Source organism: Lytechinus pictus, chromosome 17 (genome assembly GCF_037042905.1).
Source record: "Lytechinus pictus isolate F3 Inbred chromosome 17, Lp3.0, whole genome shotgun sequence".
Taxonomy (NCBI): domain Eukaryota; kingdom Metazoa; phylum Echinodermata; class Echinoidea; order Temnopleuroida; family Toxopneustidae; genus Lytechinus; species Lytechinus pictus.
The window spans coordinates 7,898,615-8,042,793 of record NC_087261.1 but is presented as its reverse complement, the minus strand read 5'-3'; the positions used below and the strand labels follow the sequence as shown (position 1 = coordinate 8,042,793).

Genomic DNA, 144,179 nt, shown 5'->3' with positions numbered 1-144,179 from the left:
AACACTCTAAATTCCAAGGATTTGAAATAAATCCAGATCGGCTGTGAATAGTGACCATTCGAACTTTGAATTTATGCCAAATCTTAAGGATTAACTTTTAAATCTCAAAAGATTGAAATTCAAATCTTTTAGATTTATATTTAAATCAACAAGGTTTATATTTATCTAAATCTAATATTCTGCTGGTCATTATTCGCTGCCGATCTGGATTTATCTTAAATCCTTGGAATTTAGAGTGAAGTTAACCTTGAAGCAGACCTCGATCCCCTTAAGGGATTTCCCTTTTATTACAAAGTAATTAGCTATAATGCTAATAATGGTTTGTGTTTAGTCTGTGAACTTCTTTTGTACAACGGGATTTTTGTCACATCTCTGTTCATGAATCATGCTTCACTCTTTAGGTATGGTCGTCTGAATCCGTGTAAACGTGTAAACCTCTCAGTTCATAACCCGTGCATGCTTTAACTTTATAGGTATGGTCGTCTGAATTCATGTAAAAGACTACTCGATAGTGCGATAGGACCTCATATCTTGAACGAGAGCGACGGTGCAGGTCGGACAGCACTCCACATCGCATCGTGGAGCGGTCATGTTAAACTTGTACAACTCTTACTTAGTAAAGGAGCATTATTGCATAGGTAATAACATATTTCCTTCTTTCATTTGATCATCACTTCACCTTTATTATAAATAGTTTTAACTGAGCACAAACACACTGTATAAATTGATTGATTCACTCGAAGAGATGTGATTTTTTTTTGCACTAGTATTTAGAGTGAGACCAGGGCCCCGTCTTACAAAGAGTTACGATTGATCCAACCAATCGTAACTCTATGGAAATCCATCAGTGTCATAATTTTTTCTACAGGAAATGTGCAAAATGTCCTTTGTAAACAAAGAAGGTCACATCAAATTGTCAAGAAATCAGTGAATTTATGGATATACATTATATCTGGAAAATCTTTTGAACAAACATGCATTTTTACATATTGACTTTGCTGGCTTTCCATAGTTGCGATTGATGGGATCAATCGTAACTCTTTGTAAGACGGGGCCCAGATAATACAACTCTGAACCATCTTTTGCTCCGTATCTTGGCAGGAATCGCGATCAGATTTTTTTTGGTCATTGGGTCTCACCCTCTGCAATGCCGATTTAAGCATTTGAATTTGTTACAAAATAACAGACATGAAGGATAATAATACGTAATTAAGCGATATATCACGGGCTTATAAGTCTATTATGCAATCTTACGAAAGGTTGGTCAAAATGTCTTGGTTAATATTTTTCCGACCGAGAAAATTTGTGAAAATCTCAACCAAATTGTTGATTAAAATTTTTCAGGAATTTGAATGATTTTGAGTAATCTTATCTTTCGAACACACATTAACCAAGAGAATGGTCAGTTTAACCAATTTTCCTTTAGAGTGTAATCACTGCAACTGTTCTGCAAAGATTGTGGATGTAAAAACACACTGACTATAATCATGAGTAATATATTAGTATAGTTTTATTCGCTTGCAATTAAATTTGTGTCTTATTACACAATTATCATGAACATACCATGTAAAAAAAGAAAGAATAGTTATACATGTAGTAATAAAATGTCACATCAAGTTGATGTATTTATTCCTCACAGAGATCACGAAGGGAGGACACCTCTTCACTTAGCTGCCGTAGAGGGCTACATCAATACAATGAAAGGTTTATTAGCTACACATCCTCATCTTATGAATCAAACAGACGATGAAGGGGTAATTACTTTACTCTGCAATCACTTTTTTTTATATGAAACCTCTTATAATTATCTCCTATCTCATACCTTTATGAGAAATCTACATAACATAATTAATTGAAGTCAACTTTTAATACTAATCATCATGCTCATCATAATCATCATCACCGTTACGCCACCATCATCATCATCGCCATCACCATCACAATAACTCCACCATTGTCATTAATATCAGCATGATCATCATCATCATCACTATCATTACATGTATGCCTTCGATCATTATTATCGTTGTCAATAGCCCTTCTTCACAAAGAGAAACCGAAAATTCTTTGTCAAAATTGGTGAATCAAATCAGCAGTTTCGTTCTTGACTTTGTACAAACATCATTTTGCCATTTTCGGCAGCTGCGAACTTATATAAAACTGCAGTTCCGGTTCACCAATTTTCGACTAAGACCTCCCATTTGTTCTTTGTCATTTGATGGCCATCCATTTTTTGCGTTCTTGGACCCCCCCCCCCCCCCCCGATATCACGGAGCGAAAACTACCTATAGAAATATGTCATTCAATGCGACTATTCTTTACAGAACACTGCCTTGCACTTGGCGGCTCGGGCTGGCCAGGCTGCCGTTGTCACATTCCTACTCGACAGTCAAGCCGCATTGTTACGTAATAATTCGGACCAGAGCTGCATGGAAGTGGCTATCGAGTGCAGAAACAAAGACGTCGCCATGGCCTTTGTCATGAACGAAAGGTAAATCAGTTCTTCGTAAACATTTTGTTTTAGAATTTAATCGAGAATTTTGGACTATTTTGACGGTCACACTGTCGAAACACAAATAGCAGGCACACGATTGGGAAACTGGTATGATAATCAGAATAAAACTCACCAACAAATCTGTCTGTATTGGACACGCGGGCACGGCCAATGGCTAAATTCACACAAGGAAACCCGATTTCGAACCGACTGGAGATACGCTATTCAAAATTACGTAATGGTTTTGATCTGTCTGGATCGGTTTCATTGTTGTGACCTTAGAATGAAGGGTCACAGAACCTGGGAGGGAGGGGTGGGGGCGTGCACCAGACTCACCTTTTTCAACAGATCTTTACAAAAAAGGCCACATAAGTGGCATGATTTGATGATTTCATATTGATTTTTAATTCCTACAGGGTCACCCCTTTCACTTGCGGCTCAGACCTGTACATTTAAAGCCATTAATAAAATGCTCCTGTTACACAGTAAAAAAAAAAACATTATACAACGCTGTTTACTATATGAACCTTACGGTAATTGTTTAAACCGTTTAAACAACTGTTTAAATCTTAAGCAACAAAGTTTAATTTTCAACATCTAATTTTCAATAAATTAAACATGATTGTTTAAACGGTTAAACAAATACTGTAAGGTTCATATAGTAAACAGCGTTGTATAAAATCTTTAACAGCGTTTTTACTGTGTAATAAGTGTATGCACTTAGATGTCGGCATTCTCATTTGACTTGTGCTCTGGCCCAGGCTCTCAAAACGAGACCTCGTGCTTAAAAAGTACACATTTCACCGTTAAAGATGCTGTCAACCGCCCAGTAAAGACTGATACCCCTTTCATAAACCCAATTATGCGGATAATATCCGCATAATTTGGTCGTTAAATCGGAGCGGGACCAGAGTTATCCGCATTATTTCGATGCTGCAATTGTCTGCATAATAGCGGCATCTTGACCAGATTTTGACTTTATGAACGCATTTCCAAAGTAATGCGGATAAGTGCCATGGTGCGGTCACAAGGTCACCCTTTTCCAACACAACCCCATCGGAGGGGGTGTGTGCATTTGCCATGACACTTATCCGCCTTTTTCAGGTCGGGCGCTCGTAAAAAACAGTGCGGATTATTTTCGGAGTTTGTGAATGCAATTTTAGTGAATCATACGCGTTACTCTTAGGCGGATAATTGGAGGATGGGTTTATGAAAGGGGTATAAGATGTTATGATCAATAGTCGTTATGTATTACTATGTCTATGCATGATTCACCCATCCTGACAATCTCTTCATAAAATCTCACTCACAGAGGATCCTTTGAAATTGTTAGTATACCTCCGTGGCGGTTGGGTATTAGGATTGTTCAAATATGCATTACACGGGGTCAGGAAAAATCCATCCCTCCAGTGTTGCTTCTGCGTCTTTATATTTTTGCATGAGCAGGGGAGGCGTTTGGATATCTTGATGAGGGGAGAGGGTAGTCTGCTGGGCAAACCCTTCACTCGAGTAAAGGGTCTGAATTGCAGCCTACTCGTGTCTTGTGTACTGAAGGCCCTCTCGCTGAATTGCAACAGCAAGTTTTGTATGTGCTACATGTAGTCTTTGCGTGGAGACACACTTGTTGATGAAGGTTTCAATCAGGGTCTGTGCCTGCAGACTAGGGAGAGTGAGGGGGAGGGGGGGGGCTGGGGCGACCTATTATGTGATATCATGCGAAAAGTTGCAGTAATTAGACCTCTTCTTTATTACGCTCTGTCCTTCTTCGTTTCCTTAACCTCTTCTAGAAAAATCACACGATCACTCATTTCCCTCTCGCCTCGGCGCCCGTCCTGTATATGGGTTCATATTTCAATTGTTTTATTCTGAATTCATTGGTTTCAAATACTTTTTAAACGTTTTTCCCCTCTCTACATATAGGTGGCATGAAGCGATGGACGATTGTGGGGAGAGAAAGGCACCTCATATGCTCGGCCTTATCGAACAGTTACCAGAAGTGGCTTATGTGAGTTTGTATGTTTCTTGATCTATCATCATTCTGTTTTCGACATTCAATCCAGATACATTGCTCCGAACAAAAAAAATATAAATAACCACACAATAGGAGTTCGATTTTGTCTTTCGTCTATTGCCAACTTGTCCATCAACGTTTCGTCTAACAACCATTTGGTCCAATAACCATTTGGTCCAATCATCACTTCGTCTAATCACCTGATCGACTATGACCATTTTAGTCTCGTAACCAGTTGGTCTAATATCCATTTTATCATTCATTTCGCATCTTTACACTGAGTCCAATTAGACGAATTGGACCAACTTAATAGACGAAATTGTGAGTGGACGAAATGACAAGTAGACCATGTGGATAGTGGACGAACTGATATTAGACCAAATGATAGTAGACGAGTTGGTAATGGTAAGAATTGGCATTAGACCAATTGAAAATAAACCGGTTTATTAACGTCTGACCATTTCGTTTCTATTTCAAATCACCAGACTGTTTTAGAAAGGTGTCAAACGGAGAAGAAAGCCGACGAAGAAGACCCAAGAAGTCGGGTAAGTGTTTTTTTTTCTTAATGATTTTTTTAAAAAAATCGGCAAATCTGCAATTTGTATGTTATAATCTTCAAATGATAATTGATTGTCCAATATGATATCTTAATTTTTATAATTAGTGTTAATCTTTGAAATGATAAAGCCTATTCTTTTCCGAATCCATTTGCTCATTCTTCTATTTTACACATTTATTTAAACATATATTTATTCATCTTTATATTTTGGTAGAAATTGTATTACTCAAAATATCATATTTAAAAGTCATATTTAAGTGCAAGAAACAATTCCCCGCTTATGGATAGACACGATGCTTTGCCATGTGCAAAGTTGCCTAAATAACTATGGTAACATGAATTGTAAAAAAAAAACCACACACCCTTCCAACGTTTCTTTTTTATTAAGAAACATGATTAATCGTGTATACAATGTAACTTTTATTTGGTCAAACACGTCATATTTGCTAATCACGTTAAACGTCGCCCACTACATTTTATTGTATTTATGTATTTTTTAACAGACTTCTTAAAACAGGACGTAATGATTGGGATGGAAATTTAAAAAATCAGTCATATTATCTAATATATATTTTCATTTTTTTATTCTTTTAATCACTTACCGTTTTGCGATCCGTTTGGATAAATACACACCTCAAAGCCGGTAGGCCTATATGAATGATGAATCATTTTTGTTTAATTACATTTTATTGCTGTTGCCATTGCCTACTTGCACATCTTTGTATGCAGTTGTTTGACCCTATCTCGGTTTACTACTGCATTAAACAATAATTCTTGTTTTGTTTTCTTCTCCTTTAGAAAGTATAAACGATATTGTAGATCGAACAGATTGAGGAATTGAGTTTTTAATGGTTATTACCTGACACTTTTTTGCGGAATTTTCGTGGATTTCCAGCTTGTATTATGTTCATCTTTAACGTATCTTTCTCGAAGAAGCATTAGCAGAATTCAAATATTATTTTTTTTTGTCTGCTTTATCTTCCATTAATCATATCTTAAGTGTTGATATTTTCTATTCACATTTAAACTTTTGTTTTTTGAAGTGGGATTTTATTTACATCTTATTACGCTTATTTTTCATATAATGACGCATCATTTCTTTCGAGTAGACTTTTAATTGCCAAGCTTTCACACTTTCTGTAGCTCACTGACATGTCTTGCTTTGATATAATATTATCTACAACTCAAATAATAATACTATTTTATCATGCATTTTTTATGAAACCTTACTCTGGGATCCTGGATTTCCAAATAGTTACTCTCAAATTGCATGCGCAATTCGAACTAAATTGTAAAATTATAACCATTTCACAATAATAATTATTTTCTTAAGTTATTTGTTAGCCATGTCACTGCCACACCGGTGAAACCGCCCCTAGACCAACCAATAGCTATTCTAACGACAAAAGATCGGATGGTTTGGAGTCGGTTTCATTGATGTGATTGTAGTATCAGATTTTGATTTGCGACGCAACATCTGTGACCATGGTGACGCGATAATCTTGCAAAAAAATAAAATATTGTTACGCGCATTCGTAAGGCAAGGAGTAACCGTTATCGTATTCATGCGCGAGCGGATAACGGTTAAAAAAGAAAGAAAACAATCACAGAAAATGCGGAGCAGTTCTAAAGATGATCAGAGAGCTTTCTTTAATCCATAATCATTTTAAATGCATGTCTGGATGATGGTTTTCAGAGGTTTCTACAGATTTCTTGCTTTCTACTCACTGCCAATTTTAATGAATTCAGGAAACGACAATGACAGCTAATCACGTCGTGCTCATGATTTTCTTCTCGGCGATAAGCTCTTTCTTGCTATTATTTTGCTGTTTGCATCAATATGTTTTTTTCATTGCTCTTCTGATGGCCAATCATGAAAAATGTTTTTCAAATGTAATGCACTGTTGAACTTTCTTTTCTCAGCGGAATTACGACTTTACCTATCTCCGATGTACAAAGGATAAGCAATCAAAGTTTCTCAATAGTGAAGAAGGATTTGTTCCCCTTCTGGTGTTAAATGTAAGTACGAAATGAAAGAGACTGACAGGGAGATAAATAGAGAAGAAGGGGGAGAGAAAGAGAGAGAGAGTTAAGTGATTATAAACCTCATGAGTGTTACGTCAGAAAGCGCCCTCCCCTAGAGGATATAGGAATAAGTGTAAATGGCCGCAAAGGTCTTAGCCTCTAAGATGGCGGCGCATTGAAGTCAATGCATTTTTATAAGCTTATAAGCTCTGTAACATAGAACAGATGTGATGTAATCACATTTTGAAACAAAATCCAGTTATTTGAAAGGCGTCTAAAAAGTATGTAACAGCATATGAATAAATGCAAAAGAACACAGGAATTCCGAAATCCAAACTATCAAAAACGAGCTCTGAATTGTAAATATTAATTAGTAAGGGGATGAAATATTCACCACGAACAAAATGATAAGCAGTGTCTTATTGTAGCGTTATTCTTTGATTCCTCGCCTGACATTCATATAATTATGTGATGTAACCTCAATGTTTTTATTATGAATTTTTATGTTACAGACAATGGTGAAGTTCAACAGAATCAACTTGTTATCCCACCCAGTGTGTGTTAATTATCTTGCAATGAAATGGTGAGTGCAATTTTTTTTCAAATTAATTTTGTTTATTTTTTCATTCATCTGTTTTCGGAGGGGGGGGGGTTAATCTGGGGAACGATGCTGATTATAAGACCAAGATGCAATCATTTGTAACGAATTAAACCCGACAAAGCCACCTGATATTGATTACACAATACACGCTAGCAGTTTGTTGGTGTTGTTTTTGTTTTTTTGCTTATGAAAAAAAATCCAGATGCTGATGTCCACCCATTCTGCTTTCACGGTCGACTGTATTGTCAAAGAAAACCTTTTTTTTTGGCACAGTGAACCTCCTCATAAAAGATGGGGTTGTGAATGATGTAACAACCTATCAAATTTGTTTGTGACTATATTCACTCTTATAGTTTAGTAATAGAATTGCAAAGAATACTCGTGCATAGTTATAATCAACTTACGTATTCCCTGTTTTCAATTAATTGCAATGAAGTAAATAGATTATTAGATTAAATTTTTATTTCATTTTTTTAGGAATGCCTACGGACGAGCCTGTCACGTGACTAACATCACGATCTACCTAGTCTTTGTTTTCTTCCTAACCTACTTTGTGTGTATTACCGACGTACCTGATAGCTTCCGGGTCGCCAACCGTACATCGTTTGAAAATAGCCCTTCTGTTGAAGAATACCTTCGGTTACCGTACGCAGATGTGAGTATCATCAGCCCGACTGGTACCATTACTCGGGTAGTTACAAAACTCTGGTAGTATCTATACCGGGTAGTACCAAAACTAAGGTAGTATCGTACATCTGGTAGTATCAAAACTCAGAGAGTATTAAAGTCCGGATAGGCCTATATCGAGTAGTGTACTCGATCTATCATCAATCGGATATATATGACGAAACCGTATAAATCGGAAATATGACTTCGCTTAATGCTATAATTTATGATGAAATGATCTAATCGCGTGTACGTCCTTACAGAAGCCAATATAAAAATGGCCTTATCATTTTGGATGGATGGCTATAAAAAACGTACATTAATATTGGAAATAAAAATACACACACACACATACGAGCGCACGAATGCGCACACACAACAATCTTATTAGCACTTTGAATTTATTAGGTTTCTAGAGGGACAATGTGATGATATAAAGACAATTTTAAAGATATCAATAGATAACAATAAATACCCGAACGACTAGATTGCGCTCATTAGTATTTTTCATCAGGTCTCGATGCAACAATAATATTTTGACAAAGGATCATGTTTAGAAGTTGAGTAGCGAACGTTTATTGGACGAATATTTACGGTTTCAGTAAAAAAAAAAAACATTTTCATTGCTGATTCTTCTTCTCCTTCTTCTTATTTAGTTTACCATGTCGACAATTGTTGCTGTATGGGTGATCTGTGGGTTTGCTTCTATGAATATACTAAAGGAAATCGTCCAACTCTTGCAACAGGCAAGTATAACCGGTGTAAGTTTCATTATATGTAAACTCAATGAGAGTCAGGCTGCCTTTTAGACGGCGCTACTTTGGCATGAGTAGACTTTAGCCCATTGCACCCCGCACGAGTGGTTATCTGTACATAGCATGTGATGCCTTGTGCCCGTGAGCTTTTGAGGGTTAAATTCTAGTGCATGGTAAGTATAGTAGTTCCAAGATTGTTATAGGACTTCCTTGCTGCAAAAATAATAAAAAACCTGATAATTACCTTAAAATGCTGATGTTTTGTGAGTCTTGAGTGTTCTCTGCTGAAATCAGGTCAGTACTGTTATCATAGGCCTACATGCTCTTTGTACAAATTTGCGAATTCAAAGTTTACCATTGGATATCTTTATATTCATCATGTTACATACACTGTAATGCTAATTAAACAAGCATAACCAAAGACATATAGACCTTCCACAATCGTAATTTGTTCAAACCCCATAATTCTTCCTCTGTAATACTCTAAAAAAAACATACAATTTTTATTTCTTAATCATGATTTTTTTTTTTTTGGGGGGGGGAGTGAGATGACCAAACACATGTGCGTGAGTTGCTGTCTTTTTCCTAATTATGGAATTATATTCGACTTAATATACGGAATGCCTTCATATCCAGGTTTGTCATTAGATAGTCATAACTTAAAGTGTATTCATTATTGGTAGAGTCACAAAACTTTTATCAGTGGTATAGTTGTAACTATTTCTAGCATAAAATTGTTATAGGAGGGGGGGTGGCACCACGAGTAGCCCACTGCACATAGGAAATGTGTGACGATTAATCAATGCTTGCAATTAAGATACGTCTTGTCATTAAAAAAAAAGTTATTTAAAGTTCCTTCAAAATTACTTCTACAATACGGATAGAATTTGAAACTTTATATATTTATTGGTGTTACCTGGTGCAACAGAGCTTACAGTAAAATCATTCGATTTAGGATAGACCTTGTGCCTCTAATTTCATGGTATAATACTTTATGATAGTCTTTAAAAATACAGGATGGGAAAATTGAGTTTTGAATCAGGCTCTGTCACTTTCATCGCTACGTTAAGTTTGCTTTTGTGTGTGTGTGCCAGTCCACAGTATACATGGAGCTTGCAATATATATTCCCGAATACCGAAGTCATTAATTGCTTGATGCTTAGAGAAGTGTATTAAATCCGTATATCGTCCGAAACCTCAGAACAAGTGGCTATTGACATCGAGTCTCTTCTTTTAAGTCTAGGAAATACATCCCAGTATGAAATAAATCAAACTGAATTCATTAAGGTGACCAAGATTGGAGTCATTCGTAATGCATTCTGCATATAAGGTTTGCTGGAAGCATGCACAATATGCTTAAAATTAATGATATAGGCATGTTGAATACAAAATGTTTGAAAAGTTATAATCAATAACTACCCTCTGATTTTTTTTTCTTCTATTGTCATATTTTTTCCTCTCCCAGAAAGGGAGATACTTCTATGAATTCACCAATCTGCTAGAATGGACGCTCTATGCCACGTCATTAGCCTTCGTTGCCCCCTACCTCGCCGGGGAGAACAAAGATTTCCAGTGGCAGTGTGGTGCAATTGCAGTTTTCATAGCCTGGTTTAACTTTTTACTTTATTTACAAAGGTAAGTGACGTTCTGGTCTGAGTTTTAAAATAATGTGTTTGAATATTTCATGTATTTAGATAATCCAAATCAAATCATTTATTTCCACAATAATCTTTAAAAAAACATTACAAATATTACAAATACGTACAAAATAGGAAACAAACATAATTGAAAAGGAAAGTGAACCGAGTAGGGTATTCAAAAATAATACAAAGAAATTTACATTATTGTGGGGGAGCGAAAGAAAGACAAAATAAGTCTTAAAATCAGGCACCCAAAATAAAATAGACAGATTAGTACTATCAAAATATACATTTCTTAACAATATATAATATGTGAATACGGCTCTCATTCATAAATTTCAAAATAATAGTTAAGAAAATCAACACAATCATAAAAAAAATCAGATAGCGTTACAAATAAAAAAAAAAGAATTAAGATCCAGTGTCTATATTGATCATTTTTCATGTAGTTTATTTGCATATTGGCTTGAGAAACACGAGTAATTATATATCATACAAGAAGGTCCATTACTTATTTATTTACCAATGAATTATTATAGGAAAAGGTAGCTGCAGTGATATATCAAATGGCAGACCTAGCAGACAGGGTGAAATCCCGATACAGAAGAATTAAACAAAATATACATAAAATTGCTCGAAAGTAATCTTTAGTGTACATAACAATTTTCAAATCAATATTTTGATATGAAAACATCTTTTTGACAAGTTCCCTGAAAAGCAGTATTGGCATTTTCATTTTTACTACTACCATGTCTCTTTCATACGCTATGGTATAATGATAATGATAATTGCTTTTAATTTACATCCGATCTTTTTTTTCGTTCACTATTCAACGGGGTGTTTTACAAAGAGTTAAGTGTGACTTTAATAGAGTCGCGCTTAACTTTCCAATTGTGTGCAGTGTGTAACGCAGGTTACACTTCGTAATTCCGAAAGTTCGTAATTCCGAAGGTTCTTTATTCCGAAAGTTCGTAATTCCGAAACACGTAAATTGCCTATACCTCGATGTTCGTTAATCCGAAAACGTAAAAGGGTTCGTTAATCCGAACATTTGTGGCGTTATTCCGAAGGTTCGTTAATCCGAAAACGAAATAAGGTTCGTTGTTCCGAAGGTTCGTTAGTCCGAAAACGAAATAAGGTTCGTTAATCATTTCGTTTTCGGACTAACGAACCTTCGGAATTACGAAACTCATTTCGTTTTCGGATTAACGAACCTTCGGAATTACGAACCTTCGGAAATACGAACCTTCGGAATAACCGAACCTTCGGAATAACGAAGCTTCGAATTACGAATGTATGCGGTAACGCATCACCGCATTTGATCAGATCATGCGCACAAGTCGCGCACTTCCGCTAATCAATCAATCAATCAGATTACGTGTTAAATAACGTGTACTCTTCAGCATTTAAGTATTACTCCAAGTCACTCTTTATTCTTTGTGAAACACCCACAGATTCGATATATTTGGAATCTACGTGGTGATGTTCCTAGAGATTCTTCGTACACTAGTACAGGTTCTATTAGTCTTCTCAATCCTTATAGTTGCATTCGGTCTCACCTTCCATATCCTATTACCAAGAGAGGTAAGTCCGTTGAGGTACCGTGCCAAAAGTCTTGCCGCTTCTATCAGCGGGAATCCCGCCATAAAGGTACTATCACTGGTGGATCGGGGGGGGGGGGCACATCCGGCCCGTGCCCCCCCCCCCTTCTTGACAGACGTAATCAATAATTGTGTTGTAAATATTCCGCTCTAACACATGTGTGCCCCCCCCTTTTTTTTTTTTTGCTTGTCAAATTGTCCGTGGGCGAAATTACCTTTAATTTGGGGTGAAAACCCCCTTTTTTATTGTCGAATTTTCCTCGGGGAAATGTGCCCCCTCCCCTTTGGAAAATCCTCGATCCGCCCCTGGGCACTATCCGTTTATTCATCGCGGCCTCCCTGCATTCCCCCAATGTTTTGTCTGAGAATTGGTAATGAAGGCCGCTTGCGGGATTCCCGCGCAAAATACGCGACTCTGACTCTTGACAAGGTACCTCATACATGTTTACTTCTAATTCACCTAAACGAATTAATAAACAAATTTGCAATACTTTATGTCAGATTTTGATAATTTAATGCATGGAATATTGTTCCCGGCTATTCTTTATATATCAATGTCTCCAATCAGTGTCAATACATTTAACATGATTTCGTTTAAAGAAATAACAGCCTTTGTCGCAGAGATATAGAATCAATATTTTTTTCAATTTCATTATTCTACCCCCTAATATTACAGATATATAATAAATCCTGAATAATAAAAAAGATTGTCCCGTGCTTATCTGTATCTGTTCTTTGTCAAATTTTGCCATTGAGCTATTCCGTACAGTACGGTATAAACGTCCAACACCTTATGATAGTGGGTTCTCACATTTGCAACGGGGGCGGATTCTACAACATAGAGAATCCATTGAAAATACCCGTCAAATCACAATGAAGAGCTGAGAGGTCTTTGTCGAAATTGGTAAACCGGGACAATTTACCGTCGTAGATTTCTGAGCTGACGAAAATTTTAATATGTCGTTCCTCCAAAGTCCCGGACGAAACTATTTTTAACAATAGATTTCTATGTTGGATCCTTCCCCGTTGCAATTGCGAAGTCTCCACTGTTTAATGTTGGACCTTCCGAAGGTGACCTGTTTTCTAGTTAACATGACAAGTAGAAATGCTCTCAAATGATCTTAGCCCGTCCGAGCGATCCATGAAGTGAGATAAATCCCCCAATATATATAATTGAATAAAAATGGGGGTCAAACATAAATAGTTGTTCTTTGGAAATAACCTCTTGAATAATCAATGGTATTTTTATAGGACAACCACGCGCATAACACCCCAGCGATGTCACTGCTACGTGTTTCCACCGCCCTACTCCTCGGCGAACTCGACTTCATCAACTCGTTCGTCGATCCGCTCAACGATGGCGACAACGTCACAATGCCTTACCCAGAACTCACATATTTCTTTCTTATTGGCCTCGTATTACTGATGCCAATCCTACTTATGAATCTATTGGTGGGTACAAATGCTTCTAAGTATATCCATTTCCTTACAAGGCAATTATTAGCATTCACCCATCTGTAAAGCCTGTCATGAAAATAGAGAATTTTAAAAGGAATTTAATTCACAGAGAGAGAAAGAGAGACAGAGGGGGGGGGGGGGGGGTAAAGAGGACAAATTCAATTAGATTCGTATTAATCAATAGTTGTAATTATGACTGTGTTATATACAACTTTTTCTAGAGGGTATCCCTACAGAGCGATTCAAAGTTTTTACCCTAGCTTTAGCTCGAGCTGCCGCTGTATAAGCAGCGGTCAGTACTCAATTATGTTATCGGAGGGTGGGGTTGCTTGGATCCAAAGTAGCATTATAATAATGATTTCAATTGGCCTTGCTCGATCTCCATATCCTAGATTGGTTTGGCTGTCGGTGATATCGCCTCCATGCAACATAATGCCCATCTCAAGCGGCTGGCTATGCAGGTTGAACTTCATACAGACCTGGAACAGAAGCTTCCTGCTCGCATCCTCAAGGCTGGCGAGAGAGACCAATACACAGTATATACACATACCGCCAAGTACTTTATACTCAGGGTAAGGCAAATGTACTGTTTTCTTCATTTATCAAAAAAATTGGAAGGAGGGGGCGGCAAATACCCCCATGCCACTCCCTGTGATACAGATTTACGGACAAAGTCAGTCTTCATTGCCCCAGACCGCAGTGATACATCTCAACGCGGCCGCTATGATATTATAAGAGACTAATACAAGATAAATATATGTGGTTGCGTTTCCGAGTTTTTGGCTTGATTATTTATGATTACGGTAATATATAGCTAAAAACTAAGCATAAAATAATACTCAATATGCTTCAGTTAGTAGGGGGAGTATTCAGTCATCAATTCATATTTGCTTTTCCGGATATGATTTAATTGTACATATTTTTGTTAATATTTCACGTAATGCTTATTTCAGGAAAATACAATGCTAGTTCAGATTTGTTTTCTTTCAGTTTTTTAAATTTATTAATTATCCTACCGCTCTGATTTACACGTATGTTTATATGATCTGGCATATTTTTGCTGAAAACCATTTTTCCTGTCTTTTCAGAATTTTCCAAAGAAACTTATTAGAATTCTTAAATCAACGCAGGTAGAAAACCAATTTGCATGTCCAAGCATTATTATCCTTATTATAATAAATCATCACTCTTATCAGACCAATTCATTGATTCATCCATTATTCCTTCATTATACATCTATTTAGATGACGATTATATTCTGGCACATTAGTTTCTTTATTCATGCTTTATTACTTTACTCTCCTTGTCTGCTATTCTTTATATTATCAATTTATATCAACAGCATGCTTTTCTTCATATCCCCATTTTATTTTGATATTTTGATACGTGACCCGGAAATACAAAATCTGACCCGGATATACAACCTTTCCATCTGATCAGGCCCGCGAGAGAGGGAAATACTTCTTCTATATTAAGATGCTTCAGTACTTCATATATAGGGTGAGAATGTGTTTTGCAGTGGGATGTAATAGATTAGTATTTGAATGTGATTAATTTTTTCATCGGTAACACCCAAGAATACCATTGAATGCATAGGGCGTAATGTGTGTGACGCCCTCTACGTTTTTTGGTTGAAACTTTACTATGAGCAGATCCAAAGGGGGCACTTTTCGTATTCTAATCAAATTATCCGAATCGACCATATGCGATGTACGACAACAAACGGTGTCATGTGCAAATTCGTCCTAGTCAATAATGTGTAAGCCTCTTATTAAATATCCTTGACTAATCTTCCCTTTCTCTTTAGCACTATCCCCCCATGAAAAAAAAACATTGCTTGTATCATACTAACTCAACAATTACTTTTATCACTTCGGTTACTTTGTTCTGAAGCACGTGCCGTTTTTATCACCTGAAGTGCTGCGAATCAGCAAAATAGTTGTGCCACTATGCGAACTCCTAAAGTGTTGGGTTTAGCTTTTTAGTATTTATTTTCAGATTTTGCTGTTACATTGTTTTATACAATAAGCGAGGCAGAAAAGTTCTTATAATTCATTTCATTGGGAGTTTTGTAGCTTGTTACCATGGCTTTAGTAGGCCCACTCCTGATTTGGGAATTATCAAATTTCCTCACTCCGTGGCACTCCGCGATATCCCAACTTCTGAAAGCGTGCCGAGGGATGACAAAATCATTGCCAAACGCAGTTCGTCTGAAATACAATATTCGGCGGCTTGCAGCTGCAGAACCCACCGATATCAACAAGCTGGATAGCGATACAACGCGTTCTTTCAATGCCATTAAAAGAACTCCAAAGAGGTCAAGTGTGTACAAAATTCCAAACTATTTTTTCTCTTGCGTGTGCGCGTGTGTTGTCTTTTAATACTCGTTTGTGTGGTCCCATATACTGTTTATTGTGTCATGGAGTACTTAATACTGCACCTTGGTCTTGCGTGCGGCATCATACAGTGAATTCCATCCGGCTTTTTGATGTCGATGGCAGACCCTGGTTACGAACAATTTTCTATTTGGCTTCTATCCAACTTTCATCAAATCCTGTTTTCGATCTGATGTTGGGGCATTGTTACATGCTGGTTAATATCGGAGTTGCAATAAATAGTAACTTTTTTGCAACGGAACGGAAGGGAAAGAAGCTAAGAACATTCATCTGGGCTTTGGAATTACCTGGTTCGATTCTGAAATGGAATTTTAAATTCTTGCCTTTTTGAGACAGTCTTTCATACTAAATTCCAATCTTAATCTCCTCTGCCAATCTCATTCAAGACTCATCTTATCTAATTTACACACCAATCTTTTTCTCATTTTATTTGGGGTTGTTAATCAACCACAATCAATTAGATACCAATTTCAGGAGAGAAATGTAACTGTTAAACTTGGCTGATGGTGGAAGGCGGAGATGCAGGAGAATGTTAATATCTTTTGCCCTCCAGTAAAAGGGCTTATTCACATTTTAATTTGCATCATCTGCATTCATCATAACATTGCTTGCCATAATCATTAGCATGGAGGTATTAATGAAAGTGTAAATATACACGAGAAGCATGATAACGGAGGACAGGGTTAATACGAACTTGTATTGATTAAGCTGCATTTTAACTGGTGCGATTGCCTGGATAGGAAACTATTTACGGGTGGAATTGTTTTTTTATTAGTGATATGATTATAGTCAAATCAGAAGTAAAAGATCAATATATATATATATGTATAATTTATATATATATATATACATACATACATACATACATATGATCATTTTGAAACCTCTTACAATATAAGGACAATCTAAGATACGTAAGCCTTGATCTTAAATGCAATTTCATTCTGTTTTAGATTATGAACACCTTTATTTACATGCAACTGGATAACATACTCTCATTTAGATTATGGAGATTGATGATTTTTTACTGGTATTTTTTACACTCCCGGTTGGTGGCATATTTATGTACTTCACTACTAATGGAAATAATTGGGCTTCCATTGACAACTTCCATCTAATCCTTAATTTTTATTTAATGTTGAGCGATGTTACCTTGGATAACATTTATTATTTATTATTATTTATTCGGCACTTCAAACATATTTAAGATAATTTACAAAGCAATATCGAACATTACATAAAATGACATAAAAATCATACAGGTACGTGCAATATTTGATAGCAGTTTGTCCAGTGCATCAGTTGGTGGCCAGGGAAGAGGAGAGCAAACTTAATCACTGTGACCTAATGGTCCCTCCGCCCAACCAACCGATGCACTGGATATACTGGTAAAATTTGCATGAAAATAATCGCATCAGAAAATGAATAGGGATTATCAAATTGAAAATGATTGCACTAAATGTAAATGTAGATGTCCAATTTCAACTAAATGTTATATTCAAAGGAGTCTAAGGATAAGGTAATCAGTGTATAGGAAAATAAATGTAGAACTGAAATTTAGGAATATATCATAATAACCAAAATGAAGGTAATTATTAATGCATATACATTTATAACATCTTTATATTGGAACTGAAAGTTGATAATTATGGCACTAAAAATACTGAAAATTAAAGGATGAATATACTGTGTTACAGTCACTAATTAGAGATTATACTTTCAATTTTTTTTTTCATCGAGGTACCGTAGGGGCTTCACCAGGTTGTGTAGATAATACAACCTTTCTTGTTTTGCCAATACTGATAACAAATTGCTGAAAATTTTACTTCACCAACAGTATCTGTACTGGAATGAACACAGTGTAACACACTGTGTTCACAAAGTGAAGCATGTGGAAATATATCAAACGCTTTTGAAATGATCAGATTTAATGGTGTAAAAGGTATTTCACACTGTAGCTACCTCTATGGTGTGGATGTTCACTGTGTGTTGGCATAGCAGACTATGAGAATGTGATTCACACTGTTGAAATGATCAAATGTAATTTTACATAGATTTCACATTGTGTTCCACACTGTGAACACACAGCAGAACACACTGTGGAACACCGTTCTTTCCAGTAGGGATACTAAACCACATAACCATACTTTCACTGGATTAAATAAGTTTGAAGTGCTGGTTTAAAGAGCTTTCACACCCGAACGTTTTTATCCAGTGTGTGTCGATGTGCGTAGGCTATGTCAGGCCGTTTTGGTCATCTCATTTCTTATCATTGTCTTTTGGTAACGAAATAAATTAGTATTTTAATAAGAATCTGAATCTTACATATTTTGTGCTGAGAAAAACATTGAAAACGGAGTGCTTGATAACGAGAAAAAGCAATGGAATTAATGGAGAAAGCAGCATGTCATACATATACAGTATGTCGACATACACTGGATCATTATTTCCCTGGTGGGTGTTTCATAAAAGCTGTTCGTAAAGTTACGCAAGACTTAACGCACGAATTGTGACCTGTCTTGTCCCACACTATCCCTATGTAGCTAAGTTAGCACCTAAGATCATGTTCCAGTCGTGCGTAAAGTTGTGCGTATCTTTACGAACAACTTTATGAAACACCCACTAGGTGTGTATACCCCTTTACATCTGAATTTAAACCATAATTCTCAGAATTTCATAATATTCTGAATAATGTTATTTTTTGTTCAATGTTGTTACTTCTTGAGCTTGTCTCGCCCCTGAATACAGATTTGGAATAAAATCCGAGAAACGGCTGGTATGGAAGGCAACGCGATTGGGTCCAAAATGGGAGGAGATGCGGCGAACGACCCGCAGCTTGTTATTCTACAAAATGAGATGATTAGCCAGAAAAGAAGGTACGTGAGTGCAGTACACAACACACTCTCACACTCACCCTAACACCCACACCATATAACACAGACCACACGCGCACTTTCTCACACTCATACACACACTCAAACGTCTGTTCTGTTATCATGTTGTTTATCTTCTTTTCTTGTATCTTGTAGTGTACTTTAACTAGTGGAAGGCTCCGTTGTATAGTAGCTTTTTTTTTCGACTTAACCGGTCTACCCTCCACCGTTTATTGTACATGAAAAATAAAACTAGTAATACTTAGATTCACCACTCACAATTTCTCACACTCATACACACTCACTCACACACAATACGCGCACTCTATGATACACATAAACACACTCACTACAATTTAGACTCACCGCGCACTCCCTAATAGGAACTCACGTACACTACAAATTGGATTTACCACGCACACTCCCTCATCCTCATACACACACTCGCACTTCTACGCAGACTCATAACGTACAAACACTCACACACATACACACTTACAATACAAATAAGACTCACCACGGACACTCACAATTCTACTCTTGTCTCATCGCGCACACGCCAATGTATCCACCACATGCACATTCGCATTTAGGGACGCACCATTAGATACACAGGTGGGGGGGGGGGGGGGGCTGGAAGTTTGGGTTATGATGCAATTTTTTTTCCTTCTTTGAGCAAAGTTTTTGTTTTCCTTACTCATTTGAGACAATTTTTTTTGGAACTTTTCAGATGATTTGTCAGTGGACCAGTTTTTTTTTTACTCTGATCGTGAGTCTTTTTTTTTTATTTTGCTCATATAGCAAGTCATTTTGGGGGGAAAACTTCTACCCCCTCTGGATATCTAATGGTGCGTCCCTTAGACTCACCACGTATGCTGGATATCCTTACATTAACATGAGTATCCTGTGCACTCACATCCAACGTATACATTGAAGCCCGCACTCTCATCATCTTGATCATAAACACTCACATTTCACCCCGCCCTCAACAACCACGTTCCTGCTGACTTTATACTCCCCACCCCCCCCCCCCCACACACACACCTAACTAATCATACTGACACATTTCTATGCAGTCACTTTCCAGCATTCCATTTTGTAACATAATATAAACCCTATGTTAAGTACCGCATCATTTTAACAAATATTGCTCAGCCAAGACTGACTAAAGAAAAGTATAGTTATGAAAGATTACAGACATATCCCCAAGAAAGCCACTGACAATGGTAAAAGCACATTCAGCTTTTTCTAAGGGCAAAATCTCAACAGAATATTTCCAAAAAAATCCAAGAATTGTTTGACTCTTTCGAATAACGTGAATTCAAGTAAAGTGTGATGTAAACGTCATCCAGCGATTTCATTTCATTCTTACTCCTTCACCGTTCATTTAGAGTTCAGTCTTAATAATCACAATAATAGCAGTCGGATAATCCTTAGTATGTTTTTATATATGTTTGGTTTGCTTTGTATTTTTTTTAAACTGCCATTTGTTTTGTTAATGTCCAGCTTCCATGATGTGTTTTTGTAAAAAGCAGAATTTGATAACAATTATGTTAGCTCTTCGCCGTTGAAGACTACAAAAGATTCTCAAAATCCTTACCCTATGGTGAATATTTTAGAACACAGTAAAATATACATGCTATATCTGCCTTTCTCGTAAATTACATGTTCCTAAAACTTATGAAAAACGTGTTTTTAATATTTGAGAAAATTACATCAGGTACATTTCTTCTATTAAACTATGCATACCCCTGACTATAGCGGCACTTTTGGCTTGAGGTATTACTTGGCTCAGCTATAATTTTCACGAGGTATTTATAGTGTCACTTCAAAACCTCTTGAGTTTGAGCAAACCAATACGAAACATGTTCTTAAATGTATGGTAGGTGTTGAAATCAGTGTGGGTTTGTAATATTCACCTCAATATATTATTTTTTATTCTGACTGGTAGGTCTCAATTTTTGTTCATTTATATGATGAGGGAAAATGAATACCTGATTAACTAAATTGGATGCTCTTCTTGTCTTGTATCTTTTCTGAAAGATTAAATGCAGTTCGAACAAATAAGACGTTTTGAAAATATCTCGTTCTGACAAATTGTTCTCCTTTCATTACTTGGTCATGTAAGGTGCTACGTTTCCAAATCCGTTGAATATTAATTCAATTCTTTCGTGTAATTTTTTTCATTTAGCTGACGAAATATTGATATTATTCTTGATGTCATATCGTATTCTTTGTTGCCTTTTCTCTTTTTATATCTGTGCTGCCATCTGCGACAGACTAATAACTAATTCGGCATCTTCTTTAACTGACGGGTGAGGTATTCAACAAGCAGTAGAGAAATTAGAGAAAAAAGCTTGAGTCCCTATATTAGCCTTTCATTTCCCTAAGTCACCATTTGCAACAGGAGATTCCCCAGCTTAATTTAATTTACAAATAGCCACGCGTTTTTGTTTTTAGTTTTATTCATTTGCAACAATCAAAGCTTAAAAGAGAAATTAACTTTCGGGAAAATATTAGATAGTTAAATCCTTATGAAAATTATTTCGAAAGGGTGGAAATTACGATTTTTGCATCCGAAACATTTGTGAAATAAGAATAAGCTATTTGCCCAATAGTTTTGGTGAAAATAAAAATGAAAGATATACTTAATGTTGTTATATTTAGCATAAAATAAATCAAAATGATATTCCTCTTTTCAATCCGTATCATACCTTTTTTGTACATTATTCCAATGCAAAATAATTTCCCTAATTTCTGCAATGCATGTTATTACCTCACTCTTCGGTTCGCTTAGAATTACAAAAAAAGAAACCAAAACCCAAAGCCCGAATGATAGAGTTGTCGCAAAGAGTGATCTCATTGCCCAATATGTGTGTTAAAACCTGTTCTGTTATTCATGCATGCGTGTACACCTCTTGTCTTTTATAAAATATCAGCTAGCTCTACGTTTGTAGATTTCCACCATTTGCGCATGTCTTCCTTATGTTTTTTTATTCACTTTCAAGCAACACGTTTATTTATTCAATCCTTATTACGCACCACCATGGGCGGAAATCCCAGGGGGGACAGGGGGACGCTTCCCCCTACCAAAAATAGAAGGGGGAACACAATATCAAATGTCCCCCTACTATTTTTTATCTTTTATGATTGAGAAAAATGCATCATTCACAACCGAAATAATACATGTATTTTGGACTAAATGACCTTACATTTTTGGTGAAAACCTTTTCTTTTTATTTTGCTTGTCAAATTTTGTAGCTTTAAATGACCTTACATTTTTGGTGATAACCTTTTTTTTTTGCTTGTCAAAGTTTCCAGCCCCTGCCCCCCCCCCCTACCTTGGGGGACAGATTTCCGCCCATGCGCACCACACTGTTACATTTTGATCTCAATTACAATTGGCATTTTGATAGAATATGTATGAAATCCAAGTGAGGTTATAGATTTGAATCATTGCAAATAAAATATCTGAAGGATTTCAGTTTGCATGTTCTGTGAAATTAAACCTTATAAATTACACATTAATAACGACTAACGAACCTGGTTACTGGAGAACTTTTAATATTGATATCTTTGGCGTTGTCGCATTTTCTCAGATCTTTCCTCAGAAAAACAAAAACAACTTTCATCTATGACTTTTATATTTGTGCATTGGATCGGTCGATCGACACCACAGATAGTGTATACTAAATTTAAATAGATATGCGGTTCACTTAATGTAATGTGTGATAAAACATTTAAGCCAAAATAGATATCATAAGTAGTATTTTGAAGTTTTTCTTGGCCTTTTCGTTCTGTTTTTCGCCATTATTGTTATTGCATTATGCAGGTTGTGCAAATTGTTATGATAAAGCACTTTCCACATCTTCTTTGATTAATTAAAATAATTATTACATGATTAGTGTTCTAGAAAAAAGGGCACCCTAGACGCTTTTGCAAAAAATATATACATCGCTAGCTATAAACGGGTATATAATACCGTTTTGATAGGCATAGATGGTTCTCTCCTTTCCTTCTTTCCTCTGTATTCGTCCGGAAGTGACGTCATTAGTTCATTTTCAGGTTGACCTTAATCTCCCGCAGACTGAAAGAGGTCAAAGAGCAGCTGGACCGCCAATACGACTTGCTACGTCTTATCGTGCAGAAGATGGAGATCCGAAGCGAGGCTGAGGACAGAGACGAAGGCGAGGGTCCCGGTGGAGAGAACGGCAGGTCAGGACAACTTGAATTAGACTGGCTAGCTGAGTACTAGTAAGCACTATCCCATCCATTCATTTCATCCATTTTCACGCTTCTCTTTTGTGTTCATCCACTGTGATTTCCTGATATTCATAGACGTACTACTATTGGATATTTTAAAGAAAATGCAAATTTGGCAAATGATCCATGCTTATGTTAGAATTAGTATTACAAAATACAACAACAAAAACAGCAGAAAAGTGAAGAGGAAAAACATTTCTATTTCCAAAATAATTTTTATTCATGATATCAAATATTCCAATAATCTAATCTAGGTTAATGGAATATTTTGCGTAATTTTAAATTGTTATGCGTAAATGTCTAAACTTTAGATACATATATAGTACTGCTAAAGTCTTGCAGTCATTTGAAAAAACGACCAGTTGTTGGCAAACATGGTCTGGTAGAATCTGAGAACAAGCAAAAACCCCTTGGCTGCGTTCAATATCTTGTGACAACAAAGGATGCTCCAGATGAAGTTCGACCTCATTCATTTAGTCTTTTTGGTGTTAGTAAGGCAAACAGGGCCGTACATAAAATACAATATTATGGCTTTTGATCTGTCTATATCAAATACCGATTCCACCCATGATATCCGGATGTGAATGATATAGATCACAAATAAAGAAATTGATATTTGTGTAATATTTATTTCTTAAGAATAAATATGTAAAGAAAAAGTTCTATAACGGTACACTGTTAGAAAATGTATCCTTAAAATAAAAGAAGTTCCTGCAACATAGTCTCGAGAACACCTGTAATCTTACCAGATGGCGTAAAATTACAGGACATCGGTATTTGGTGTATGTAACCTTACAAATTTCCTTAAATAAAACACCCTTTTCCCCTTTTTAAACAGACCTGTTCTGTTAAATTGCAAACAAATTCCTGTTTTATGAATTTACTGAATGATTCTGTTATTGCTTTCTGCAAAATCTGCTTTTTTGTCCCCTGTAAAATCAGGGTTTTTTTTAACAGAGTATTTACAGTCTGAATATTCCATACCACCCAGACAAAACGCAGCGAATTTGCAGATTTAACATATAAAGAAGAAAAATTGGCTTTATGTTGAATAAGAAAATCAATGAGAATGATGATTGCAGGGAATACTTTGCAAAGATTTAAAAAACCACTTTGAGGGAAAAAGAAAATATTTCTTTCGCTGAGCGCTCTACGTGTGATCCTCGTGCGGACTATTACATAGTAGTCAAATGTTTTTGTTTACTCAGTCAGGGTAGATAAAATAAATTGTACGTCTATGTATGATCATGTTATCACAGTGACCCGATATCACACCATTATCACCGTTCAGAAAATCATGAATGCCCATAATTTGCCTTCTTTTCAATCTTAGATTATTATGCACACCAATTAAATCATGTGAACTAAAAACATAAATGGAATCAATTCTGAAATTGATGTGTTTCGATTTTAGATGTGAATTATGCGTATAGAAACGAATTAATAATAATATTTTACTCAGTTATTTATTATTACCATGAACCCCTACAATGACATCGATTCTACAATCACGATCATGACCATATTTAGCGTAAAATACACCCAAGATCTTTAGACTTTCACTGCTTCATGGTTTTCTGTATAAATTCTTAGAATTGGTTGGAACTCAAAATATCAAGAAGAAAGAAACTAATATCTTTTGACTTGAACTGCTTAATGCTTTTCTGTATGTCTTCTTAGAATGGGTTGTCTACGAAAAGCAGAGAAAGAATACATCTTTCGCGGGACACGGAAAGTAATCAAATTGTTGTTCTATACGAAAGAATAATATTTGCATTATTGTAATCAAGCACGAAGTGAAACTGTCTTCCATTCCGGCGAATCGATATGCTTTCCTGAAATAGATGGTTATTTTAAGTAACTCATACTATTACCTCATGAAAATTGTTTACATCGATAGACATATATTACAAACAACTGTCAACATGGTTTAATAAGCGAACGTGATAACAGTAATTATGCTAATCAGAGACTCAAATTGTTAATCAAAGAGGTAGTAAATTTTTGAAAAATGTTTTGCCCCCAAGTAATTAGTGCAACAAAATAATACTCGATATGGATTCTGGTCATCATGATTTTCTCAATTCAGAATGTACTTACTATCCTTCACGTTTATATGATATGGACGCATGTTATGATCTTGCATGAGCCAGCATATTGTATAATTTCGTATTTTTTGCATGCCTTTTCGTGATTGAAATGTGCTTTGTATAATAATTACCATTGCTTGTATCAAATCTTAATTTCGGAATATCTAATGAACTTTGATTACATATAGTGTATATCATTATGCAACCCCTGTAATGACATGGGGCGGGTTTATAGTTTAAGTGTTCATCATTTTATTTGATAACTTTGATATCAACACCCTTGTTTTCAAACATTTATATCAACAACTAAAAACCCAATATGGCCAATGGTTTTCCTATGCAATATAGCACTTATATAATTGGTGTACATTGGCTTATTTAAACGTGGTATAATTTAATATGCACGTTGTATAGCTTGCAGTGACACAATCAATCACCATTGATCATCATCACGTCTTTCCATGCATTCAGCACCTCGACCAGTCACTTTTACATACTTGCCAAAACAACACGGGGTAAAATGTATTATCATAATGTATCATCATGATTAGTATACCTATACCCATGGTATCTACAATATGTATGAATGCATAATGCCAATATTTTAATCAGTTTTAATTACACCAGAGAAGTAGAAGTTCCCTCTCCCATGATCACGCCATATATGCACCAGGCTGCCGAAAATTACGACAGACCTGGGGCCTGTTTCATAAGACTTGTAATAATAACAAATTTGAAATAAACAGTTAAAAGCTACTGAAATCCTTCAATCTGATTGGTTGATAGTACATTTGTCATAGAAACTGTGTATTTGTTATAACAACAAGTCTTTATGAAACATATTTCCTCTACTTTCCTCTACGAACTGAGTGTTTCCGTGTGATGCTGTGCATGCGGTAGTATTGTTTGTATATAAGGTTGATTTGTATTAGCAGGGAACAAAGTGAAGGTGAGAGTTTGAAATGAGTAAGTAACTTGATTTATTTATTTGATTTATTGATTTATGTCTTTCTTGACGGCCTAACCTTTTACAAGCGGATTACAGACTACATGGACTGAAAGTAGATCGTTTCCTGATGGGGAATATAAGAGAGATATAAAAAAAAAATCTTGTGGAAAACCCTGAAAAGGCTGCAAATTGAAATATTAATTGAAAAATATAAAATTATCTTTTTTTTATGAAAAAAAGGTTCACCACATTCTTTCCATGTTTAAATTGGTCAGCAGCTCTCGCTCATTTTTGGGGACTTTTTGTTTAAAACCAAAAATTTACTCAATCTGATCTATCAAAATTCCCATGTTTCTCATATTACCATTCACAAAATTGTTGTTCCTGAAGTAAAATATATCCGTGAATCATATATAATATTCTAGTTTCTGTTTTCATGTTGCCCTTAAACAGGTTAAAAATAATATTCATGCGTTGTTTATTTATGCTCTACTGCCTGTTATTTACTATCCCAAACGCTGCAATGGTCAAAAGTCTGTGTAAGCTATGAAATCCTTTTTAATTGACATCCTCGCATGCGCCCTCCTGCCAACCCAACGAATTGTACCCAGTATGATATAGATGACTTGTCAAAATTGATCAACAATAACCAAATTTAGTACTCATAGAATTCAGAAGAAATTCAGCGAGAGCTTAAGAAAAATAAGGAGAAAAAGAGGTTTGAAGTTTGGGTTCACTATTAAAGTTAAGCATGAGATGCACATATTGCGCAATCTCATTGAAACTTCCAAGCAGTCCGCAAAAATGAGGTCAAAGAAACTCTTGTATCTTGTCTCTTATTCAACGTAAGAACTTTTGACAGTATGAAGAAGAAGAATATAACTCTTCCATAAGAGCTAATTTTGTAATTTTTGCTTTTAAAAACAAAATGTCTATTTTGGCTATTTACAGAGAACCTTCCCTGATTAATTATTGTTGGTTTTTGGGTGGCTGCTCACATGTAATTTGGCTTCGTTATTATTCATCACTTCTCGGTATCTCAGTCTTTCTACTGCATGTATATATTAAAATGCCCGCTGCTAACACCATCTTGTTTATTTTGTCGACATTCCCCGCACCCCAATCACAATAATTCTTAAAACCGCTGTCATCCCATCAACAACGCCGCAATTTCACCAACACCTCCCAAATGCACCAACATGTTTGACCTAACCCTAATTCCTAATCCCTGTCATTAAAACCTCCTTCAAATCAAGCTTTACGACAAGACTCCCACCACTTTTTCCACAAATGCCATCATTATTTTACTGTGACCTCGATCTCCCTGTTTATGTTGTTCATTCCTCTAAATCTAGATGGTTTCCTTCCTCCAACTATTGCACCGACTTCTCGCAGTTCATGTCGGCACGAAGCTCCAGGAGATCTAGTCTTGCTAGTGTTGGGGTTGGTACGGTCGTCAGGCAGGACAGCGCCCCCACAGTTCCAACCAGATCATCACCATCATCTGTGCGTGCTTCCTCGACTTGGAGCCTTCCTCGGGCGCGGTTACTATCATCATCAGAATCAATGATATGAAGTCCCCTACACACTTCGATATACATTTCAAGGCATATCATGCCACGCGTATATATTATGACGTCACGCAAGCCTTGAAGCACTAACACTGACACAGACTCTGCTGTACTTCCATGAAACTCTTAACATGACTTTGTGATGTAACATTTACTTTTAAGTTCATTTTTTTTTATGTCAAGGGAATTACGATATGCAAATGTTACATAAACACGAGCATTCCCCTGTCAGAATTCTAAGAAATATCGATATCTTTGTGTAAGGACGATATGCTTCTTCCTTGTTTACCAGAACTCAGAAAGAAATGTATACGTGCAGCCAAGATGTTTGAATTCATGAATGAATGCTCAACCTGATAACTGGACATTGTACAATCATTTAAGACATATAGCTTTGAAATTACTATCTGATAGTTCTCAAAATTAATATCTGCGGAAAGAAATTTTAAATGGTAAATCGCATCTGGTGAACTTCCTGCTTGCTGTTTTGATTTCCTTGTTAGAACTGACAAAGGGATGAATCTGTGAATGCTGTACAAATGTGATTTTAGTTTTAAAAGATCGGTCTTAACTCATAATATTTAGGGAAATATCATTTAAAAAAGGAAATGGAGTAGCAGCGTCCTTGTTTTAATATGATACAATAGCAATGATCGATCCTTCCATTTTGAACGCTGTCTCCTTTTTGCAATCCACTTACCAAGAAAAAATATTATGTTTGCACCTTTATTAACCTCCATATTCACACCCAAACGCGAAATTTCCATGGCGCCGCACTTTTGGAAATCATTATAATTCATTATAACTAATCTCTAGAAGACAAAAAATGAAAAGGTGTCAATACATTTGTATTGACCATTATTATGCCTGCCTTAACTGAGAGAGTGATAATGATTAAACTCCTTTTTGCTGCAGTCACACCAAAAACCTGTTCTAGACCGATCAAGCCAAAAGTCTGACCGAGTACGTAATTGAACGGTATTGCATCGTTCGGTTAGGAACCAGTTTCGTTGTTGTTGTGAGTGTAGCATGAGTTTAATGATACAGTCTAACCAAAGAAACCGACACAAACCGATCAAGCCATTACGTTATTTGGAATGACAATGCATCGGTCGGTTAGGAGGCGGTTTCGTTGGTGTGACCGACAATCGGGAGTACTGTTGTAGAAAAAAGAACAGTGCAATGGAATTGAGTTAAGTCATTCAGTCTCAAACATTTCAAATGTTTTTTGTCGACGAATGTCTATATCAAATCTCGTTTCTCAATGGAGGAGGACTTACTATAGTCAACATAAAAACAATCCAAATGAAAGGTCTACATGACATGATGGCCCAATTGATGCGGATGCTTTGTAATGGTAATATTTAGCTGGGGTTTTCTTGTACATGTATGCCTAACATACTACATCATGCCATCTGTAGCCACTCCGGCAACATATCTTGCAAGGAAGGACCATACACTGAAATGTGCAGTGCCAAAATCGTCAATTGATTCCTACAAATACTCCTTCTTCCCGAGGAAAATCCGAATATGGAACCACCTGCCTGGCGAAGTTGTATACAAAACAGGTCTACCAGCATTCAATGATGCTGCGCTTCCCATTATTACAAATCTGCAGCCTCCAACCGGATCTCTTGTTCTTTAAGATGTATCCAGGTTTTTACTTGCACATCGCACTCTCCTTTTATTGTAAAATAGAGATCTTCACTATGACACCAACCAATCTTTCACGACATATTGCAAAGTTCATTCCAGCTAAGCTTTTTGGAGCTGCAAGAGGAATTATCTCATGAAGTATCAAGTAACAAAATATCATTTACTCACTGACATAGCTACAGACATCGCTCATTGCATTACCAATTAGAGGTGATTTTGTTTGTATTCAGGTGCTTCATGTACAATATATTGATGATGGTAATAGTGACAACAATTTAACTAGGGTAGCTACTTGAGTTATGATATTGCTCTACCTACGAGCCTTGCATCAAATAATATTTCTGTTATCCTTCTAAGCCTAAATGATGGACTTTAAGCTAGAAGGCACATGGTTCTATTTCGATAGGTCTTTGGTATCACTCGGTCTAGGATTGAACCCAGTACGACTTCCTGTTATTACCATGATTGCGTAGCCCTTTATGAGTATTCATGAATTTTGCTTATCAAAAGTATACAGCTTACACAAGTTGATCTAGTTATCGTTATAATTCATCTTTTAAGTGGCAGTCACTTAATTGAAATAAGTTCTCTTTCATGTAGACGTATACAAATCACACTGTAATACAATGAGCATGGTGAGAATGGCAGTTTGTGAGACCTGAATCGGGATATATACCCTTTTAAGTGTAGACTTTTTAAAAGAAAATCAAAGAAGTTTTAAACATATATTTATATATACTTTGCATTGTTTTGTAAATATCTTTACAGTGCTCAATCAGAAACATAATTATCATTTCTCGTCACAATTCCACGGTCCTTGGGTGTAACATAATAACGAGATGCGCTAGATATTTCATTTCACTCTATTTATTTGTCAATTCTGGTTAGAATATGTAACATACAGTTGTACATTTAATGGTATACACGAATTAAAGAAAGAATATAAAGAATACGGGGAAAGAGAATAGGTAATCAATCTTCCACAGACTGATAAAATATCAAAAGTGGAGTAAAAAAAAGGAGGGAGGGTTGTATGCAAAATCTCAGAGTAAAATGTATACATTCTTATAATGAATATTCCTCACATTTAATTTTTTTTCGTTTACTTTAAATTGATTGTACTTGGTTCACAATAGACTTACAATAACCAGGGAAGTGTTATAACACTTCCCTGCAATAACGATTGTTCGTAAAATTGAGCGTAGTGTTGTGTTACATCGTCCTAGTCCTGTTGCGATAATACTTTCCCTTTCATCATTTTTGGTCATTTGATATATTAAAGGTCAAATCCACCTCAAAAGAGTGTTGATTTGAATCAATAGAGAAAATTCAGACAAGCATATTGCTGAAAATGTTATCAAAATCGGATGTAAAATAAGAATGTTTAAAGTTTCGCTTATTTTTCACAAAATAGTTATATGCACAATTTAGTCACATGCAAATGAGAGAATCGATGATGTCTCTCACTCACTATTTATTTTGTTTCTTTTTGTTTGAATTATACAATATTTCAATTTTTACAGATTTGACAGTAAAGATCAACTTCACTGAAAAAAATATTAAACAATCGTAATTCCACATGTTCAGGGCGAAATATAACTTTGTTTTACGATACAATGAGACAAAAAATACAATATTTCATATTTCATATAATAAAATACAAAAGAAATAGTGAGTGAGTGATGTTATCAGTTCCCTCATTTGCATACTGACCAGGATGTGAATATAACTATTTTGGGAAACTTAGCGAAACTTAAAAATGGCACAACTTTCATATTTTACAACCGATTTTGATGAAGTTTTCTGTGTTGTGCTTGTTGGATTTTTCTCTTTTTATTCAAATCCACTTGTTGTTGAGGTGGACTTGTTTAAGCATTAAATACATTCATACGCATTTTTAATGTAATTTTCATAATTTCTGCCCTACATCGTCAACGTATGTAAATTATGTGCTAAATATTTTCCATTTTTTTTTGTATCGAGATACTTTTGGCTTTATATAGTGCAAAGGAAGTGGAAATAATACAATGCTTGCCCCCCCCCCCCCCAAAAAAAAACACACTTTCGTGAATATTATAATTACGTCACCATAGATGATAGCTGATTAGATTATATATGAAAGTGGTAAAAGAGGCAGTAATAATTTATATTTCTTATTATATAATGATATTTTGCCGTTTTCCTTACATATTATCACGCCCATTGCATTATTGCGGTGTATATAATAATATCACCCTTATGAATTTACAGTTAAAGTGCAGTTAACTGAAAACAAAATATTTACTTACCCTGTACAAATTGACTTGTTAAAATATTATATGTATGCTGAATATTATTACTATTGATTCAGGGATGTATGTCAATGTTGTACATCACATTTTCATTGTGCTGGAATAAATGCTATCATTATCACAGTAAATCATTTTGAATGGAAATTTTTATGTTCTTGATTCCTATTCTGAATGCGTGTTATGTGTCATGATGTACAGTTGCAATTGCTGCAGTCACGGCAATGGCAAGTTTTCGTACCGCTACGCAGAACGAAATCTAGAACAAAGTAAATTTGTGAACTAGAATGGCAGATCGTCCTAATTTTCGGAGTTGGCGAAAAATTGCAAATGATTTCGTTTGCCCATGCAAAGACCAGGACGAAACTGCCGTTTTGATTCACCGTTAATTTTCGACAAAGACCTGATTGTCATGAATGGCATTTCTCGTGTGTCGTGGGAAGGAAAACTCCCTAATCATGCTAATGAAAGCGACTCCTCGTGGTCTATATTTGGACTAGCTTCTGTCGGTCTGGAGTAGGGTTCACCTTTGTTTAATGGGTGATATTTGGACTAGCTTAGGGCTCCATGTTTTTTTGTTTCATCTACCCATGGCAGCAAAGGACAATATTTTAGGTCATAGACCAAACATGTCAGTGTCCGAGAAAAAAAAGCAATACAAAACGAAATATGTCTTAGCTATCCGTCAATCAGTTCTTGCTTACAATAATGACAACAAGATATTGGATGTTGACTTCTGACATTATGAACCAACCCCAAAATAACAAGGGTCGACCAAATATAGGTATCGACAATATGGCTAGGTAATCGATACGTTGACATTTGCATTTCCTTTAATAGCAATATTTCACCATGTTGATGATAATCATGTAAAAGGTGAACCATTCCCTTGTTATGCATCTGTTTAGAAAAGAAAAATGCCTAATTAATGACGAACGATTATAGGTTCCATTGATTTGTAAGACTCCACATTGTATAAGACGTGGTTTCAAGTCTGCAGGCATAAAATGCCTACGCCATTTTTTTAATGGTTACACAACCAACTTTATATTCTAAAAGCCTTCAAATTTTGTTTTGTTTCCAGCTATACACATATTCAGATAGTAGGCCTAGAAGTCATCCTTTATCATGTTTTTTGAGAACATGCTCATGCCTTCAAATATATGCATTTAACTGCAGGTACGTGTGGGTTATTGATTTCAATTATCATGATAAAAATATATGCTAGTATAGGACCTGTTTACGTGATACTGCATACCAGGGGCGGGGCACATCCGGTCCCCCCCCCCTTGAGAATCATAGGGGGGGGGGGGGTTGCAAGAAAATATTTGCGATCAATTGCAAATATTCTGTTGCAAATTAACAACTGATAGATCAACGTTAGCTGTAGCAAATCAGATGAAACTTTTTGTTTCAAGGAGCAAATTAGTAATCAATCACTAATTTGCAATTAACCTCAAGATATATTATTGATTTAGGGACCAAAAATTGACTTGCAATTGATCGCAAGTTTCTTGCAACATCCCATTAGACAATAATCTTAATGTAAATATATCGGTCACTCACAAGTTTTTCCTACCTCCCCCCCACCCCCTTGAGAGTCACAGATAATTTTTTAATTGGAATATGTCGTCCATACACAAGTGAGGCTATTTTTTTTCTTTTTTTTTGCCTGTCTAATTTTGCGGGCGACAAAGTAAACTTAATTTTTAGTGAGAACCTTTTTTTTTTTCTTTTGTTTGCTTGTCAAATTATACTAGAGACAATGTGCTCGCTTTTTTATCCTGGATCTGCCCCTGCTGCATATACTCAAAATATCATGCGGACATCCATAGTTATAACGGTTTAGTCACACCAACGAAACCGACTTCATACTGACCGATAGTATGGCATTGGAAATAATATCATAGCTTGGGCTGACATAGGGTCAGATACACCGATGAGATTGAGGAATTGAATTTTGCCAGTATCGAATAATTCTGCAAACGGTGATTAATGTGGGTCTGTGGGTGAGAGAGAGAGAGAGTGTGTCTGTTGAAAAAAAAAAGTGACGTAAATTTAGTTTACTATTCATGAACATTATGTATTGATGCGCTAATTTAATGAAATAATTAGTCACAGAACGAGGACATTAAACTGTATAGGTATTATACTTGAACGAGATAATGCAGAAATATTTCATGCCATTTTGACCGAGGAGAGTTCATTGGAAGCATTGACTTTCTTTACTTTTTAAAATGTATGGTGTAGGTTTTTTCCATGGAGCAACAAATCGACAGTTACACTAAATGGAATAATAATCATTATTCCAATATTTTAAAATTTCATTTCTAAATTTTGCCCCAAAAATAATGATTAAATTTTAAATATTTTTAACATTAATTCTCTAACTCAAGGATCACTTCAAATTTCATATATTTTTAAAGGTTTGCCTCTCACTACCTTTTGAATATTTATATATGTAAATCTGATGAACCTACAGTCAACCGTGTGAACTTGTATTCTTATTATTACACACATACACACACCCTCACACACACACACACACACACATATGTATATATAATATTAATAAAAATAAATAATTTTCATGCTTATATTCCAACATAATTTATTTGATGTCCACAAGTTTTCTTACTTTCTACTTGATCGTCCAAAATTCGTGGACATCAAATCAAACAAATTATGTTGGAATAGGCAATAGCTTTGATGCAGCTGAAGCATGGCGGCTTGTCATTGTTCGAAACCCACCTTCACCCGACAAAGGAAATTATAATTGGTATAGTGTCGAAAATCTGTCTATCTGACGGTCAATCGGATCGGGGTCGCCCTAGCCACTAACCCGTCTCTGTGGTCTAGTGGTTAAGGCACCGGCGTTCAAAGCTGGGGGCCCGGGTTCGATTCCCGGCAGAGACATTTTTTCGGCATCACCAATTTTTCCAAAGGGTAGATAGCTCTGGGGAACCTTGATTTAAGCTACGCCTACCATTGTTATCTTCATCCATTTATTTACAATATATATATATATATATATATGTGTGTGTGTGTGTGTGTGTGTGTGTAAGGGTGTATGTATATGTGTGTATGGGTGTATGTATGTATAATTATCTACACCCGACAAAGAGAAAATAAATGGAGAGGTGAGCATATGTTTACCTGACGGTCACTCGAGTCGGGTTCGCCCTTGCCACTAAAACCGTCTATGTGGTCTAGTGGTTAAGGCAAATAAGGAAAATAGTAGGAATGTCTTTCAGTATCTTTATGTAGTAAATGTAATGGTATATATATTTATACAATCTGTCTTTTTATGCCTGCAGGAAATCCTTTCTATTCTGACATGATTATGAATTAATCTACTCCTTACTGCTTTGTTATCATAACGAAATCAAGTATTAAATGGAAATATTATGATTTCTCTTCCTAATTACCACTGTGCTTCTATATGGCACTTATCAAGATTAAAGATTCAAGAATTTTATTTCATTTCCATCACCAAGATACATCAAATATAAATACAAATCAATACTTGACCATTGGCTGATATTATGTCATATATGTAAATAGATACATGCATCCATATATATAAGTATATTCAGCTAATAAAATACTGTATAATGCCTCGACACAATAATAATTTTAATGCAACACTTCCTAAAGAATAGGCAGTAATGTTAGGACTTATTATGCCCACAAACAAGTGCTATTCAATAGAATCATATTGCATTCTAACCTTATGATAGTATAATTTACACGTTGATAATAACAATACTCCTTTTTCTCATGGAGAAAATAATAAATCATCAAGGTACTTTGTCATGTTTTGCTACATTGTAGCTGACTTAATCATGCATGCATTGTACCACACGGTTTCTGAATTAACGAAGCGCAAGCTTCATGTTCCGACAAACTATGCCCGAAAATATACCCACACACTCTCTCTGACACACACACACACACCCTCTCAACCTCCCATCCCACCTACAGTTCCCATAGGGACTACATTATTTAAACACACACACACGAAGCGTAAGCTTCATGTTCGGACAAACTATGCCCGAAAATATACCCACACACTCTCTCTGACACACACACACACACACCCTCTCACCCTCCCATCCCACCTACAGTTCCCATAGGGAATACATTATTTAAACACACACCCTCCCACACGCTTGCAGTGACTCACGGAAAATACTTATGCTAACACAATGGTCGTGCTTATCATAATGGGTTGGATCGAGGCGTTCATGGGAAACAGTCGTAAAGGATTTGAACCGATTTTACTGTTCAGCCAACAGGATGTATTTGCAACCGACACCTACATTGAACATTTTCATTCTTTTGATAATAGTAGGAGAATTCCTTTTGTTCACGTCTGGATTATTTTTCATGGTTTCTGCGCTTTTATACACCGGAAAGTATCGAATCGCTGTGATTACCCTGCATTCTCCGCTCGGGCTAGTTGTAACATTCCCATTATCAGATCCATTAAGGCCGCTGAAATTATATGTACAGCCGGTGACGTTAAAAAAACTTCCGGGAAGCCTAAAAAAGAAAAATAGAAAGAAAGACAGATACATGTGTTGAGAGTTAGACACACAATACATTAAGAAAGAAAGGCAAATATTATGCTCATAATGATAGACAACCATTATCTTTAAAGAGCCATCATGAAAATCATCACCGATAAGGAGCATGCTTTCCTTTAGAAGTTCAGAAAGACTATTTTCCCCCTCAGTTGTCAATCGAATATTGTTAGCCTTTGAGGATATAATTTGAATAAACATAATTTCATATGATAAGATACAAAAAAACAAATTGGGATATGGTATCATCAATTTGCTCATTGAATATTCACGAAGACATGTATGCAACGATTTCTTCGAAATAATGCAAATCTTTGAAATGTCATAACTTTGTTATTCCTTGTCCGATTTTAATCAAATTTTAAGCGTTTTGTTAGATTTTTTCATCTATTCAAACCATTTAATTTTCAGCCTGGAATTTCCCTTGAATATCTAAGATAAATCAAGTTAACGACCTATATGTAAATATAGTGTCTACCTAGCTTTGGGCTGACCTAGCAGAAAAAATGTACAAACTGGGGCATACATAGGACGTGGGGGGGGGGGGGGCTTGATGACCATGTCTTTCCCACAAAAACTTTCACGACCATTAAAAGGAGAAAGCAGGAAAAGGAAAAGGAAAGAGTAAAATATATTTAATAATTCCTGAATACATGTATCTAAAAATCTTTCAAAAAAATAGTGTTTGTATCAAAAGGTCATTCTTTTTTCGCATCTCTTCTGAACTTTTGTTCCATCTCGCATTTATGGGGGTTGTTTATTGTATGCCATTCCTTCTACATGTTCTGTGTCAGTCTAGCTATTAACATTAATTTAACGCATGTCAACCTAGCTTGAAGTCTAGATACATGTGTCTACCTAACTTCTAATCATGTGTATCTACTTTATATGCACATGGGTCCGTATTCTTAAGTCGGGTTTAATTCAAACTCTGGTTTAGGCCTAACTATGGATAGCCAATATTGTCATGAATCTTTTTCCGTATGATTTCAATGTATCAGCTAATTTTCTCTCAAATCATTCTTAACTGTTTCGAAAGGATAAATAAGCCTTCTTTACCAGCATTCACGAGTTAGCAAAGAGCACTCTTAACATAAGAAACATGCAATATAAGGAAAATTTTGAGATGTTTGGCTTCCATAATTTTAGCACAGAGTTAGACCATAGTCTAAGTTAAACGTGACTTCACAATAAGGGCCTGTGAGTCGAACTAACTATTATTCTAACTATCTTCTTAATGTTCTTTGCCGACCTAGTTAGTAATCTAATTATCCTTAACCCTTTCCACGCGCTACTGCTAATATAAATATATCGTCAAGAAATCCGCCATCGCTGAATCTGAATCGTTACTTACCTCGCGTAGTCTATATTTTGTGTTGTTGTTTCACTGCAAACTTTTTCGACCTCTGTTGAGCGTGTGTTCCTAAGCTTTCCAGTGTCGACAGGCATGACAGGTACCGCGAGTGTGCCGACCGCCAAAACCAAAACAAAGGTCACCAAAATGACAATTTGCTTCTGCATCTTCAATAATGAATATTTCTGAAATAATGAAAATAATATACAGGATAGAAGTATAAAGCACACATTTGGACACAGGCTTCTAGCATTTATGTCATATACATTTTATGGATCACCTTATACGTGATAGCCGTAATGATGATGATTCGTATGACGACCTTGATGATCAGCATTGTATTCAATTCCTTTCAATTACGAGCCAAATTGTCATAACTGCAATGGTTTATTTGGTTATATCTTCGGTGAGGAACTGAGGAAGATGCATAACAACCCTTGAAAAGTTGGGAATTCGCGAACAGGAATTATAAGGATTGAATTAAATCAGCAGCCGTTCTTATTAACCGAATCGATAAAAATCCCTTGCGGAGTGCGACTCAGATAAAACGTCTTGCAGAGAAGATGGAACGAAAATATTAATTTTGCTAGGAAATATTGCCTGCTGTATGGTTATATATTCAATACTTTTCTCAATCTTTATTGAATGGCTGAAATGTCGAATTGATGTTTCCGTACACTCTAAAAAATATTGGGTAAAAATGCTCCATGAGGGTTATTATGTATCCAACCCACATTGGACATTTCTTTTGGGCATATGTATTTGTCCAGTGTGATGAAAAATGTTCCCATTCTAAAGTAATTGCTGTTTATTTTTTAACCTTACTGGACAATATGCTTCCCGAATTGGGTAAAATACTACCCCAAATTGGTTGGACACATAATTACCCTCGTGTTGGTTAAAATTTTACCCAATATTCTTTACAGTGTATAGGTTTTGATTGACATGCGTATACACTACGAAGGAAATCGTGAATACATGCAATAGAGCAATTTATATGACAAGGAATGTACACTGAGCATTTTAATCCGAACCCTATTTCAACATGCTCAAATAGCCTTATAGGTGCAATCATTCTTGACAACCCAGACAGAAATATATGACAGCGTTCGCCAATGCAATAGCCAAACAAATGAGATCGACTTCGGTATAATAAAAGCAATTACATTATTCCGAATGGCGGTTTGAATATGGTTTCGTTAATGTGATATACCATAATCTATAAATACAAATTTGCCTTTATATGACAACTGAAAGAAGACACTTCGGAGAACTATATCAACATTAAAGGGTCTAAGAATATCTTTTATGAAAAAAAAATAACTGTTGACAGATTTGCAGAAATAGCATTCTATTCTTTAGTACTGACCATTACCTATCCTAGCCGTTGATATGTTTTGTGTATGATATTGTTAATTCAAATAAAGAAAACACCCAAGTAATCATGCCAAATTAACAATATATATATATTACTTATTTCAGCAATACTATTAACAAATACCGCTGTTTTAAATGTAACATATAATTAGTCTATTATACATGACCAATTCAGCCGATGGGTTACGGTACCACTCTAATATGATAAGAAAGTTTAAACTGAAATTGAAATATTCATAGGAAAAATAATATGCAATTATTGATCGAATTCAATTTAATAATGAATGTTGCTTCATATTTATAGGAATACATGAAACATATAAGTACAACTACAACGTCACATCGTTTTAAATCATAATTTTCAATACCAATGTATGTTTTAAATTATATTATATACAGCGCTCATGATTTTGTTAGTAAAATCATGTGGAAGTGAAATATAATATTTAAGGTACATTCGAATTGCTTACCTTTTATAAAACGTATGTTAAGATATGGAAATGATGATAATTTCTGTAAGGGTGATGAGGAAAACTATAACACCCCTTGCTATACTAAAGTATACGAAAACCTTGATCCACTTCGAGTCGCATGTGAGTGATGTACAAATGTGATGCATCTCAAAGTTGATCGTGAATTTATATGCTGAAGACATTCTAAATTTTGCAATTAGGGATTTTCGACAAAAATATGGTATGCATTATTTAGCGACATATAACAAATTTACACACCCTTTCTTAAAGTTGTACGCGCCAATATGCTTTAAAAACTGTCCGAGTACGGCCCACGCATCGAGAGCGCTTACGTCGTCGGCAATAAATAAAGTTAATATTATTTAGCAACATCCAAATGTGAGGAAATATTCAAATGAGTGGGAGAGCGAGTGGTCCGTTCTAGTAGTACATGCAAGGACGTGGTGAATGAAGGTGTGTGTGGACTTGGGTGTGTGTGTGTGAGAGAGAGATAGGGGAGAGAGGGAGAGAGAGGGAGGGTAATGGTATGTATGTGTGAGTGTGTGTTATTTTTTGTACCTTATTGACTTCATTCTATTTTGGCCATTATCTTTTTGCTAAAACTTAAATATCTTATTGTCAAATTTGAATTATGGGTTATGGGAATTTTAACATTACATTAAATGTAAAATAGCTCCCCCAAAGAAGGTTATTATGTGTGTAAGGGTATATCATGGGGAGGGGGTGGGGTAATCATTTATATCAAAGATTTTAATAAGGGAGGGGGACAGGGTGTACCTATCAACTTTGGGAATTTCAGTGGACGAGGTCCGGTTCCCCTGACATATGGGCTCCATTGAGTTATAGGAAGGACTCGAAGAAGAAAAGAAAATAGCCCCAAATTGATCATTGATCTTTACTACACGATAAAATAATAATAATAGGATTAAATAGAATGAATAGAGTCTCATAATAATGAAGTACAAAAGAAGAAGTGCTGACATCATCAGCTTGCTAATAATATTCATTGAACTATTTCACCAAAAACAACACAAAATGCCACGAAATTGTTATTCCGTGTCCGATTTTAATGAAATTTTCATCGTTTTTTTTTTGTCTGATCATGCTTTATCTGTTCCAATCTTATCATTTTCAGCATAGTGAACCCCCATAAAGGGATGCTCCAGACTGAAGACGTTCATATCTAACTAAATAGAGTAAAAGTCAAAGGGCAAAACGCTGGATTTGAATTTTGTAGAGTTGCATTATTCAGGTGAAACAGTTCTGGGCATGTCTTCATGAATATTCATTGGGTGGGCTGATGATGTCATATTCCCACTTGTTGTTTTGTATGTTATTGTATGAAATGATATGAAAGCTTTATTAAAAAATGTTCTACCAAGAACAAAAGCAATTGAATTGACAACTGATTAAGTACATTAGTTATTTTTACTGCAACTTACTTCATCATTATGGAGACACATCATTTACATATTTATGAAAAAACGAAACATGCCTGCACTGTTAGAAAGTTTATCATTAAAATAAAAAAAGTTCCTGCAGCAGAGTCTCGAGAACATTTGTAATCTTACCAGATTGCGTAAAATTACAGGAAATCGGTATTAATTTGGTGTATGTAACCTTAAAAATTTCCCTAAATAAAACACCCTTTTCCCCTTTTTTAAACATACCTGTTCTGTTTAGTTGCAAACAAAATCCTGTTTTATGAATTTACAGAATGATTATGTTATTGCTTTCTCCAAAATCTTCTTCTTTCCCCGGTAAAATCAGGGTTTTTAAACAGTGTACTGTTTCACCGGAATAATGCAAATCTTTAAAATTCAATAACTTCGTTATTTGTTATCCGATTTTGATCAAATTTTCAGCATTTCGTTTTGTGAATTTTACTGCATATATTTAGATATGGATATCTTCAGCGCGCAGTATGCCTTTAAAATAATTTATCATGGGTAAGGAGGTCGGAAGAAACATGGCTAATTATGGATGGGTAGTGTCCCCAGCAGCTATGTAATAGTTAAGTTATGTAATATTCTGTACGCAGGCGACGGATGAACAAAAAATTATGAAAAATATAATCCATGTACAAATCCGATATAACATGCATTTTCAGAAAAAAATGGCAGAGGTAATCAAAAACATAGTTTTAAAAAAAATCATGAATATGTCACTTTTCTTTAAAGAAAATTTATAATATAGATTAAAAACCTTTTGTCTGCTAATGAACTTAGATCTCCCCGTGTAAATATGTCAAAAGTAAGACAATAATAACGACAAAGAAACGCATATACACTCTTTTATACACAAACATAATTATAAATCAATTTCTTAAATTTGTATTTGATACAATCAAGATTTTGAATGATTGATTTGTCACCTAAAAATCTGGCAAATTGTCTGATTTGAAAAAAAATATGCATATATGTAATATCAAATAGGAGTTAGTACATGATATCTGGATGATGGGAGTATATATTTTCGGTGCGATCGCCTGGCCGGTCGTCGAGATCAACAATGATAAAGAGTTATAAAGAAAATGAAGCTAATGATAATGGTGGCGGTGATGATGATGGTGATGATGATGATGATGATAATGAAGGTGATGATGATAATGATGATGATGATGATGAAGGTGATGATAATGATGGTGGTGGTGGTAATGATGATGATGATGATGGTGATAATGATAATGATAATAATAATTATTATAAACCTCTCTTTAAGAATGTCGAATAATCCGTTCCTCTGATTGGTCAAAACTGAGGTCATGTAAACGACCATGCCTTCAAAACAACAAATTAAGGTGGTAACCAAGGGCAACGGGCATAGTTAACAAGATTTCTGCCCGTTGCCCCCTGACCCACCCCTTAACGACGGGCATGGCAAAATTTGGCCGAGATCCCCATTTGATTGCATGCAAAATGTTGCTTTCTGCGGTGATTGCGGATACCATAAATATCCGCGCGATTTGATCGGAAGTTTTAGACAATTCGCGCATTTACGCGCTTATAGCGCTAGTGCGCGCAACGGATATGTCACATCGATGGAAAGATGCCGATCTTTGTCTTTTGCTTGTTGATTCCTGTTAAAATATATGGCATTATTTAAAAGAAGACTAACTTATTAAGGACATAACGGATGTATCAATCATCAAGTCTTGTTGCAGTTTTTCATTGAAATGCATGCTCGCAAAAGGTGAGTCGAATGAAAAGATAATACCGTACGGTCACTGCACTTTCTAATTAAAGTTAGATTTATAAGTAACGTTAGAGTCTAACGTTAGACTACTCGTTAGGTATGACAAACGACAACGTTAGGTCGTGAAATCTACCGTTAGCTTTTATATGAGTTAAGAGTAGATTCAAGATCTAAGTTAGATCTAATTAACGTTAGGCCTAATGTTCCGTTTAATCTTACTTTGGATTTGACGTAGCCGAGATCTAACGTTCATGACGTCGGTTAGATCTAACTTAGACTGTAACGTTAATGGAGATTTAACGTTAAGTCAGTAAACTTAACTTGGGGTAGCCTAGTTCAGACCCTAATTTGGTTCCTAAATAGGCCTAGTGGCAGTACTCAGTAGATCTAATTGGTATGGAATGCTTTAGTATTCGACTTCGAGACCTAACGTCAGGGGCAGGGCTAAGTTAGGGCCTAACGTTAGGCCTAATGTAATGTTAGCCTGTGGCTTAGGGCTTTTAGGCCTAAAACTTGTTTAAGATCTAGATCTAGCGTTAATTCGGTTCATAAAATATATATGGACTGCTTTTATATTCGAGACATGCTTGTTTCTTTCGGCTCGCGGGTACCGCATCGGCCAGACCATGCCCTCGGGCATAATCGCGCTGCGGCCCCCTTGAGCCTCTAGAAACAACCATACCTCTCAAAGCAGTCCATATATCTATATTATTATTAGTAGTAGTATTATAATTATTAGTAGTATTATTCTAATAATAAAAATAATAATAATAGTAATAGTACTATTGAAGTATAAAGGTTTAAGACCATAGATCAATTATTCAAAGCATTTGAAAATATTGACATCACTATTTTCGGCAATATAAATTACGGTTATTCTATCATGTCCATATTCTACATCCTAGTCTTCATGAAAGCAGCTTGCGAATTGCGACATTTCCCTGATATATTTTTTGTTGTGGCGACCCAGTGATTTTGTTTCTGTTTTATTGAATAAAACCTTCCCTAATTCTGGAATCCTGGATCCGTCCCTACTATATTTGTATATATATATATATATATATATATATATATATATATATATATATATATATATATATATATATATATATATATATTACTGTATTTTAAAAGTTATAACAGGTCAATGGCCGTGTAAATACATATTGTTTAAGAAGAATTTTGCTTCACCTTAACACATACATAATTTGTATGTTTTAAGGTGTAAGTTCATAGTAAGTTCATACGTAGAAACTACTAAGGCAATTAGTTTCGGAGAAATGTGTCGTATTTACTGTGTTCGGATTTCTTTCTTTATATGGTAATCAAAGATAGATGTACAAAGGAAGTTATTTAGCAGATGATTGTTTTGATTCTGTGGCGCTTTTATATTTGTTTATTTCCCTATGGATTCTCTCAGATCGAATTGTGTAAGGAAATCCCTTTCTGTAGTTATTTCTACACCTGAAAGGGTAATTTTACGACACAGTAACACGTAAGCTAAACTGATTTCAGACCGACAGAAGCTATAATCTTGTTCCAAACTGCATACGATAGCGCGGTATCGTTAATACTGTGGAATACTGCGGAGGTGCAGTGGCCGAGTGGTCTAAGGCGCCTGGCTATACATGTACATAGAAAGTCCGGGGTTCGATCCCCGGCCGGGGCACCTATGCCCGTGAGCAAAGCATTTAATGTACAATGCTCTTTTATCCTGCTTTCAAATAAATGGAAATGCTATATGCATTATTGGTTGAAAAAAAAATACTGCGGAGGTGCCGTGGCCGAGTGGTCTAAGGCACCTAATAGCTATATTCCCCTTTCGATCTAAAAGTTTGACATTGAAGATACCTTTACCATGTTTACAATCAAAACATGAATATTCATAAAATGGTTCCTGAATTTTTTTCTTTTCGAAATTAAACCATTTCGTGAGCATAGAATGGACACAAATTTGTTTTTCGTTTATTTGTGTTTGTTCGTTTTCGAATCATCACCATGACTATGTGTAGGTGTCCCCAGATGTTACGGCATGCCAAATGATATGGTTAACGCCATGTAATTTCGATTACAAAAGCCAAATCAAAACAAAAACAGGATGCATCATTAATTGGAGTAAGAGAACTAATAAGAATTACCTAGTTTTTTTTAAAGTAAAAACCCTTTATACTTTTCTTCGTTTTGTTAATTTCATATGTATAGCAATCAAGCTGAGGGATCGAAACTGAACAAATGTGACATCATTATGAAGGAAATAAAATCAACACAAATTTTTACTAGTTCAGTCATAAAACAGAGATTATTTTCTAATAAAGTAAAATCCCATTATACTTTTGAAAATTCTTCTTTGTTTAAATTTCATATGTATGGCAATCAAGCTGAGGGATCGAACTTGAATAAATGTGACATCATTTTGAGGGGAATAAAAATCAACAAAATTTTTACTAGTTCGGTCAGAAAACTGAGAGATTATTCCTTAAAAGAAATTGATTGAGCAATCAGTACTCGGAGAGGTTGAATATGGGGAGTACCTTTAATAATATCAATTTAATGTTTATAGCGCTTATTAAAATTTCTCTAAGCTCTCTACATTACAAAACATCACTACTTAACTTGAGTAACTAATTTCAATCACTTATCTAACTTAACTACCTCAAATAACTTAACAGCCAACGCAAATACTCTAAAATAACTTAACAAATCAAATTGACCTTCGACAAATCAACTGTAAAAATCAGATTGATTATAAATTACGGAAGAGATATGCCTTCACTCTAATAAATATTGGTTAAAAATGCTCCATGGAGGTAATTTGTCCGAAATTGGGCTTTTCTTTCGGGCATTTTTATTCATCAAGTGTGATGGAAATTTTGCCCAATCTAAATGCTTATTTTCAACCTTACTGGACAAGATGCTTCCCGCATAATTGGGTAAAAGCCCACATTGGTTGCACACATAATTACCCTCGTGGTGGTAAAAAATTTACCCAATGTTTTTACAGTGTACCACTTCTACTACTACTACTACTTCTACTACTACTACTACTACTACTACCACCACCACCACCACCACTTCTACTACCACTACTTCTACTACCACTACTTCTTCTTCTTCCACTACTTCTACTACTTCTACTACTACTACTACTACTACTACTACTACTACCACTGCTACCACCACTACTTCTACTACTACCACTACTTCCAATACTACTATTAATACTACTACTACTATTTCTACTACTACTACTACTACTACTACTACTACTACTACTACTGCTATTACTACTTCAACTACTACTACTATTGCTACCAAATTTTCGTAATTTGTCTTATTGACGTTCAATATGTTTTACAACATCGGTAATTCCACAAGTTCAGGGAGGAATGAAACTTTGGTTATTTTACATAACAGAAAATATAATCGTGAGTGAATGACTTCATTGATTCTTCCATTTTCATATCACTGTGATGTGAAAGTATTAGGTTTCTTTTATATATGCTATATTAGCGAAATTATAAATCGCCATAACTTTCATATTTCCTAATTATCATAACTTTCTTATGACATGCATTTTTGGTAAGTTTCAGCACTGTCTCTGCTTAATTCTTTTTCAAGCTATTTTTATTGGTGGGTTGAATCTGACCATCAAGCGTTTAAACACATTTGCGTCTCAGGACATTTTTAAAACTTCTGTTACGACTAGGTGAGCTATTTTTTGTAATGCTTTTTATATTTTGATATTGATTAATTCGTCAAGTTTATTAAAAAGAACATGAATATTGATAGTTAACCTCTAAATTCGAAACTTAGGAAATAATGGAAGAAACCGCCAACCATGACTACCACTATTATTACTTCTTAGATACATGCAGTAGAGTAAGCACACTTCTAATTAATGAACATGTAGAAAAACCTATTATCTATAAAGTTACATGTATGTTTAATAAGAGATTCTTTCGCTCACTGGCACACATACTCATAAATGCACGCCCTAACATATCTGAAAACAACACTCACTGGTCTGTCTTCAAATAATGACATAAATAAGATACTATGCAGATGATTCCACAAACACTTAACTTCTCAGTTGGATAAAAAAGAAACCTAAACAGTTATATTCCGAAATCACACCGAAACAATATTACATAATTCTAACAGGTCTAACGCACATTTCTATTACGCCGAATATGAAAAAAGCGACCATTTATTACCCTGCCGTCTCAGGCCTTATTATTTTTTTTTTCATTTGAATATATTTAGTTTTTATCTTGTTTTCATAAACATAGAAAATCTTGAAAATCGATTTTTGCGGGGTTTTTTAAATTTCAGTTCAGATAATATGAACTGCGTGCAAATGTTGTCAATGCCCTTTTCGATATCAACACTTGCTGTACACTCTGTCCACATTTTTCTTAGGTAATTCATGCCCAACGGAAGTTACAATCGACTTGTAGAGATGGTGAGATCCCGCCAAGATCTCGCCAAGTTGACTAACAAATTTCATCATGCCTGTCATGTCGTGTGAGATAACTTATCTCGCCTTTTTTAAAAGTCCATGGCACTTCCAACCCTCTGTATTCAATGAATAAATTTTATTGAAACAAATCAAACTAAATTACAACCTTTACAAATAATTGACAGATAGGCACAGGACTTACAAAACCATTGGTTATACATGTCAGGGGTTGTGGAACTGTATTGAAAGGCGGTGGGGGGGGGGAGCTGTATAAGAAAATATAAAATGATCCTATACGTTTTTTAACACGGTTTTGGAAAAAAATGGTTGGCAGTTCCGCGGCCGCTGCATGCTACTGTCAGAGGAGATTTATGTATGCTGATTTTAAGATCCCCGCTCACGCGCTCACCCCTCACGCACACTTTAATGTTACACGCCCCCTCGCGCGCACACACTCACGTACACCCTCCCTTCCATGAACGGACACACACACCAGGTACGCTTTTGAATGTTGCCAAATACGCACAAACCGGCAAATGTTTGTATCTATAGTCGTGATAGTTGCAGAACGACGGAAGTACTCCCGGTAGCGGGTTTTGCCTAGACTATTTTGAAACTATGGCTGCATGAAAATTCTCAGAAGCAATTAGTCAATTTGCTGATTTTAGCTAAATTAATCACATTCTATTTTGCTCTGAAACATCCCGCATTACAAAATTTAGAATATCTTCAGCATATATATATGCACGGTCAGCAACGGAATGCTTCAGAATTTTACAGCAATCAAAAGAGCATCGCAGTGGATAAAAGTTCCTGCATACTTTTGTAAAACGTTTCTTCATTACAAATATAATTTTCATCGAATTTGACTTTTCTCAAAGGTAAGCAATATTTTCGATATCTTTCAGCACTTTGTTTGGTACATATGGGTCGATACTGCACCCCAATACGCCATACCTTTAGTCACAGTATACATGGTATACAGGGCTATTTAGTACGTAACAGGCCTATACTTTCCCAATTCGATTTTCCCACATTTTCGCCATTTTATTTTATTTAACCTTCGGGTCACAACTGTTGAGACCAAATTTGGTATGCCCTGGTACGCGGTTACGAAATTACGCAACATTTGGACCTAGTAAGTGCATGTCGGACCCCAATTGCTCTAAAACGTATCATCTACAAAGTCAATACAAAATTTATTTCATAAATGAGTGATTATTCTCAGTTTTATTGACAACAGTCATTTGGGTTGATGCTATGTATGACTAAAATAACGTCCCCGAATTTCGTCGAATAAAGAATTGAAAAAAGATGAAAAAACTAAGAAATACATACACACGCAAAATGTAGGGGAACATACTGTCCACACAACAATAAGTTAAACAAATTTTCAAACTCTGGGTAGTTTTCAACCAATACTGTGTAGTTTTCACCTAAAGCACTCATTATTGGTTTAAAACTACCCAGAATTTGATAAAGTATTAACCAATTGTCGTGTGGACAGTATGTTGCCGAAGATCTTAAAGGGTGTACGAAATTCAAAAAACAATATAATACTAACAAAATTTATTTTGGGAGCAGATTTTTCATTTGTAGTTGTTAGGAATGCCACAAAAAAATATTTCTCTAGGAGCTCTATTTAATGAATTGGAGCAAAAAGTATGATTTCATTTATAAAATAGAATAATTAATTAATATGAAAAAATATATGAATTTTGTGCAATTTCCTAGGTTATGTCGTAGGTTATGTAATTCTCTACCTCCCTGCAACTTTTCATCGCGACCGCGGGCCTAACAACCCCCCCCCCCTCCTACCCCGACTTCAAGCTAAAAGCCAAGACCACCTTCACAGTCCTCAGGATGATCTGCGTTAAAATAGAAAATACAACAATATAAAATCAGAAATTTTACTATGTCGGAAGAAAAGTAAGAATATAAAGATGAAAATATATATTTTTTTCAATATCCTCATCGTCAATACCATCATTATCATTTTCATTGCTATCGTCATTATCGTTATTCATTGTTTGATAATTAATCTTTACAGATGCATAATGAGAACCTCGTGTTAGTGACTCTTGCTCTTGCGGGGGTGATTGCAGCAGTCCCTTTCGACCTGGGGGAAGTACGACATACCAGATCAATTAATCCAGCTGATTCTACTGACGCTGGGCAGCGCAACTGTACTTTTACACCTGGGGTAGAATACGAGCTTTGTCGCCCGGTGATGGAACACACCACTAATATTTCGAGGTGAGTTACTTAAAGTCATCGCCGAATCATAGGACTTTATTTAAGTATACACCATTTCGGCTTAGGTATTATTAGGTGATCTGACAATCGACAGATCAACTATTAATTTCGTACGAATTTTCTTTTTTCTTTATTTATTTCTTAATTTGTATTTTTCCACCCTTTTCTTGTTAGCGTAAAATCTCAAAATCTACATCATCAATTTTCTTCAAAATATCATCAGCTATGGAGACTTATCATGTCATCTGTATGAAACAGATTCAAGGTCAAAAGGTCATCATGACGTCATCTAGACGCCATTTTGTAAATTCACATTATCAATCATATCTTCATTATCAATTATCAAAAATCAACAATTTTTACATCACATCAACTTCAGATCAAGGGTCAACTGTTCATGTCATCAAAGGTCATGTAAAGGTCACGACATGCGCGTACGCGCGCGTCGAAATTTTCAAAATCTTTTTTTGACCAAAGTTAAGTACGAATCAGGTCATTTTAAGCATTTCAAAATTTGCGCGCGCGCACGGTTACGTGCGCGTTCTCGCGCGTAACGGCACTATTATACAACATAGGATTGCCATTTTTTTCTTATCAATGCACCGATAATAAAATTCTAAACAATTTGATACCTTGATCAACCGTCTACGACAAGTAATAAAGGAATTAGCCTCCATCAAAGTTTACAGCACGCGCGCGCACTAACCATAGACAATATATGTGCAAAAACATGCCTATACAAAATTCATTAAAGCTCTTTAGGAAGTTCAATGACCCCCAATTTGTTTCCTTTTCGAATAGAATATGGATGGGAGATATGATTTCATGTCACATTTGACCCGAAATTTTATCATGACGTCATCAAAATGGCGTCGGAACTCAAAATTCTCATTTTGCTACTTATGACGTCATCATAGTTATGCAAATTTGACTCTAACTCCGTAAATATTGGTCAATTTTCGCTCAGTTTTTTATATATTGTAGCTGAGGACATACTCTATCTGATGTTATGGCTATATTGTCATTTTAAGGAACGAATCATCCCTTAAAATGTCAATTTGTAGGGGTATGTCATTTTCGCTCATTTTGTGTGCAATCTCTATGAGAAATGACTTTATCTCAAAACTGAATTCTACATTCCTCTATTTCGTGAGCCATATCTCTACTTGTTCTTGTCTGTTTTCTCTGAGCTTTTAGTATGTTGTAGCTGAGATTGTAAGCTATCATAATTGTGGTCTCCATTTTCCGATCAGATGCCGGGACTATGCCCGTATTTCACTTGCAAAATTGGATTTGAGATCCTCTTAATTTGCTTATGTGTAAAGTCTATGGGAAACAGTGTAGCTCAATTGGGAAGGCATCAGACTTGCGTCCTTAGGGTTCACAGTTCGAACCCAGGGGTGAACATGAGGATTTTTTTTTTCTTTTCAAAATTCCACAAATGGGCCTTTATGACCATTACAATGTATATAAAATAAAACATTGGACAATAAAAGAGATTAAAATCTCTTTTAGTGTACAATATGTACATGAATATGTGTATGACCTACACTTTTTCACACTACTTTCTCATTTCCCTCTTTTTCAAGAGTATTCAACACATTCTTTTCGTAAGAGAAGTTCAGTTTTCATCATGATGATCATATTGATCTCAATAAACATGCTGATTGTCTTCGTGATCATGAAATCAGAGACAGATCGCCTAATTCGTCCTCATGACGAATTAAAATTCTAGTTTTATGTTGAATTCTATCTGGGGGCTTCAAGTGTGATTCTATTTCCACTTTGTCCTATTTCTATTTGCACTTTCCCAAAAATGAATTCCAGCGAGTTATGCTAATTTAATTTACCGGAGGAATTTACATCATTTTTTTAACTTGTCAACATGGTCAAGAACTAACACTTTTTATTTATTTCATAAATGACCAACCATTTGTTTACCATCACAATTGTTTTGAAGGGAAAATCAGTTTGACCATCGTTTTAATTTCTTTCAATAATCAATTTAAAGAGATTGGAAAAAAGGTACATGCTCATTTTTCTTACAAAATAAAAGGAAAAATTCGGACTGATACATGCATTTTTTTATTTATGTTTTTATTGATAAATCATCAACAGACAAATCCTTTACTTCAAAGGTCACAATAAAGGTTAAATAAACAAACGGGACTCGATATAAAACAGTTGTCAAAGATATAAAGACTATCTTTGTGACTTAATGTCATAATCTTTCATGCATTTTAGGATGCCCTATTATGATTTTAATGATTTATTTTAGTTGAGAATCTATCATAATTGTAAATATTATTTTCAAAACAAAAACCTAAAGTCCTCGTCGTCGGCCTTGCTTTTTTCAAAACTGCTGTGTTATGCCATTTATCACATTTTCCCCCGATTACAATTTCCTTATACAAAGACCGACGACCATTACCTTTACCGTTTGTATATTGCATGTGTGTATTTGAAGATACGTTTTAAAAAATCTGTGAGATATTATGGTCTAGTGGCCTTGATACTCGTGTTATGATCAGAGGGTCGTTAGTTCGAATTCATCGCGAGTTTTCTTCCAGCACGGCATTTATCTTCATTGTGCTGCGTTTAACCCTGATAATATACATGTACATGGGTACCAAGCTTGGTTAATTCCTGAACCATGTACATAAATGAACTAATGAACCATGTCCATAAATGAACTCTGGAAATGGTATAGGTTTATAGCTCAAACAGCGACAATAGTGCATCTGAGAATAGATTAAACTGTAGATGGCGCTATGTCAGTGATTAAGATCATCATCTTTATTATCATTTATATTATTATCATTATTATTAACATTATTGTTATTGTTTTATCATTATCATTATCATTATTATTATTATCATTATTATTATTATTATTATTATTGTCATTATTATTATTGTTATTCTTTGTCTACTTTTTCTTCAGAATACCGCGACTCCTTTCAAACATCACAGACTGTGAATACGATGAGTGTGTAGCTAATGGCCTGAATATAACGAGAGGTGGCTGCCAGGTGATCTGGAGTCGTCCCGGATCCTCGGAACATGTGTATTATACAGAACCCGTACAGGACTTAGACGATGTAGACGCCAACGGTGCCCTCAGCTTTATTGTTTGGGAAAAAACAAATGAAATAATCGGCCTTGGTTGCGAAAGCGTGGTGTACAAATAACCAAAGTCTAGTGCAGAATGCTTGAAAGCCTTCAAATATTTTATGCGTCTTCCTTGTATTAGAGGGTCTTTCACAAAATAAGTAGTGTGATAATTTGCGAATGTTACTAAAATGCATAATCTTTAATCAAATGGTCGCACAAGATGAAGTCTTTAAAGGAATACTCCGGACTGAAAATATTTATATCTTGATAATTGGAGTAAAATTCACAAAGCAAAATGCTGAAAATTTCATCAAAATCTGATAACAAATAAAGAAGTTATTGAATATGAAAGTTTAGCAATATTTTGTGAAAAGTTATATGCACGTCGTCATAAATATTCATTAGGTGGGCTGATGATGTTACATCCCCACTTTCCTTTTTCTTATGTTATTACATGAAATCATAATTGTTTCATTATTTCATACATGTGTGAGTGAGATGTATCCATTATAATGAATAAGTTGCTGCGATGAATATAATAACAATGATTATAATAATGATAACAATAATAATAATAATAATAGTAATAATAATAATAATAATGGTATATTTACCCAGGGTAGCCACTTCAGTTCCGAAAACTGTTCTCCGAGTGGGCCCTGCTATTATTATTACCAGGCTAAGCTAGGCTACCGATTCAGATGCAGACAGCTTTTGAGGAATTATTTCCTGCCGGTACCCATTTACCTCACCTGGGTTGAGTGCAGCACAGTGTGGATAAATTTCTTGCTGAAGGAAAACACGCCACGGCTAGGATTTGAACCCAGGACTCTCTTTTAAAAATAACTAATGCACTAATTCAGTTGTCAATCCCATTTTTTTAGTTCTTGGAGGGAAAATATTGAATAAACCTAATTTCATAAAATGAAATACAAAGAACAAGTGGGGATGTGACGTCATCAGTTTGCTCATTGAATATTCATGAAGACATGCCTAAAAATGTTTTACAGGAATGAGGCAAAATTAAAAAATGACATTACTTTGTTATTCCTTGTCCGATTTTGATTAAATTTTCAGTGCTTTGTTTGTCTGATTTTACTTTATCTGTTCAAATCATATTATCTTCAGCCCGGAGAATCTCTTTTATAAACAGAACACCTGCTACAGTATTAAACATCAATGGAATTTACTTCAGACCGTTCAAAGTTATTAGGTTATCGGTTCGATATGCCGGGGATCGGTCACTTTGATGTGACTGTATCACTATACGCCCTGGGCCCCGTTGCTGTTACAGTAAACCTGCCATCTAACGGTATAACTGTCATGGTAACAACGCTAAGTAACCAATCAGAATAAAGGACTTCAGGGATGTTACCAATGGATAGCAAAGTTGCTATAATCATGATTATAGTAACTTTTATGCAACGGGGGTCTGGTTAAGAAGAATCCATATTGTTTTCCATACATGATGTGATTAATATACCTTGTATGTTGAGATTCACTTACTGTATGAATAAATCGTTGTTATATATGGTTTTCTTCATAATCCACTTTTTATAATGAAAAATCACTGTTTTATGTTATCAGTGCGCGCAATGAAATGTGATTAAATTGACTTATACCATGTGATGTAGCATTACTGAATATCTTCTACTGGGAAGAGCATTATAAAAATTATTGTTATCTATCTGTCTTGAAACAATATTATGAAAGGGAAACTATGAATATCAAACAAGTCGTATAATAATGGAAGGAAATAGAAAAAATAGTTTCATTCGACGATTTACTTTTCATTGCGTAGGTGACTCGAATATGAATAAGTATATATGATCCTTACCATGCTTACGTAAATCACTTTATTATTAAGCATTACTTAAGAGAATGTGTCCATTACAGTCAAGAGTAGTCTGTATGAATTTGTATTTGATTGGGGTTTTTTCACCTCACAGTATATTTTTGTGTATTTGACCGTGATTATTTGAACTATTGTACATTTAGGAATTGTAGTCTTTGATAAATCATTCCAAAGGTTTGTGTATAAGGAAATGATGGATATATTGTATTAAATGAATTATTTTCAAATAAAGAATCATGTAATACGGGAGAATACATTTCTTGTGCCCATTTAGCTCAATACACAAGTCATTTCGGGAATACGGCCAATCTAGAAGGACACATTGAACCTGACAACGATATTTATGTCAAATCCGTAGCGATTGGATGGGGGTGTGGTAGGTTGGGAGTTAGGGTTTCGATTGATCGGATTGAACCCCCTAAGATTTTCAAAAGGAAGAAAAACAATGGGAGAACAGGGGCGGATCCAGCTTTCGCCAATAGGGGGGGCCGAAAAATATTTTCATCAACATTTTTCTCGATTGGCTGCTATAATCTGATGTTTTTGTTGGTTTTTCAGGGGGAAGTCCTAAGTAAAGACTGAAGTTTTAAGGTATATGTTAGTTTTTTATTGTTATAAACAAGATAAGGTATCTCATGTGGTCTTAATATATAATGCGAGCGCAAAGTACGAGCTCAAATTCTTTGATATTTTATGTTCTTAGACCTGAAGATTCTGAGGAGATTTTATAATCATGAAATAAGATAAGTATCCAACTAAACAATGCAAGCGCGAGTCGAAATTTTATTATAGTAACGTGAAAAGGGACTCGATGAGGACTGTTTTTTAGTAATTAATGAAGAGGATATAAGTATCACCAATTAAATAATGAGAGTGCGAAGCGCGAGCTCAACAGTTTTGATATTCCGACCTGAAAACTGGACAGTCTAAGCGCGTTTTTATTTAAATAAAGAACAAGCTGTGTGTCCCAAACAGTTAAATGCGAGCGCGAAGCACGAGCTTAATTTTTTGATATACTGACATGATAAAGGAGCATTTTGACAAATTTTGGTAAGAATTTCCAAAGAGAATAGGTAACTCACAAATCAAACAATGCGAGCGCGCAGCGCGAGCTGAAAATTTTGATATATATAAACAATTTGTGTAAATCAAACAAAATAATGAAAGCTTGATGTGCGAGCTAAAATATTGTGTGCAAATTGATTTCAGAACTGGATATATATGTGCCATTTAATCCTCTTGAATGGGATTCATTACACAGGCAATGCAAGCGCGAAGCGCCAGCGAAAATTTTTATATAAAGTCTATTTTCCAATTCTTCCCCTCACCTTTTTCTTGTTTCCTTTCGGGGTCGGGCCAGCCGTTACGAGGCTGTAAATTACACATCATGGGTATATGATACCTCTTTCTTTTCTTTCTGTTTTTCATAGTTTCTATCAAGTCAAAGAGTACACTTTTTTCTGCAGGTTGTCAAAAAATAGGGGGGGGGGCCGGGGCCGGCTCGGCCCCTCCTGGATCCGCGCCTGGAGAAGGCAAAGGATTGAACCTTTAATTGAAAACCCTGGCAAAGGTCCTTTATGTAATAGACAGCTTATGAGCAACAGAAAACATTACAATACAGGTTTCTGGAAATTTATTTTAAACCATGAATAATAAAATTTTACTCCAACTATATATGTAAATATATGTATGTATATATATTGACATACATATATATATATTGACATGAATATATATATATATATCTGCCTGAAGATCGCCGAAAGCGTGAAACCGACGGTAGTGGACCGAGCTGACCAAGGTATGAAATTATATATTGCTCTGCCCCGGCATTGAGCACTTTTGGAAACCTCAACCAATCCCATACCAAGTGGATATATATATATATAATTATATAAATAAATATACATATATTTATATAATTAATATATATATATACATGTATATACATACACACATACATACATACATTTATATATATATCTACGAAAAATGAAATATGTTCTCCGCCAAGGAAAGAAAATAATGAACAAAATCATTAAAGAAAAGCCGAAGAAAATTTTACTTTAACTAGTTTCCCTTTATTCTTCAGAAAGTGAAACGAACAAGCAAATTCATTTAAAAAATGCGCTCTGGAGCCATAAACGCTACATAACTTAATCGTGTATTTTATCGTCTTTTTAAATTTCAGTAACAATGTTATATGGAATTCAATCAAAGAAATAGACCCATTCCTCTGTATCTATCATAGAAGCCATCATTTAAGCTCAGCGCACACATTGCGATGCGATTGAACCAGGATCCGATTGCAACAAAGTTGCAAATCGCATATCAGTGCAATTGTATTGCAGGTCAGCAGCTAACAATGCGACAGCTCTGCAGCGCGCTGCATCTCACAACGCATGTTCTTTTGCGTGTAATGTGTCTACACCGCAGCAACGCAGTGAATTTGACATGACGTCATCGTCTAGGATAAACCTGAATGGCTGAACTGAGCAAAATCGCAAAAAAATGCAGAAAGATTTTACATGTAAAAAATAATATATGAGTTTTGGTCTGCGATCCTACTGCACAAAGCGAGTCGCAGTTGCAGCACATTGTAGGTTGGTGCCCTTTTTTTTCTCAAAGAAATGTGCCTTTTTTCGAAAATAAAATACACATTTTGAAGTAAAACAAGATACATTTAAGGTTAGAAAATCACAATTTGTTTGGCTGGCGCTTCGCGCTCGCATCACTTATTGTTTAGTAAGATACTCATTCTGTTTTTGGTTACAAAAAAGCTTAGAATGTCCAGTTTTCTGGTTGGAACATCACAAATGTTGCGCTTGCATCAGTTACTGTTTGAGGAAATGAATAAAATTGTTTGTTTAAGGGGGATATGTGTATTTTTTTGTCAACTACCAAAAATAAAGTCGTAGCCTTTCATACAATAGATTTCCTAAATCTACGATTTCATTCCTTCTGTAATACACATATACACCAATGGAAACTGCGGAAAGAGCGGAAATAAATGGACGTGCCTTTTTCATGGTTGCACGCACCATCGGGACAAACATGGCCCAAAACGCGCTGTTTGCGTACATGCATTCTTTGCGGAAGGATTTACGAACGAGTACACGGTTATAGTAGTCCGTCACAAGAGGGCGCTTTGAAATGAATAACCGGTGAGCCTGTCCTACAAAGGTCAGACGATGCAATACACAAGAAAGGAAAATATCAGCAATGGTGAAGGTCTCTCCACACAACCAGTACTCAGCATCACCTAGTATAAAGTCGAAGGTAAAGAAGAAGTGAAGAGAAAGAAGAAGACCAAAAACAACAAAAACCAGAAGAACAAGAAGAACAAGTAAAGAAGAACAAGCAGAACAGGAAGAAGGAGGAGGAGGGGGAGAAGAAGAAGGAGGAGGAAGAGAAGAAGAAGAAGAACAACAACAAGAAGAACAAGAAGAACAAGAAGAACTTGTAAAGAAGAAGAAGGAGGAGGAGGGGGAGAAGAAGAAGAATAAGAAGAAGAAGGAGGGGGAGGAGAAGAAGAAGAAGAAGAAGAAGAGGAAGAAGAAGAGAACAGAAACGAAGAAGAGGTGAAGAAGAAGAAGGAGAAGAAGAAGAAAGGAAGAAGAAGAAGAATAAGAGGAAGAGGATGAAAAATAAAAAGAAAAGGAAGAAGGAGCAGAAGGAGTAGAAAAAAGGAGAAGGGGAAGAATTAGGAGGATGAGGAGAAGAAGAAGAAGAAGAGGTAAGAGAAAATGAAGAAGAAACTTTTTATCAGCATCATCTATACAGTAAAGCATATAATTTATTAATTATCTTATATTATTGTATATTTATAATTATAATTTCTTCTTATATATATATTCTATAATTTTTTTTAATATTATTCAAAAGAATTTCCAATGTGGGGGGGGGGGGGGGTTGGTCGGATATCTAACCTTTTCTAGTATTGAAATGTAATCCTTTTTTTTCAAACTATAATATATAGTATGCTTTATGACATGTCTTCTACTGCGCATGACAATAAAATTCAAATGAGAAATAAACATTTTTAAGGTCAAGTCCACCAAAGAATATAGAGAAAAAAAAATCACAGCACTGAAAATTTCATCAAAATTGGATGTATAATAAGAAAGGTATAACATTTTAAAGTTTCGTTTAATTTAAACAGTTATATGCACAACTCAGTGATTTGCTAATAAGAACCTCGAATATGTCCCTCACTCATTTTTTCTATTGTTTCTTATTGTTTGAATTATACAATATTTATTTTTTACTGATGTGGCAATAGAGACCATCTATACTGAACCATAAAATGTTAAAACAAAGGTAATTCTACATGTTCAGGGAGGAGAATTACTCTGTTTCAGAGGACAGTGAGGAGAAAATGAGAATTTTCCATATTTCATCTAATAAAATACAATAGATATTGGGAGTGGGTGATGTCATCAGTTATCTCATTTGCATACCAGCCAGGATGTGCATGTAACTATTGTGTGAAATTAAGCGTAACTTCAAAATATCATAACTTTCTTATTTTGCACCCAAATTTCATGAAACTTTCAATGTTATGCTTGTTGAATTTTTCTCTTTTTGTTCAAATAAACATTCTTCTGGCATGGACTTGTCCTTTTAAAGTAGCAATCCTTAAAACAGGCTTAAAATTACCATGGCAGAGCCACTCTTAAGAGCGCCATCCTATACGTCCTTAAACTTTATCATTACAGAGTTAAACCCTCTTTAATAATTACAACATTCATATCACAATATCTGTCAAGAAATGAAACAATAATACCATGCTACCGGGCATTTCTATTTTTTATGAAGAAATTAAATGCCCCAGTGGAACAAAATAGCCTATATTAAAGTTTAAGATTCGATATATTTTGTGATTGTTTTGGTTTTAGAAATGTATTTTATTAAATTATTTTTGTGAATATATTTCGAATTCTTCATACATACCTTTCCTTGAGTCAAGTGCATGCCTGGCACGCTAAAATACAGGCCAAAACGGGGAGAGCGAGAAAGAGAGAGAGGGAGGGGGAGATTAAAAAAAAATACTCACCGAAATGCCCTTTCTGTTTCTGCAGTTCTTCTTCGATCTCGCCGAGAGTTCTGTCGGCGTCGTTTAAGACGGCTATAACCTTTTCCTCGTCCTGGATAACATCCATCATTTTGCTCATTTCTTTCCGCCGGTTGAGAAAAACTTTCAGATCTGGACAACTCTCCTGTACCGAAGCCATATGTTTTTCCGAAGCAGCAAGCTTCTCTGAAATAGGGTATGGGATTAACTGTCCTAGGATTTTACTATTAACACGATTAAACACCGTAAACAATACGTTTTCAAATGTAGAACGCTCATCAAAAAATAATGCTATGATGATAATGTATTGGACTTATATCGCGCCAGAAATACCCTGCAGAGTGTTCAGAAATGTTTATGATGCAATGTTTGTAATCTTTCCCAGACGAGTACAAACCACAAGTAAACCTTAAAACACAAACGCTAATGATGACGCTGGTGGAATGTTTAAGATAAACGTTGTCCTAGGTATTCTACATGTATATTTGAACTTTATCATTAATATCATTATCGTTATTATTATCATAATAATTATTATTTTCATCATCATCATCATCATCATTATAATTATTATCGTTATTCTTATTGTTATCATTATATATGGTTATACCTAATTATGCGAAAACTTTACAATTGTTGCTATTACTAGTACTACTGCTGCTATAACTATTCATACCATTCATGCCATTACCACCAACACTACTATTACTACTACTACTATTACTACTACTACTAATATTGCCTGCAACTACTGCTAGTAGTGGTAGCATAGTAATTATTATTATTGCCATCAGCAAAAGCAGCATCATCATCAATATCAATACGTTTAATCACTTGCATTAGAAATAGTGCAAATTCTTAGGTTTACCTTTAACTTGCTCCTTGCTGAAGAAGCTTGGTGCCTTGGCATTCACAGTAAGATGGCGATGATATAAAGATCCAAAAGAGACTACGGGAATATTGATTGATTCTATTTTATCGCGGTAGTACTTGACCTTTCTTGCATACTCTGTGGTACCATCGGGGCAGAGTTTCGGTCCTAGAGTATTTAGAAGAAAAGAAGATTTAAAAAATACGTAAAGTCCCCAAAGTGTATAGATTCATTTTTTTTTTTTATTATTATGCACTAGTGAAGGTTTATTTAAGCTATCGGAATAACATGTAGGTTTTCACACTTTCAAATGGAGCCTTAATTTTGTGAGACCGAACACGGTGACCCCGGCCTAGTCGTAAAAAAATTGGGAGCTTCTGCCTTTATGTCAGGGACTCTCCGTAATAGAATGGAGATGGGTATTATTCTGTTTTAAAAGGCTCTCTGTGACCACTTCCTAAGAGCTAGGGTGAGTACCCTGGGCAAAAAAAAAGAATTGTATCATTTATTGTGAAATATTGATACGCATAACTTTCTTACTCATCTGTAAATCTCACTTCACTGTGTGGTTTTACTGCGGGGTCCGTGACATTTGCTCCGACGATAAATCTGCACGCTAGGGTAAGCCAAAAGTAAAAATCTAACGTCCAAAACTAAATAAACCCTTATCCTTATCTTTTGTACTATTCTCAACCGAAAAATTGTTACAACCCTAACTCAAACTCTATGCCCTCTGCGATATTAAGACAGAAGCATTATCGTTGGCAATAAACACACACACACACACACACACGCACATACACCCACATGCACTCGAATCCCAGACGTATATAGGCCTATACATACGGTCAGATGGCAGGGTATCAACATATTCTATGATGTCTCGGGAATCTGTATAAAATTGACCAAGATGTTCCATAGCAGGGACTTGGCCTTTAGGGTTGATCTTTCTTAGAAACCACTCTTCGTGGACCTCTCCAGACACCAAGTTGATCAGATGACTCTTGTATCTGATGCCCTTTTCTGCGAAAGAAAGGCGAGCCTATGGAAATAAAATAAACGAAAATTAGATTGCATATAATTTACATAGATCATTACTTCTTGGTTTAAGAGGGAATATGTGGAAAATAGTATTCAAATCCTGTGCACAGTTTTCAGCACTTGCTTAATTAACCGCGGAATTATAAAGTCCGAAAGCATTCTAAAAATATGGCCTGCAGAATAAAGTAATTTAGCAAAAACACCATCTTAATTACATGGATTTAGAATTCTAAACGAGGGTCGGCCGAATGTAGAGGCCAAACTTTGAATTTAATTTGAATGTTAAAAATTACGATATACCACCAAAAGCCATATTAAAACATTGAAGCTATCATCCAATTTTACACAATCTATTATTAACACTACCAAACTAATTGTAACATATAGCTTGTGTTTTAATACTAATGTTAGTTTTAGTATGAAACCACTTAACTCACCCTTTGCGAATAGAATGAACTTTCGGCATGATATAATACAGGAACAGATGACATCTTTTATCTTCAGAGTTTGACAATAATAATCCGGTGAAATCTGAACTTGCGAAACCTCTAAGAAACGTACAGAATACCAAGTTCGCGAACAAACTGAAATACTGACCCACTGTCTAAGGGTTTTAGCAAAGATGGGAGTACCCTAGATAAGAGCGAGTGCAAAGATGTCTGTATGCTTTGGAAAACGCAATACAACCAATGGTCCAAGTGTCGTATATTTACATGTCTTTGTTTTGATTGTTTAATTTTCAAGACAAACACAATAGATTCCTAGACGAGATAAAATACGAACTTGGTTTGTGATACCTTGCTTTGAATAAAAGATTTGTCGTGAAATGTTTGGACTAAATGTACCGAGGCCAAAGTACATTATGTGTGTTGAACAATGATCTTAGCATTTCTCAGCGTGTCCTAGCATCCATTTTGCAGACGCTCTCTAGAACGTTGAGAATATATTGAAAATACCCGTCAAATCGCAATGGAGAGATTAGAGGCCGCTGTCGAATGTTGGAGGACCGGGACAACACATCGTCTGCAGATTCGGAGCGGACAAAAAATGCAAATATGTCGTTTGTCCAGAGTCCAGGACGACACTGCTGTTTTGATTCACCGATTTTCGACAAAGGCTGCTTTGTTATGAAGGGTTTTTGATAAAAGATTATCAGCGTTATAGAAAGCTTCTGCGAAGTGATTGCTAAAATGCCCTATTGATAAGATGACGAGATCAAAACCACATGTATGTAGTCCCTGATTATAGGGAGTATTTGCTCCGCAACGTACGGCGGATTCAGCAACAGAGAAAATGTATTGTCAAATGCTCTTCGTGACAAAGCACAGCCAAGAAGTCTTTGTCCGAAATTGGTGAATCGAAATAGCCGTTTCGTCCATGACTCTGGACGCACGACATATATTTGCAATTTTTCGTCAGCTCCGAAACGTAGGAAAAAACTATTGTTCAGGTTAACCGATTTTCGACAAAGACAGCTTTTAAGTTATATGATGATTAATCATTGAACACTTTTGTCATGTTTATGAATGTACACTGCAAAACTAACGGTGTTAATTTAACACCAGCTCGGTATATATATAGGAAATTACCACAGATGTGTTGGAACAGCACTACTTCGGCTTTAGGCAAACACCAGATAGGCATTTAAGCGACACTAATCAGTAAGTGTTAAATCAATATCGGTCTGATTCTTTACTGGTGTTTTCTGATATAAACACCGGGCTTGTTTTGAATTAACACCAGCGTTTTTGTAGTGTATTTTATTGTAATATTTAATTGCAACTTGAATTTTACTTTTCCTCAGGATTTTGAGATGCAGAAACTGTATTTTAATTGTCTAATTAAATGAAATGAAACAGTTAAAATTAAAATGAAAGAGAAATAATTGTATATTGCACTTAAGTTATTCATTAGCTTAGATTTGTCAGTTTACATTTAATTTCAAGTCTGCACAAACAATAATTTGATTTGTATAGATACAGAAAATCAAACATTAAAAATTCTTATTTCATGTAACAGAATTCAAAGAAAAAAATGTGTGTGTGTGTGTGTGTGTGTGTGTGTGTGTGTGTGTGTGTGTGTGTGACATCAGCTATCTCAATTGTATATCACGCGTGTTGTACAAGAAACATGACTGTAATATTATAATGTGCATCGGACCATGAACATGATGAAGAAACGTTAAGTGTTTCGTATGTAGATTTATTTTCTTGATTTGTTCAAATCCGTTCATTACCTGTTTGAAATTGGCCTTTCGGATGGGTAATAGGTTTAATTAGTAAAGACATGTTTTGAAATTCATTACACGAGCATGATGGTACCATGATATAAACCTATAAAACATGCCTTTTAGAAAATAACAATGGACAATTTAATATTCAACCTTCCAAATGTTCATATTGAGACGCAAGGCCTCAGTAAGCCATGTGTGTTAGTATATAAATTGCTATGCACTGCTAATTGACGCACAACCCTGTTTACAAAATGAACATCAAGGTAGTTTTTTTAACAATAGAAACAAGACAGTATTAACAACAAAATTTCATTTTCAATATAATTTTATTTAGATAAATCTACTACTGTAATTCTCAATATGCAGTAACCAATATTGCATAGCCTTCTAACAGTATAATTTTACTGTGTACCAGTACAATTTTTATACCACAATATTATACAATCCTCTTGGATTCTTGGACCAATGTAATAATACATAATACACCACGAAATATTACACTACAGAATCCATAATTTATAATGTGGGGGCTTTGCACAGCTAGAAAATAAAGCTCAGCTCAGTGTATAGCATAAGGTCGCTTATGCTTCTTTCTAATAACTTCAATATCATTGGTTATTATAAGAATTTGATATTTTTTAATGGAGCGTGAAGAATGAAAAGCGGAGTCTGATGCTGAATGAGAACACCTCTACGCCATCAAGCAACAGCGACATATGTACCTTCTTGTTTTTATCGGGATTGTTTTCATTTAATAATGAACGGGAATGACATTCGAATCCCATCCACCGATGATGTTTCTATAGAGTTAGAGGAGGCTTACGTAGAAGCACCACCGCAGACTACCACAGCAAGAATAGAAAGTAGATCTCATCGAAGGCTACTCTTTTGGAGTTGGTGGATAGCATTATCTCGAAGTGCCCCGGAGGGAATAGGCGTGGCAGGATTAAAGTACGCCCTACTTCCTACGGAGAGTTGGTGCAGACGGTGAGGAGTTTACAATTCGTATTATCATTTTTCGTGAAAGAGACTTAAGGCGACCACACATGCACCTTACGATTGGTCTGCGACCCGATTTAAGAAAACAATGTAGTAGAATATCTTACTGTGTAATTTTCTAAATCATCGTACGAATACCTATGTTTAAATCTGTGACTATGCTATCATCCTTCTTAGAATAAAAGCGAATTTAATATCTAGTCGTAATGACGTCATAGCAGTCGTAAGATTGGCTACGATTTGAAACTAATTTGGCCTTTATTCCGAAATAAAGGCTTGCAATCTTTCAAAATGGTTATATTAGTATTCTCTCAATTAATTTTAACCTCAAATAAAATGATGTGTTCCATTCACATTTTCAGAAAATGAGCAAAATGCGATTTGTCCCCAAATCGGATCGCGAACAGTCGTAAGGTGTGCGGTTGCCTTTATGAAGGAAATAATTAAAGCCCGGCGCACACCACTACACGATGCAACGCGATTGTTAAACAAATCGCATTTTGCATGAAATGTAAAAGACTAGGGTAAATAGCATCATCGAAATAAAGTCCGAAATCGGCTCCAATTGGCAGTCGTTGATGACGCCATCACGATTTGAAATTAAATTCATGGCCCTGGAAAGCGGGGGTGCTGAAGCACCCTCAAGATTTTCCCTGGGATGTTGCATGTATTATTTTCATTAGGCAGCACCCCCTGGAATTCTGGTAGGTGTTTAAAGGGAAACAATTGTGATCATGTAATAACATAAGAAAAAGGAAAGTGGGGTTGTGACGTCATTAGCCCACCTTATGAATATTCATGAAGACATGCCTAGAACTGTTTCACCGGAATAATGCAAATCTTTAAAATCCAATACCTTCGTTATTTGTTATTTGATTATTATGAAATTTTCAGCATTTTTTTGGTGAATTTTACTCTATTTATTTAGATATAAATATCTTCAGCCCGGAGTATCCCTTTAAAAATGGAGAAATGTAAGGAAAATTATCTCTATTTGTAGTGCAACCTTATTTGTTTTATTTTTTTGTCAAATTTCTCCGGACCAAAATAATCTAAAAATTTCAATGAAAACCTTTTTTTTCACGTCAAATTTACATCAACATCCCCACTAAAAAATCGTCCCCAGGGCCATGATTGAATTCACTGTTATTCCTATATACAGTTGTGCTAAAAAAAAATGTGAACCCCACCATAAAATGCACTCCTTCATGCTGAGCGATAAATGTAGATACCTTCTCTACAGTGTTCGGCGAGCCAAGAGAAACAATCTTTACTGAATTTAATATTGTTATCACACGACTTATCACTTAAAACATGGCAGAACTTGAATCCATTAAATATGTTTATTTTCTGTTGGGATTCACTAACTTTTGCGCACCACTGTACATGGTATATAGGGAGCCTCGAAATAGACTGGAATATTGAATTGTACTCATACCACTATTCGAAATTTGTATCAATAAGATTTTATAAGTTGGAATGTTCATACAAAATGCTTTTATGATCTATTTGGAAATAGGATCGATGTGGATCGTGTATTGTCCGCCAGACTAATTCGTGGACAAGAAGTTGGCCTAAACGTGATCTTCAATATTTTTTCGCATACAAAAGATGTAGGGACTGTGGACAGACAACTATAATGCGATATATGATACTGATTGCCTCTACCAGGAAATATGATAGTGCATGACGTAACATGAAAAGAGAAATAAGAGAAGTACACAGTAGCAGTCGAAATTAGGGCACTAACCAAACTTCATTTCTGGAAATCTATAAGTGAGCGAAGTAACCAATTTAAAGAACGAAAAAAAAATATATTTCTCGTAGATATCGGCGATAATTTCACTTTATACTTTGCCCTTTTCTTACATTGTCTAACAATTACAATAGGGGAGGCAGGATAAAATTAGATCAAATCGGACCTACAATGAAAGGACATTTTATTGGAAATTATATCCTTATTATACTTTATGGGACAAGTATTTGCAGGTGCTTTCTCTTATGATGATGATTTAATCCTACTGCCACCTAGTGTTGTTGCCCTCAACAGAATTATCCTTATTTGTCAGGATTATGCTTCGGAATATGCTTCGAAATTCAATAGTGAGAAGAGCCAGCTTATCATAATTATTTAGACATCTTTCATTCTCTTTCCATTCACCATCTCTCTCTATCTCACTCTATCTCTCTCTCTCGCCCTTACTCTTTTCTATTTCGTTCACTTCCCTACCTCTTGCCAGTTTTCCTTCGCTTGTCAACTCTGCGCTTTCTGCATAATCTAACATTACCTGCGCAGTCCCGCAAGGTTCACTGCTAGGACCACTTTTTTCATCATGTACGTAAATGATTTAATAGACTGTGTTAAAATTTATGTCAGGCTCAGTTGTACGCCGATGACACGGTTCTTTACTTTTCTCACCCATCGATCCAAAACGTAGAGTCAGCTCCTAACTCCGACCTAGAGAATGTTCATATGTGGATGAATAATAACAAACTGAGTGTCAATTTGAATAAAACATAATGCATTCCTAATCGGAAGTAAACATATGCTTGCTCAATGCAATGTCTTGAATGTAGCATTAAACAATTCCCGTATAAACCAAGTGCGTGAATTTAAGTACTTGGGAATGATTTGTAATGAAACTTTGATCTGGAATAAACATATTGAAAAACTAGTCCAGAAAGTAAGTAAGATGGTTGGTTTTCTAGGACGATTGAGACGCTCGTTGAATGAATCAGTTGTAAACTCAATTTATAGGTATTTTATACTCCCATATTTTGATTATGGTGACGTAATATTAAACTCAGCATGTAATGAATATACCGAACAACTCCAGAAGGTACAGAACAGAGCAGCTCGTATCATATTAAAAATAAAATCAGAGTCACATATATCTGTCGCTGAGCTGCATAATTCTCTGGGCTGGCAATTTCTAAACAAAAGGAGAAATCAGCATTGTATTGTTTTTATGTACAAGGTAATGCACGAATTAACTCCTCTGTATTTACGTACCGGTAGTGAATTTAAAATCGCGCCTCAATATTACTCTTCTCGTTATGGCGAAAAAATACTTTTACCTAAACCACGGACATAATTCCTTAATAAGAGGTGCCAAGGTATATAATGCCCTACCTTTGGACTTAAAATTGTCTCCTACTGTAAACAGTTTAAGAACTAAATTATCATCTCACTTCGGTGACCTGCTTACCTTGTCATGAAGTCAATATTGTATGCTTTTTTGTTTCTTCTTCTTCTTCCCCTTCTCCTCCCCATTGTTCCTTTAAGAGACTTTAACTTACTATCTGATTTTGATCTTATTCTACTGAATAGTTCCACAAAGTGCTTTCTCCTTTTTACTTTTTATTTCTCACTTATATGAATCCAATCAGTGTATATATATATATATACATGTTTTTATATATTTATTCCGCCGTTGTCGCAATGCAATTTGTATTTTTATCCTGAATTCCTTTCAATATTTTTACGCTCTTATTGTTGTCCTCATAAAATTGTATGCATGAACCAAAATCTTGTGTTATTTGACAGTTTACAATCATTGCATATTCATTTGTATTCATTGTATATTCATTTTATTCATTTTATTATTCCTTGCACCTTGTGAAAACTTTTTTCAAATAATATGATAGCAGCCTAATTCATTCAATTGATTCATTTCATAAAATATTTAGTGTTAATTCTTGCCAAACTATTTAATTTCATGATCTTTTCTTATTAGTTACATGATATATCATATCACTTTTGTTATTTTGTTTGATTTACCGTATATGTAATGCTTCTTTCATATGTGTTTACTTTTTACTTTGTATTGTATATGGACCCCATGGAAGAACAGTATAGCCATGTCGACTAAACTAAATATGGGCTATCCATCCGTGTTGCATTTTTTTGTGTTTTTTAAACGGAAAATAAATACTATACTATACTCTTTCTCAGTGTCTCTTTCTCAATATCTGTTTCTATAGGTTGGGATGGCTGATTATACTCATCTGTGCCGTAACGGCCTGTACGATCATGATCGCTGAGAGGTCTTTCTATTTCGCCTCCTCTCCTCTCTCAGTCGACATCAGTGTTAACCAGACTTCAGCCGAGCTAACCTTCCCAAAGGTCGTCATCTGTAATTTCAATTTATTTGTGTGAGTAATTAATCCAATTAATGTTATTGTCCCACCCCCGAAACATACTCCAGTCCGATTGATGATATGCCAATCAAAACAACATATGAGCTTGAGTTGATCGGTCAGTTTTGTTTTTTGGTTGTTGGTAGTTGTGTGTGGGTGTGTGTGTGTGTGTGTATATATGGGGGGTAATAGTATCACCTCGTTCAGAAATTCTCACGGCGCCTCATTTTGTAGGGATTTTCTTTTATTTGTTTACGTACTTCCGTAAATAGAATTTTTCCCTCCTGTCTTTCCCCTTTCACATGTTTTAAAATATTTTAGATTTTTTTTTTGGGGGGGGGTGGGGGCTGGTAGTTAATTTGCTTAATTTTTACCTAAAGGGGTACTCCGGGCTAAAAAATAGTTGTATCTTAATAAATAGAGTAGAATTCACGAGCAAAATGCTATAATTTTTACAAAAGCTGATAACAAATAACGATAGTTACTAAATTTCATAGTTTGACAATAGTTTGTGAAAACAGTTATATATAGGCCTACGTCATCATGAATATTCATTTGGTTGGCTAATGATGGCGCATCCCCACTTTCCCTTTTCATAAATCTGAAATCATAATTATTTCATATTTCTGTACATTTGTGTGTGATATGTCTCCCTTGTCACAAAATGAGTTGCAATTATGCACTAAGTCAATGCTAATCCAGGTTTGTTTGTTTTTTAGTTGTAGGTGAAGAAAATTTGAATAAACATAATTTCATGTAATGAAATACAAAGGAACAAGTGTGGATATGACATCGATTTGCTTATTGAATATTTTTTTAGATACATTCCTAGAACTGTTGCTCTGAATAATATAAATCTTTAATGTCTTAACTTTGTTATTCCACTTCCGTTTTCGATGGAATCTTCAGTTTCTTGTCTTGTTTAATTTGTCTTAATCTATTCAAATCATATTAGTTTCAGACTGGAGTACCCCTATAATGTTTATCAACGTTCTTGTTTAGAAATGGTTCCATGTCATTTGCTCCGGTGACATTAACTCCGCTGCAAAGTATACACATGAATGGAATGACCGACTTCAACCCTGGATTTAGCACGAATACACTATCCTAAACTTAATCATAAACCTAACATAAATTCCTATTGCCTCCCTAACCCTAATCCTACATCTTAAGACGAAATAAAGCCTGGAGCAAAATGTCGTGTCACCTGAGAAATAGGTGCGATTTGTGACAGTGCATGTCTCTTGTTTGTGAAACCGCCCTTGTGTAGTTCGTACTTTTATAATGTAAACTCTCCTTTAATGTATTTAACAATCGAGATCTCCATCGACTTTGCATTCGTCATTTTTTCTTGTTTTCTTCTTCAGAAAATCCAAAACACAGGCCCGTCCAGCGGTCGATAAGGTACTTCGGATTTACGAGAACAGTCGATATAATCCCAATAAAAACATAACACTGTCAGAGGAAGAAGTGGAAGAAATTCGCAAACACGATATGACGGAAATATACAACGAATTAAAACACACAAAGGAGGATATGTTTATCAGGTAATGTTTCATGGGATGTTTGTTTTATCACCATGATAAGGCTTTTTTAGTTTCATTGACAAAAATCGAACTTATTGCACAGTCACATGGTATCACCGCAATGGTTAATAATGATATTCAGAAATCGATTTAATCTAATGTTAAATAAATTATAATAGCTAGGATGTAATCAGTTAATAGATAAAACTTAATTCCCAATCCCTCGTCGCTCTACACATGTTTATATTTGGGAGATCTTCAAGGTATGCAAGAAAAATAAGACATATTTGTCTGATTTGTTGTAAAAAAGAACTACCAATGTGTTTTTTTAGGGGATGGATTAGCGCTACATAAACAATCATCCCCAAACTTTCAGGAAAGAAAAAATATTGTTAATCTACCAAGTACATGACATAAAAGTGTAGTTATCATTAGGACAAGTAAAAAAAGATAGTAATAGATCGTCCGGGTTTTTCGAGAGCAGTGATGAGGGAGGTCCTTACTATTTACTTTTTTTGTGCTATTTTTTAATCAAATGATGGTCAGGCCAATGTCAGGCTCGATTTATGTGATCGATGCTTGCTCAATGTTAATAATAATTGAGTAGAACACACATATGTATATGCATATATAAATGAATATATTGGAAATCTATGGAAAATGTATTATGCAATAAAAAAATTATTGATGTATTACTGTATTATTGTAAAACAAAATGTTCATGTCAAGTAAATGATTTAAACACTTTTTTTATATAGGCCCTATGTAAGGGTAAAAAGGGAAGTGCATGGTGAGCACTTTTATTATTAACATGATCAAAAGTTTATTCAGAGTAAAATATACACCTGGTGAGCACTTTTATTATTAACATGATCAAAAGTTTATTCAGAGTAAAATATACACCTGGGGCCCGTTGCATAAAACTATTTACCTGAGAAAACAGGTTGTTTTTACCGGAGTTTTTGCCCTGTGTTAAAGTCAATGAAATCAGACTAACCTTAGTTTTCAGTTTTTACCAGAGTTTTCTCTGGTAAAAAGTTTTATGCAACGGGCCCCTGGGGCGTGTTTCACAAAGATTAAAGTATGACTTAAGTCACACTTAAGGACGTTCCACAGTTATGTTTGTGCGCATCATGATCTGCGCATATTTTACACTCTGCGCATATTCTACACTCTGCGCATATTTTACACTCTGCGCCCTGACGTCACAATGGATGAACAGGTAATTGATCAGCTGTAGGTGTGAGCTGGGGGCGTTTCATGAAAGGACTTGTCGGACGTTTTATCCGACAAGTCCCATTTTATCCGACAGTTACCATAGGAACAGTGCCTCTCAGCCAATCAAAATCATGGAAAGATGTCAGATATGACAACTTATATGATGAAAATATTGATGAAACGCTCCCCTGATGTCTGCACTAACTTCAGATCCGATGTGTTATTTTATGAAGCTAATAAACTGGAACTATTCCATGGACAATTTTTTATTCCTCTACAATTTAAAAATACTTTACTCTGTAGCGCTGCAAACTATGACGAATATGACCCCGATCCGAGTTTGAATAAAGTGTATAGTGGTTTGGACCGGGGGTTTGGAATTTTTCCTCACAATACAAAGCTTTTCGGCGCGTTTTAGGATGTTTAGTAAGCACATTTATTCGAATAAAAGTGCTGATAGTTTGAAAACAAGCACATGAACCCATATTTTTTAATGTTTGCACCTCTAAGGTATACCTTCCTCTACAACTTTGCAAAGTTTAGTGAAAATTACATGGGTTTTGAATTAGTGCAGCATTTCTTGTACTTCTTAAGTTTGTTATTGAAATTTTACATTTTTTGAGGTTGAGTTTTTGTTGTCTTTCGTGCAATCTCTGAGAATTGAGAATGCTCTTAGACATTAAAGAGCAAATAAATACCAATATAAATAGATTATCCATCATAAGGATACAATCATTAATTACAATGCGAAATTTGATGAAATTTTCATGGGTTTTGACTAAGTAATAACGCTTTAAACTCTTTGTTGTGATATCGTGAGGTCTAAAAATGCCAAAGTCTTTTGAATGCGCAATTCTTAAGAACATTCATTTGGGTGAACTTTGAAGTTATATAGCAAAAAATCAAGCACATGGACACATGTTAATTGGTGCATATTTAGAATGTTCAGGTGCTAAAGTATCTATGTGCAAAGTATGATGAAAATGACATGGATTTTCAATGTTTGGGAGCAAGACTACGGAACCATTCGCATTTTAGACGGTATTATCAAACTTTTGCTTGCTTATGTTTTCGGCGCATTTTGGGCTGTTTCAAGCCAACTCGCAATACTTTGGACGCTGATTATTTAAAAACTAGCACATGAACCCCATATTTTTACTGCTTTAACGCCTTCAAAATATACTCCTTTACTAATGTAGAGAATATGATAAAAATGACATGGATTTTGAATATTTAGGAGCAGAACTACGGGACTATTCGTATTTTATACATTTTTGACGGTATTATCAGACTTTTGCCGGTTTTCGGCGCATATTGTGCTGTTTCAAGCCAACTCGCAACATTTTAGACAGTGATAATTTAAAAACAAGCACATGGACCCCATATTTTTGATAATTTAACGTCTTCATAATAAATTCTTCTTCAAATATAGGGGGTAAGATGAAAATGACATGGATTTTGAGTGTTTGGGAGCAGAACTAAGGAACCATTCGCATTTTACACGGTATTATCAGACTTTTGCATGTTGTCGGTGCATTTTAGGCGATTTTCAAGCCAACCCGCAATACTTTGGACACCGATTGTTCAAAAACGAGCACATGGACCCCATATTTTTAACTTCAATGCATTCCTCTACAAGTTAACCGTATTTGATGAAAATGACATGGATTTTGAATAAAGTGCAACTTAAACTAAACTTTCTTAATTTTCAAGTAGATTCACATCTTTTGAAGATTTGATTTTTGTCTCGCCTGCATAGCAGAGCGAGACTATAGGCGCCGCTTTTCCGACGGCGGCGGCGGCGGCGGCGTCAACATCAAATCTTAAACTAAGGTTAAGTTTTTTAAATGACATCATAACTTAGAAATTATATGGACCTAGTTCATGAAACTTGGACATAAGGTTAATCAAGTATTATTGAACTTCCTGCCTGAGGTTCAGATCACATGACCGAGGTCAAAGGTCATTTAGGGTCAATGAACTTAGACCATGTTGGGAAAATTATTTTCAAAATCTTAACCGAAGGTTAAGTTTTTGAAATGACATCATAACTTAGAAAGTATATGGACCTAGTTCATGAAACTTGGGCATAAGGTTAATCAAGTATTAGTGAACATCCTGCTTGAGTTTCAGGTCACGTGACCAAGGTCAAAGGTCATTTAGGGTCAATGAACTTTGGTCAAGTTCGGGATATTTGTTGAATTACTATCATAACTTTGAAAATTTATGGATCTAGTCCATGAAACTTGGACATGAGGTTAATCAAGTATTAGTGAACATCCTGCCTGAGTTTCAGGTCACATGACCAAGGTCAAAGGTCATTTAGGGTCAATGAACTTTGGCCAAGTTGGGGGTATTTGTTGAATTACCATCATAACTTTGAAAATTTATGGATTTAGTTCATGAAACTTGGACATTAGGTTAATCAAATACCACTGAATATCATGTGCGAGTTTCAGGTCACATGACCATGGTCAATGGTCATTTAAGGTCAATGAACTTTGGCCGTGTTGGGGGTATATGTTAAATTACCATCCTAACTCTGAAAGTTTATGGATCTAGTTCATAAAACTTGGACATAAGAGTAATCAAGTATCACTGAACATCCTGTACAAGTTTCAGGTCACATGACCATGGTCAAAGGTCATTAAAGGTCAATTAACTTTGGACATGTTGAGGTTATTTGTTGAATTACCATCCTAACTCTGAAAGTTTATGGATCTAGTTCATAAAACTTGGGATATAAGAGTAATCAAGCATCACTGAACATCCCCTGTGAGTTTCAGGTCACAAAACCAAGTCAAAGGTCAGTTAAGGTCAAAAAACTTAGGCCATGTTGGGGTAATTGTTGAAGTGCCATCATAACTTTGAAAGTTTATGGATAGAGTGAATGAAATGTGGACATGGGTGTAGTTGACAGTCTTAAGTCTCCGCCGTTCAAATGTCATTTATGGTCAATGAACGTGGTATTATGTCATTATATGAATGATGTTTTTGTGAATGATTATTTTATAGTAGTTTTCAAAGTTAGCACTGCTGCTATATTAAATTGCGTAATGCAGGCGAGACTGCCAGAGGCGTTCCACTTGTTGGAAGTTTATGCACCATTCTTGTCAAATGAGGGCGTTGTTGACTTCAAATAGATATAGTTTTTCAAATTTAAAGACTTTTTCCTTCTTTGGTATCTACTTAGTTACATATCCTGAAAGTTTGATAAAGTTTGATGCGATATCGACAGGGTAAAGATGATTTAAACTCATTTGGTGAATTCATGAGGTCTAAGAGAGGCATAATTCTCTTAATTGCGCAACATTTCATATCATTCAAATACGGCGACTTTGAAGTCCCGTAGAAAAAAAAATAAGCACATGAACCTATATTATTTTTTGCAATTTCACAATGCATAGATACCAAAATATATCTCTGCTAAATTTGGTGAAAATGACATGGACTTCATTTTAACTGTGGAACGTCCTTAAATGCAACGCGTACATGATAGGTACGCAGTAGTGCGCGTCCTCATGACACGATCTGACGAATGCCGTCAAGCCTTTCATACCGTACGTAACTCGGTATTTAAATTCACTAAGTATTGATAAGCACGCATATTTATCACTTCTGTTTACATTTAATTGCAGAGTAGTATTTGGCGGTCAGCAAGTTCTCTTAGAGGATATCGTACCAGTCTTTACTACATTCGGGGTATGTTATCAGATTAATGACGGGCAAGATGGAAGGAAATTACTGAAAGCTGCGGGTGCCGGTATGGATAATCCTAATTCTTTTGATTGTACTAGTGCTACTACTATTATTACTTCTTCTTCAGCTTCTACTACTACTACTACTACAAAGTAAGGCATCTATAAATTGCCTGATACTACTAGGGACAAAAATCGCGCTCATTTCCTTTTTTCAGAGTCATTCATGAAATAAAACATTGTTCAACTTCTTAGTTACTCAATTTCTGACCTTGAAAATAGCTTTTTGGTGGGGGTTGGGGCAAATTACTATTTAGAGTGATGAGCATCCAAACTTGCAAAGTGCCAGAATTCCAAGAAAGCATCGAAAATGCATGATTTGCCTTTTATATTTGCAATTCAAATGATATTGCAGTTTTAAGGCTTATAATGCTAAGCTACAAACTGTATCTATCAAATATATATTAAGAACAATAATTATAGTTAATTTATTAATTATAAAAAAACATATTGAAATATCAAAAACTGACAATTAAATATCATGTATTTGGTCTTTATTCATTTTATTGGTTTATCCAGTGATCCCTTAAAGGGCTGGTCCGGGCTGAAAATATTATTGTCTAAATAAATAGAGTAAAAATCATAAAACATAATGCTAAATATTTTATTAAAATCGGATAACAAATAACGAAGTTGTTGAATTTTAAAGTTTATCATTATTTTATCAAAACAGTTATATGCACATCGTCATGAATACTCATTAGGTGGGCTGATGATGTCACATCCCCACTTTCCTTGTTCTTATGTTATTACATAAAATCATAAATATTTCATTTTTTCGTACATGTGTAAATGATGTGTCTCCATTATTATGAAATAAGTTGCGGCAGTAAATAACTAATGCCCTTAATCAGTTGTCAATCCAATTGTTTTAGTCCTTGGTAGAAATTATTTGAATAAACCTGATTCCATATAATAAAATGCAAAAGATCAAGTGGGGATATGACATCATCAGCCCACCTAATGAATATTCATAAGGACATGCATAGAACTGTTTCACCGAAATAATGCAAATCTTTGAAATTCAATAACTTTGTTATTTGTTATCCGATTTTTATCAAGTTTTCAGCATTTTGCTTTGTGAATTTTACTCTATTTATTGAGATATAAATATCTCCAGTCTGGACCATCCCTTTAAAAGGAAAATGAAATGAAAAATTCAATTATGATATAATTTTTATAATTTTTTCCCTCATAATTTTGAAGAAAAATACAATATAAAAATAACTATTGTGGTAGCTTTGTTTTGTACTTTTTCACTTTGTACTTTTAATGAGAATCGTTGAAAGAAGCTTCTTGACATCCTGTTTCTTATTCACTTTGGACACATTCAAGGAAGGGCCTTTGGTCTGAGTATGATACTCAACGTAGAACAAGACAAGTATTACTACAACACATTCCTGAAGGATGCAGTCGGTTTTTCTATCCATCTGCTTGATCAAAATGATACCACTTACTTGCACCAAGAAGGATTTCAGGTCGGACCGGGCACGTCTACGGCAGTATCTATCACTGCTAGACAGGTATATAATTTTGGTTATGTTATCTTCATAATTCTTAGCAATGTGTATAAAAGTTACTATTCACTGACAGACGGGTAAATGTTTGTTATTATAACATCTAGATTCGGGACTTCTTGAATGATAGTTTCTTTTATCGTGACTTTTTCATTCACTTATGAATTTATTATGACGGCTTTCTGGTTATAGGAATATCACGAGTTTCTGTCACCTCCTGACTTCTATCTTGTCTTATCTGTTGGCATTATTCGATAATTTGAATATCTTTGTTAACGGCTGGACAGAGTTATGTCGATTTTCAAAAAAAATCAACCAAAGCATCTGTCTTATAAAGGATAATAATATATAGTAATATAACTCATTACCACTCTTCTGTCCTCTCTCTCTCTGTCTTTATTTCTGTCTCTCCCTTTCTCTCCCTCTTTCTCTCTCGTCTCTTTATGTAGATATACAACGAGGAGCCGCCTTATGGAGTTTGTGGAGAAACGAAACTGCAGTATTATTACAAATATTCCAGAAATAAGTGTCTTGTCGAATGCTTAGCCCAAGCGGTGGTATCAGCATGCGGATGTCGAACACCCTCGCTTCCAGGTAATGGGGGTTAATAAAACGTACTTAGTTTATTACAATTACAAATATCGCACAAATTCTTCATGCTTTCAGTAGTTAGACCCTTCACCATGATCTAAACCAAGAGACATAGCAACAGCATAAGCCGTGTGAACCACTGGCCTACATGGGGGGAATTGATTTTCACCACAGAAAAAAAGGAAGATGATGACCGACAAGAAAAGGAAAAAAAGAATGTGGAATATGATGTCATGTTCTAAAATATGTCAAAATATATCACGAAATTACATTACATTGCATATTTTTAAAAAGTCGAAAATAATCCTCGCCTCAATCGCTGGCAGTTTTTTTTTTTTTTTTTTGGGGGGGGGGGGGCTCACTGGGCTACTAATGTTAACTCTGATACATAGTTATGTCACCGTTAATTTGGGATATTGTTTTTTTCTATAACATAAATATGCTTCAGTTTATTGACCATTGTCTTTATTAATTCAGATTCTGATGATGGTCAGACGATCGAATACTTAATAATCTATATTTCTTGCAACGACCTCGCTTCACTTTCTTTTGATCTCGATATACATACGGGTATATCACGTTTAAGATGGCGAAAATAAAAGAAGGATATGGAATGATGTACAACATCATTAAAGTTATTTTGATGTATTTTTTCTCTCTTTTTTATATTAAATAGGCAATGCACCCGTGTGTGATGCAATTGCTGTTGGGACATGCACCAACATCTTTTTTGGTAAGTTTCACTGCAAACACTCCGGTGTTGATTTAACACCAGCCTGGAATCTTACATATGTCCACACCAGAGAAGTATTGAAACAGCACCAGTTTGAAATCAAACCGATGCTGTTTTAATACTAATTGGTGTTGTATAAACTTCTTTCTGGTGTTAGACCAAAACGAAACTGGTGTTGTTTACCACTTCTCTGGTGTGGACATATATAGATTCCGGGCTGGTGTTAAATCAACACTGGAGTTTTTGCAGTGAATTGCAAACGCTAATTTCTTTCTCTCTGTTCATGTTTTTTGTTCCTACCGTCAAATTATTATGATATTACTTAATGAATTCTTAGATATTTCATGACTTTTGAGACAAATAAGCAAACGTTTAACAACGTACGTATGGCAAGCCATTTGATCACTTCTTGATATCGAAAAATCAAATTGTTGGAAACCATTTTATGTTTTAACAAAAATGGCAACTGTTAATTAATACAATAAGATGACATATTACGGCTTGTCAAACGATGACTAAAACGCATTGATATCACAACCCCTGGAAATATGGAAAATACACTGCAATTTCATGGATTTAAATATGCAAAATAAGAAATTTTACCAACTTTTGGTGAAGTGTTTCTATGTGTGTGTTGTTTATCCCTACCGGTTAACCGTAAACGCCCGTTTATTAATAGCGTTTAAACATCGTTCAAAATAAATCTAATGACCGAGGCATATATAATGTCTACATATAGAGGGGATAATGCATTTATGAAGCCCACATATTTAGGCCCGGTTTGTGCTGTAGCTAGTGTGTATGCATGGTTCTGGTAATATATACAGATAAGTGATCAAGACAATAGCAATGAAAGGGGGAATTGTTCCGTAGCCTAAATGTTAACGTTTGTATTTTATTTCGTTTTTTCTGAAAAAGGAACTTCCTTCAATTCTTTATTTTTAAAATCCGGCCTACCGATACTGGTTTTCAGAAAGGGCAACCAAACAATTTTTTACCGCCACTTTCAGAAGTAAAACCCAATTTCCTCTTATCGCTCTATCTCTCCTGAAAATCTAAAGAGATCGGCAACATAACTTTGTGCGATCCCGATTCTGTTGGTGCGTGCAGCAATACCTTCTGTGGTTCGTATATCAACAGCCGTTTTCTTCTTTTTATCAATACATATAACATATTGGTATGTGAAGAGTTTATTTGCAAAAGTTGTTAGGTCCACTTTTGACCATTCCGTGAAAAACCATGTTTTTATTCTCACGTAATTGCAATATTCTTATGAGAAACTAAATTTTCATGATGTACTAACCTATCATGTGAACATAACATTGGGTATAAAAATTTAATTTATATATATATATATATATATATATATATGTATTAAAATATTATCATTGTGGACCTAGTCCCTTTTGCAAGAAAACTTAAATGAATCCAATCTCTTTTGATTAAAAAAGTGATTTTTCTTTGCCACTTTCACTCACGTTTTCATTTTAATATCAAATTTCTTTGGTATCATCAGAGCGACTTAAAATTTATAGGTATAGAGACAGAAAACAATAAAATGTATGAATTTATGAGTTCTTCAGAAGAGTTTGGTTGCAAAAGGGGTTAGTTCCACTCCAAGAAAATCACTTGTTTTTTATTCTACCATATTGCAATATTCTTATGCGAAACTAAATTTTCATGATACCCAACTATGAGTACATAACATTGGTATAAAAGAAATCTACCTGTCTTCATATTTTGTAAGATATTATTTTCCAAAAAAAATGATGTGTGGATCTAACCCCTTTTGCAACCAAACTGAAATGGACTTAACCTCTTTTGAAAAATGGATGTTTCTTTGCCAATTTAGTTCACTTTTTAATGGGAATTTCAACTTTTCCCTGGTATCATCTTAAAGGGATGGTCCGGGCTAAAAATATTTATATCTAAATAAATAGAGTAAAATTCACGAAGCAAAATGCTGAAAATTTCATCAAAATCGGATAACATATAACGAAGTTATTGAATTTAAAAGTTTATCTATATTTTGTGAAAACAGTTATATGCACATCGTCATGAATATTCATTAGGTGGGCTGATGATGTCGCTTCCCCACTTTCCCTTTGTTATGTTATTACATTAAATCATAAAAGTTTCATTTTTTTCATACATGTGTAAATGATGTGTCTCCATAATGATGAAATAAGTTGCGGCAATAAATAACTAATGCACTTCGTCAGTTGTCAGTGAAACTGTTTTAGTTCTTGGTAGAAAATTTTCGAATTAACCTAATTTCACATAATAAAATACAAAAGAACAAGTGGGGATATGACATCATCAGCTCACCTAATGAATATTCATAAAGACATGCCTCGAACTGTTTCACCGAAATAATGCAAATCTTTAAAATTCTATTTTGTTATTTGTTATCCGATTTTGATCAAATTTTCAGCATTTTGCTTTGTGAATTTTACTCTATTTATTGAGATATAAATATTTCCAGCCTGGACCATCTCTTTAAAGAGCTATTAAAAATCTAAACATTGAGACATAAAAATCAAATTTGATGAAAAATAGACCTAACCCCTTTTGCAAGTGAGCTCTTCATATGTGTGTGTGGGGGTGTGCGTGTGATGGTGTGTGTGTGTGTGTGTGTGTATTTGTATTGGTCGCAGTTATTAAATATGACCACAATTTTAATCATAATCAACATCATTTTTATTTCTATAATTTTGTTTCTCTCTCTCTTTTGTTATATATAAGAATTATAAGAGCAATTAAATTCATTCATTTCGTTATTTCCTCTTTAAGGATATTCATAGCATTGAAGGATTAAGAATTTTCCAGAATGTCTCGGTAAGGCTCTGTTAGGCATGCCTATTTAATAGGCTGAGTAATAGTTTTGTTATTTCTGGAATGTACAAAGGTAAACAATATAAACTCCTAAACAATAGAGCCTGCCAATTTCACTGAGGTCATTAAAGATTCTTCTAGAATTGATCTGCTATAGAAAGAAGGAGAATGTTCTTTTTAAAGACAATACTAGAAGCTTCCAGAATAATGGAAATCTATATATGTAAGCTGGCAGTTTCTTCTTCATATCAGATCAGAACTGAGTTTCACAAGAGACTTTATGTCAGAGTATAGTTTATTTACAACTGGAATACAACATCTTCTGTTGAATTATTTGCACGCCATCAATGAATTGTTTGCAGTTACTTTGAAAGAGGAATTCTCAGTTCTCATCGAGATCATCAACCTATTTTAATGAACGCTTTTCAACCCATGGATTGCTGAAATTGACTGTTTATCATCAATATCATCTTCACAGACATTTCAACTCGTTACAGTGACTCTTATCATTCATCGTGTTTAAACATCAATTTCATCATCGCCAGCATTGTGGAAATTCATTTAAGGAACCTATGTCAGCCAACTTGGACATATACAGTGCGTATCAAAAAAAAGTTTACACTTAGAAAAAAATCCTGTAAAATTATACATTTGTAATATCTTGAAGATTTTTCCACATTTTAACATTGGTACAGATCCATTTAAGCAAATGACGATATAACTGTCGAAAAATATTTCCGCTTGAGTGAGCACCACTTGCTTTTGAAAAGTTAGTGAAAAATTATTTGTGCAGAACTTTGAAATAGTTATGCGAATAAAAGTAGACCTTAATCATGAATAACATGTGGAATTTAGCTAGTAAAATTGATTTGAAGATATCTTTTACCTTTTTAACTTGTTTCCTTGCCCAAACCACTTCGAAGAGTGCATTGCGCAGCACCCCACTCCCCCACACACCGAGGCCATCGTGACGATATTTGCTTTACACCGAGCTGTGATTTACATAAAATGGCTTAGGCTTGATTTTCATTTTGTTAATCATTGTCAAGCTTGGGAAAAGTGTGGAAAAACAAGTATTAAATGAAAAATGAAATGTAAACCCACTTTAAATGATGAAAACTTAGTGGAAAAAATGATAGAGATGTCTGATATAAATTTTTGTTCAGATTCAGTTATGTCCTCAGATCGAGCTGGCACAAAAAGAGTAAAAGTTGCGCTTACTAAGTGTTGAAATTTCAATTTGGGTGGCAAAAATGTTACAAAATGCTTGGATGTATCCTTTTTTATTTCAAATGACTAAAAGTGCAAGGGAAATGTATGAAAAATGTTTCGCAGGGTAAGTTTGATTTCGCCCTTTCCCCTTGACACAGCGTAAAAACGAGCATTTCTGCGCAAATAGATTTCTGCGAGCTTTACAAAATATGTACAATGCTCACTCAATTGTAACATTCTGACAAAACTTTTACTTTCATTGGATAGATGAGACCCAAACCCAAGATTATATGTGAAAAATTTACCCACATGTTGTATATTTTGTAATTCTCACGGCTTTTTCAAAGTGTAAACTTTTTTTGATACGCACTGGTATAAGAATATCTATTACCTGTAATAAGAAGAAAGAAAATCAAATTTAAAAATAAATTTTCATTGTTATTTGTTGCAGTATCGTAACAGTTTTCTTTTTTTTGTTGTTATTTTTCCTTTTTCTGCTTCTTCTCATTATCAGGGGGTTGAGTGTGTGAAGTGTAGGTGATTGTGTGGGTTTTTACTTTTTTCTTTCACCTTTTCCTCATATTATTTCGAATTAAGGTTATTATAAATGGAAAAAAACTTTAGATTTATATATATATATATATATATATATATATACATGTATATTTATATCAAAGAGTTGCCAAAGCCGTTGTACACGTATAACTTCGCACATTTGTATACTTTCTCCCATACGTGTACTGTATCAAAGCAATACCTTTGATCCAGCTGAGGCATGGCGGCTTGTCATTGTTCAAAACCCACCTTCACCCGACAACGGAAATTATAATTGGTACAGTGTCGAAAATCTGTCTATCTGACGGTCAATCGGATCGGGGTCGCCCTAGCCACTAACCCGTCTCTGTGGTCTAGTGGTTAAGGCACCGGCGTTCAAAGCTGGGGGCCCGGGTTCGATTCCCGGCAGAGACATTTTTTCGGCATCCCCAATTTTTCAAAAGGGTAGATAGCTCTGGGGAACCTTGATTTAAGCTGCGCCTACCATTGTTCTCTTCATTCATTTCTTTCACACAATATATATATATATATATATATATGTGTGTGTGTGTGGGTGTGTGTGTGTGTGTGTGAGGGGGTGTGTAGGTATGTGTGTGTATTTGTACAACCCAGGCACTCTGTTCAATTCAATTAAATGAAGCAGTTAAATGTAGTCCGAAGACAACTAGTGCATTTCTTGAATCAATCTGTTGTATACTTTTAGTGATGCATATACTTTTAAAACCATTAAAAGTATTTTGATTGATATTTTTTTTTTCTTCTAAGAACCACGTTTTCAACATGGTAGCTTACATTTAGAGCCCTGTGAATGCCCTTTGAACTGCCAGGAAAGAGACTTTCTTGTCGGGGTATCCACAACAAAATACCCATCGCACTTCAGAGCTCGACTACTAGAAGAATATATCAGGGATGGAGTGCTTAACATCCTGAACACAACATCTATCAATTCCTCCTACATTGAGTGAGTATTTCGTTAAAGTGCCTTGTACTATACAGTTACAATAGTTACACGATATGATATCCGGGTATTTTTTGGCAGAAAGCTGGTAATAAACCAGAAATGAAGAATTAGTTATGATTATCATATAGCAACAGTTATCATCATAATATGATGATGATCTTAATGATGAGGAGTGAGTTCCAGATTATCATAGCAACAGTTATGATGATGATATTGATGATGAGGAGGGATTGAAATGTTACCATGATCATGACGACGGTATTGTGGACATCAGTGGGCCTCTGTACCGTATGTCTCTATTCGGTAGATGCTGAATCAGCAATGTTGACAGAAGGTTTTAAGATCATCTCATAATGATGATGATGATGATGGTTTCAAGGGTTAATAATTATGCCTACATGTAGATCTTTTCCCCCTACCTTTCATATATTTCGACCAGCCATTAAATTCATTTTATTTGAGACATTTCCTGTCACTTTCTTTTCTATTTTATTTTATTTAGGGACAACTTCGTTTCCATTGATCTGTTTTTCAGTGACATCAATACCATGGTAGTTACCCAGAAAGCAGCATATACATTTTGGGCATTAATGTGTGAGTAATAATCTTTATAATTACAATTATTATCATTATTATCATTGTTATTATTATTACAACTATTATTATTATCAATATTATTATCAATATAACTATTGTTATTATCATCATCATTGCTATTGTTGCTATTATTTTTCCTGTTTTTATTATCATTATTATTATATCATTATATCATTATTTTCCAAGGAAGGTTTTTCAAGTATGTAGTTATTTCAGGAATTAGATACAGTAATCATGAATACATAAATACGGATATCTGGACATTAATATGTGATTATTCTTATAATTATCATTATTTTCTTTGTTATTATTTTCATTATGATTGTTATTATTATTGTTTTTTGTTATTTTTATTTTACTATTATTAGCAGGAATTAGATACAATAATTGTGGTTCAATATATACATACAATATATACATATATATAAATATATATAAATATATATATGTATATAAATGTGTGAAGTTATACATGTACAACAGCTTTGGCAACTCTTTTATTTTAATATTTTGTGAAAGAAATATATATATATATATATATATATATACATATATATATATATATATATATATATATATACATATATATAATCATCAGTAGTAAGACAGATGGGGAACTACATCACAGAGTGATGAGTACTGCTGATCGATCGATTTATATTATTATTAATATGGCTAACAAATGTAAATAACTTCACCCCATTGTGATATTAAAAACACTGAAAAGATGTACCGTTAGTTATTTAAACATTAATTTAAAAGTGTATATAATTATAATATCTATACTTACATTTTATTCAATTAAATGTATTACGTCCACCGGTTTTCGTTTATGCTCAATCTAATCCGATATATGTATCTAAATTTTCAATTAACCAAAATAATAACATAATAGCAGAATAACCATCACAAGTGATTCGCTTCGCTCCCTCGCTTCCCGTTTCTTAGAATTTAGAATTTGTTCACATCCTGCCACCCCCCCCCCCCCCGCCCTACGGGAAAAAAACAGCAGACGGCCATGTCCTTTGGCAAGGCATGTCTTGTCTATATTTGTCGCCCTCCACCCGGGTGTTAAATTGGTACCAGGTGGGATCTGAATGACAATGTGATAAATTAGTATGTGTATTCGCCTGCAAAAACGGTTGCCTGACCTGGATACTCCCGAGGGAGTGGATATGGTGCACTTTTTGTCTAGAACAGTGATTGATCCCATGACCGGGGTAATAATGATTTCATGTAAGGCGCTGAAGCGTTATACTGTATAAATGTAACTGTTACCATGTCATATCATTATTTACCTATTAAAATCATTTGAGTATCTTTATTTTTTCAGCTGACATAGGTGGGTCTCTTGGACTATGGCTGGGCGGGAGTCTGCTCACATTATTTGAAATCCTGGATCTTTGTGGACACTCGTTCTTCTCTAAGACACGATAGCACCATTTGGAAATAACAACCCGGTCTACAAACCTATTTGTCTGCTCCGTTTTGGCCCATCGATCATGCATCGACCCTACTTCGTCTACATTCTAATAATAATAATGATAATATTGATGATAATAATAATGCTAATAATAAGTGGATTTATACAGCGCTTTTTCCAGAGGATACAAGCGCTTTTGATGGCATAAGACAAGTTAAGGTTTATGATTATATAAGTGTGTTTTAGATGTTTTCTGAAGAGGTCAGGAGAAGAGAGGTTTCGGAGAGATGGTTCTACTAGTCCTACAACTAGTTCATCTACTCACCATGTAGTTACAGTCTATTCGACATAAGAATAAATTATATAAATGGTATATACGTAATCCGTCAGATGAAAATGCTTCCGTTTATAAAAATTATCGTAATTTACTCACAGCGCTAATTCGTAAAACAAAATCACAATATTTTCATAATGAATTTTTACTCAATAAATCCAATATTAATCGCACTTGGAAAACAATTAATTTACTACTTAATAAAAGTAAACCAAGTGAAAATTTTGTGTTTAAACATAACGGGAAAACTGTTACAGAGCCGAGCACTATATCGAATTCGTTTAATAACTTTTTTACTAATATCGGTCCATCTTTGGCAAACAGAATCCCTGAAACTCAAACGGACTATTTGAAGTTTATCAATGATCCACCAACTGACTCCTTGTATCTGTATCCCACCTCGGAGAATGAGATTTGTAACATTGTTAAAACATTTAAAAACAATAAAGCGGCTGGTTTGGATGAATATAGTCCAAGAGTCATCAAACAAGTCGTACCATATATTTGTGGACCTTTGTGTCATATATTTAATTTGTCTTTATCAAAAGGAATATTTCCTCATGAATTAAAAAAGGCCAAAGTGACACCAATTTTTAAATCTGGGGACAAAGGTGAATTTACGAACTACAGACCTATTTCTGTTTTATCTGTTTTTTCTAAGTTATTAGAGCGTATTCTTTACAAGAGGACTTTCGAATTTCTTGAAAAATTTTCTATTCTTTATGATAATCAATTTGGGTTTCGTAAAGATTATTCCACAAGCATGGCTCTTGCAAGTCTCTCTAGTAAAATAATAGATGCTTTTGAAAATAATGAGTTCGCAATTGGAGTTTTCATCGACCTATCCAAAGCCTTTGATACAATTAACCATAACATATTACTATCTAAATTATATCGTTACGGCATACGTGGTATTGCTTATAATTGGTTCACTAGCTATCTTAATAATCGTTTAACAATGTACTAAATACAAATCGTGTGTGTCAGACTTTAAGACAATAACCTGTGGAATTCCCCAGGGCAGTCTCCTCGGCCCATTGTTATTTATATTATATATTAATGATCTTTATAAATCAGCAAATGAGCTATCCTTTATATTATACGCCGATGATACAAATATATTTCATAGCAATTCAAACTTGAACTCCCTTTGTGATATTGTGAATGCAAATCTTGTACATGTATGTGAATGGTTTAAGGCTAACAAATTATCTTTAAATGTCAAGAAATGTAACTACATGGTTTTTCATAATAGAAAGAATGTCGATTTGAATGATGCATGTGTTATACTCGACAACGTAATATTACCACGGGTAGACAAGGCCAAGTTCCTTGGAATTTATTTAGATAGTTTTATGACATGGAAAGATCATATACATGAGATCGAAAGTAAAGTATCCAAAAACATTGGTATTATATCTAGAATTAAATATCTCTTGCCAAGTCACATTCTACGTATGTTATATTGTGCTCTGATACTTCCATATTTCTCGTATTGTAATATTATTTGGGCCAACTCCTGTAAGTCTAGCATCCTAAAGCTTATAATACTGCAAAAGAGGATTGTTCGTATTATATCTGGATTACATTTTCAATCTCACACAAATCCTGTATTCAAAGAGTTAAAATTATTGAAATTTAGCGATATTAATTTGCATCAGCAAAGTATTTTTATGTACAAAAGCATAAACAACATTTTCCCCTCTCAATTTAGTAATCTCTGTCATTTTAACTGCAATTCGGATATTCATAAGTATAGCACGAGAAGCGCTACCCAAATTCATTTACCAAAACATAGAACCCGAAGATTTCAATACGATATTCGCTACTCTGGGCCAAAATTTTGGAACAGTTTACCAGCCCGCCTACAAAACTCTCGTTCTTTGCAATCTTTCTCTTATAAAATGAAACTTTATTAAAATGCTCGCACTGACAGAGATCATTGACATGTTGACATGCTTGAACTACCTTCCATTTCTAATGTTAATTAATGCACATGCCTTACCTGTTGCTCTGCTAGACAAATGTCGCTCAAGCTCTTTATATATACATGTACCAATATTACGTAATTGCGACCAGTTTACTCTGTTATTCAAATGAACTTATCTTCTAATGCCTACATTTCTTCTCCCTCTTCTCCATCTGTGTTTCTTTTTCTACTCTTAACTTTCTTATTTATATGCAATTACATATGATGTCATTACAGTACGTAACTTGTTATTTATTTGTGTCTGGCGACCCCAACTCAAGCTCTGCTTTCCGGGTTTTCGCCTCCTTCAAAATTGTGTCGAAATATATACTGTATTCGTTACTATGTCAAATATTATTTTGTATCTGTTTGAAGGAAATAAATGTGATTTTCAATCAATCAAACCATGTCTGATTGCAATGTAGCATTCCTACTTCTTTGTCTGATCTCCCGATACGCCGCACCTATAAATTCAGTCTAACACCAATTTGTGTTCAGAGGATTGGATGAACTGAATGTGAACCAACTATTTTTATGAGAAAGCGTGCAAATTTACAATCGGACGAAGGGCAGATTTGACCATTTGGAATTGGACTAAACAACAGATAGACAAAGTGAGTGTTGCACTAGATGATGGTTGGACCGAGCGGTAATTAGACTTGATTGACCAAGCTGGTTCAGGAGACATCAAGGACATCTTCAGAGAATAGACCATCTCATAATAGACCTAGTTGATGCAAAACGCATATTCTACTCACATATAGGTCATCTTACAGGATACACAAGAAGAGGGTTGAGGGTCTCGCTCAACTAGATATGTTTATTATTTTTATTTATAATATATTGCATGTAATAATAATAATAATAAAATACATCCCGATACCAGCCAGAAGTTCCAGGAATCGTTTTATGAAGGATTACCCTGAGGTTCATCTGGACTTGCAAGGTCTGTGGAGTGTTTCATCAACATTTTTGTCCGACATGTTGTCAGATCTGACAACTTTCCTTGATGTTGATTGGCTAAGAAGCACTGTTGTTCTGGCAACTGTCGGATAAAATGGGATTTGTCGGATAAAACGTCTGTCAAGTCCTTTCATGAAACGCTCTCCAGGTTTATCCAACAATTTCCGTAGTTGTTGAGGGCCTGACATTAGTGCTTGTGGGTGTTTCATAAAGCTGTTCGTAAAATAAGAGCAACTTTAAGAACGACTGGTGATCCTTTCTTTTGGTAAATGGTATACACCATTGGTGATGGTTTAGCGCGTAAGAAAGGTTCACCAGTAGTTCTTCTTAAGCTCGCTTCTATCTTACGAACAGCTTTATGAAACTGCCCACTTCTCGTCAATCAAAATATCTATCGCCCCCACCCTCCCTATGAAATATTTGGGACAAACAGTTTAACGGTATTATGAATATAGAATAAACGAAGCAACATAGAGATTTTTAAAATAGAAATATCCAAATAAGATGATTGGATGAGGGTTGATCACGTGACAATATTACGGCGGCCGCGCATATTTTTCAAGCAATTTTCAATAGGAAGATCGCGTATCTGGTGCACGGCGGGTGACGTCCCTCATTCTGTCAATCTAAACATAATCTCTAGTATTAATGGCGTGCACACAGACAATGGGGAAAAAATACATGTCTCAATCTAGCCGTGCACCTATAATAAGCTACCCATTAGGAAAGGCTAATTACTTTGCAATCAGAGGGTCTCGCATTCGAATCCCAGGCACTGCGGAAATTTTCCTTTTGCACAGATTAAGTCATCCAAATCGACCTGCACTCGTCCCAGGTGAAGAGAATGGTAGAAAGAAATTCCTCGAAAAATCATTTTATTTACCGACAAAATGGATTCACTTTGGCACCTATCTTTCAAAGCAAGATTATCTATTTGCAAGGGCGGCACCGGAAAATTTGATCTGCAACAAGACGACTTACAGGAAAGTATCATTTATAATTGAATTATAGGGGTATTATAGACTACATGACATTCCTCCCCTATTTACACCCTTCTTTTTCTCGCCTTCTTAGCCTGCTCAGATGGTCGCATCTTGTGGCACCGTTCCTTTATATTATTTTGTGCAATTTGACCATGTTAAACATACCCTCACCGAGTGCCCTGCATCACTGCTATCACACTAAGACAGATCAAACATATACTAGTATATATGTATATATATATATATATATATATATATATATATATATATATATATATATATATATATATATATATATATATACAAATAATAGAGCACGGAGTAAGCATAGCCGTATACAGTAGGGGAGGGGCAATCGCCACCCCCCCCCCTCCCCTCTTCGAATTCTTGAAAACTTATATATTCTATACTGAAAAATTCGCAAAATACACCCAAAGTGTCCACGAAATCTTTAAAGAGAAATCACGTCTTGCCACCCCGACGCCGCCACCCAAAAAAATTTTGCTTACGGTATTTCCTTGATCAGAGTAAGCAATGACGAGACGATTGGATAACATATGTTCAGCTACACAGCTGGTTGTCAAAAGACACCTGTATTAAATGGAATAAGGTAAATGGACTATACATTATAATTTGAACTCCAATCGTTGGTTCACCGATGTTTGAAGTGTGGTTGGAAAATGTGATGGTAACCGATTACACTGGCGCAAAGCCCGTTAATGTCTGCAAAAGGCATTCAGACATCAGTGCCGTGGGAGTGATTTTTGAATAGGGGGTGCTGTTTTGGAAGAAAATTTGAAAAACAAATAAAAAAATACAAAAACTTGCCCAAAATGAAGGTGATTTGGGTAAAAATTTATATTTTTTAGCGGACCAACCAAATTCCCAGCAAACGCTGCCTATGGTATATTACACACGCAGCACCCCATGAAAAATCTCGGGGTACTTTCGTTCCCCGTGCTTCTCAGGACAATGTCAGATATCGATGAAGTCTATACATATAGCAGGTGTCTTTTTCTGTATACCGTATTTTAGCTATTGATTGCCTTATACAAAATATTAGTGCGAGTTTCCCAGTTCATGATAATCATGTAGAATTCAATAAGATTCGAATTAAAAGTCTGTAGAGAATTTTGGTAAACAAGATGAAATGAAAAACTGAAATGTATTGACTTTTTTAAGTCGTAAATTTCAATCGTAATGAGAAAAAAAATGAAAATGGTAGATTAAATTAATTCATAATGATTGCTAACATCAGAATATTATTGTGATTTTTTTATAATTGTTTTATTTTCTTTCTATCCCTAATGGAGAGAGATTTAAAAAAATGGGATGTATATATAATATATAATTTTATTTCTGTATAAATATGCCTATTATTGTTTTTGTCTATAGTTTATCTTATAAGTAGAACCCATGATTATTTATTTTTGTACAAGTTACTTCTTCCGAACTCATTACATTTATGCTAATGTAATAACCTTCATATGTCGTAATTATTATATTAGAACTCTGAATGCCATGGACGTCGGAGTTTGAAGTATTGAAAATAAACATCAAACACATTGAAAATTAAACATTACGGTTCAAGCTTTATATTCCTCACAGATGGAGTGTGCAAAAGAGACCTATTTAGAGCGCGCGCAAGAGAGAGAGAGGGAAAGGACAAAATTAGGTAGAGCGCGGGGGAAGAGAAATAGAGTGAGAAGAGCTAGATAATAGAGAGGAAGAGAAAGCATAATTGTAACCACAGACTGAGGAACAGCGCGTGTGAGTGTGTGTGGTATGAGGGTGTGGTGAGTGTAGAGGTGTGAGTGGGTGAAATGTGTGTATGCAAAGTATGGAAGGAAGTGGGGTCGTGGCTGACCTGCCTAGTCCGAGGTTCGATCCTCTGGCACGGCGCGTATGTCCCCATGATATGTATAAAAAAAATCCATCGCCCATTCCATCTCGACACCGCAGATAACTTCACTCAAACAAGGCCAGCATTTGGTAAAGCCAGAGCGAAAGTTGATCTGAAAGCTGAAACGGGGTTGAGTATGCTCTAATTACTCAAGCACCAATAGTTATAATTACATAATAATAATTACATAAGTAATACATTTGCATACCAGTAGCTTTAAATGTTTGTGTGATTTCCTGGCCTTAAGTCTAGTCGTGTTTGCAAAATATATGTCTTCGATGTCATTCAGTTAAGTCGAAAAGGCACAAAGAGCAGTCCGCGCGGAGAATGTCATCAGATTAGTAACAACTCGACACTGTTGACGATGAACTTTAACGGTGACGATGTCCGATTTCCCGACAACGTCGCGGTAGAGTTAGGCGATGTCCTCAACGAAAATCTCCCTAAAGGTGTGAGGAAGAGATTGGAAAAGAAACCTAGTCGTACTCGGCTTGTTTGGAGATGGTGGATGGTTTTGGCTCGCACTGCCCCTGATGGTATAGGCGTGGCCGGACTCAAATATGCCCTGGTGTCAAGAGAAAATTTGTGTAGAAGGTACGGGGTTATGGGTATCGTGATGTTGGTAATAATGATGATGATGATGATGATGGTGATGATGATAATGATGATGATGATTGTGAAGAAGAAGATGATGAGGCTGCTGCTGCTGATGATGGTGATGATGATAATGATGATGATGATGTTGATGATGATAATGATGATGCTGATGATGCTGATGCTGATTCCTATATTAAATTTGCACACGCATAATTGCTAATGATAAATTGCCAAGATTTTGACTCGATTCTTGTCATATCTTTTGAAATGGAATTCCAGATTTTGGGCGTTCATGTTGATATAATTATGATGACCGCAAAATTATGCAAAAAAGAAAGTATGATAAATGTTTATTTAAATCGATATATCTCTTTATTTATCTATAGGATTGGTTGGATATTAATCCTCCTGTGTGCTATTGTCGCGGCTTCGTTCCAGATCATCGATAGGACTCTATACTTTTCATCACATCCACTCTCTGTAGATATAAGCCTTAACCAATCCATCAAAGAGTTGACATTCCCAAAGGTCGTCATTTGTAACTATAATGCCTTTGTGTGAGTAAAATAAATTCTATTTTTATATGCATTTCTGCAATCACTGACGTATAAATTGGAGGCTTGTGGCCTTTGACTCTCCCCCCAAAAAAAAAAAAAAAAAAAAAAATCACAACCAAGACAATGTATATAAAGAATGCAAAGGGAAAAAAATTGAAATTTTATATATTTTTTGTTTAATGTTACGTCTAAATTCAAATTTCAAAAGAAAAATAGATTTTTATATTAAGCATATTTAGTGTCAAAATTTTGCTCCCTCGCAGTATTTTGATAGTTTTTCTTCTTTACGCCATGACTGGCCCGTCAAAATTATTTGGTCGTTACACCATTGACTGAAATATTTTAATGTTAGCATCTCATTATTTCATTATTTGCCTTCAGTCGTCTTTTAGGGGATGATTCAGAAAATGAATCACCAAAAAGCAACATGTGGTAATACATATGTAATGCCAATATTATCAAGAACTGGATTAATTAATTTGTGTGTATACCACTTCTATAAGAGAATAACTTTATTCATTATGTTCTATTAGAGAATGAAAAATTATGGGGTTGTATCTATACACGAAATATTGAGCAACTGATCGCATATACATGTACGTCATAAATTAACTGTAATTGGCCTATGTTTCTCTCTAATTTTTGGATTTTCCTCAAAATTTCAGCAGTATTTTTTCTTTTTTTTTTGCTGCTTTTGTTAAAGCCAACTTACCGTTAGTTTCAAGATTTTTTGGGTTCAATACTTGTATCCCACTAACTAAAGATTGCCGATTTGTCGAGTGTTTTTGTTTTCTGAAGAGATAGGTAACATTGGTTTTCTGTTTTCTTCCTTTTAATTCCAAAAGAAAATCGAAAACGCAAGCGTCACCAATTATTGACAAGTTGTTACGGAATTACGAGAATCTCCACTACAATCCGAGCAAGGTCGACCCCCTTACTCCCGAGGAACTGAAGTATATTCAATCATTAAATACATTTCAACTCTTCGACGATTTAAAACATCGAAAGGAGGATATGTTTGTAAGGTAAATCAACGACGATTGGGATTGAAAAGCCCGGCGCACAATTAACGATCCTTGCGGAGCGATTTTCGAAGAAATCAGACTTTTAATTAAATTTGAAAGTTCCAAGAACATGAAGAAGTAAAATCGTTTAATCTGAAGTGGACATAATACCAGAAATACTTAAATGAGAATTCTGCTTTGCTGCAAGCTTTCTGGTCGCAGCAAAGTTCAAATCGACTTCAAGTCGAAGCCAGTAATGACGTCATTACCATATGGAATTAAATTTGCACTTATTTCTGCGGGGAGGCTCGAAATACATTGGAACGATGATTTTGATATTCATACCACTATTCGGAACTTTGATAGTTCAGATTTTATAGGTTTCAACTGTTTATATCAAATGATATTATAATTTATTTGAAAATAAGATCGCAACTGATCGTGACGTGTTCGCCGGGCTCTAAGACATAACTATCATGATGGTTCCTGTCTCATGCATTGGTCACATCCACGAAACCGACATTTAAACTGACCAAAGGCTGTCATTGGAAATGATGTAATAAGTGGGTTCGGTCTGGAGTCGGTTTCGTTTTTGTGACTGTAACATATGCAATGGTGCTCAAAATTTATTGAACCCCATCAGCAAATAAACATGTTTAAAAGTGTTCAACTTCTGCCATGTTTTAGATGTTTGATTTTCGAAGTCAGGTTATAAAATATTGCATTAAATTTTGTGGTGGGGTTCACTTACTTTTGAGCACAACTGTATGTTGGTGAAGGTTCATATATGCGCGCGACTTATTCAGGAACGCTGTAAACATGGTAAATGTATTAAAAATGCCCGTCAAAATAATGGAAAAGATTAGTTGGGAGGTCTTCGTCGAAAATTGGTGAATCCGAACAAAAGCTTATGTCATAAGTTTCGATGGAGCTGACGGAAAAATATGTCGTTGGTCAAGAGTCTAGGCTAAAACTGCTGTGTTTGTTTTACCGATCTTCTACAAAGACATTTGGTTCCTCAGTACCATGAAGGGCATTTGACGGTACATATTTTGTGCTCTTAAAACCGTTCTGCGTGGCAGCGAGAAAACTTGCTTATCTGAAAAAAAATGATCGAATGTTCGAATCTTAGAAAAATAGACATAATAACAGGGCTTATTTATGTAGCTCATGGTGAACTTTGCATTACTTTATATTTTACAGGGTAAGAGTCTATACAGGAGCTGTTTACCAACATGGATCTTTTTTTCTTGACAGCCCCAACCCTCCCTGATGCTTGTCATACATAGCAACAAGTAATGTATGCAAACTGGATACCACGTATCCTCTCTGGTTAGGAATTTTCACACCAATGAACATGATGCGTCATTGTCACAGACAATTTATCAGGGCCCTGAGAACGAGGTTTTTCCATTTTTTGTTATGTAAATTTGACAAGCAAACAAAGACAGAATGAGGGTCATTTCGGTCCAGAGAAAAATTGACAGGCAAAAAAAAAGGGTTTCATTACAAAATGAAGGTCATTTGGGCAGTTTGGTAGCGAAAAACCTGAAAGCCCCCCCCCCCGGAATTTTTTTTTTTAATCATCATTTCGGTTATATTTCTCAATCTATTCATAACTACCAGAATTGCAGGAGGTGCTGCCTATGGAGAATAATACACGCAGCACCCACAGGGAAATCGTTGGTTTCCTTCAGAACCCTCAGCACTCCCGCCTTCCAGGGCCATGCAATTAAGATTTAAATAAAAAAGAACGATATATATTTCTTTACAGAGTTGTATTCGGTGGTAGACCAATTAGCTTGGATGATATTGTCACAGTTGTTACCCCACAAGGACTATGCTATCAGATCAACGACGGCAAGGATGGGAGGAAACTACTCAAAACATCAAGTGGTGGTAAGAAAACAATAGGGGGTACGCTCCGAGACCGACGGACGGTTTAAAAAACAGGGAAAATGTATTGTCATTTGCCCTTCTTGACAAAGCACAACCAGGTCCTTGTCGAAAACTGTTGAATCGAAACAGCACTTCATTCCTGACTCTGGAAAACGACAATTGGTTGTAGTTCACCAATTCTCTACAAAGATCTCCCAACTGTTCTTTGTCAGTTTGACGGGCATTTTCAGTCCATTTACTGTGTTCCTGAACACAAGTCCATCGCTGAGAGAAAACTGTATATTTTAACACCATATGACAGAATATTTGTCGCAGAAACGAGATTGCCGATGAACTTTCTTTCTATTTATATAAATCTGACAAAACAATTATCATAATTGAACCATTACTATCAACTGCGATCACTGAACACGGGCAGGGCAACGGAATTAAGCAGAGCGACGGAATGGGGCAGGGTTTGTTGGCGACCGGCCTATGTGATTTGTCAAGTAATCAAAACTTTAAAAGGGGGTTGGTTCAAACTGGGAAACGATGAAGAATGAGAACCAAATGACACAATTTTTGTGCTTTGTTTGGAGGGAGATTAGTACTCGGTGACAAAATTTGATGGATTAATTGAGGAATAAGATCAGAAATAAAATGATTAAAACAAACTTATTGCATTAAAAAAAATTATATCACCTTGCAATATGCATTCTGATGATTATGTAAAATTATTACCCTAAATACCGTGCAGTACAGTGTTTCTCCTGTTAATGTAGATAGCAGGATGATCCTTCATAACTTCATAAACATAACTGGAGTTACTTTTGATTCACATTTGACAATGTCTTCCCAAATCTCAAATATATGTAAATCAGTTCGGTACCATCTTCGTAACTTAGGATTTATCCGGAAATATTTATCTAAGTCTGCGACCGAAAAGATTGTACATGTATGGCACGCCCATAGGGAAACAATTAAATATATATTTCACTTGAAAAAAATATGTTTCTCTTCCACTAAACTATTTCACTCAAAGAAATTTATATTTCACTTTTGAAAATGTATTCCACTTTATCAAAAAATATATTTCACTTTTCAAAAAAAGTATATTTCACTTTTCAAAAAGGAGGATGATGCTGATAATGATTGATGGCAAATATAAAGATGATAACGGTAATTATGATATTATATTTGATATACACATTCATTCGGAGACAGATAGATACATGGGTACATACACAGATAGATAAATAGATGGATGGATATATAGATAGAGAGAAAATAGATCGATATATTTATTGAAAGATATACAGATAGAATAACATATTAAACAGATTTAATAGATAGATATTAAATAGATAAACAGTCATGATTATTTAAACAGATCAATAGATATTAGATTGAAAGATAAAAGGTAGACATACAGAAAGACATACATATTTTGAACAGATAGACATTAGATAGATAGATGGATAGATAGATAGATAGAAAGATAGACATATTTAAACAGATAGATATATATTAGACAGAGAGATAGATAGATAGATAGATAGATAGATAGATAGATAGATAGATAGATAGATATATATATAGATAAAGATAAATAGGCAAATAGATAGAAAGAAAGATATGCAGACATTTAAACAGCCGGATAAATCATTAGATGGATAGATAGATAGATTGATTGATAAATAAACAGATATACAGACAAAGTAAAAGAAATTAATAGAACTTAGATAGATAGATAAATAGATAGATAGATAAAGAGACAGACAGACAGATAGATAGACAGATTCGTAGATAGATAGATAGATGGATAGATAGATAGATTGAAAGATAGACATATTTAAACAGATAGATATATATTAGGCAGAGAGATAGATAGATATATCATGTAGGTAGATAGATCTAATACGGCAGCCGCATGTGCTATCCAACAAAAGTAAAGGATTTGTTTTCTTTCAAAATTAAAATAAAACAAGTGAAATAATTTTTTGAAAAGTGAAATATTTTTTTTTTCACAAGTGAAACATATTTTTTTGAAAAAGTGAAATATATTTTTTTCAAAAGTGAATTTTTTTTTTTTTGAAAAGTGAAATATATTTTTTTGAAAAGTGTAGTAATTCATCACTTTATTAACATTCAAATCGTTCAAACAAAGGAATAAAATATATACAAACATAGAAGAAAGGAACGCCCAGGACATATCTGAGTAACAGAACAAGCAGGGCATACATAAATAACATAGATTACATTAACATAATAGCGTATACAATACATTACTATAATTACCCCGAATCAAAGTATTAAAACAAGCATGAAATTATTTTAAAGAAGTACAGTATGTAGAAGAAAAACGGGAACTAAAGCAGTTAAGAAAAGAGAGGTAGAAATAAAAGAAGGGAGAGATGGTACATACAAAGGTGAAATAAAAAAAATAGAAGAGAAGGAATGAAAAAGGGGGAGAGTAAAAGAGAGAGGAGAGAGAGTGAGAGGGTGAGGGCTGGTGGGAGAGAGAGGGGGTGTGAGAGAGAAAGAAAAACAACATGTGACTTCCAGGGCATTACATAAATTCAAATGATTGCACATAATATACCCCGACACAGGCAAATGACCAGATTACGTTTCTGTCTTCATTGGATACATATAAATGGATATTTGTTTCCCTCCACACATCATACACTCTCAGAAAGAAGAAAGAAAAAGCATTGGGCTGGTCAACACATGAATCCACCAACCGCTGGGCAAAGGAAATTGCACACGAAACGAATGCATTTTATCAATCAACAGTCGGAAGGCCCTTACGCCCACCAACGGCAATACATTGAACAAAATATCCCCGAGAGTGTATGCTATGGGGGGGGGGGTCACATTTTGGAAATCCTCACAATAAGTCGTAGTAATTTTTTTTTGTTAAAATTATTTTTTTGTCTTACGGTATTTGGTTATTATTACATTATTACATTAGTGGGTCATGACATTCCCATACGGGTTCCTCCTTGGCCGAATATATTACAAATGAAGAAGTGATGGCAAGTGACGCAAGTTTATCCCGAAAGGTCTTGAAAGGCACTGGTTTCCCACATAACGAGAGAAATTTCTTCAGCTTTTGTGAATTGTCGCTATTGATATAGCCCCTGGAACCTATTTCTATAGGAAAGAAAAGCACATCGAAACCATTGGCTTCTATGTCCGAAATCATAGGTGCATATTTATTTGATTTTCGTTCATTTGCCCTGATCAGATTTGTTTCGAAAGGAACCGTGAGTTCAATAATTGCAAGTTTCTTATCCCGTTTCCAAAATATGCACATATCTGGGATTAAGTCTGTTTGGGTGCATTCAAGAGGTACAGTAGACCGGACAGACCGTGCGTCACCTGCGAGATCACTTTGGATGACAGGACCCGATACAGATTCACTGTGCGCATCAATACCCGACTTGGCGACCTCAACGATATGATGTAATACATTGTTGTGGCGCCAAGTGAAACGGCCTTGTTCCAAGGCAACTGGACAATGATTAAGCACATGGTGAAGTGTTTCACGATTACAACATTTCGTGCACCTATCGCTTGACCTTTTACCCCATGTAAGCAAATTTGCCCGTGTATTCAATGAGTCCGTTAGAGCATTAAGCATAAATTTGGTTACTCTTTCGGGTAGATTGTATGCCACACTCTTCCACTGGGAATTATTGGTTTCTATACTAATTAATTCAAGGGTTTTTCCTTGCACCGCCAGGTTTCTCACATGACTTCGCCAGTATTCTGACACCCGTTGTTTACACGAGTTTTTTACTGCAAGTTTTTGTTTATTAGCTGATGTTAGATTTTGTACATGTACATCATTCCAGATCTTTTCAGACTGCACAGTAGCAGACACTTTTCTTGTCCACTTTTTCTCTCTTTCAAGTTTGGAATCCAAACACTCATTGACTTTGGAATCACTCCTTTCCCGAATGTGGACATGAGCGAGAGTGTGGCATTCAATGTACAAGTCAGAGATGGATGGAATATCCAGGCCTTCTGGCATGTGAATCATTGCCAGGGTGGCTGGGTGAGCAAGGCCAGACCACTTCTTTGCATATCTATTTGTGAGAGCATCAAGCTGCTTTAAATGTGTTTGACAAAGATCATTCACTGTGACATGGAATCTAATTGATGGTAGAAAATATCTTGAATAGATTTCCAATTTATAGACTGGACGTACTAAGGAAGCATCTATATTACGTAATCCTGACGTTATAATTTCATTGAGGTATTCATAAACTGACCTGGAATTATCATTATCAGTGACAAGTGACCCAAGGAACTTAAAACGGTTGTCAGTAACACTCAGTGACAAAACATTCTGGCCCTCTATTTGAAATGAGGTAGTTTTGTTTATTACTCCACTAGAGATTGACAATGACCTACATTTCGATGGCTTTAGTTTGAGACCCAGACTAGAGACATGAGAAGTTAGAGTATTCATGATTCGTTGGTGAGACCTACTGTTAGTAGTCAATAGGCAGAAATCATCAGCGAAAAAAGTAGTCACATATTTACTTTCAGACAACGTATAACCGAATTTGTCATTTGATTTCAAATATTCGAGAAGGGGGTTAATACACATGGTAAAAATGAGCGGTGATAGGGGATCCCCCTGAAAAATTCCTTTCCGAAATGGGAATGACTCAGTACTCCATAGTTGTGTTACTACGGTACCAGAAATAACAGAGTATAAATTGTTAATATACGCTCTTAGTTCATAGGGAAGCAAATATTTTCTAAGGACATATTCAATCAATGTATGAGGCACTGAGCCAAATGCATCCTGTAAATCAAACCACGTAAAGTGGGCAGTTTTCTTGTTAGATTTGGCATGTTTGATTACTTCATGTACAATCATATTATGATCAACACAGCCTGAAACCCCTTTCATGAAACCTTTCTGAGTTGTAGTATCAATAAGCTCGTTTGTAGTTAAATAACTATCCAAGCGATTTACAATGATTTGGTGGAATATCTTACCAAACACACTCGAGAGTGCTATCATTCTAAAGTTCTCGGGATTATCCACAGAATCTTTCTTGTGCAAGAGAATAACTTTTGCTTTAGTCCAAAGTGAGGGTGGGGTGGGATCAGAACTCGACAACAGCTTGCTGAATAAAGTTGCAAGAAAATGATGTACGCTTGGCAATTTTTTCAATATTCCGTAGGCTATCCCATCTGGCCCTGGTGCGGAGTTTGAGCTTTTGTGACTTAGAACCTGTTTTATGTCCTTTGGACGAATTGGCCCCATATCAAATTGGTGTTGAATCATATCGGCCGTCGGTCCCTTCCACCAGTCGAGCTTATCCGTATCGATCGGTGGGGGCTCAGCAGCATATTTAGCTGAAAAGTAGTCGTTAGCTGATTGGCGCGAAAAGGAAGGCTCAGACGCTGAAGAGTACAGGGTGTCGTTGACGACGTTTTTACTGAAAGACCAAAAGTTTTTCCGAAATTTACTTTCCTCATATTTTGTCGATCGACGCTGCTCATTAGCTTTTTGTTCTTTCCTCAAAAAGTTATATGTATGTAGTGCCTCATAAAATTTTGCACGATCCTCGCGATTCGCGTTTGAAGAAAATGCTGTTTTTCGCAAAGAATTCTTTATTTTTTTCATTTCCAACATGGTCTTAGCTTTTCTTCTATGAAATGGTTTACATTTACTTGATGAATCATTAGTAGCTGAAAACTGGGGGGAGTTGTCAAAATACTGCTGTAAAGTCTCGGAAAAGCGGTCGCCGGCGTGTGAGACGGGTATTGAACCATTGGCCAGCTCATGGTGTATTGTCTGTGTCACGGCTTTTATGTCATCATTGACACGATTCCATTCCTCGTGCGAGAGTTGTGGGCACGTGTACCTCCGAAAGTCAGATGCCTGCTGGTGAGCCATAGAGCCGAGTACATAGATTGCAAGCAATACGAAAATGGCGTCGTTGAAGAAAAGTGGCACACTCATTACAAATAGGTATCACACGAAAACTCACCACGAAACAACGATAAAAACTGTACAAACGTTGACAGTAACATCAAATAAGAATCCTAAGTGGGTGAAGCAGTAATATCCGTAGACGGAAAACAGTAAAATTATTGCACTTTTGGCAGAGGGTTTTGAATCCTTCCTTCTCCGTCTACGGACACTAGGCTTTACTGTATATATATTTTTTTGTATATATATTTTTTTGAAAAAGTGAAATATATTTTTTTCAAAAGTGAAATATATTTTTTTTGAAAAGTGAAATACATTATTTGAGTGAAATATATGTTTTTGAAAAGTGAAATATATTTTTTTGAAAAGTGAAATATATTTTTTTGAAAAAGTGAAACATATTTTTTTCAAAAGTGGAATATATTTTTGTTTGGAAAAGTGAAATATATTTTTTTTAAAGTGAAATATATTTTTTTGAAAAGTGAAATATATTTTTTCTGAAAAGTGACATATTTTTTTTGAAAAGTGAAATGTATATTTTTGAAAGTGAAATATATTTTTTTGAAAAGTGAAATATATATTTTTGGAAAAGTGAAATATATTTTTTTTTGAAAAGTGAAATATATATTTTTTTTGATAAATTGGAATACATTTTTAAAAGTGAAATATAAATTTCTTTGAGTGAAATGGTTTAGTGGAAGAGAAACATTTTTTTCAAGTGAAATATATATTTATTTGTTTCCCTATGGGCGTGCCATATACATGCCTTGATTTCTGTAATGTCCTTTTGTTTAATTTACCGCAGGCTCAGTTATATAAGCTTCAGAAGCTTCAGAATGCAGCTGCTCTCATCGTCACTTTGTCAAATAAACGCTCTCATATCACTCCCATCTTGATTTCGCTGCACTTGCTCCCTATCAAAAATCTGATTATCTTTAAGATTTTGTTGCTTGCTTTTCATAGTAGTCTTGGATCAGCACCACAATACAGTCTTTCATTTATCAATTACTACAGACCAAGCAGGTCTTTGCGCTCATCCACTTCTGGCTTCCTTGTTATTCCAAAAGTTTCAAAAACCTGGGGGAAAGATCATTTACTTTTGCATGCCCCACTTTGTGGAATAGCCTTCCTGAAGACATAAAAAATGTACCTCTGTCGTAACTTTCAAAAATCTTCTAAAAACTTTTTTATTTAACTCTTAGCTCTTTATGCGCCTTGAGTACTCTACAGAGTGGATTTGGCGCTTTATAAGTCACATTATTATCATTATTATTATTATTATTATAAAAATCATCATCATTATAATTTGAAAAGCTTCTTTATCATCGATAATTGAATCATTCAATAATACAAAAATAAATGAGCGTAATTTGCGTTTTTTGGAAAGTAAACTAAACTTATAAATGCCATAACGTATGAAAGCTTCGTCCAATTTTGAAGACATTTTCATTAATGTTGATCTCTCTTTTCTCTCTCTCTCTCTCTCTCTTTCTCTCTCTCTTTAACCATTCAGTTTCTAGAGATGGACCTTTGAGTGGGACTTCCCATTTCACCTGTAATATGATTGCATTCTTGTCTATATCATTCTGTACATTAATTAATATATCAGTGGAAACCAAATTACTTTCACATTGTTTACCGAGACCTGAAGACCGAATCATCATTTAGCTTGTAAATCGACCGCTTCATTTAACATTGGAATCATTTCCCCTTCCTTCCAAAAGGAAAGTTATTTGGACTGAGCATGATTTTGAACGCGGAACAGGACGAGTATTATTACAACACATACTTGAAAGACGCTGCGGGGTTCACGATCCAACTACTCGATCAAAATGAAGTAACCTACATGAATCAAGAAGGGTTCCAGGTTGGACCTGGTAAAGCTGTTGCGGTCGATATGACCGTTAACAAGGTAATATTACCCATAAGAATAACTTAGAATGCATGTTCTCCCTGATGAAATGCTGGCATTAATAATAGTTTATATTTCATTGTTCGAAATAGAAATCAATACTGGGATAGAAACCCCAAATGAGAAATTTGTAATTTGTGAGGGGGGGGTGGAGGCAAGAGTGAAATGAAAGTTAGATTTGCTTGTTTGAGGATTCATCAAACATATTGATTCACACCGCCTTCTATAAGAATATTTTAACATATTCCATTAAAAATTGTGAATGTATAGAATTTATATTACGTGATAAAAAGAGAGCTGCTCATATAAATGTAAAATATTTCTAATTTTGATATATTTTTATCGAACCTTCACCAATTGCCTCTATTTGTATTATTTTTATTAAAATCAACGCATAGATAGGTGAACCCATTTTAAATATGACACTTAGAGTATTATGTGGTCACTCGTGTAGTTAGAATTAAGATTATTATATCTTTGATTTGGGGTTGTCAAATTTTTGGTGGCCAAAATCCATTTCATTTTATAGCGAAAACCTTTTTTTTTTTTTTTTTGGGGGGGGGGCTTTTTAACAAACCAGTACCAGCTCTTTAGAGATCGAATCAGAGCCATGCAGATTCGCCTTTACAATTTATCCACCACGGTGGTCTCTCTCTCCCCCTCTCTCAATTCTTATTTTATTCTAGAATTACAACGAGAAACCACCCTACGGAGTTTGTGGTTCGAAGAAACTGAAGTATTTTGAGGAATATTCTCGTACAAAGTGTAAAGTTGAATGCCTGACAGACGCTGTGATATCTACGTGTGGATGTAGATTACCCTCCCTTGCAGGTGATAAATCTATCCCCCGTCACACATATTCGGAATCAGCAAGAATCAAGCAGAACCAGCCGGAATGAAAATTTTTCAAAATTCGAGCCACATTCGGGAGGGAATTTCGAATTGATCTAAATTTTAAAAATGCTGTTATGACCTCAATGCTCCTCAGTGACTTCTCAGTGCTGACTGGCGTTGCAGCAACAGCTAGCCATGCTTTTATGCGATTCGATTCTCCCATGAATGCGATCGGAATGTTTCGAATGTTGTTGAAATGTCGGCAGAATATTTGGAATGCAGTGAGAGTGCTGTTGGACTGCACTGTTGGACTGTTGAATACACCTCGAAAGTTCTGAGCATGAGCATAACATTCGGGCCGGACACAAAAATGGACCCGAATATTTGGAATTCACTCAGAATGCAGTCAGAATTTTTAGAATGCACTTCGAATATCTAGGAATGTGCCGAGAATGTTCATTCCGACGGCATTCCGGCTCATTCCGCCTCTAGTGTGACTAGGGTGTAATGGATTCTTCCCGAATACGGCCTGATTTTGTTGGTTTCGGTGGATTCGGCTGTTCCCGAATCCCTCCCGAATATTCTCGCATTCGCGGAGGGAGAACAGAATACTCCCGAAACCACCCGAATATGTGTATTCGGATGAATTCGCAGCGGATTCGGTTCCAGTGTAACCCTAGCTTAGGACCTAATATCTCAACTTCCCGTTCGAATAATGATAGTTTACTTGATTTTTGGTATGTTTTTTATTATTATTGCTCATTTTCTTTCCTATAATAATGTGTACAAATTTATCTTTATCTCGTTGTGTTTCTTCCGTGATGATAAAGTAATACTACTCCTTTTATTTTACTGTTCTAGCAATGAAAATCTTAGACTTTATTGCATAATATTTTGAGTCCGAATGCATCCTACTCTAAGAGAATACTTAAATATTGGTCACGTCGTATACAAGCACAGGGAAGAATCTTTGATGATAGAGATGATGATTGTTATTAATATCTTGCACAATAATAATGATAGCTATACCGTGGATATTATATACTTTATTGATTTTTCTATCTTTTATGAGGCCGTCATCATGGCCGTCAAATGTCAGCATAACCGATTACGATGGCGGCTTTCTGCGGTCATTAATTATGTAATATATGAAATGTATGTGTATAAGCCATTACACAATGCTGTCCTTGTTTTCTTTATCTTTTGCGACTATATTGTCTTTTTCATTGTTATGAATCAAATTTCACATTTCCATATTCAAACACCTTTAATCCACGTTTTTGTTCAATGATTTGAATGCAGTGATAAAAACAAACACTGAAACAATACTTATAAAAAAGCAAATTGTCTTCATTTAATATCACTTTAAATTTCATCAAAATCGGATAACAAATAATAAAGTTATTGAAGTTTAGAATTTAGCAATATTTTGTGAAAACAGTCGTCATGAATATTCATTAGGTGGGCTGATGATGTCACATCCCCACTTTCCGTTTTCTTATGTTATTACATAAAATCATATTTTTTCCATTATTTTATACTTGTGTGAAAAGTATGTCTCTCTTATAATGAAATAAGTTGCAGCAATAAATATCTAATGCACTAAATCAGATGTCAATCCAGTTTTTCTAATTCTTGGAGGAAAAAATTTGAATAAACCTAATTTCATATAATAAAATACAAAAGAACAAGTGGAGATGTGACATCATCAGCCCACCTAATGAATATTCATGACGACTGTTTTCACAAAATATTGCTAAACTTTAAAATTCAATAACTTTGTTATTTGTTATCCGATTTTGATGAAATTTTCAGCATTTTGCTTAGTGAAGTCTACTCTATTTATTAAACTATAAATACTTTCAGCCCGGACCATCCCTTTAACCGTTTACCCAATCATATATCTTAATAATACATTATTCTTCTTCATCAATAGGCAATGCAACTGTATGTGATCCGATTCTTATGACCACATGCGGTAATGCCTTCTTCGGTGAGTTTTTCTTTTTTTATCTACATTTATTATTCATTAATCAAAAATGCATTTTAAATACAGGTAGGGAACAATTAAAGGTCAGGATTCGAGAAGGAGAATTTAGACGTACGTACGCGCTACACGCGGCGCCAGCTGCCCATTATAGTAATATGGATTCTCAGTTCAAGGAGATATTGCCTTGCTCAGTTCGCGTATGCTTCGGTTACTGTTCGAAGATCTGCAGGTTGCTTCGCCTCCTGTTGTGGGAAATGACTTCAGCAGTTGTTTCGGCCAGCGCCGATGTCGCCAAAAGCAGCACAGTGTGTGTGTTGTGCGTTTGTGCAGAGCTTTACGACTTGTTGATAATTGACAGCTGCATGCAAATTGCGTCAGTAATCTTCGTAATGAGGATGGCGGCTAGTACATTACACAACAAAATCGTCCAATAGCGCCTTCTTGAATCCCGGGAGGTAATCCTTCCTTTCAGCCCTCGATGACAGAACACGGGAAACTCTTATACGAAATACAATGATGCAAACACAAAATCTAAGAAAAAATGAATAGGCCCATCAACTTATTTGACAAGTTATGTACTTACATAAAAAAAAACATAGTAAACATGAATAAGTCATGATAAATCAATAAAGAAAGGAATAAACACAAAAATGAGGATGTGATTGAAATATGCATTTCGTGCAGCATTTTTTTCCACACAATTTTGACCGAAGTGTTGATCAGATCCCTCAACTTAATTTTTTTTAAATACCACAAAAAAGAACAAATTACCTGTACTTTTTCGTTTTTACCGATATAATATCTATCAAAAATTAATGGTGAATATAAAATTATATTAGGCCTATGTAATAAATGATTTCTAAGTGATTTTTAATGGAGCAAGAAGCGCATAATAGATCACCAGCGATGATCATCAAATTGTCTGGTTATTGCGATTCTCCCTTCTCTTAGAACCTGGAATACAAGACACCACGTACCAACCCAACGATTGTGAATGCCCAATTGACTGTGAGGAGACGAGTTTCTCCTACAGTGTATCATCGGCTATGTATCCCTCTCTCTTTCGTGAACGGCTTCTGGAAGAATATCTAGCTGAAGGTCTACTAGAGTATGACGCCGTACGGTCTGCTAATATGACGTATATTGAGTGAGTAGCTTTATTCTTAAGACTACACTGCTTTTTCTAGTCAATTGTTAATGACTGTAAATAATCAGAGGCAATGGGGAGTTTTCACAAACACTAAGCAGACGCTCTCTAGAACTATGGTCAAAAGCCCTTCATGACAAAGCAGTCTTTGTCGAAAATAGGTGAATCAAAACAGCAGTGTCGTCCGTGACTCTGGACAAGCGACATATTTCGTCAGCTCCGAAACTTACGACGCTCAGCTCTCCGGGTTCACCAGTTTTCAACATTTAAAGATCTCTCAGCTGTTATTGTGATATGATAGGCATTTCAATAGATTTACTATGTTGTAGAATCTGTCCCCGTTGCAAGTGCGAAAACTCGCTATTGCTTCAATCTTAACCCATGAAAGCGACTCCAAACCGACCGATGGTATGTCATATTGGACATGACGTAATAGATTTGGTCGGCCTGGAGCCGGTTTCACAAGTCACTGAGGCATAATGTGTTTGTTATGTGCGAAAATAGTGAGAGGATCGTGTGGATATTGGAATCAAGACATAAAACAGGGGCTGAATCATGATGACAAAAAGTTGTCTAATTATCAAACAGAATATAATGCCCGGTTACTGCTGTATCTATACGAACAATATTAAATAAAACACATGTACTCAACGTTTGGGATATGTTCTTAAATTGTCTTTGACACAAGGGCCGCATAATGCGAGAAGGGCTGAGGGGGGCTTCACCCATCTCCGCCCCACCACCACTCTGTTTCAGTAAACTTCTACAATGAAGTAAAAATCGTCATTTCATTGTGAATATTGGATGTCAACCATCCTCCTTCTTTCAAAAACCGTTCCTCAACCCATGTGTTAGTGACCTCTTTTCTTGCATTGTTCGTTATATACAGGTATAACTTTGTTGCTGTAGACATCTTCTTTCATGACATTAGTACGATGGTGATAACACAGCATGCCGATTATACCGCCTTTGCATTATTATGTAAGTAATGATATAATTTACGGGTATATAAGCCTACCCGTCTCAACAATCGTTTACGCGAACAAAACCGACTCCATACAGATCAAAGGTATTACTTAATGTCAAATGGTTATATAATCGGACGGTTTGGACTATGTTTCGATGGTGCAGACGTACACTCTTAAAATAGTTTGGCAAAACAAAGTTTTAATTTTATTTGAAGGCAATTCCTTGGAAGACGGTTCGAGGTTCCCGTTTCATAAAGACATGTTATCAGAATTCTATAACAAATTTAATATCAGGCTTACCAAACCAATCAAGTTGAATGATTTCAGTGGCTTGACACTATTATTGAAAATTTGTTATTTTAAAAAGTTTTATTAAACGGGTTCCAGGACTTCTTACTACAAAACCTCGCAAGGCGGGGGATAAAATGTCTGACAAGCCAAAATGATAATTATAATAATATAACAGCAACAAAAGCAAAGCAAATAAATGGAAAAACAGGAGGACAAAAGGCCATTTCCACCGTTATCGTTTTTAAAAACTTGCCTCTGTTGTGTTTTGTATGATTTATGTTTTTAGTTTGATGAAATTAAGATTTCACTTTGTGAGATTGGCGTCTTATAGGCCTATTTCTGTAGGCCAACCGCTTAAATTGCTAGTTTATGTATGTCATTATATTATATTATCATCATCATTGCAAGTTAAAAATGGTATCAGTCATTTTCACTACATGTAATGAGCAAAGCAATAGTTCAAAACTGAATTTTCCCGTCTATTAAAATTTCTTTTTTCAGCTGACATTGGCGGCTCTCTCGGGCTCTATCTTGGTGGTAGTCTACTGACGATATACGAGATACTGGACCTCTGCGGACATTCATTCTTTCATCGGAAACGCTAATTAATTTCGTCAGTGATTTTATCAAACGTCGTCAACCTCAGCCGGTATCAAAGACAACTAAACTTAATTGGGGATAATCAAGGGCCTTTTCACACGTCAATCTTGAATCATCATTGTAATGACGACTGCAATTCGTCTTTAGAATCATCGGACCTCTCACATGCTCACTCGAAAACTGTGATTTGAATTCGTATTTCCGAGCGAAGGCGGAATGTGTCCTTGGTGACTTGTCAATCAAAGCACTGCATTGCAAATACAAACTACGATGAGTGCATGTATTTCTTGAATATGAAATCACTGATAATTTATATCCAAATACTACGATCTATTAGCATTTTAAAGGCACATTGGTGATGTCGTGAGGGTGACACAGCATTTGCTCCGGCGACAATTGATCCGGGCTTTATTTCTTCAAAGATAGAGGGTTAGGGTTTCAGTAGAGTTTATGTTAGCTGTATGGTTTAGGATATGGTATATCAATTTGTTAAATGTAAAAGTACATGAATTCAATCTTAGCTCAAAATCGATAATTTTGATGATCGCTAACAAAAAGAAAAGCATATGTGGGACAGTGTATTAATATTGCTTCGAAAAATACCCCACATTTGATGGAATTCCGTGCTTATTTTGCTCATTTCCCAGCAATTACGCATTTTCTTCCAGAGCTATTTGGCACATATTTTATATTTATGTATACAAACACTTTGATGGTAATTTAATTGGACTCTGTTCGAATTTTAGATCGTTACCACAACTGGTATTTTCTTTAAATCCAGGGTTGAAGTTGGACATTCCATTAATGTGTGGAATTTGCAGCGGAGCAATTGTCGCCGGAGAAAATGTCATGGAGCAGTGGAACGGAAACGAAAAACAAAAGAAACAAAACAATAAACAGTAGAAAGCACCATTTTATTTTCCAAAAGCCCCACTTAGCTGTTCACACGTTCATGAAGACGTAGGCATTGTATATATTATACAATCAGCTATGGATATACGCAGACGATGTAATCGTCAAATGTATTTTGTATAATGAATACATGATTGATATAACATGTCACACAAGTGTATATATATATGCAGCATATAAAAGAATATAATACACTTTTACTCATTCAATATATGATATTTATTATATTTATTAGTGATAGATTTTTTTAACGTATGTTACGTATGTTCATTAGAAACAATACAAAGTCGAACTGGCGTTTGTTTTAATTATGATGCGTAAAAATGGCATAAAGTTGTAAAGAAAAATGTAAATATATATAGATATCGTATCCTATGTTGACTGGTGATCATCCCCTCACTTTTAATATGGGGTACTTTTTTTCGTTCAAATTCATTTGATATTATTTCTATGTTATTCTATGTTCTAAATTCAAAACCCAAATTCACAATTTTGATTCAATTCGTCAAAGTTGATTATCACATGAACATAATTCACAAGGATACCAATATTTTGTTTTCTTATAACACATTTGCATACTTTTTGTGTCTGTGCTGATTGTTTATTATTTATTACCAGTATATGCTTTTTTTTAACGGGGCGACATGGAAGACTGCCAATATGTGCCACCCTGTATAAATATCAGAAATATATCAAATGAATGAAAATAAATATAAGCATATCTTCACAAAAGGAGAAAATTTTTATTTTCAATTTTCATCTATATACTCAACGTTTTCTTGCTCATTGATTTTGTAGGATGAATAATATGACTTAATTTAAAACAGCTTCACTATTACCGGTAGAAACTGCATGTATGAAAATACACAACGAATTACACCCGCTTTTACACGTCTAAATTCTTAAATTACAAGTGATTACTAGTCATAAACATGATTAAACCAAGGATTCCATTAGGAGTGGTGCTATAGGATACAAGGGCGACCGTTCTTGTGATTTGGAAAATAGTGAAAAGGAGATAAGAAGAACAAACTAAGAAATAGGGGTACAAGAAAGGTGCAGAGCGACTACTCGAGCATTGTTGCATCTTTCACCAGCCATCGCGCCTGCCCAGGCGCGTGGCTGGCGGCAGGGTGCAAGTTTGAACCCCCTCTATAGTCTAAGTTGCTGTCGTACTTCATCCTAATCAACATACTCTAAAAGTTAAACCTGCAGTTACAACGAGGTGAGTTCGAGTCCCAAGGAAGATAAGCAACACTTAAAAATCCATTAAAGGGACGGTCTAGTCTTGAGATATTTATATCTCAATAAATAGAGTAAAATTCATAAAGCAAAATGTTGAAAATTTTATTAAAAGCGGATAACAAATAGCGAAGTTATTGAAGTTTAAAGATTTGCATTATTCCGGTGAAACAGTTCTAGGCATGTCTTATGAATATTCATTAGGTTGGCTGATGATGTCATATTCCCACTTGTTCTTTTGTATTTTATTATATGAAATTAGGTTTATTCAAATATTTTCTCCCAAAACTAAGACAATTGGATTGGGAACTGATTAAGTGCATTAGTTATGTATTGCCGCAACTTATTTCATCATAATGGAGACACATCATTTATACATGTATGAAAAATGAAATATTTATGATTTCATGTAATAACATAAGAAAAGGAAAAGTGGGGATGTGACATCATCAACCCACGTAATGAATATTCATGACCATGTGCATATTACTGTTTTCACAAAATATTGATAAACTTTAAAATTCAATAACTTCGTCATTTGTTATCTGATTTTGATGAAATTTTCAGCATTTTGCTTTGTGAATTTTACTCTATTTATTTAGATATAAATATTTTCAGCCCGGACCATCCCTTTAAAAAATCTGAAGTGAACAAACCGGAAGTCTCGACAATATTTTGGGGTTTTGGGGTTGGGTACTATGGAACTCTTTCCCTAATGTGCACCTTTTAGAAAGGTGCAAAGTTGCACCTTTCCAAAAAGGTTCAAAGTTGCACCTTAAAAGTGCGCCCAGTTTGCAAAGTTGAACCTATTTTTGTTAGTGTATAGGGTGTCACAAAGAAGGGACTTGGTCGAGTAACTCAATCAACCCTGTAATTAACTGCGGAAAGAAGATTATGGATTTTTTTTCCTCCTTTTTTTTTTGGGGGGGGGTGTCTTCCCCTGCCCCTTTCAAGTTACCCTGGAGCCTCCTCTACGGCCTACACCATTTACATGTTTCGGACTAAAAAATGAGCTTAAGGTAAATCATAATAATTCGTTTCTAATGCCAGATACACGATTACCATATGTTAACACAATAAGAACCCTCTCAATAATATATATTTATAACATTAATTCCTTCCACCTCTGTCATCGCTCGTTTCGTAGTTAATCGGTGACATGATCGTGCGACGTTTCATCCAGACATGTGGTTGTGGCCAACCTGCATCCAGACGCCTAGTACGAAGGATTCGATCTCGCATTCATTGACGCCTCGTATGATTCGGAACATCCCCTGCTCACCCCAGTTACGACCCCAGGAGTTTGTGCAAAGCTTTGAAGTAAAGAGATTGTTTATAATTGATAAAGTTAATAATCGTGTAGTTTGTGTAAAACCATATGCCTAATATGAAAAAATAAACAACTATTTTCACCAAGCATGCCAAGGTAGAGACCTATGATTTTTTCCCAACGTAAACTTGGGCCTTCATTCAGTCCTCTTGATTTTGTGTAATCCTTAGAATTAGGAATATGGTTTTAATTATTTCTGATTATTTACGCCACACACACGCACTCACACACACACACACACATCCACTCGTGCAAAACATGCGTCTTTCACTGTACACGTGCATACTATATTTAAATGCCTTCATACCTCTGCAACAAACTGGATTAATAGAGCCTGAGAATAGCCAAACCAATTACATTGCTCAAAAAATCAAGTGCAAATTGAAAGAAAAAGGATGTATTTTTTTTCTTAATGAAAAATCAAAATACAGGCAAGACCCTGATAATATCCAAGCAAGAGATGATGTCATAAACTCTATATTTCTTTTGTTTCTTTCATCCAAGACTTTGGAGGTAATTTTTAACCATGAAAATAATATATTTGGATTTTGATAAACGCATTTGATACATGAATTCTCAAATATTTCTCCGATTTCGATGCGTTTTCTGTTTTTTTTTTTATTATTCATATGCAAGTAATGTTTGCCTGGACTTGGTCTTCAAATAATTTAACTAACCCAATATTTGATGGGATTGTTCGGGATTGAACGGTCAACTCCCCAACCAACAATCTTGACCGAGTGCCATCCTGCCTGGCCTGTGTCCGTTTGACTGGCGGTAAAGTCCTGCTTGACGTGGCGGTACACACCTCGGTTGTAGACAAAGAAATCGTTCTTAACGTTGAATGTAGCTGTGATAATGAGACAATCATAAGTATAAGTAGTTATAAATCTTTTACTGGACTTTGTGAAAATTGTTAGTTTCCGTCCCTGGGGAACCTAGTGGCCTTTGGTGGTGATTGGTGAAACGTCGCGACCACAGCGAATTGTAAGTTTCAAGGTCAAATCCACCCAAGAAAAAATGTTGATTTGAATCAATAGAAAAAAATCAGACAAGCATAATACTGACAATTTCATCAAAATCGGATGTAAGATAAAAAAAGTTATGACAGTTTAAAGTTTCGCTTATTTTTCACAAAATTGCTATATGCACCATTTAGTCACATGCAAACGAGACAATCGATGATGTCCCTCCAGTCACTCACTCTTTCTTTTGTTTTTATTGTTTAAGATTATACAATATTTCAATTTTTACAGATTTGACAAGAAGGACCAACTTGACTGAACCATAAAATGTTGAACAATGGTAATTCCACACGTTCAGGGAGTAATCAACTTTATTTCACCGGACAATAAGGAGAAAATTAAAATATTTCATAAAATGAAATACAAAAGAAATAGTGAGTGATGTCATTAGTTCCCTCATTTGCATACCGACCGGGATGCCCATATAACTATTTTCTGAAATCAAGCGAAACTTAAAAATGTCGTAACTTTCTTATTTTTCATCCGATTTTGATGAAATTTTCAGTGTTATGCTGGTTGGATTTTCTCTTTTTATTCAAATCAACTTTTTGTTGGGGTGAACTTGTCCTCTAACAGTCTTAATAAATTATAATACAAGATTTATAGCTGATTGATATTTCAAGTTACTGGATGAATCATAATATTCATGAATCATAAACATGTTTAATAAATATAAGAGTAGCCTCACCCTCGGGCCTACCGTCGGATAGCTTTATAAGAAAAATTATAATGATAAAAGACATTGGAAATGCTATATTTGTGGGAATTACGATACCACTATTATGCATAGCTTAATCTTCATATCAACAATCGGCGGAAGATAACTTTGGGTTATAATTATCTTTTAAACTGATTATATCGTCATTATCACCATGGAGGACATAAGGACAGTTCACCATGATAATAGATTAATTTCAATAACAGCAAAAGAATTAGAAAAGAATATTCTTGAAGGTTTAAAGGTAAGGGATGCCTATAAATCGTCAAATGATAAAGGTATATTAATGGCGAGAAATGGGAGCCTAGTTCTTGTGCTGTACCTACCCTAACATATATAAACAAAACCTACCTTGCACCGGACCATTCCGGTAAATCTCAGTCATGATTTCTGCTTCCTGTAAACAAAAATAATAAATCAGATAAATATAACTGTAATAACAGATGTGGAGAGGATGGATGTCACGCTCAATTCGGTGGATTCACAATATGGTGCGCCATCTATCAGTTGCAGCGAACAGGCCAAACTTCTAACTGCTGGGTACGGTCGACATCGCGCGCAGGCAATGCTCAATGCTAGTGTACTGTAGAGTGACTGAGATGCTTCAAAACTGAAAACCATATGGCAAGAATTCATCAAAAACGGTCTAAATTTGCCAAATGAATATGCGTGCAAATTTCTCTCCCACCTCCTGGACCCGGTAAACAGCATATCCGGTCGAGCCGCGTCGGCCAGCGCTGAATAATCGCATGCATGCATGCACTTTAATTAATGCTCGCGCGTGCACGGATGTCGAAGTTTTCTCATGGGGCATTGCGAAATTTGGACTTCCCGCTGCAACCGATAGGTGGCGCACCGTATTGTGACTCCATCGAATTCAGAAGCGTGTGAATCAATCGAATTAGTTTCGTCAAAAAGTGCTAAAAAACCGGTAACGTCACAAAAAGACTTCTTGTGCCTTCTACCATTTTAGATACCTTGTTTTAATGTAGCATGACAGAAAAAATTCTAAAGCCTCAGTCGCACAATAAACAAGAATCAGCAAAGGATCTACACTCACGGGTGTCGATCGGTGTTCATGGTGGGGGATGGGGGTGATGGTGACCAAAGATGTGTCTGCATGAATACCTACTTTGCCCAGTGAGATCAGTGTAAAATTAGCTGGTTCAAAACAGAACTGATTCTGATTGGTTGGTTCAAGTTGTCGACCCCTGGGTGAACTCTGACGGAATTCAAATCGATAACTGGAAATTTGCACCACTCTGTTGTAATTATTGGTATGATTTCTGGATCATAGATGCTGTCAAAACCAACACCATTGTGGACGACGTCAGTGTAAAGACGTCGGAAGATGTTATCATAATGTCCTTTTGATTAAAAAAGAAACCTCCCACAAGTTTTTTGCTCCACTAGAACTTGAATCCATAATTTCTCTAATCACCAACTAAACACAGATGTCGTTTACATTATGACGCAACCAAATGACGCAATGCAATCATCTTTTAAAGTATACACACCCTGGCAGCAATGCGATACGGAGGCGTGCTGACGTAGAGGTCGGAGGTCACACCAGAGGCGGGGCATCGATTAGAGTCATACGGGACTCGACACTGGAGCTTCCTCATAACAGTGTCCTCAGCAACACCACTGTGGTATGGATAGCATGCACGAGACAGCAACCTGTCATAAGGTGAAACAAAAAATAGTCAAAGCATAATGCCTTTATTAGTAGATGAGTATGTATTTGAAGTAAGTTTATTGGAAAAAATTGAGGGGGACCCACCCCATGATCTCCCTCCCGACAAATGATTTAATGTAATATGAAGAATATGGTTCAATGGGATGAGAAGGCGACACACCAAACACGTAAGAACTCAATGTAATGAATTTATAAATATAACGAATAAAAATGGAAATGTCTGTTTTTCGATCTCAAAACATGTAGGCCTACTAAGTATTCTCAATTGGCTTTTCACCTATATTTCTTTATTTTCTGTATACTTCAGAAAAGGATCATTCTCGTTTTTATCTTTTGGGTCAAAAATATGTTACAGTTTTTCGATTAGAACACCAACTTGCTCGAATCATTATGGAAAATTATTCGTCAGAAAGTGATTCGTACCCTGACTTGCGTAGATAATACCAAGCCCTGTCGAGGTAGCCCCCACTGCATCCCCTCTGACCTCGGAAGTTACAAGACAACAGATGCTGCTCAGAGAGACGAGGATTCAATTCCCCTAACGACTGGATTGCAAGCCTATCAGAGGCAACACCTGGATGAGAGGATCGGTGGAGGTAATAAGTATAATAGTAATGAATATGTATGTTGCCGCCATGCGGTCGCAGATAGCATGACGTAAATATTCTTTGTGGTGAATGATCCCCTTTATAAAAAAAAAGACAACAATAACGGCCATGACATTACTGGTGGAGTATGAAATATAGAGAGAGTATGTGTGTGTGTGTGTGTGTGTGTGTGTGTGTGTGTGTGTGTGTGTGTGTGTGTGTGTGAGAGAGAGAGGCAGAAAAAGAGAGGGGATGCAAGGGCCAATGAAGAGAGTGACCAGGCGAAGTGTACTGGTTGACGAAAATCAACAAAAATATAACATGAAGAAAACGACATGAAGTTGAAAAAAAAATTATCTCAACACAAAAAAAAAAAAAATCGAAGAATTACCTCGAGATTTTCGGCTGCCGATCTTTTCTTTGTGTTTAGATAAGAAGTTTCAACTTTTTGTTATTTTCAACCAACACAGATGAACTTTCATGATCGTATGAAGAAAAACATACATGTATAATAAAACCCAAGATCAATCGATGAATAATGGAGGGCAGTTGACTTTCTGTACGTTCTAAAAATTCAGTTTGAATTATCATTCTGCCAACAGGTCAAAACCAATTATCACATTGAAAAATAAACAAATTGAATGGCATGACTAACTGTAAATCTGATAATCATAAACCAAATCCTGTATAAAAGTCACCGTTGTCGTATTTGCAACAATGTTTACAATTATATGTAGGCTATGATTGTATATCAGGATAAACATTTTAACATCCGAACACAGATTCTTATTTATTTTCTTAATCCTTTTTTTAAGAAATATCATGGATTTTGCACCAAGCAGACAATGTAGGAAGTCTTATTATGAAGTTAAATTATGGATTTAATGAAACCAACGTGAAATAAAACGTTAAAGTGATAATAAACATCTAACGCGCCGAGAAATTCGACAACAAAAATCAAACAATGTCATAAATCATATGTATAAACCTTTACACAAAAGAAATTGAGTATAATTTTTATTTGCACTTCTCGATTAAATAGAAAATTCACATTCTTTTAATGGACATCGCTCGCAAAAGACTTGAAAATATCAAGCCTATCTATAAATGGGAACAAGGGATAGCAGGAGAACAGTGGTGGTTGTTGCATTGACGCCCAAGGCTACAGTACATTGCCCTGTTTCTGTTCGCGTTCGGAATTCCTAGAATCCGTCGTCTTCTTTGAAGTGACACAACGGCGACAATGCCTAGTTCGCGTTCGCGTTCTGAATTCCTATTCCGTCGTATTCATTTCTCTTATTCCTAGTCCGCCAAAAAGCCCATTCATTTAACACGTTCTTCTTGTCATCCATTCCCTGGTCCCATCCCTCACCCAAATGCTGTCAAATTTAGTAGACATTTTATCCAGGACCCATTATCTATCACATGTTATTTTATTTCCGGAAATTACGCATGCGTGAGCGTGACCATCATGGCGCGCCATTTTTTGTTGTTGTTGTTTTCATTTCTGGTCATTTGCATACCATTCCCAACAACCATTGTGGCTCTAGTTGTTGATCTTGATTTTGTTAGAATATTTTGTATCGTTCGATTACAGCAAAATCCATAAACGGCTTTAAAATAAATGCAACATCTGTAATGCATCTATTTTTTGGGGGGTTTCAAAAATATTGTTTTGCATTTTATGCACTTGCTTAAATTCGCTTAAAAATCTTGCGCATGATCATTTTTGTGCAAAACGGCGCGTCACATAAATAGCAGGAGGAAACGACAGTGACTAGTACAGCCGCCTAATCTTACCAAGCGATGGGAAAACGGCACGCAATAATTTTCACAAAAAGATAATGGTCAAGGGTAGCTGTTCATTGGAACTTTCTTGTTGTAAATGAGATATTCCTATATAGCTGACATACATATAGCACCTAAGAACGTGCCTAAAGATTCGCGTATAAAGAACTGCTTTATAAAACAGCCCTCTCAGTTGATTACTCTAGATCGTTAGGAAATGAAAAAGGAAATAATAGAGGAAAGAGGGAAAGGTGCAGTCTTATGTTCGCAGCCTAACCTTAATGTTACAGAAAACAAAGCTGACCTTGGAGAATTTACAACCTTGCGCATCAGGAATAATATCAACCGAATGAACTTTTTTTCGTTATTCTTGTGCCTGAAAATGCAGGTGTTCCGAATATTCTGAGCACATTGATGCGAAGCTCAATGTTTAGTTAAAGGGTTTGTACAAACCCAGCTGTAAGATAAAATTGCTATTTCTGTGTTACGGGTTTCTGTATTAAAAAGTGTAATAAATACATCTGCCTTGTGCGTTAACGGGTTGTTGTTGAATGTTGCAACTCGTGTTTTAATAAGATATTTTTCTCTTTAAGTTATAATATCCCACTTTTTCACCTTATGCTATTTTTATCATCCGTCTTTAATTTACATAACCTCCGAAAATGATTTTGACACGATGAGTAAAGAGAACGAAACAATGAGTGATGTGGCAAATATAACAAAATCAAGTCAGTTGCATTACATTTTTACGAATCAAAATTCGGCGCAGCCGTCAATCTTATTTCATAAGAAGTTTTCATTGAAAAAAATAGTTTTGAAATTTAAATCGATTGGTATTATGTGACAAATCCGATTATAAAGTCATTAAAATGAAACGGGTGCGGCGGTCCACTGTTGTGTGTGGATGCATGTAGATCGTAGGCTATTCATCGTGTTCCAACTACAGCGCTGGTATTCACTTGAAACGAACAATGTAAGAAAATAAAGCTGATAAAAAAGGTATAGATCAGGGTTGGGCTATTGCAACCAAGTTGATTGATATTTTCCAACTACAAAAAGGCATTATTCCGCAGCGCTGTCACAATAAACTGTCCAAAACGTTTTCAGGTTTAAAATAGATGGCAACTTGACATACTTAAGAATATCGCAATCCAGTATATATCAGCTAATAAATCACAAAGATCTCGTAACTAGGTCGCTCATGTAAGCCCACGCGCAGAAATGTTTGAATCTGTTTCGAATAGCCCCCCAAAAATAGAAATAAAAAATAAAACGATTGGATTTCCCAACTAGAAACTGCAAGAAAATTCACGTTTCATGAAATGGCCGATACAATTATTTTCCAACATTGTATCAGCAAATTTGACTTATCAACATCAAAAATTCAATTCGCTTTCTATTAGGTAGGTCGATACTTTCTGTAGTTTCTTTATTATTTTCATAATGTGTATTTAAAATTGGTTACCCCCTTTTTATAGGTAATGCTTTCCCAGGGGTCACAAATCCTTAATTTCTGTTATTTTGTATTTGGCACGATCATTTCTTTGTTCAGTTTTATGCTGACTGAGGATGGTAGAAATAAATTGAATGTTTTCAGTCAATTGAAAAATTGAATTGAATCAATATTCCGTATAGTCTGTAAAAATTCAAGTCAGAAAAATTGCATTCTTACAAATCGTTAACAACAAAATTATTCAGACTCTTAAAGGAAAACAACATAAATTACAAAAATGTGATTTCTTTCAATTTTAGTGTGCCCTATAAAGCTGAATGCATTTCAGACTATCTGCTATGATTTTAATGCTGACTTACTAGCGGTCGATATCGCCCAGGAGCTCCCACAGTTACCCTGATCAACGACCTCGCCGATGAGTCCAGGCCAGTTTTCTCTCGAGTCGAATTGTTCAGGGAGTGCGCCCTCTGGGTTAATGATAACCTCAACCATCTGTGAGACGGCTCGACCAGGAGGGAACGTTCCAAGACGGTACAGAACTCCCTCTGATTGGGTCAACCCCCATAGAAATGAATAATTGCTTGCTCTCCATCTGCAAAATTTGTCATATTATTAAATGTGGCAGTGGGTTAATAATGAAAGCAATATCTCATCTTCAGCAGTTCAGGGAAATATATGAACATATAATTATGCAGATCGTGATACGAACGCAAAATTCTAAATCATGAAGGGGAAATATTGATAAAGGAACAAAAAGATGATTACAAACAAGATAAACTTCTAGAATAAACGTATAAATCACTCAGTTTATGAATAATTCTGTTATGATTAAATATGTAACATGACACCATGTTGAACTGCATGCATGCATTAAGAAAAAAAAATGATAATGAGCATGAAGGCACATCCTAAACACTGATCAAAGCATAAAAGTTCACTGATCATACAAAATGTGAATACAGAGGTATGATAACTAAAAGCCGAGCAGAATATGAAACATGTCAACCATGTCAATGATGTCTAGCAATGGCGGTAACAATTGAGTTTATGGGGGAGATATTACCAAGTCAGAGCTTTCGATTCCTCCAACAAGATAAAGGCAAAAAATATAGGCATAAATAATGTCATAAGTATCCTACTCAAGTCACAAACTGATCTAAATCACGCCTGCTTTTCAACTTAAGAATTTTTATCACACGGTTACTATATAAATTTCAATCATGGGAACAACGGGTGCAAATGCCACCCCAACCCCCCCCCCCCCCCCACCCCACCAACCTATACTTTCAGTACCTGGGACCAACAGTCCAGACTTTTCGCATTTACTACGGGAAAACTCCCTACAATGCAGCGATTCCATTGAAAATGCAAGTCAAATCAGAATGAAGAGCTGAGAGGTTATGTCGAAAGTTTGTGGACCGGGGCAGCATCGAAATCTCTTGACAACGACGTATTTGCAATTGTTCGTCCGGTGCAAATCTTCGAATGATCTGTTGTCCTAGTCCACCAACTTTCGACTGCAAAGCCTCTCAGCTCTTCATTGTGATTTTAATTGCATTGTCAAAGGAATCGATGCGCTGTAGATAGTTTCCCCGTAGTAAATGCGAAAGCTACCTTTTAACACTAATGTCAACGTAAACTGGAATGAATTACTATTGACAGAATGAGGCTATTTATTCAGTAGAATGATGTCTTCATTGCTTTATTATCTGTTGTGACTGGAGGTATGCGTGGATGTGTTTCGTTACACTTGCGAGCCAGCCGGGGAGATATGGAATGAATTTTAATGGATTTTCAAAACAATACTGACATGCGACAATACAGTTATTACATATTTTGATGAAGAGCCTCAAAGACTGCGAATGGAACATACCGCACATAATAGTCATAGGATTATCATGATGAATGAGGAGTAGATGACAATTGGAATATCATTTGATCATGATGATACTACTGCTCTTCTCCCCCCCCCCCCCCCCCATATCCTTTCAACCAGCCGATTATGATAAACTGGGATTTTTCTCCTCCCTCCATGCTTAAATCTTTTGCTAAAACTGCTTGCAACCTATCATATTTATAATAAAATTGTTATATCTGTTTGCACCTTTTCACAAGAGATGTTTCAGCTACCTTGGCATATTTAACAAGATGATAAAGACAAAAAAGTAAACTTTTGGCATTACGCATTTACTCTTCATTTTGCCGACTTACCCGACGTAATAGTCGTCGTTGACGTCATCTATTGTGATTGGATCGACGAGACATGGATTATCCTCGCACACGAATTCAGCGTCACCGTCGTAGCTAAGCCTACATACACTACAATCAAAATTGATTAGAATATAAGATGTCATACACAAGAAATACACTCTTAACTGTACCCCCCCCCTCTCTCTCTCTCTCTCTCTCTCTCTCTTTATTTATCTGCAAGAACACAGTGTCACTTAGTGTGTTCACAGTGTGTCCGCGGTGTGCTTGTATTGGGATTCACACTTTTAAATGCTCAATTTCTAAAGTGTGAAGATAGTTTCACAAGACAGTGTAGACACCTCGACAGTGCGACTGTTAACAGGGAGTTCACAAATATGACAAAGTTGACTTTTACGACTTAAAATGTTCAGGGGATCAAATTGAACAATGTGAATGTGATAACACATTGTTTTACACGCCGTAAATCCACTGTGAACACACTGTATGTAGGGCATTGTATTCTTCCCAGGACTTCACCTCTTATCCTGCCCCTCCATATACACACACCCCAACACCCCCGCAGACACACACGCATTCTTTCTCATCATCTTCTTCTTTTTACGTTTCAACAGACTTGCTAGTCCATATACATTGTAAAAAATGAAGTGCTAATTTAGCACTTATAGTGCCTGTATAGTGACTGCACTACGAGTGCTGATTTTCTAGTTCAAATTCAAACTAGAAAATCAGCACTCGTAGTGCAGTCACTATACAAGCACCTTAAGTGCTAAATTAGCACTTCGTTTTTTACAGTGTTTGTTGTGACATGTGACATAAGGTTTAACGCATTTTCTGCCATTATCTACTAACATAAAGTATATGTAATTCACAACGGTCTGTATGGGAACGGGGTAGGGGCTATTGTGTCAAGCACTTCTGAATTAAATAAAATCAATCTAAGATACAAGATTTGGTATTGAAAAAAATATATATATTTAAGTGACTGGAGAATGATATAAGATATCAATTGTGATATACTGTATATTGAGATATGAATTGAATAGGCATGACAGTAGATATGTAATATCATCGGTTTCCTTTATTTGCATACAGTCACTCAGGTTAAGCTTAAGTTTGAATATCACTGACTTGTGTAATTTGAAAAAAATATAGCTTCACAAAAATGAAATCAAACAATCGCCTTACTAATTCAAATTACTTGCTTGCGTTGAAACTGTTCATGTGATTTAGACCAGGGAAGATTGACAGCTGCCAATCAATCAACCAATCAACAAATCAAGTATAATTCAATCAATCAATCAATTATAAGATGTTCCATATCGTTGCTTTCTTTCTTCTTTATTAATTTATCTATAGATCATATTATTGCGTTTTATCCGAAGACAAGTACAGGGTTGTCCTATTCACTCCAAACAAAGGAACTAAAATGATAACAAACGCTATCATAAATAAATGTAAACATAATTCAAAACTCAGAACATAATTCGAGCCTAAAAATAATGTATAATCATCGTCGAATATAGTTATCGGGGGTCGTTAAGCATCCCCCAGTCTTTAGTATTTGGGGTTATCATGTACAGAAACGTGAAATAGTCAATCTACTTTTTTACAGCCCAGCCTCCCCTAAAATAAAAGCAAAATAATAAAAAAAATTCCAAACCACTCCGCGGCCCCTGATTATGGCTAAAATCCATAAGAAAGAAATCAGGGTTCATTGAAGATTAGAAGAGATATACTTTAGTAAATACTATTGACCTTTAATTTGTTTTTCATTCATGGTTTATTGGGTTCGAATTTAACTTCAATAGACTCTCAGTGAACCAAACAAAATTCAAATTATTATTTTTCGTCGCGTTCCATGAAATTTTTATAAAAGGTGTGTTTGCATGCAATAAAACCAATGAATACTCTTATCACCCACCTCTAACATGCCAGTCATGCCTAACGCTCTTTATGATGTATTAAACAGGGAAAGGACAGTATAAAGTACCCACTGAATATTAATGTTTTTAGAAAAACAGGTAAAAATTAATCATTTTTAATACATAAGATAGTCAACATATATATTTGTTTAAAAAAAACAATGATAAACCAATAAATCGATTATCAATTACTGACTGCCATATCATACGTATGCAATATTACTATAGTTCTATGGCCTAGTGCCAAAGGTTCAACTTACCATGTATTGCAATTGCGTTTAATAGATGTTCCAGGATTATAAATGACCCCGTTGAAAATGCAGTAATCTGAAAGTTAAGTCACATGAGGCACTAATTATGAGAAAGAGTGAGGCAGTGTAGCGATGAACAGAAAGGGAGGGGGTAGACCGAGAAAGCAGGGCAAAAATAATGGAAGGGAGATACGGATTGAGGGCACTGGCGCAGATGCTGGGATGAGAGTTGCCCCCCCCCCCCTCGACACACACCCTCATATTTCATATAGATGGGCATCCTGTACAAATATCCAATCCTTACATTATCATGAAATAATATATTCAACTTTTTTTAATTCCATTGAATCGTAAAATCTACTTTCCTAGAAGTATTTTCTTTCAGGATTGACCAAATTGACCCTTCCAAGTGCAACTAGACATTATTCATCAATCATTATTGCTAGGACAGCAAAGCGAGCGAGCCTCTGCAAACTGACCCTCAGTCGTTTAAAACAAGGGGTTAAGATTCAAGAAGTAAAAAAAAGCACGAATAAAGAACAAAAGATGTCATTTCAGAAATGGATAGAAAAAATTGTGTTAGTGTAAATAAATGTGGTTTCAAGTAGCAAAATGATTGGATGAAGCATGTGGTATAGGGTCCTTGGATGAAGATATCAGAGTAGGCACATGCCTGGTCTCTGGAGAGTCGGAACGAATGTTTAGATCATTGTCTGATCAAGGAATGGTTTTCAATACCTAATGATGTGATCACTAGCGTACCTACGGGGGGGGCAAAGGGGGGAGTCTGCCCCCCCTGACGAGCCACAACCCATGCAAAACACGTATCCCTGCCCCCCCCCCCCTGACGAGCTTGAAGACCTTTATTGCCCCCCCTGACGAGCTTGAAGACCTTTTTTTTTTTTTTTTTTTTTTTTTGCTTGTCAAATTATTTTCTGGTACGAAATCCTTCATTTGTGATTGAAGACCAGGTATAGTCCGGCAGCCCAGGAGGTTTATTCAACCGAAAGCCGGACAAGCAAATGACCCCATGGCTGGATGGCATGGACCCTGAAGTTTACAAAAATGCATTGCTGCCGGGTTCTATCCGTGGTCTTCCCTCCGAAATGACGTAATATATGACGTCACTACAAAATGGCCCTATTTCACCATTTTTTAGACATTCTACACATAGCATGAAGTCAAGGGGGAATATCTCAGCCAAACCATGTTTGTTTTGTATGAAACTTTCAAAAAATATTGTTCAAATGGTGCACAAGAGATACGCAAAATTTCACGAACAGAAATTATTGTTTACATATGCAAATTACGTAATAAAATTTGCATATCATTAGTTTGGGAGATTTCTTGCTTCAAAAATTGTCGAAAATCGATTTAGAAATTTATTTTCTTTTTTAGTGTACTTTATTTGATATATTTCCTCTCAAGCATAATATCATTCTCTTTATCTATATCTCTACTTTTAGAAAATATATGCCAGTAATTGGAAATGACATTATAGACTGTGATTTCAGCCCCCTTTTCAATATGATGCGCACATAGAAATCGTGCATTTTTTGCCTATTTTTACCATATAGCTGAGGTGTTCGAACGATATGCCTACTGTATTGATGTTTCCTGCATTTTGCATGATATTAAATCTTCCAAACAATATATTTTCAATTTCATTATGTCTCTGCTGATAAATACATTATTTCAGCAAAGATTGATTGCCCAATGGGCAGTCTAAAGGCTACGTTTTCAGCCTAGATTTCAACAACTTATACCATGTATGACTGCATCGTTGTAATAGAGTCGGATAAGGGGGTTCCTGTGTACCATCAAAATATTCTTCACTCAACGTTTTTGTATTTGCCTGAAGTGTCTAGTTAATGAATTTTGATGTTCCCTTTGCAAAATCGTGTCCAACGGGGTTCAAAATTGATATCTTTGGCGGCCTTCTTTGACCTTTTTTAATGAAAAGTAATTATTTTCATATTTTATTGCACAGAGTGTGACAATGGGACAATCTTAAATGAATACGCATTTCACTTTGATTTGGATAGAAAAAATCGGTTGAAATTGTTTTCTGAATAGTCCGGTTAATATATTTTGAAAAAACACAAGAATTTATCCAAAAAAAATTGAACCAAATTAATCATTTGCATTGACATCTATCTGTTTTATCTTGCATCGCCTTTGTTGATGTGCCTAACATGCAGAAATGCATGTAACGTGCTTAGCGATCGATATATTACTTGTATCATGTGTATGAGGGTAAAAGGCGTTTTCTACACAAAGTATTTTTTTATAATAATTAAATCTCTTGAAAAAGATAGAGGATCGAGGCATTGCTCTGCATTTTCATTTTGCATGCAATTACTCTCGGGCACCTTAAAGCATAGTCCCACAAGAGCCAGTAGAAGGTTACCATCACACCCTTATCCGTAGCTTGACTATTATGATATCGTGCTTTTCGGAGCCCCCAATGTGGCCAAATTTTGTTTTGGGTATGTATTTTTTTTCCTTTAAATCACTTAGAGACAAAAGAGTAGGCTTTTCGGCTTTTCTCTATCATCTACATATAAAGAAGTTAGGGCATAGCAAAGCCTACCCCTCAGGGGGCTACCAAAGTCAGCCAATCCTTTTTTCGTATTTTGCCAATTTCTCGGAAAAATTCGTCATTTTGGAGAACCATTGAGGCAAAAGGTGTTTCTGCCTTGCAGTAAAGCCCTTGTTTTTGTTTTGTATGCACATAAAGATGACAAAGTATGATCTTCTTTATAAGTTACATATAAAGATGTGGTAGCACACTGAAGCCTTCCCCCTTCAGTGGCTGCCGAACTCTTCCAGCTTTTAAGTCTATTTTCCCTCTATATTGAAAAAAATTGTAGTGTTTGAGCCCCCATTCATGCAAAAGGGCATTTCTGCTATATAGTAAAGCTAGTTTTGATTTTGGAAACCACTTGGAAATAAAAGAATAGGCTTTTTTCTATCAGCTACATGTAAAAAGAGTGCTAGCATATCGACTTCTACCTTCTTCAGAGGCTCCAAGATTGGCAGATTTTCCCATATATTGGAAAAAATATGGAAAAGGGGTGGGTGACTTTGGGAACCCCCAGAGGGGATTGGCTTTGCTGTGCACCACTTATTAGCAGCATATAGAAGAAAGTCTACTCATTTAATTTCACGTAGTTTCAAAAGAATAAAACTGGCTTTACTACATAGCAGCAACACTATTTGCCTCAATGGGGGCTCGAAAATAGCATATTTTCCCATAAATAGGTAAAATATGGAAAAGGGGTGGGGGATTTCGGCGACCCCCTAAGGGGGGTATGCTCCAATATGCCAACACTTCTTTATATGTAGCAGATAGAGAAAACTCTACTCTTTCGTCTCCATATAGTTTTAAACCAATAAAGGTGGCCTTACTACATAGCAGCAACATTTTTTGCCTCAATGGGGGCTCGAAAATAGCACATTTTCCCATAAATAGGTGAAATATGAAAAAGGGGTGGGTAATTTCGACGCCCCCTTAAGGGGGTATGCTTCAATATGCCAGCACTTTTTATATGTAGCAGATAGAAAAAACTCTACTCTTTCGTCTCCATATATTTTTAAACCAATAAAGGTGGCATTACTACATAGCAGCAACATTTTTTGCCTCAATGGGGGCTCAAAAATAGCACATTTTCCCATAAATAGGTGAAATATGAAAAAGGGGTGGGTAATTTCGACGCCCCCTTAAGGGGGTATGCTTTAATATGCCAGCACTTCTTTATATGTAGCAGATAGAGGAAACTCTATTCTTTCGTATCAACATAGTTTAAAAGCAATAAAAGTGGTTTTACATCATAGCAGAAACACCTTTTTTTCTCAATGGGGGCTCGAAAATAGCATATTTTCCCATAAATTTGCAAAATACGTAAAAGGGGCGGGTAACTTCGGCAGTCCCCAGAGGGGGTAGGCTTTGCTGTACCAGCACTTTTTAATATGTAGCAGATAGAGGAAACTCTACTCATTCGTCTCCATATAGTTTAAAACCATTAAGGTGGCCTTACTACATAGCAGCAACACTTTTTGCCTCAATGGGGGCTCGAAAATAGCACATTTTCCCATAAATAGGTGAAACATGAAAAAGGGATGGGTAATTTTGACGCCCCCTTAAGGGGGTATGCTTCAATATGCCAGCACTTTTTTATATGTAGCAGATAGAGAAAACTCGACTCTTTTGTATCCATATAGTTTTAAACCAATAAAAGTGGCTTTACTACATAGCAGAAACACTATTTGCCTCAATGGGGGCTCGAAAATAGCACATTTTCCCATTAATGGGCAAAGTACGTAAAAGGGACGGGTAACTTCAGCAGTCCCCAGAGGGGGTAGGCTTTGCTGTACCAGCACTCCTTTATATCTAGCAGATAGAAAAAACTCTACTCTTTTGTCTCCATATAGTTTAAACCAATAAAAGCGGCTTTACTACATAGCAGAAACACTTTTTGCCTTAATGGGGGCTCGAAAATAGCACATTTTCCCATAAATAGGTGAAATATGAAAAAGGGGTTGGTGATTTCGACGCTCCCTTAAGGGGGGGGGGGTGCTTCAATATGCTAGCACTTTTTTATATGTAGCAGATAGAGGAAACTCTACTCTTTTATCTCCATGTAGTTTCAAAGAATGAAAGTGGCTTTATTCCATATCAGAATCGTTTTTTGCCTCAATCGGCGCTCCAAATTAGCACATTTTCCCATAAATGGGTAAAATACGTAAAAAGGGTGGGTAACTTTGACAGTCCCCAGAGGGAATAGGCTTTGCTGTACCAGCACTTCTTTATATGTAGCAGATAGAGAAAAATATAATGTTACAGAGGTTGATTTTTGGTGTCATTTTATCGCAATATCAAGTAATATATGGTATTTGCCCTTTAACTAAGCAAATTAAGACATACATACGGTCATGAAGCGTTTCAGTATTATCGATATATTCTTTCGTGTCGAATGCTGATATTGTGCAATAGTTGTTGATGTTAATGATTGAACAGATAGATATCAATGCACATGCAATTTTTTGACCAAAATCATGGCAATTTCGGGATGAATTTTATTTCAAAATATATTAGCTGTCCAGTAAACGAATTAAATCGATTTCTACTATCCGAATCATAGTGAAATGCGCATTCATTTAAGATTGTCCCATTGTCACACTCTGTGCAATAAAATATGAAAATAATTACTTTTCTTTAAAAAAAAATCCAAGAGGGCCGCCAAATATATCAATTTTGAACACCGTTGGACACGATTTTGCAAAGGGAACATCAAGATTCATTAACTAGACATTTCAGGCAAATACAAAAACGTTGAGTGAAAAATATATTATGATGGTGCAAAGGAACTCCCATTTCCGATTCGTCTACATAACGCAGTCATACATGGTATAGGTTCATTGTTGAAAACTAGGCTGAAAACGAAGCCTATAGACTGCCCAGTGGGCAATCAATCTTTGCTGAAATAATTTATTTATCAGCAGAGACATAATGAAGATGAAAATATGTTGTTTGGAAGATTTAATATCATGCAAAATGCAGGAAACATCAATAAAGTAGGCATATCGTTCGCACACCTCAGCTATATGGTGAAAATAGGCCCAAAACGCACGATTTCTATGTGCGCACCATATTGAAAAGGGGGCTGAAATCACAGTCTATAATGTCATTTCCAATTACTGGCATATATTTTCTAAAAGTAGAGATATAGATGAAGAGAATGATATTATGCTTGAGAGGAAATATATCAAATAAAGTACACTAAAAAAGAAAATAAATTTCTAAATCGATTTTCGACAATTTTTGAAGCAAGAAATCTCCCAAACTAATGATATGCAAATTTCATTACGTGATTTGCATATGTAAACAATAATTTATGTTCATGAAATTTTGCATATCTCTTGTGCACTATATGAACAATATATTTTGAAAGTTTCATACAAAACATGCATGGTTTTGCTGAGATATTCTCCCTTGACTTCATGCTATGTGTAGAATGTCTAAAAAATTGTGAAATAGGGCCATTTTGTAATGACGTCATATATTACGTCATTTCGGAGAGAAGACCACGGATAGAACCCGGCAGCAATGCATTTTTGTAAACTTCAGGGTCCATGCCATCCAGCTATGGGGTCATTTGCTTGTCCGGCTTTCGGTTGAATAAACCTCCTGGGCTGCCGGACTAGTACGCCACTGGGTGTGATTATATTTCTCTGAGTTGATAAAACCTCGTACCTCAAACTTTGACAATTTTGAGGGCAGCTTAGAAAAGGCTGTATTTTGGAAATATTGCAATGGTGGCAGTCTCTTGATAGCTGTGAAGATCTCTTTTGAGGCAAAATAAAAATGCTATACCCATGTTACAACTCTAAAATCTAGCTTATTCTGAGCTGTCATCATAATATTTAAATTCTGAGATACAAGGTTTTATGAGCCCAGCCGCTTCAACCATGTCAACAGTCTTGCAAACACGATACACATCCACGAGATGCGGGGTGGGGGCATAAAAGGAATAAAATATGTGTATTTACCGTATTTCGGCCCTTCGGTTGGCGGTAGAGTTGGGCGTGGCGCCCCCATGCAGTAGTACCAAAAATCAGGGCAACAATCCATAGCTGTCATATTACAGAAAACATCGCAGTAGCAGAGGGTATCATAGTATCGAGCGGTGCATTCATCGTCTCTCCCCGGGCAGCATCCCCGTGAGGTACAGTACTGGGCCTTGGTCGGGACAGGGACGAGCAGCATTGCCAAGAGAACCAGTGACGCACCCGAGAACAGGAGACGCCGAAACGCAAAGTTTATCATCTTGATTTGATCTAAGATGATTTTGATTTGGGTAAAGAACAGGGAAACAGTTTGAGGATCTGTACAAAAACATGAAACATTGGGATATCCGGTTAGCTACCTCTACACATAACACGTTGAAGCGAATTAAGTGAATATGGCTTACCTGTTGCAGGGGCCGCGGAACCAAGGGGGCCAGTAAAAAAACGGGGAAAAAATATAAAAAGTGGTGGGGAAAAAATATATCGGACCTGTTGCATTAAAAAAATCTTGCTTTTTTTAAAGCCACAGTTTTTCAATGTGTTATTGTCAATAGCATATTTTTCTTTGCTAGAGTTTTTGTTTTTCATTTTATTTGTTTATTTCCATTGGCAAAAGTTTTTATGTAACAGGCCCCTGATTGTGATTTTTTGCTTGGTCCCCCCCCCCCCTTTCCCCTTGTTGAATTGCAGCACAATAATGGGTTAATCTATTGCTGAAATATGGCAATAGCTGTGGCATGGAAATGAGGAAGAGAATGGTATGTATATGATTAGTAAAAGCAACGGACTGACAAAATCCAACGACCTTAATAAATTTTCTTTTAAGAAAATCTTGACCAAAAAACATATTGTAAACCAGTTTACAAAAAACATATTGTAAACCAGATTTGGTGATATCGGATGTTTTTACTTTGCAGTAAACCTTATTTGAAATAGTAAAAGCACATTCCTTTTTTTTCTTTATGTTTCTTTGGATAAAAACATGTTTATTCTCCCAAGCTCTGCGCAGGTGTATTTCGTTTCTGTTTGCTGCTTTCAAAAAGTGAAATTTGCATTTTTTTTTAATACAGGTCCACACTTTATATAAATAACCCAGATGTCGGCAAAACATTATTTGTCATTATTCATGTATTGAGTTTGTCTCTGGTATGCAACATTTTTACCAATTCAATTTGGCTGATAATACAGTAGACAGTAATTATTGTGTTGGTCCTATTAATAGCAGTTACAATAATCAGTGATGATCACTATTATAATGTTGTCATTATTTTAAACATCTTTTATCGTATTCGCATTTTCAAATGTTTCAATTTACTTTATTTCCTTTAGCTATTTAGTTTTATTTCAATCCAGCTAGGATTAGGCCAGTCAACAGTAATGTTTTCAAGCATTCAACAGGGTTCAAGGTTTATCCTCTCATAAAAAGGAACATGTATCCACCATTCTACGAGTGAGCAGGAAGATTGAAGGCTGTGTCAACTCTGTGAAAAAAAAACCTTGTGAAATGATACCTCCACTGCTAAAATGGGGAAAATGCACGAATGATACAGAAGCAAAGTCTGTTCGCATGGACGGGTACTTCGTGTAAGCCCTACTGTTTTCATTTTTTTCATCTCTACACTGATAAAAATAAAACTGTAAAACAACAGTAATTATCACTGGCAGCTGGGACTCACGATGGGTTGTAAAAATACAACAACAAAAACTGGATAACTGTAAAAAACAAACCAACAAACAAACATCATTTAACATTCATTTAACATGAAAATCGCCGTTAATTTACAAAATAATACGAACACTATTTATACGACAGATGCACTGCAATCAACGTTAAAATACGATAGTTCGTTGGTATTATTTTTTACTTTATTCTACATTTAACTTGTAATTCAACGTTAGATATCACTGCATAAATACGTTTGGTTTATTTGAATCATTGTGCCGTCTGTTATTAAAAGGTAAATATCCTGTAAATTTACGATGTTTCTTTGTAAAATTACTAGTATTTTTAAAAGTGCACCTTCATGTCTCGATTACATTTGCTACGATCATCGGCACGAGTATAATTTTTTTTGTGGCATCGTATTGGCTACGATTTTTGTTTTTGCATTGCTAACGGCCATCATACAATTTTTTTGTATAGAACATCCTAGAGGATCAGAGACAAAGCCATACAGAGACCACTCTGCGATCATAAATACATATGTCTTACGACACTGTACGATGACCCTGCGCTGATCATCCGATGTCAGTACAATGCACAATGCCCTTGCGCTGATAACGGAGATCTTGTATGCGATCTCCCTACGATGAATTTAAGGTTTTGAACATGTTTTGTATAACTCCGCGCTATACAAAATCATAGATCATATACAACTACCGTGAATCCGTATTAAATCGCACTATAATCGCACGCCATACTAATAAGATCGTATGATCAGCAACATAATAGATCATCCTATAACACGAACTTATATCAAAATCTGAAAGTGGTATTATTGATAGTAGCACACAATCATGCACTGGTTAAATTTTATACACCGCTGTTTTTCCGATCCAGTGATGATGAAACCCTTGCCCGTTTCTCACTCTCTCAGGTTTAACGATCAAATATCATTTGTATATCTTTCTCATGATCTCCTCTCAGCAATCTATAACATGAAATGTATGTCCTGCTCAAACTTTCCCAACGAATTTCTCGAATCGCTTGCAATTGATTTCCCACGCTGCCATTCGGCTCTTGGTAAAACATCAGTATTGTCCAGTCTTAAATTCAATTGAGTTATCAATTTCCAAAAGAAAAACTTTGAGTGTAACCACAACTTGTGTATGTGTGGAAAAGAAAGTGTAAGGTCAAGAAGGCAGAAGGATGAGATACGTGAAGTCAGACAAATAGAGATCGATAGCGAAAAGAGGTAAAAAGTTCCCGAGTATGTACTTTTAACCTCTTCTGAAAATGTCTGGTAAAATAACTTTGTTGAATTTAAGTTAACCCCTGTGTGCACTTTTATCTTACTGAATAACACCCCCCCCCCCCCTTCAATAAAAAGTAGATTGGACAACAGTTTTCTTATTATTTTGGAAGGAATCATGACCGGTTTTTGTCATAATCTCTTTATTCTTTCTTTCCTTTTTTGTCCTTTTTTATCGTAAAATCAATTTCTTCTTGGCAGCCACAACCTGTTCTGGGGACGGGGCTTGATAAGTATTTTAAATAACCACCCTCCCCCATTAAAAAAAAGTTCTGGTTTGATCATTGAAGCCAGAAATAGTCTACCCCCACACAGTGTTGATTTGAATCAATAGAGAAAAATAAAACAAGCATAATGTGACATAAAAGATTTATGACATTCTAAAGATGTTCTTATTTCCCACAAAATAGTTATATGCACAACTCAGTGATATGCAAATGACAGAGTTGATGATGTCAATAACTCACTTTTTTATTGGGTTAAATAATATGATTCTTTTTTTTTTTAGATTTTATAATAAAGTCCCTCTTGATTGACCACATGATGTTTAGACTATGATATTTCCCCATGTTCGGGCAGGAATAAAATTTTGTTTCACATGACAATGAGGAGAAACTTTAAAATATTTCATATAAAAATACAAAAGAAATGGTGAGTGGGATATGTCAATGGTCCCATCATTTGCATACTGACCAGGTTGTACAACCTTCTTGTGAAATCAAGCAAAACTTCAAAATTAAATAACTTTCTTATTCTATATCCGATTTTGATGAAATTTTCAGTGTTATGCTTGTTTGAGTATTCTTTTTTTAATCAAATCAACTTTTTGTTCGGGTGGAATTGAACTTTAATCACAAACGTCATTCTGAAGAAATGGTAAATCATAAATGTCAATGATAGGCATTGGCTGATAGAACAAAAACTATATATACGATACAGTCGAGGTCGTATTGCAAATACGATAAAAGGAGGAGAGACGTGGAACAGAAAGAAAATAAGAGGGGAAACCAGAAATAATCAAAGAGAGAACATTCTTAAATGATATGGAATCGATGATGATGAATGTAACTTTAACACACAAAAAACGTGGACAATCAACCGTAACAAGACATGACATTAGTTGACTTTACTCATCATGCGTCCAAATAAATCAACCATAAGAATGCTCATCAGGAATGACAAAAAAAACTTTCTTGTAACTGACAAATGAAGACGTATATTTAGATGCGTTACCATGGTGATATTTGCTTTTCCTGTCACGCATCGTTTCCTTCCTACTATCTGTTCGAGATGCTGAGAAACGACCCTGCCCCTTCAATGCCGTTCATGATTTGTTGAGAACATATTGGTGTAGGTAGCATGTTCAAAGCCGTATCGGACATATAATTTATAGGGGAAGCTCACCCTGAAAAAAATGTCTATCGTAAAAATAGCAGAAAAATAATAAAAAATATTGTTGAAGGTTTGAGAAAAATCTATCAAAGAATAAGAAAAAAATTATAATTTTGATTGTTTGATTTCTGACGTCATATATGAGAGCAGCTTTCCAACATATCGTATGGTAAAAAAAAAATCAGGTGTCATTATCTCAAAAAATTGAAAATGGTTTCAATTGTACCTTCAGTTTAGATGCTCCGGAAAGATTTTTAAAAAGCATTAACAAAACATCAACAATTTTAGATTTATGCATTTTAACCTAACAAATGGGACAGCTGCTCGTATATCACGTCCCAAATAAAAAATAATAATATCTTTCTTAACATTTGATGGATTTTTCTAAAAACCCTCACGGATATTTTTCATTATTATTTTCTTTTGGTCAGGTTTGACTTCCCCTTTGATTATTGTTATTGATATCGTAATCATAGATGCCCATATAGCGTATGACCAGAGCGACCCAAGATGTGGACCTTTACACTAATTTAACTGAAGATCAGACGCCATCAGATTAGCAAAATATTATTTTACGATCATTTAACGTGTGGTACCCAATGCATGTTGTATCTTTCATTTTGTGGCATCTTAAGGGTTACCTGAGTTGAAAAGTTCAAACGTTGAGTTGACAAATTAGGTCGAAATAACAACATCAACTTCTTGGCCTACAGGTGATTTCACTCATGAAGATAACTTCATCTTTCTTCTTCTTGTTCTTCTTCTTCTTCTTTCTTCTTCTTGTTGTTCTTCTTCTTCTTCTTTTTTCTACTTCTTCTTGTTCTTCTTCTTATTATTATTCTCCTTCTTCTTCTTCTTCGTCTCCTTCTTCTCCTTCTTTCTTCTTCTTCTTCTTCTTTCTTCTTCTTCTTCTTCTACTTCTTCTTTCTTCTCCTTCTTCTTGTTCTTCTTCTTCTTTCTTCTTCTTCTTCTTTTTCTTCTTCTTCTTCTTCGTCTTCTTTTTCCTTTTTCCCTTTTCATTCATCATTAATTATTATTATTGTTAGTCATCTTCTTCGTCGTCTTCTTCTTCTTCTTTTCCTTTTCTCCTTTGCATTCATTTTCGTTTACTTTTTTCTCTTCAGTCTCCTCTTCCTCTTTTAATATGCCTGAAATGTCAAGGTTTTTCAAACTCCATGGTTAATGAAGGAGAGGGTGAATGTTTAACTTTACAAATAATATTGTTTGTCACTCTGTATCTCACTTTGTCACTCTGTAACATTTTCAATAAATTCTGCAACATAGAAGAAAAAGGAGTAGTAATTGCCAAAAATGACACGAAAATGTGAAATACAACGTGAGAGAGGAGATAAAATGAAAATTAATCGAAAATGCCCATTATCTTCGCGTTTTAGCACCCCAGTTCGCATGGTAATTATGTCAATAACGTAATTTTCAGGACTTAAAACTTCAATTTCGCTTTTTGTTTCCTCCCATTGTCTCTTCTCTTGTAATGACAGGTGCCCCAGAGTCTATGACGATTCCCCGGAAATATTTTTATAGGAGCTCAGTTGCCTTGCTCTCTCGCATTTTTTAAATATATTTTTTTTGGGGGGTGTGGAAGATTACATTTATCACTACTTCTGATATTATATTACAAACTTAAAACTTGAAGTCCATCAAAGCAAGTATTGATCGGTTTTCTGATTGATTTTTTTAATTATGCATAATAACGACCATGCATAACAAGATGAATGATGTTCGTAGTATCTCACACTCGCATTCCATTTTAGAAAACATGATTTGAATTCTAATTAAGAGAGTAAAATCACTGACAATGTTTCTACTCAAGAACCAATCATCTATAATAATAATAATTATCATTAAAGGAGAATGAAACTCTTGGAGCAAGTAAGCTTTTGTGAAAGCAGAAAAATCAAAGAATACGATCAACAAAACTTTGAGTAAAATAGGACTAGCAATAGAAGAGTTATGAGCATTTGAATGTCGAGATCACTAATGCTATGGAGATCCTCCCATTGGCAATGCGACCAAGATCTATGATGACACAGATGAACAACTCTCCCCTTTTGGACACTGAAAATATACCCCAAAACATCTCTTTTTGCTCATTCTAATCATATGACAAACGATTCATCAATTATATAATGTTGTGAAACCTCTGTACTTGTCCTCTCACAAAGAGAACACCTCACCTTGTGATAGACTCTATAAAAGTGAGAATATAAGTGAAATAAGTACTAAAGTAATGAGGGAGTTGTACGTGTGTGACATCACAGATCTTGGTCGCATTGCCAATGGGAGGATCTACATGGCATTAGTGATCTCAATATTCAAATGCTCATAACTTTCTTATTATTCATTCAATCTTCCTCAAACTTTCAACAATATGTTTCTTTGATTTTTCTCTTTGATATGGATTCAGCTGGTTTCAAGGGTTTCATTCTCCTTTAAAGACATTTATAATGCGAAAATATATTTCCACCCTAGCTAGGGTACTCAAAGTGCTCACAGTGACATTATTCGGTCATTAGATATATAAGTTTTCTAACTGGCCTGAAATGTTCTACTGATCTACAGGCTTTTAGTTTGGTAGGAACGAGGAGCAGTTGATGCAAATTAGCGATCACCCCCATAGAATTATGTTTATTTTTATTTTTAATAAAAGTATAAAGAGTAGAAATCTTAAACTGGCGAAGACCAGAGTAACCAGATTTGCGAAAATCAAGAAGAGATAATATTACGATATAGATTATGATACGTGAAATGGAGTTTGACAAAATTGAAATAAATATAATTTATCATGGGGAAGTAACCGGTAAGTAATATCTTAAACTGAAAGAGGACATCAGGTTTTTGTTTTCTTTGCTATGGTTTGATGAAGTCACGAAAGGTGGTACTTTGTTACAGTGAGTCCCTTATTTATGGATACACTGAAATTTGCCATCTTTGATATTGCTCATTTCGATTGCAAAAATAAGTCACGTGGCCTTTGCAGGGAGAGTGGTCTGCCCAAAATTTATTGGAGTATAATTTTTTACTACCGACATGCTTTCCCCACACACTAACCCCTCTGCCCCCCCACCCCTCAGTTCTGTTTCGATGTTAAATCAAAAGGCATCTTTATTTGAGGTGGGAGACCCCCCCCCCCCCCACCCTACCGCGTATTTTTTTGAGAAACGTACCCCTAATTGTAACGGGTCTTTACGGATTAAGCCATACCGACAAAATATAATTGCAATACATTGTCAATGATTGTTCCAGGCGAAATAATTTCAGCTTCCAATATAATTCTATTTTGATTTATATCTTTAATTGTGTATTCACTCATAATATCATCTTTTAAATAACCATTAGCCTAAATAACTATCTTCTTTGCTTTGTGTGTGAAAGCAAAATTATTGTACCAGAAAATTATTATTTCCCCCCTCAATATGAAAGACAACCCCACACATGACAGGTGAACGATAACGGTGCGTGACGAATGGTCAACAAATTAGTGAAGAAACCAAGCGTGAATTATTGGATGAATATAGGAGGATAAAAGATGGGGCTTTAAGCAAGTTTTTCCCAGTTAACACAAGGTGTGCCGACTCAAAGAAATAGGGTTGTTATCAAAATATGAAGGTCGATAGAAGTTCATGATTTTAATCCTCTTTTTCTTTGCCGTGTTTTTCCTTTGTGACTGTGTATTGCCACCGTTCTCCGAAGAAGTGAATATTGTACGACTAAAAGGTACAAGAATGTCGACACCCGATCCATTCATATAAATCTTAACATGGGTATGTAGGTGGAACAAGTCAGAAAATATCAAAGCAGCATTTAATTGCGGGAAATACTGATCGTCACTTGTGTACTGGTAAGCAAATATGGGGACTAAGGGGGATTGGACACCTTCAACACCATAAAAAAATTACCCTAAAACAAATATACATTTATATGCGATTTGTTACAATAATCCCTTTCTATTGTTTTTCCGCATATTTTGACCTCCTTAAAATTCTGACAAGTTCTTTCATTTTCCTATCTTCACTTAAAATAAATCATATATTTTCAGATCCACATTTTTTAATCTCTCGCTTCGCTCAAATAAAGTACAGTTCATGTCAGCCCCCTCCAAGAGTCCAACTCCATTATATTACTCACTATGTCACGTGAATCGTGTTGTGCTTATAAAGAATTGGCGAAAAACAAATGCGTATTATGTAGGATAAAAATTGTGATTTTGGAACGGCATTATTTAGAATCTTTTCAGTGATTTTGACAATTATTTTGGGTCGGACCACGGATCTGTTATTTTCACGAATCCATTTTGAGAGTGTAATTTTCGTTTTAATCCTGGAACGATTCACAAATTTGATAGAAAATGCTTTGTAAAGACATGCTGAAAGTAATGGCCCGGGTATTATTCATTTCTCTTGAACATACATGATTTTAATGACTTTTAAATGAAATAACGAATCAAATTCGGAATAAACTGCATGGGTCAGCAGGAGTGTCTAAAGGCTTTGCATACTTTTCGACTCACAAGAAAAAGTGAACGCAAATCGCTTGGGTATTGATAAAAGAGTGCATGGAAGATGAAACAATAAAAAGGGTTATTTCCAACTTCATACACCCACTTTAAATGATCTGTAGGAGCACATATTTCAATATAAAAAATCTACACTCGATTGAAGAATTGTGATTGACTTTGGGACTTGAACTTTTTGATGGACTTTAAATTGACTACACATTTTAAGGACTTTTAATTAGCCTAGAACAGGAAGATTTTTCACCATGTTAACGGTTGATGATGAGAGCAGTGAACCCAAGACCATGGTGAGATGAGAATTGAACTTTATTGGACCAACTAGCATGGACCCGGGAAGCGGGGGTGCTGGAGGCACCTCCTGGAATTCTGGTAGGTGTGTCAAATCGGAGAAATGTATTGAAAATGACCACCATTTTGTGTTAAAACTTTTTTTTTTTTTTTTTTTTTGCTTGTCAGATTTACTTCAGCACCCCCAGCACCAAAATCGTTCCCAGGGCCCTGCCTACTAGTAATATGTAAAGAGTCCAAATTGGGATCCCCGTCCTGCTTAAACAATTTAGATATTAAAACAATTTATATTTGCATTATTAACAGACGTTGATCAGGTTATATCAACTAAGTACAATCATAGAAAGTAGTCCAAAATGCATTAAAGTTATCAATTATTTGAGTTTAAGAGTGCGACGCGACCTTAAGAAATATTTTCAAAAAAAAAATTACTTCACTGTCTTAACGCCAATTAAACTCACCAAGTGACCAGCTTCGGGTGACCAGTGTCGGGTGAATAGAGTAAGATGATCAATATCAGGTGATGAGCATCAAGTGTTCTAATCTTAATTTCAAAATGCGCGTTCATATAAATCCAACTTTACATCTCGCCTGCCATTTGGGAAATAAAGAATTCGTTTGAAACCGTTGTAACCAACTGATTAACGTACAGGCTCTCAAAGTGAAGAGCAAGTTGCAAAGAGTACAATGATCCCGCGATGCCGATTTCCTCTCAAATGAAAAAAAAACTAACCGAAGTGTCAGAATCTGACCTTCTCTTTAAAAGTTTGACAGAACTGCGTTAGGAAGCAACGAGTACAAAAGGAGGGGTTGTCAGATTTCGGTTCGTTGTGCATCTTTTCTTTATGCGCGCGCATGTGTGGGGTGCATGGGTCCTGGGAGGGGTGGTGGCTTGGTAAATACTAAATATATCATTTTTGTTGTGATGTATAGCTGTGAGAGATTTCTATGGTATTTTGAAATTACACTAAAAAAGAGTCGTGGCTGGCTACAAAAAGTATAAACATGATAAAGGAAGCTTGTGTATCCGATGGAAATGGGGTTTTATTGTGGCTGGAACTAATTCACGAGGCAGGGGCGCATTTATCGATCAGCCCCCCCCCCCCCCCCTCCATCTGGCTAAATTATTGGGCTGGCCTTGTGTAAGCGTCCTTTATACGATTTGCGTACTTTCATTTTAGTGTATCCCCCCCCCCCCCCCCCCATGGCCGTGGGAAGCGGAGACTGGTGCTGAAGCTTGTTATTTTTTCCTGGAGCAAAATCACCTTCATTTTGTAGCGTAACCCGTTTTTGCTGGTCAAATTCGTCGTAAACAAAATGCAAAATGACCTTCATTTTGTACTAAAAACGTTTTTATTTATGATTATTACCACTTTAATTTTGCTTTTCAAATTTAGATTAGCACCCCCTATTAAAAATAGTTCCCAGGGCCCTGTCCCTCCCCCATGCTTGAGGTAGTTAAATCATCAGGGGGTTAGAATACTCTAAATAATGAAATTTGAATCAATACCTTACCATAAGAGCATTTATATTTATAGAAAATTATTGTCCAAAAAGAGTATTGCCTTTTTAACTATAAACTTCTCACTTATAATATTGATTCTATCTAAATTTTAATAGATCAGAAATAGATCCACTCCTCCAGATTTTATCAATCTTTGATCCTTCCCCGGTCTTTGGTATACCAACTGTCAAGATTGTTACGAGAGGATATTGAGAAAATGCTTCTCTATAACTCTTATGAGAATGTTTGACAACGAAAATAATAATGTAAAAATACATTATTTTCCTGTCCCCTTTATGGTGCAACCAGTACTTATGTGATTTAACCATGTCACTCTGCAATCAGAACATCTTCAAGCCAACGATTATTATTGGATGATAGACCTTTTTGTTATTTTTCGCATCGATTGAAATTTATTGATCCGAAATGCAAATCATTTATATTCAGCAGAGCGTTTTCATTGATAACTGGTGATTTCAACAAAGAAAACAGGCAACAAAAGGATTCTAAAATACTTTTCTAAAGAAAAAATATAAAAGACTTACGATTGAGGTGTGCCAACGATTATTATTTTGCTCGATTGAATAATGGTCACAAGTACACATACCAATCGGAGATGGTTAATGGGATGGCCCAGGCTGAAAATATTTATATCTTAATAATTACAGTAAAATTCACTAAGCAAACTGCTGAAAATTTCATCAAAATCGGACAACACATAACGAAGTTATTGAATTTTAAAGTTTATCAATATTTTGTGAAAAACAACCACTGGCGTAAATCCCGGGGGGGTGGGGGGATATAACCCCCCCCCCCCCCCACTTTTCGAGGAGGGGGTGGCCTGTACAAACATCCCCCACTTTTTACGAAAGAAATGAAGAAAAAAAATCACAAGAGATAATTGTTTTATTGGTGAAAATTCTTCCTAAAATATCGCTTAACAAATAAAACAATATTATTGAATCATAAAATGCAAATAAAGAGCCAGTTCACCATTTCCAAAAGAAATACTTATGTCCTTATTATAACATTGAAGAGAAACCCCTGTTTCTTCCAATTCATCAATGTTGGGGTCTTTGGGAAGGGATTAAGATGGAATGTCAAACATTTTTTAATGTAATCTGTAATAAAACCATTAAACTATCATGGGGTAAAAAAGGTAATAATATTGGAGGGGTATTTGCTATATGGACATACAGTGCCGTAACTACGGGGGGCACATCCCCCCCCCCCCCCCATCGGCTGACCAAAAAAAAAATAACGGGGAAGGGGGAAAAGGAGAAAAGAGGGAGAAAGGAAGAGAAACGTAGTGGGAAAGAAGAAAATATTATTCATTATAATGTTATATTATATTTTAATTATGTTATGTGTTATGTTACATTACATAGGAAACATTTTTATCATAACTTTATGAAACATAATTTGCCCAGGGCCTACGTCTTCATTGTTCCTGGTGCTCGCATTGTCTGTTTAACGAGATATATAATCCTGTTGTACTAAAACATCCCGTTTTCAAGTCAATATAAACCAAATATTTTTCCTAGCACTTGAGTTATTTGAATAAATTGAATTGAAATTGAAAATTTAATTTTTGATATTCAGATCATAAGAAGGGACATTTAAAGGACTGATTTTAGGAATTCATGAAGAGCAGACATATTAAATTGAATTGAAATTGAATAGTTATCATTTTTTTTATGTAGTGACATATGCTTCTTTTTAATGACTTAAAAAGTGATTGCCCCATGTTAAGGTCTTCGTATATATGAAACATTTCCTGTCTGTGATTACGTTCGCATTAGGGGATTGGTGAGATATGTCTGCTCTTCATGAATTCCTAAAATCAGTCCTTAAAATGTCCCTTCGTCTGATCTGAATATCAAAAATTTTCAGCTCGCGCTTCGCGCTCGCATCATTTGGTTAATGAAATACGTATGGTCCTAGTTAATTCCTACAAAGAAACCTTAGAATGCCCCACTTCAGGTCTGAATTTCTGAATCTAAATTTTCAGCTCGCGCTTCGCGCTCGCATTGTTTAGCG

General features: G+C 35.5%; 5 protein-coding genes across 8 annotated transcripts in view; 3 read left to right on the top strand and 2 right to left on the bottom strand.

Moving 5' to 3' along the window:
• LOC135157266 (transient receptor potential cation channel subfamily A member 1-like) overlaps nt 1-30,539 on the top strand; it is a 44,183-nt gene extending 13,644 nt beyond the window's left edge. The window contains exons 10-26 of one of the 2 annotated variants that reach the window (XM_064112278.1): nt 474-638; nt 1,640-1,754; nt 2,325-2,491; nt 4,415-4,499; nt 4,991-5,050; nt 6,988-7,083; nt 7,602-7,672; nt 8,168-8,345; nt 9,013-9,102; nt 10,577-10,746; nt 12,206-12,335; nt 13,604-13,804; nt 14,203-14,382; nt 15,251-15,310; nt 18,955-19,082; nt 23,166-23,333; nt 27,737-30,539. In XM_064112278.1, coding sequence (XP_063968348.1) covers nt 474-638; nt 1,640-1,754; nt 2,325-2,491; nt 4,415-4,499; nt 4,991-5,050; nt 6,988-7,083; nt 7,602-7,672; nt 8,168-8,345; nt 9,013-9,102; nt 10,577-10,746; nt 12,206-12,335; nt 13,604-13,804; nt 14,203-14,382; nt 15,251-15,310; nt 18,955-19,082; nt 23,166-23,333; nt 27,737 — 2,065 coding nt within the window. In that variant the 3' untranslated portion in view covers nt 27,738-30,539. The remainder of the gene's footprint in view (nt 1-473; nt 639-1,639; nt 1,755-2,324; nt 2,492-4,414; nt 4,500-4,990; nt 5,051-6,987; nt 7,084-7,601; nt 7,673-8,167; nt 8,346-9,012; nt 9,103-10,576; nt 10,747-12,205; nt 12,336-13,603; nt 13,805-14,202; nt 14,383-15,250; nt 15,311-18,954; nt 19,083-23,165; nt 23,334-27,736) is intronic. The other variant, XM_064112279.1, reaches the window with a different exon arrangement.
• Nucleotides 30,540-56,606: 26,067 nt separating this feature from the next.
• On the bottom strand, nt 56,607-62,765 carry LOC129280568 (ganglioside-induced differentiation-associated protein 1-like). Its single transcript, XM_054916570.2, has 6 exons — nt 62,508-62,765; nt 61,989-62,184; nt 61,357-61,552; nt 60,508-60,678; nt 59,622-59,825; nt 56,607-57,827 (listed from the first exon to the last, which is right to left on the bottom strand). The coding sequence occupies exons 2-6, from the start codon at nt 62,040-62,042 to the stop codon at nt 57,463-57,465; spliced, it is 990 nt and encodes a 329-aa protein (XP_054772545.2). The 5' UTR covers nt 62,043-62,184; nt 62,508-62,765; the 3' UTR covers nt 56,607-57,462.
• Nucleotides 62,766-64,309: 1,544 nt separating this feature from the next.
• Nucleotides 64,310-88,556, top strand: LOC129280557 (acid-sensing ion channel 1B-like). Of its 2 annotated transcripts, XM_064112113.1 has the most exons (11): nt 64,310-64,771; nt 68,768-68,938; nt 70,291-70,470; nt 75,306-75,430; nt 76,761-76,948; nt 77,392-77,536; nt 78,210-78,266; nt 79,328-79,390; nt 83,634-83,829; nt 84,332-84,423; nt 85,760-88,556. In XM_064112113.1, the coding sequence occupies exons 1-11, from the start codon at nt 64,464-64,466 to the stop codon at nt 85,861-85,863; spliced, it is 1,629 nt and encodes a 542-aa protein (XP_063968183.1). In that variant the 5' UTR covers nt 64,310-64,463; the 3' UTR covers nt 85,864-88,556. The 2 variants fall into 2 exon arrangements, with proteins under 2 accessions (XP_063968183.1, XP_063968182.1); XM_064112112.1 differs by lacking the exon at nt 79,328-79,390 and having other exon boundaries at nt 64,386-64,771.
• A 3,722-nt stretch (nt 88,557-92,278) lies between these two features.
• LOC129280668 (acid-sensing ion channel 1B-like) lies at nt 92,279-111,579 on the top strand. 2 transcript variants are annotated; one of them, XM_054916688.2, is made up of 10 exons: nt 92,279-92,595; nt 92,985-93,155; nt 94,001-94,180; nt 95,934-96,058; nt 103,724-103,911; nt 104,598-104,742; nt 106,682-106,738; nt 107,687-107,882; nt 108,772-108,863; nt 109,643-111,579. In XM_054916688.2, exons 1-10 carry the CDS (start codon nt 92,366-92,368, stop codon nt 109,744-109,746), a joined length of 1,488 nt encoding a protein of 495 aa, XP_054772663.2. In that variant the 5' UTR covers nt 92,279-92,365; the 3' UTR covers nt 109,747-111,579. The 2 variants fall into 2 exon arrangements, with proteins under 2 accessions (XP_054772663.2, XP_063968135.1); XM_064112065.1 differs by lacking the exon at nt 94,001-94,180 and having other exon boundaries at nt 92,285-92,595; nt 109,643-111,537.
• Nucleotides 110,639-141,415, bottom strand: LOC129279863 (tubulointerstitial nephritis antigen-like). The gene is made up of 10 exons (XM_054915926.2): nt 141,097-141,415; nt 131,432-131,719; nt 124,889-124,955; nt 122,707-122,814; nt 120,855-121,087; nt 117,091-117,241; nt 116,486-116,648; nt 115,320-115,365; nt 113,903-114,075; nt 110,639-113,208 (listed from the first exon to the last, which is right to left on the bottom strand). The coding sequence occupies exons 2-10, from the start codon at nt 131,706-131,708 to the stop codon at nt 113,071-113,073; spliced, it is 1,356 nt and encodes a 451-aa protein (XP_054771901.2). The 5' UTR covers nt 131,709-131,719; nt 141,097-141,415; the 3' UTR covers nt 110,639-113,070.
• Nucleotides 141,416-144,179: the final 2,764 nt, after the last annotated feature.

What these genes read in the sequence shown, in the direction of transcription:
- LOC129280557 (XM_064112113.1), top strand. Translation starts at nt 64,464, where the DNA reads ATGAGAACACCTCTACGCCATCAAGCAACAGCGACATATGTACCTTCT. An exon ending in TGTAATTTCAATTTATTTGT is followed by an intron (nt 68,939 to 70,290) that starts GTGAGTAATTAA and finishes TTTCTTCTTCAG; the next exon opens with AAAATCCAAAACACAGGCCC. An exon ending in ATGCACCAACATCTTTTTTG is followed by an intron (nt 78,267 to 79,327) that starts GTAAGTTTCACT and finishes GAAAATCTAAAG; the next exon opens with AGATCGGCAACATAACTTTG.
- LOC129280568 (XM_054916570.2), bottom strand. Translation starts at nt 62,042, where the DNA reads ATGTCATCTGTTCCTGTATTATATCATGCCGAAAGTTCATTCTATTCG. An exon ending in GTTCATTCTATTCGCAAAGG is followed by an intron (nt 61,553 to 61,988) that starts GTGAGTTAAGTG and finishes TTATTTCCATAG; the next exon opens with GCTCGCCTTTCTTTCGCAGA. An exon ending in GAAACAGAAAGGGCATTTCG is followed by an intron (nt 57,828 to 59,621) that starts GTGAGTATTTTT and finishes ACTTTATACTAG; the next exon opens with GTGATGCTGAGTACTGGTTG.
- LOC129280668 (XM_054916688.2), top strand. Translation starts at nt 92,366, where the DNA reads ATGAACTTTAACGGTGACGATGTCCGATTTCCCGACAACGTCGCGGTA. An exon ending in TCGATATGACCGTTAACAAG is followed by an intron (nt 103,912 to 104,597) that starts GTAATATTACCC and finishes ATTTTATTCTAG; the next exon opens with AATTACAACGAGAAACCACC. An exon ending in TAGATTACCCTCCCTTGCAG is followed by an intron (nt 104,743 to 106,681) that starts GTGATAAATCTA and finishes CTTCATCAATAG; the next exon opens with GCAATGCAACTGTATGTGAT.
- LOC129279863 (XM_054915926.2), bottom strand. Translation starts at nt 131,708, where the DNA reads ATGATAAACTTTGCGTTTCGGCGTCTCCTGTTCTCGGGTGCGTCACTG. An exon ending in TATTATCTACGCAAGTCAGG is followed by an intron (nt 116,649 to 117,090) that starts GTACGAATCACT and finishes ACCTTATGACAG; the next exon opens with GTTGCTGTCTCGTGCATGCT. An exon ending in CGTATCGCATTGCTGCCAGG is followed by an intron (nt 115,366 to 116,485) that starts GTGTGTATACTT and finishes TTTTGTTTACAG; the next exon opens with GAAGCAGAAATCATGACTGA.